The sequence below is a fragment of the Scylla paramamosain genome, chromosome 3 (genome assembly GCF_035594125.1).
Source record: "Scylla paramamosain isolate STU-SP2022 chromosome 3, ASM3559412v1, whole genome shotgun sequence".
Taxonomy (NCBI): Eukaryota; Metazoa; Arthropoda; class Malacostraca; order Decapoda; family Portunidae; genus Scylla; species Scylla paramamosain.
This window is the reverse complement of record NC_087153.1, coordinates 21,608,531-21,752,709: the sequence shown is the minus strand read 5'-3', so window position 1 is coordinate 21,752,709 and position 144,179 is coordinate 21,608,531.

Here is a 144,179-nt window from a genome sequence, read left to right as displayed (position 1 = left end):
AATGTGAAAAACACTCAAAATTTACGCATTTAGTAAGGTTGTTCTGTTTCATAATTGAACTTGTTATTCATGAGTTTTAGCATTTTGGTATGTAAGAAACTTCTGTAATACACACATTTGGTAAGGTAGTTCTGTTTCTCAATTAAAAGTTATTCATGAGTTTCAGGATTTTGGTATGTAAGAAACTTCTCTATGTACACGAGTTTTTTTAGAATTTTGCCTTGTGGTTCTTGTGAAACTATAAAACACTCATTATACACGTTTCTCGTAATGTCCTTTCTTTCTCAATATAGAGTGCTTTTCCATCCATTTTTGCATTTCTTGTAGGTAAAAAATTCAAAAACAAAAAAATATATCTTTTTGGTAATGTTATTCTGTTTCTTCATATTGGTTGATTTGCGTCCGTTTTAGCGTTTTTCTATGTAAATCAATAAAAAGACACTTTTTCAGTAATATTTTTGAAATTGCTGAAAAACACTCAAAAGACAGGTTTCTGGTAAAGTCGTGTAATTTCCCCATATAGGTGGCTTTGCATGCACTTTAGGATTTGGTACATAAGTCCGGAAAAAAGCTAAAATTAATTTTTTTTAATGATTTTTTTTACAAAATTTCCCTGAATTTTGCCAGAATTTGGGCATCTCGGTACCTATGAAGATAATGAATGTTTTTTTTTTTCTCTATAAAGAGTGTTATTTGTGGGTTTTAGCTTTTTGGTACTTAGGAAACTTAAAAACACTCACAATACACGATTTTCGTAATGTCCTTTTGTTATACAAACATAGTGTTCTTTACATGTATTTAAGGGTTTTTATAGGTAACATAATCAAAAACACTCAAAATACATGATTTTGGTAATGTTATGCTGTTTCTCCATATAGGGTGTTTTACATGCGTTTTAGCATTTGGTTTGTAAGAAGTTATTTCCTAGATACCAAAATGCTGAAACTCTTAATTCAGAAACAGAACAACCTTACTAAATGCGTGTCAAAAACACTTAAAGGCAAGTTCTTGGTAAAAGTTGGTTTTATTCCCATGTAATGTGACTGATCTGGTTTTTAGTGCTTTATTGCCTAACACGCTGAAAAACACTCAAAGACACTTTTCTGGTAATGTTATTTTTTTTTCCCACATAAAGTTAGTTTTACATAAGATTTGGGATTTTGGAAACTAAGAATGTAAAAAAACACTCAAAATACACACATTTAATAAGGTTGTTCTGTTTCTGAATTAAGAGTGTTATTCATGAGTTTCAGCATTTTGGTATCTTGGAAAATTCTCCTTACACACGAGTTTTTGCGTTTTTTTGCCTTGTCATTCTTGTGAAACTATAAAACACTCATTATACACGTTTCTTGTTATTTCCCTTTTTTCCTAATATACAGTGCTTTCCAGCCATTTTTGCGTTTTTTTATATAAAAAGTTCAAAAACACTCAAAATATACCTTTTTGGTACTGTTATTCTATTACTTCATATTGATTGGTTTGCATTCGTTTTAGCGTTTTTCTACGTAAATCTTTGAAAAGACACCTTTTTTTAGTAATTTTGTTTTGGATTTCCATATAGAGTGACTTTCATATTATTTATCGTTTTGGTGCCTAACATGGGGAAAAACACTCAAAAGACAGATTTCCTGTAAATTCGTTTAATTTCCCCTTATAGGTGGCTTTGCATACACTTTAGGGTTTGATACATAAGCTAAAGTTAACTTTTTCTATAATGTTCTTTTTTCCACATAATTTCCCTGAATTTTCGCAGAATTCTGGCATCTTGGTACCTATGAACATCAATAACAAAAAAAAAATGCTATAGTTTTATTTATTTATTTTTTTCACTATAAAAGAGTGTTATTAACGTTTTGGTACTTAAAGAACTTAAAAATATTCATAATACACATTTCTCGTAATGTCCTTTCCTTTCACAAATATAGTGATATTTGCATGTATTTAAGCGTTTTTATAGGTAACATGATAAAAAACACTCATAACACATGTTTTTGGTAATATTATTCTGCTTTTCCATAAAAAAGTGTTTTGCATACGTTTTACCATTTTGGTATGTAAAGAGGTCAAAAACACTTCAAGGAAAGTTCTTGGTAAAAGTTGGTTTTATTCCTATGTAATGTGATTGCCCTGCTTTTTAGTGCTTTATTACCGAACACGCTCAAAAACACTTCAAAGACACTTTTGGTCATGTCATTTTTTTTCCCACATAAAGCTAGTTTCGCATGCTATTTCGGATTTTGCTAAGAAGTTGAAAAACACTCAAAATACACGCATTTGGTAAGATTGTTATTAATGAGTTACAGCATTTTGGTATCTAAGAAACTTCTTTATATACACGAGTTTTTGCGTTTGTTGCCTTGTGGTTCTTGTGAACTACAAGTTTTTTTCTCCGAAAATATCAAGACACTCATTATACATATTTCTCGTGATGTCCTTTTGTTTCCTAATATGAAGTGCTTAGCATCCTTTTTCGCGTTTTTTGTAGGTAGCAAGGTCAAAAACACTAAAAATATAGCTTTTTCGTAATGTTATTCTATTTCTTCATATTGGTTAGTTTGCGTCCGTTTTAGCGTTTTTCTACGTAAAACATCGAAAACACATGTTTTCAGTAATATTGTTTCGAATTCCGAAAGAGTTTTGCCAGAATTTTGACATCTCGGTACTTATGAAGATGAATAACAAAAAAAAAAAATAATAATTTTCTCTATAAACAGTGTTATTTGTGTATTTTAGCTTTTTGGTACAAAAGGAATTTAAAAACACTCATAATACACGTTTCTCGTAATGTCCTTTAGTTTCCCAAACATAATGCTCTTTGCATGTATTTAAGCATTTTTATAGATAACATGAAAGCACTCAAAATACATGTCTTTGGTAATGTTATTTTGTTTTTCCATAAAGTGTGTTTTGCATGCGTTTTTAGCGTTTTGGTATGTAAGGAGTTAAAAACACTTAGAGGCAAGTTCTTCGTAAAAGTTGTTTAATTGCCATATAATGTGATTGTTCTGCTTTTTAGTGCTTTGTTGCATATCACGCTCAAAAACACTCAAAAGACACTTTTCTGATAATGTCATTTTTTTTTTCCATATAAAGCTCGTTTCGCATATGATTTGGGATTTTTGTAACTGAGAATGTGAAAAACACTCAAAGGTAAGGTAGTTCTGTTTCTCAATACAAAGTGTTATTCAGGCGTTTCAGCATTTTGGTATGTAAGAAAATTTTTTTTTTTTTTTTTTTTTTGCGTTTTTTGCCTTGTGGTTCTTGTTAAACTATAAAACACTTATTATACACGTTTCTTGTAATGTCCTTTTGTTTCCCAATATAGAGTGTTTTCCATCCATTTTCGCATTTTTTGTAGGTAACACGGTAAAAAAAAAATATATCTCTTTGGTAATGTTTTTCTATTTCTTCATATTGGTTGGTTTACATCCGTTTTAGCGTTTTTCTTAGTAAATCTCTGAAAAGACACGTTTTCAGTAATATTGTTGAAATTGCTGAAAAACACTCAAACGACAGGTTTCTGGTAAAGTCGTGTAATTTCCCCATATAGGTGGCATTGCATGCACTTCAGGGTTTGGTACATAACTCCGAAAAAAGCTAAAATTATTTTTTTTCATAATGATTTTTTTTTATCTAATTTCCCTGAATTTTGTCAGAATTTTGGCATCTCAGTATCTATGAAGATGAATAACAAAAAAAAAATCTTATTTTTTTTGTTGATATACGAGTATTTTTTTATTTTTTTTTCTCTATAAAGAGTGTTATTTGTGGTACTTAGGGAACTTAAAAACACTCATAATACACAATTTTCATAATGTCGTTTCGTTTCACAAACATGTATGTATTTGTGTTTTTATAGGTAACATGATCAAAAACACTCAAAATTCATGTTTTTGGTAATGTTATTTTGTTTCTCCATAATGGGTGTTTTGCATCCGTTTTAGTGTTTTGGTATGTAAGGAGTTCTGTTTCACCATTAAGTGTATTTTGCATGCGTTTTAGTGTTTTGGTATATAAGGAGTTAAAAAACACTTTAAGGCAAGATCTTGGTAAAAATTAGTCTTATTCCAATGTGATGTGATTGCCCGGCTTTTTAGTGCTTTGTTGCATACCACGCTCAAAAACATTCAAAAGACATTTTTCTGCTAATGTCATTTGTTTCCCACATAACGCTTGTTTCGCATGAAATTTGGGATTTTAGTAAATAAGAATGTGAAAAGCACTCAAAATACACGCATTTAGTAAGGATGTTCTGTTTCTCAATTAAGAGTGTTGTTCATGATTTTCAGCATTTTGATATCTAGGAATCATGTTCATATACACTATTTTTTGCATTCTTTGCCTTGTGGTTGTTTTGATCTATAAAACACTCATTATACACTTTTCTTGCAATGTCCTTTTCTTTCCCATTATAGAGTGCTTTGCATCAATTTTCGCGTTTTCTATAGGTAAGAAGCTGAAAAAAACTCAAAATATGCCTTTTTGGTAATTTTTTTCTTTTTTTTTATATTGGTTGGTTTGCATCCCTTTTAGTGTTTTTTTACGTAAAATATTGAGAAGATACGTTTTCAGTAATTTTGTTTTGAATTCCCATATACAGTGAGTTCCGTATTATTTATCGTTTTCGTGCCAAACATGCTGAACAACACTCAAAAGACAGATTTGGAAGCACTTTAGGGTTTGGTACATAACTGTCCGAAAAAAAAGCTAAAAATTAACTTTTTTGATGATTTTCTTTTATCATATAAGAAACCTGAATTTTCCCAGAATTTTGGCATCTCGGTACCTATGAAGATGAATAACAAAAAAAAATCTTACTTTTTATTTAATGATTTTTATTTCTAAGTAAAGAGTGTTATTAGTGGGTTTTAGCTTTTTCGTACTTAAGGAACTTAAAAACACTTATAATACACATTTCTCGTAATGTCCTTTCGTTTCCCAAAAATAAGGTTCTTTGCATGTATTTAAGCGTTTTTATAGATAACATAATCAAAAACACTCAAAATATATGTTTTTGGTAATTTTATTCTGAACCTCCATAAAAGGTGTTTTGCATGCGTTTTAGCGTTTTGGTATATAATGAGCTCAAAAACACTTAAAGGCAAGTTCTTGGTAAAAGTTCTTTTTATTCCTATGTAATGTAATTCCCTTGCTTTGTAGTGCTTTATTGCCTAACACGCTGAAAAACACTCAAGGGACACTTTTCTGTTAATATCATTTTTTTCTCACATAAAGCTAGTTTTGCATGGAATTTGGGGTTTTGGTAACTAAGAATTTGAAAAACACAAAAAAACAGGCATTAGGAAGGTTGCTCTGTTTCTTAATTAAAAGTGTTATTCATGAGTTTCAGCATTATGGTATGTAAGAAACTTTTCTAATACACACATATGGTAAGGTAGTTCTGTTTCTCAATTAAAAGCGTTATTCATGAGTTTCAGCATTTTGGTAAGTAAAAAATTTCTCTATGTATACGAGGTTTTGAGTTTTTTGCCTTGTGGTTCTAGTGAAACTATAAAACAATCATTATACACGTTTCTCGTAATGTCATTTTTTTTCCCAATATAAAGTGCTTTCCATCCATTTTCGTATTTTTTGTAGGTAACAAACTCAAAAACACATCAAAATATATCTTTTTAGTAATGTTATTCTATTTCTTCATATTAGTTGGTTTATATCCGTTTTAGCGTTTTTCTACGTAAATCACTGAAAAGACACGTTTTTAGTAATATTGTTGATATTGCCATAAAAAAAAAAAAACACTCAAAAGACAGGTTTCTGGTAAAGTCGTGTATTTTCCCCATATAGGTGGCTTTCCATGCAATTAAGGGTTTGGTACATAACTCCGGAAAATAAAAAGATTTCTTTTACAAAATTTCCATGAATTTTGCTAGAATTTTAGCATCTCGGTACCTTTGAAGATGAATAACAAAAAAAAAAAAATCTCTATAAAGAGTGTTATTTGTGGGTGTTAGCTTTTTGGTACTTAAGGAACTTAAAAACACTCATAATACACGATTTTCCTAATGTCCTTTTGTTATACAAATTTAGTGTTCTTTACATGAATTTAAGCGTTTTTATAGGTAACATCATCAAAAACACTTGAAATACATGTTTTTGGTAATGTTATTTTGTTTCTCCATAAAGGGTGTTTTGCATGCGTTTTAGCGTTTTGGTATGTAAGGAGCTAAAAAACACTTAAAGGCGAGTTCTTCGTAAAAGTTGGTTTTATTCCTATGTAATGAGATTGTTCTGCTTTTTAGTGCTTTGTTCCATATCACGCTTAAAAACACGCAAAAGAAAATTTTCTGGTAATGTCATTTTTTTTCCCCACTTGTAGCTAGTTTTGCATGTAATTTGGTATTTTCGTAACTAAGAATGTTAAAAACACTCAAAATACACAATTTGGTAAGGTAGTTCTATTTATCAATTAAAAGTGTTATTCATGCATTTCTTCATTTTGGTATGTAAGAAACTTCTCTATATACCCGAGTTTTTGTGTTTATTGCCTTGTGGTTCTTTTAAAACTATAAAACACTCATTATATACGTTTCTCGAAGTGTACTTTTGTTTCCTAATATAGAGTGCTTTACATCCATTTTTGCATATTTTGTAGGTAACAAGCTCAAAAACACTCAAAATATATATTTTTGGTAATGTTATTTTATTTCTTCATATAGGTTGGTTTGCATCCACTTTAGCGTTTTACTACGTAAAACACTGAAAAGACATGTTTTCAGTAATTTGGGTTTGGATTCACATATTGACTGACTTCCATATTATTTATCGTTTTGGTGCCTAACATGGTGAAAAACACTAAGAAGACAGGTTTCATGTAAAGTTGTTTAACTTCCCTATATAGGTGGCTTTCCATGCACTTTAGGGTTTGGTACATAACAATCCGAAAAAAAATCTATAATTAACTTTTTTGATAATGTTCTTTTTTCCACATAAATTCCCCGAATTTTGGCAGAATTATGGCATCTCGATACCTATGAAGATGAATAACAAAAAATTATTATTTTTTTTTTATTATTTATTTAAAAAAAGTGTTATTTGTGTGTTTTAGCTTTTTGGTAGTGAAGGAATTTAAAAAAAAACACTTATAATACACGTTTCTTGTAATGTCCTTTCGTTTCCCAAACATAAGCTTCTTTGCATGTATTTAAGCGTTTTTATAGATAACATGATAAAAAATACTCAAAATAAATTTATTTGGTAATGTTATTCTGTTTCTCCATAAAATGTGTTTTGCATGCATTTTCGAGTTTTGGTATGTAAGGAGCTCAAAAACACTTAAAGGCAAGTTCTTGGTATAATTTGCTTTTATTCCCATGTAATGTGATTACCCTACCTTTTAGTGCTTTGTTGCCTAACACGCTCAAAAACACTCAAAAAGACATGCAAAGCCTCCCATATGAGGAAATTAAAGATCTTTCCAGAAATCTGTCTTTTGAGTGTTTTTCAGCATATTAGGCACCAAAACGATAAGGAAGTCACTCTATATGGGAATCCAAAACAAAATTACTGAAAACGTGTCTTCTCACAGATTTACGTAGAAAAACGCTAAAACTGATGCAAACCAACCAATATCAAGAAACAGAAAAACATTACCAAAAGTGTTTATTTTGAGTGTTTTTGAGCTTGCTACAAAAAAAAGCAAAAATTGATATAAAGCACTCTATATTGGGAAAGAAAGGGACATTGCGAGATAAGGGAACGTTTTATAGTAAAAAAAAAAAAGGCAAAAAACGGAAAAAACTCGTGTATATGGAGAAGTTTCTTAGATAACAAAATGCTGAAACTCATGAATAACACTCTTAATCAAGAAACAGAACAACTTTAGTAAATACATGTCAAAAACACTTAAAGGCAAGTTCTTGGTAAACGTTGGTTTTATTCCCATGTGATGTGATTGCCCTGCTTTTTAGTGCTTTATTACCTAACACGCTCAAATACACACAAATACACTTTTCTGGTAATGTCATTTTTTTTCCCACATAAAGCTAGTTTCGCATGCAATTTGGGGTTTTGGTAACTAAGAATGTAAAAAAACACTCAAATTACACGCATTTAGTTAGGTTGTTCTGTTTTTCTTAATTAAGAGTGTTATTTGTGAGTTTCAGCATTTTGGTATCTTAGAAACTTCTCCATACACACGAGTTTTTGCGTTTTTTGCCTTGTGATTCTAGTTAAACTATAAAAGACTCATTATACACGTTTCTCGTTATGTCCATTTTTTTTTCCTAATATAGAGAGCTTTGCATCCATTTTAGTGTTTTTTTTTTTTTAACAAGCTCATAAACATTCAAAATATAACTTTTTTGTAATATTATTCTATTTCTTCACATTAGTTGGTTTGCATCCGTTTTAGAGTTTTTCTACGTAAATCTTTTCAATGGCACGTTTTCAGTAATTTTGTTTTGGATTTCCATATAGAGTGACTTTCATATTATTTATTGTTTTGGTACCTAACATGCGGAAAAACACTCAAAAGACAGGTTTCTTGTAAAGTCGTTAAATTTCCCCATATAGATAGCTTTGCATACACTTTAGGGTTTGGTACATAACTCCGAAAAAAAACTAAAATTAACTTTTTCGATAATGTTCTTTTTTTAACATAATTTCCTTGAATTTTGGCAGAATTTTGGCATCTTGGTACCTATGAACATCAATAACAAAAAAATAAAAATGCTATTATTTTATTTATTTTTATTTTCTTTTTTCTCTAAAAAGAGTGTTATTTGTAGGTTTTAACGTTTTGGTACTTACGGAACTTAAAAACATTCATAATACACATTTCTCGTAATGTCGTTTCGTTTCCCAAATATAATTATCTTTGTATATATTTAAGCGTTTTTATAGGTAACATGATAAAAAACACTCAAAACACTTGTTTTTAGTAATGTTATTTTTCTTCTCAATAAAGGAGTGTTTTCCATGCATGTTAGCGATTTGGTATGTAAGGAGCTTAAAACACTTCAAGGGAAGTTCTTGGTAAAAGTTCGTTTTATTCCCATGTAATATGATTGCCATGCTTTTTAGTACTTTATTGCCTAACACGCTCAAAAACACTCAAAATTCACATCTGGTAATGTCATTTTATTTCCCACATAAAGCTAGTTTCGCATGCTATTTGGGATTTTGCTAACTAAGAATTTGATAAAAAAAACACTCAAAATACACGCATTTGGTAAGGTTGTTCTGTTTCTCAATTAAGATTGTTATTCATGAGTTTCAGCATTTTGGTATTAAAGAAAGTTCTTTATATACACGAGTTTTTGCGTTTTTTGCCTTGTCGTTCTTGTGAACCAAAAGTTCTTTTGGCCAAAAATAATAAGACACTCATTATACACGTTTCTCGTAATGTCCTTTTGTGTCCCAATAGGGAGTGCTTTGCATCCATTTTCGCGTTTTTTGTAGGTAACAAGGTCAAAAACACTCAAAATATACCTTTTTGGTAATGTTATTCTATTTCTTCATATTGGTTGGTTTTTCATCCGTTTTACCATTTTTCTACGTAAAACACCGAAAAGACGCGTTTTCAGTAATTTTGTTTTCGATTCCCAAAGAATCTTGCCAGAATTTTGGCATCTCAGTACCTATGAAAATGAATAAAAAAAAAAAAAATGATTTTATTTATTTATTTTTTCTCTAAAAAGAGTGTTATTTGTGGGTTTTAGCTTTTTGGTACTTAAGGAACTTAAAAACGCTCACGTTTCTCGTAATGTCCTTTCGTTTTCCAGACATAAAGTTCTTTGCATGTATTTAAGCGTTTTTAAAGATAACATGATCACAAACACTCAAAATACATGTTTTTGGTAATGTTATTCTGTTTCTCCATAAAATGTGTTTTGCATGCGTTTTAGCGTTTTGGTATGTAAGGAGTTAAAAACACTTAAAGGCAAATTCTTCGTAAAAGTTGGTTTTATTCCCATATAAAGTGATTGTTGTGCTTTTTAGTGCTTTGTTGCATATCACGCTCAAAAACACTCAAAAGAAACTTTTCTGATAAAGTCATTTTTTTTCCCAAATAAGGCTAGTTTCGCATGTAATTTTGGATTTTCGTAACTAAGAATGTGAAAAACACTTAAAATACACACATTTGGTAAGGTAGTTCTGTTTCTCAATTGAATATGTTATTCATGTATTTCAGCATTTTCGTATGTAAGAAACTTCTCTCTATACACGAGTTTTTGTATTTTTTGCATTGTGGTTCTTGTAAAACTATAAAACACTCATTATACACGTTTCTCGTAATGTCCTTTTGCTTCCCAGTGTAGAGTGTTTTCCATCCATTTTCGCGTTTTTTGTTGGTAAAAAGCTCAAAAACGCTTTTTAGTAATGTTATTCTATTTCTTCATATTCGTTGGTTTGCATTAGTTTAAGCGTTTTTTCCTACGTAAAACACTGAAAAGACATGTTTTCAGTAATTTTGTTTTGGATTCACATATTGACTGACTTCTATGTTATTTATCGGTTTGGTGCTTAACATGCTGAAAAACATTGAAAAGACAGGTTTCTGGTAAAGTCGTTTAATTTCCTCATATAGGTGGCTTTGCATGCACTTTAGGGTTTGTTACATAACAATCCGAAAAATAAACTATAATTAAATTTTTGATAATGTTCTTTTTTCCACATAAATTCCCTTAATTTTGGCAGAATTTTGGCATTTCGGTAATTATGAAAATCAATAAAAAAAATGCTATTTATTTATCTTATTTTTTTTCTCTTTAAAGAGTGTTATTTGTGGGTTTTAACGTTTTGGTACTTTAGGAACTTAAAAACAGTCATAATACACGTTTCTTGTAATGTCATTTCGTTTCTCAAAGTTAGGATTCTTTGCATGTATTTAAGCGTTTTTATAGGTAACATGATCAAAACCACTTAAAACACATGTTTTCTGTAATATTTTTCTGCTTCTCCATAAAGGAATGTTTTGCATGCGTTTTTGCGTTTTGGTATGTAACGAGCTCAAAAACACATAATGGCAAGTTCTTGGTACAAGTTGGTTTTATTCCCATGTAATGTGATTGCACTGCTTTTTAGTGCCTTATTGCCTAACACGCTCAAAAACACTCAAAAGACACTTCTGGTAATGTCATTTTTTTTACACATAAAGCTAGTTTCGCATACTTTTTGGGATTTTGCTAATAATGTGTAAAACACTGAAAATTTGGTAAGGTTGTTCTATTTCTCAATTAAGATTGTTATTCATGAGTTTCAGCATTTTGGTATCTAAGAAACTTCTTTATATACACGAGTTTTTTGCGTTTTTTGCCTTTTGGTTCTTTTGAACCACAAGTTCTTTTGCCCAAAAATAATAAGACACTCATTATACACGTTTCTCGTTATGTCCTTTTGCTTCCCAATAGGGAGTGCTTTGCATCAATTTTCACCTTTTTTGTAGGTAACAAGCTCAAAAACACTCAAAATATATATTTTTTGGTAATGTTATTCTATTTTTTCATATTGGTTGGTCTGCATCCATTTTAGCGTTTTTCTACGTAAAACACCGAATAGACATGTTTTCACTAATTTTGTTTTGGATTGCCATATAGAGTGACTTCCATGTTATTTATCGTTTTGGTGCCTACCATGCTGAAAAACACTCAAAAGACAGTTTTCTGGCAAAGACGTTAAATTTGCCCATATAGGTGGCTTTGCATGCACTTTTAGCTAAAATCAACTTTTGTGATCATGTTTTTATTTCACTAAATTTCCAGAATTTTGCCCGAATTTTGGCATCTCGGTACCTGTAAAGATGAATAAGAAAAAAAAAAAACATATCGTATTTATTTATTTATTTTTATTTTTTTTCTCAATAGAGAGTGTTATTTGTGGCTTTTAGCTTTTTGGTAATTAATGAATTTAAAAAACACTCATAATACACGTTTCTCGTAATGTCCTTTCCTTTCCCACAAATAGGGCTTTAGCATGTATTTAAGCGTTTTATTGGTAACATGATCAAAAACACTCAAAATACATATTTTTGGTAATGTTATTCTTTTTCTCCATAAAGTGTGTTTTCCATGCGTTTTAGCGTTTTGGTATATAAGGAGCTCAAAACACTTAAAGGCAAGTTCTTGGTAAACATTGGTTTTATTCCCATGTAATGTGATTGCCCTGCTTTTTAGTGCTTTATTGCCTATCACGCTCAAAAACACTCAATAGACAATTTTCTGAAAATGTCATATTTTTTACCACATAAAGGATTTTGCGAAACTAGCTTTATGTTTAAAAAAATGACATTACCAGAAGTGTCTTTTGAGTGTTTTTGAGCGTGTTAGGCAATAAAGCACTAAAAAGCAGTGCAATCACATTACATGGGAATAAAACCAACTTGTACCAAGAACTTGCCATTATGTGTTTTTGAGCTCCTTACATACCAAAACGCAAAAACGCATGCAAAACACTCCTTTATGGAGAAGCAGAAAAATATTACAGAAAACATGTGTTTTAAGTGGTTTTGATCATGTTACCTATAAAAACGCTTAAATACATGCAAAGAATCCTAACTTTGAGAAACGAAAGGACATTACAAGAAACGTGTATTATGACTGTTTTTAAGTTCCTAAAGTACCAAAACGTTAAAACCCACAAATAACACTCTTTAAAGAGAAAAAATAAATAAATAAATAAATAGCATTTTTTTATTGATTTTCATAAGTACCGAAATGCCAAAATTCTGACAAAATTAAGGGAATTTATGTGGAAAAAAGAACATTATCAAAAATTTAATTATAGTTTATTTTTCGGATTGTTATGTAACAAACCCTAAAGTGCATGCAAAGCCACCTATATGAGGAAATTAAACGACTTTACCAGAAACCTATCTTTTCAATGTTTTTCAGCATGTTAAGCACCAAACCGATAAATAATATAGAAGTCAGTCAATATGTGAATCCAAAACAAAATTACTGAAAACATGTCTTTTCAGTGTTTTACGTAGAAAAAAAAAAAAACGCTTAAACTAATGCAAACCAACGAATATGAAGAAATAGAATAACATTACCAAAAAGCGTTTTTGAGCTTTTTACCTACAAAAAACACGAAAATGGATGGAAAACACTCTACACTGGGAAGCAAAAGGACATAACAAGAAACGTGTATAATGAGTGTTTTATAGTTTCACAAGAACCACAAGGCAAAAAATACAAAACTCGTGTATAGAGAGAAGTTTCTTACATACGAAAATGCTGAAATACATGAATAACATATTCAATTGGGAAACAACTACCTTACCAAATATGTGTATTTTAAGTGTTTTTCACATTCCTAGTTACGAAAATCCAAAATTACATGCGAAACTAGCCTTATTTGGGAAAAAAAAGACTTTATCAGAAAAATGTCTTTTGAGTGTTTTTGAGCGTGATATGCAACAAAGCACTAAAAAGCAGAACAATCACTTTATATGGGAATAAAACCAGCTTTTACGAAGAATTTGCCTTTAAGTGTTTTTAACTCCTTACATACCAAAACGCTAAAACGCATGCAAAACACATTTTATAGAGAAACAGAATAACATTACCAAAAACATGTATTTTGAGTGTTTGTGATCATGTTATCTTTAAAAACGCTTAAATACATGCAAAGAACTTTATGTTTGGAAAACGAAAGGACATTACGAGAAACGTGAGCGTTTTTAAGTTCCTTAAGTACCAAAAAAGCTAAAACCCACAAATAACACTCTTTTTAGAGAAAAAATAAATAAATAAAATCTTTTTTTTTTTATTCATTTTCATAGGTACTGAGATGCCAAAATTCTGGCAAGATTCTTTGGGAATCGAAAACAAAATTACTGAAAACGCGTCTTTTCGGTGTTTTACGTAGAAAAACGATAAAACGGATGAAAAACCAATATGAAGAAATATAATTACATTACCAAAAAGGTATATTTTGAGTGTTTTTGACCTTGTTACCTATAAAAAACGCGAAAATGGATGCAAAGCACTCCCTATTGGGACACAAAAGGACATTACGAGAAACGTGTATAATGAGTGTCTTATTATTTTTGGCCAAAAGAACTTGTGGTTCACAAGAACCACAAGGCAAAAAACGCAAAAACTCGTGTATATAAAGAACTTTCTTTAATACCAAAATGCTGAAACTCATGAATAACAATCTTAATTGAGAAACAAAACAACCTTACCAAATGCGTGAATTTTGAGTGTTTTTGAGCGTGTTAGGCAATAAAGTACTAAAAAGCATGGCAATCATATTACATGGGAATAAAACCAACTTTTACCAAGAACTTCCCTTGAAGTGTTTTAAGCTCCTTACATACCAAATCGCTAACATGCATGCAAAACACTCCTTTATTGAAAAGCAGAATAACATTACTAAAAACAAGTGTTTTGAGTGTTTTTTATCATATTACCTATAAAAACGCTTAAATATATACAAAGATAATTATATTTGGGAAACGAAACGACATTACGAGAAATGTGTATTATGAATGTTTTTAAGTTCCGTAAGTACCAAAACGTTAAAACCTACAAATAACACTCTTTTTAGAGAAAAAAAATAAAAAATAAATAAAAATATAGCATTTTTATTTTTTTGTTATTGATGTTCATAGGTACCAAGATGCCAAAATTCTGCCAAAATTCAGGGAAATTATGTTAAAAAAAGAACATTATCGAAAAAGTTAATTTTAGTTTTTTTTCGGAGTTATGTACCAAACCCTAAAGTGTATGCAAAGCCATCTATATGGTGAAATTTAACGACTTTACAAGAAACCTGTCTTTTGACTGTTTTTCCGCATGTTAGGTACCAAAACGATAAATAATATGAAAGTCACTCTATATGGAAATCCAAAACAAAATTACTGAAAACGTGCCATTGAAAAGATTTAACGTAGAAAAACTCTAAAACGGATGCAAACCAACTAATATGAAGAAATAGAATAATATTACAAAAAAGTTATATTTTGAATGTTTTTGAGCTTGTTAAAAAAAAAAAAACACTAAAATGGATGCAAAGCTCTCTATATTAGTAAAAAAAATGGACATAACGAGAAACGTGTATAATGAGTCTTTTATAGTTTCACTAGAATCACCAAAATACCAAAATGCTGAAACTCATAAATAACACTCTTAATTAAGAAAAACAGAACAACCTGACTAAATGCGTGTAATTTGAGTGTTTTTTACATTCTTAGTTACCAAAACCCCAAATTGCATGCGAAACTAGCTTTATGTGGGAAAAAAAATGACATTACCAGAAAAGTGTATTTGTGTGTATTTGAGCGTGTTAGGTAATAAAGCACTAAAAAGCAGGGCAATCACATCACATGGGAATAAAACCAACGTTTACCAAGAACTTGCCTTTAAGTGTTTTTGACATGTATTTACTAAAGTTGTTCTGTTTCTTGATTAAGAGTGTTATTCATGAGTTTCAGCATTTTGGTATCTAGGAAACTTCTCCATATACACGAGTTTTTTCCGTTTTTTGCCTTTTTTTTTTTTTTTAGTATAAAAAATTCCCTTATCTCGCAATGTCCCTTTTTTTCCCAATATAGAGTGCTTTATATCAATTTTTGCTTTTTTTTTGTAACAAGCTCAAAAACACTCAAAATAAACATTTTTGGTAATGTTTTTCTGTTTCTTGATATTGATTGGTTTGTATCAGTTTTAGCGTTTTTCTACGTAAAACAGTGAGAAGACACGTTTTCAGTAATTTTGTTTTGGATTCCCATATAGAGTGACTTCCTTATTATTTATCGTTTTGGTGCCTAATATGCTGAAAAACACTCAAAAGACAGATTTCTGGAAAGATCTTTAATTTCCTCATATGGGAGGCTTTGCATGTCTTTTGAGTGTTTTTGAGCGTGTTAGGCAATAAAGCACTAAAAGGTAGGGTAATCACATTACATGGGAATAAAAGCAAATTATACCAAGAACTTGCCTTTAAGTGTTTTTGAGCTCCTTACATACCAAAACTCTAAAATGCATGCAAAACACATTTTATGGAGAAATAGAATAACATTACCAAATAAATTTATTTTGAGTATTTTTTATCATGTTATCTATAAAAACGCTTAAATACATGCAAAGAACCTTATGTTTGGGAAACGAAAGGACATTACAAGAAACGTGTATTATAAGTGTTTTTTTTTTAGTTCCTTTTTTTAAATAAATAAATAAAAAAAAAATTTTTTTTTTGTTATTCATCTTCATAGGTATCGAGATGCCATAATTCTGCCAAAATTCGGGGAATTTATGTGGAAAAAAGAACATTATCAAAAAAGTTAATTATAGCTTTTTTTCGGATTGTTATGTACCAAACCCTAAAGTGCATGGAAAGCCACCTATATAGGGAAGTTAAACAACTTTACATGAAACCTGTCTTCTCAGTGTTTTTCACCATGTTAGGCACCATAACGATAAATAATATGGAAGTCAGTCAATATGTGAATCCAAACCCAAATTACTGAAAACATGTCTTTTCAGTGTTTTACGTAGTAAAACGCTAAAGTGGATGCAAACCAACCTATATGAAGAAATAAAATAACATTACCAAAAATATATATTTTGAGTGTTTTTGAGCTTGTTACCTACAAAATATGCAAAAAAGGATGTAAAGCACTCTATATTAGGAAACAAAAGTACACTTCGAGAAACGTGTATAATGAGTGTTTTATAATTTTAAAAGAACCACAAGGCAATAAACGCAAAAACTCGGGTATATAGAGAAGTTTCTTACATACCAAAATGAAGAAATGCATGAATAACACTTTTAATCGATAAATAGAACTACCTTACCAAATTGTGTATTTTGAGTGTTTTTAACATTCTTAGTTACGAAAATAACAAATTACATGCAAAACTAGCTACATGTGGGAAAAAAAATGACATTACCAGAAAATTGTCTTTTGAGTGTTTTTAAGCGTGATATGGAACAAAGCACTAAAAAGCAGAACAATCTCATTACATAGGAATAAAACCAACTTTTACGAAGAACTCGCCTTTAAGTGTTTTTTAGCTCCTTACATACCAAAACGCTAAAACGCATGCAAAAAACCCTTTATGGAAATTTCATGGAAATTTTGTAAAAAAACTTTTTATTTTCCGGAGTTATGTACCAAACCCTTAATTGCATGGAAAGCCACCTATATGGGGAAAATACACGACTTTACCAGAAACCTGTCTTTTGAGTGTTTTTTTTTTATGGCAATATCAACAATATTACTAAAAACGTGTCTTTTCAGTGATTTACGTAGAAAAACGCTAAAACGGATATAAACCAACTAATATGAAGAAATAGAATAACATTACTAAAAAGATATATTTTGATGTGTTTTTCAGTTTGTTACCTACAAAAAATACGAAAATGGATGGAAAGCACTTTATATTGGGAAAAAAATGACATTACGAGAAAGGTGTATAATGAGTGTTTTATAGTTTCACTAGAACCACAAGGCAAAAAACTCAAAACCTCGTATACATAGAGAATTTTCTTACTTACCAAAATGCTGAAACTCATGAATAACACTTTTAATTGAGAAACAGAACTACCTTACCAAATGTGTTTATTAGAAAAGTTTCTTACATACCATAATGCTGAAACTCATGAATAACACTTTTAATTAAGAAACAGAACAACCTTCCTAATGCCTGTTTTTTTGTGTGTTTTTCAAATTCTTAGTTACCAAAACCCCAAATTCCATGCAAAACTAGCTTTATGTGGGAAAAAAATGATATTAACAGAAAAGTGTCCCTTGAGTGTTTTTTCAGCGTGTTAGGCAATAAAGCACTACAAAGCAAGGGAATTACATTACATGGGAATAAAAAGAACTTTAACCAAGAACTTGCCTTTAAGTGTTTTTGAGCTCATTACATACCAAAACCCTTAAACGCATGCAAAACACCTTTTATGGAGGTTCACAATAAAATGACCAAAAACATATATTTTGAGTGTTTTTGATTATGTTATCTATAAAAACGCTTAAATACATGAAAAGAACCTTTTTTTTGGGAAACGAAAGGACATTACGAGAAATGTGTATTATAAGTGTTTTTAAGTTCCTTAAGTACGAAAAAGCTAAAACCCACTAATAACACTCTTTACTTAGAAATAAAAATCATTAAATAAAAAGTAAGATTTTTTTTTTGTTATTCATCTTCATAGGTACCGAGATGCCAAAATTCTGGGAAAATTAAGGTTTATTATATGATAAAAGAAAATCATCAAAAAAGTTAATTTTTAGCTTTTTTTTCGGACTGTTATGTACCAAACCCTAAAGTGCTTCCAAATCTGTCTTTTGAGTGTTGTTCAGCATGTTTGGCACCAAAACGATAAATAATAAGGAACTCACTCTATATGGCAATTCAAAACAAAATTACTGAAAACGTATCTTCTCAGTATTTTACGTAAAAAAACACTAAAAGGGATGCAAACCAACCAATATAAAAAAAAAGAAAAAAATTACCAAAAAGGTATATTTTGATTTTTTTTCAGCTTCTTACCTATAGAAAACGCGAAAATTGATGCAAAGCACTCTATAATGGGAAAGAAAAGGACATTGCAAGAAAAGTGTATAATGAGTGTTTTATAGATCAAAACAACCACAAGGCAAAGAATGCAAAAAATAGTGTATATGAACATGATTCCTAGATATCAAAATGCTGAAAATCATGAACAACACTCTTAATTGAGAAACAGAACATCCTTACTAAATGCGTGTATTTTGAGTGCTTTTCACATTCTTATTTACTAAAATCCCAAATTTCATGCGAAACTAGCGTTATGTGGGAAACAAATGACATTAGCAGAAAAATGTCTTTTGAATGTTTTTGAGCGTGGTATGCAACAAAGCACTAAAAAGCCGGGCAATCACATCACATTGGAATAAGACTAATTTTTACCAAGATCTTGCCTTAAAGTGTTTTTTAGCTCCTTATATACCAAACACTAAAACGCATGCAAAATACACTTAATGGTGAAACAGAACTCCTTACATACCAAAACACTAAAACGGATGCAAAACACCCATTATGGAGAAACAAAATAACATTACCAAAAACATGAATTTTGAGTGTTTTGATCATGTTACCTATAAAAACACTTAAATACATACATGTTTGTGAAACGAAATAATATTATGAAAATTGTGTATTATGAGTATTTTTAAGTTCCCTAAGTACCACAAATAACACTCTTTATAGAGAAAAAAAAATAAAAAATATATCAACAAAAAAATATAAAGATTTTTTTTTTTTGTTATTCATCTTCATAGATACTGAGATGCCAAAATTCTGACAAAATTCAGGGAAATTAGATAAAAAAAAAATCATTATGAAAAAAAATAATTTTAGCTTTTTTCGGAGTTATGTACCAAACCCTGAAGTGCATGCAATGCCACCTATATGGGGAAATTACACGACTTTACCAGAAACCTGTCGTTTGAGTGTTTTTCAGCAATTTCTACAATATTACTGAAAACGTGTCTTTTCAGAGATTTACTAAGAAAAACGCTAAAACGGATGTAAACCAACCAATATGAAGAAATAGAAAAACATTACCAAAGAGATATATTTTGAGTGTTTTTGAGCGTGTTACCTACAAAAAATGCGAAAATGGATGGAAAACACTCTATATTGGGAAACAAAAGGACATTACGAGAAACGTGTATAATAAGTGTTTTATAGTTTAACAAGGCAAAAAACGCAAAAAAAAAAACGAAAAAAAATTTTCTTACATACCAAAATGATGAAACGCCTGAATAACACTTTGAATTGAGAAACAGAACTACCTTACCTTTGAGTGTTTTTCACATTCTCAGTTACAAAAATCCCAAATCACATGCGAAACGAGCTTTATATGAAAAAAAAAAAAAATGACATTATCAGAAAAGTGTCTTTTGAGTGTTTTTGAGCGTGATATGCAACAAAGCACTAAAAAGCAGAACAATCACATTATATGGCAATAAAACAACTTTTACGAAGAACTTGCCTATAAGTGTTTTTAACTCCTTACATACCAAAACGCTAAAAACGCATGCAAAACACACTTTATGGAAAAACAAAATAACATTACCAAAGACATGTATTTTGAGTGTTTTTCATCATGTTATCTATAAAAATGCTTCAGGCAAAATTCTTTGGGAATCTGAAACAATATTACTGAAAACATGAGTTTTCGATGTTTTACGTAGAAAGACGCTAAAACGGACGCAAACTAACCAATATGAAGAAATAGAATAACATTACGAAAAAGCTATATTTTTAGTGTTTTTGACCTTGTTACCTACAAAAAACGCGAAAAAGGATGCTAAGCACTTCATATTGGGAAACAAAAGGACATCACGAGAAATATGTATAATGAGTGTCTTGATATTTTCGGAGAAAAGAACTTGTAGTTCACAAGAACCACAAGGCAACAAACGCAAAAACTCGTGTATATAAAGAAGTTTCTTAGATACCAAAATGCTGAAACTCATTAATAACAATCTTACCAAATGCGTGTATTTTGAGTGTTTTTCAACTTCTTAGCAAAATCCGAAATAGCATGCGAAACTAGCTTTATGTGGGAAAAAAAATGACATGACCATAAGTGTCTTTGAAGTGTTTTTTGAGCGTGTTCGGTAATAAAGCACTAAAAAGCAGATCAATGACATTACATAGGAATAAAACCAACTTTTACCAAGAACTTTCCTTGAAGTGTTTTTGACCTCCTTACATACCAAAATGGTAAAACGTATGCAAAACACTTTTTTATGGAAAAGCAGAATAATATTACCAAAAACATGTGTTTTGAGTGTTTTTTATCATGTTACCTATAAAAACGCTTAAATACATGCAAATATCACTATATTTGTGAAAGGAAAGGACATTACGAGAAATGTGTATTATGAATATTTTTAAGTTCTTTAAGTACCAAAACGTTAATAACACTCTTTATAGTGAAAAAAATAAATAAATAAAACTAAAGCATTTTTTTTTTGTTATTGATGTTCATAGGTACCAAGATGCCAAAATTCTGCGAAAATTCAGGGAAATTATGTGGAAAAAAGAACATTATAGAAAAAGTTAACTTTAGCTTATGTATCAAACCCTAAAGTGTATGCAAAGCCACCTATAAGGGGAAATTAAACGAATTTACAGGAAATCTGTCTTTTGAGTGTTTTTCCCCATGTTAGGCACCAAAACGATAAATAATATGAAAGTCACTCTATATGGAAATCCAAAACAAAATTACTAAAAAAAGGTGTCTTTTCAAAGATTTACGTAGAAAAACGCTAAAACGAATGCAAACCAATCAATATGAAGTAATAGAATAACATTACCAAAAAGGTATATTTTGAGTGTTTTTGAACTTTTTATATAAAAAAACGCAAAAATGGCTGGAAAGCACTGTATATTAGGAAAAAAGGGAAATAACAAGAAACGTGTATAATGAGTGTTTTATAGTTTCACAAGAATGACAAGGCAAAAAAACGCAAAAACTTGTGTGTAAGGAGAATTTTCCAAGATACCAAAATGCTGAAACTCATGAATAACACTCTTAATTAAGAAACAGAACAACCTTATTAAATGCGTGTATTTTGAGTGTTTTTTTACATTCTTAGTTTCCAAAATCCCAAATCTTATGTAAAACTAACTTTATGTGGGAAAAAAAAAAATAACATTACCAGAAAAGTGTCTTTGAGTGTTTTTCAGCGTGTTAGGCAATAAAGCACTAAAAACCAGGTCAATCACATTACATGGGAATAAAAACAACTTTTACCAAGAACTTGCCTTTAAGTGTTTTTGACACGCATTTAGTAAGGTTGTTCTTTTTCTGAATTAAGAGTGTTATTCTTGAGTTTTAGCATTTTGGTATCTAGGAAATAACTTCTTACAAACCAAAACGCTAAAACGCATGTAAAACACCCTATATGGAGAAACAGCATAACATTACCAAAATCATGTATTTTGAGTGTTTTTGATTATGTTACTTATAAAAACGCTTAAATACATGTAAAGAACACTATGTTTGTATAACAAAAGGACATTACGAAAATCGTGTATTGTGAGTGTTTTTAAGTTTCCTAAGTACCAAAAACCTACAACCCACAAATAACACTCTTTATAGAGAAACAAAAAATATTCCTTATATTCATAAGCACCGAGATGCCCAAATTCTGGCAAAATTCAGGGAAATTTTGTAAAAAAAATCTTAAAAAAAAATTAATTTTAGCTTTTTTCCGGACTTATGTACCAAATCCTAAAGTGCATGCAAAGCCACCTATATGGGGAAATTACACGACTTTACCAGAAACCTGTCTTTTGAGTGTTTTTCAGCAATTTCAACAATATTACTGAAAAAGTGTCTTTTTATTGATTTACGTAGAAAAACGCTAAAACGGACGCAAATCAACCAATATGAAGAAACAGAATAACATTACCAAAAAGATATATTTTTTTTGTTTTTGAACTTTTTACCTACAATAAATGCAAAAATGGATGGAAAAGCACTCTATATTGAGAAAGAAAGGACATTACGAGAAACGTGTATAATGAGTGTTTTATAGTTTCACAAGAACCACAAGGCAAAATTCTGAAAAACTCGTGTACATTGAGAAGTTTCTTACATACCAAAAATGCTGAAACTCATGAATAACTTTTAATTGAGAAACAGAACTACCTTACCAAATGTGTGTATTACAGAAGTTTCTTACATACCAAAATGCTAAAACTCATGAATAACAAGTTCAATTATGAAACAGAACAACCTTACTAAATGCGTAAATTTTGAGTGCTATTCACATTCTTAGTTACCAAAACCCAAAATTGCATCCGAAACCAGCTTTGTATGAAAAAAAATGACATTACCAGAAAAGTGTCTTTTGAGTGTTTTTGGGCGTGATAGGCAATAAAGCACTAAAAAGCAGGGCAATCACATTACATTGGAATAAAACCAATTTTTATCAAGAATTTGCCTTGAAGGTTTTTTTAAACTCATTATATACCTAACCGCATAAACGCATGCAAAACACACTTAAAGGAGAAACAGAATAACATTACCAAAAACATGTTTTTTGAGTGTTTTTGATCATGTTATCCATAAAAACGCTTAAATACATGAAAAAAACCTTATGTTTAGGAAATGAAAGGACATTACGAGAAACGTGTATTATGAGTGTTTTTTTAGTTCCTTACGTACCAAAAAGCTAAAACCCACAAATAACACTCTTTATTTAGAGGAAAAAATAAAAAAAATATATATATGAATAGTATTTTTTTTTTTTTTGTTATTCATCTTCATAGGTACCGAGATGCCAAAATTCTGGGAAAATATGATAAAAGAAAATTATCAAAAAAGTTAATTTTAGCTTTTTCTTCGGACTGTTATGTACCAAACCCTGAAATGCATGTAAAGCCTCCTATTTGAGGAAATTAAACGACCTTACCAGAAATCTGTCTTTTGAGTGTTTTTCAGCATGTTAGGCACGAAAACGATAAATCATAAGGAACTGACTCTATATGGGAATCCAAAACAAAATTACTGAAAACATGTCTTCTCAGTGTTTTACGTAGAAAAACGCTAAAACGGATGCAAACCAACCAATATCAAGAAATAGAAAAAACATTACCAAAAAGGTATATTTTGAGTGTTTTTGACCTTGTTACAAAAAACGCAAGAAAATTAATGGAAAGCACTCTATATTAAGAAAAAAAAGGACATTGCAAGAAAAGTGGATAATGAGTGTTTTATAGTTCAAAAGAACCAAAAGGCAAAAAACGCAAAAACTCTTGTATATAGAGAATATCCTAGATACCAAAATGCTGAAACTCATGAATAACACTCTTAGTTGAGAAACAGAACAACATTACTAAATGCGTGTATTTTGAGTGCTTTTCACATTCTAAGTTACTAAAATCCCAAATTGCCTGCAAAGCAGCTTTATATGAGAAAAAATAATGACATTGCCAGAAAAAATATCTTTTGAGTGTTTTTGAGCGTGATAGGCAATAAAGCACTAAAAAGCAGGGCAATCAAGTTATATAGGAATAAAACCAATTTTTACAAAGAAATTGCCTTTAAGTGTTTTTGAGCTCCTTACATACCAAAACGCTAAAACGCATGCAAAACACTCCTTTATGGAGAAGCAGAAAAACATTAACAACAACATGTGTTTTAAGTGTTTTTGATCGTGTTACCTATAAAAACGCTTAAATACATGGAAAGAACCCTATGTTTATGAAACGAAAGGACATAACGAGAAACGTGTATTATGTGTGTGTTTAAGTACCAAAACGTTAAAACCCAAAAAATAACACTCTTTATAGACAGAAAAAAAATCAATCAATAAATAAAAGATACCATTTTTTTTTTATTGATGTTCATAGTTACCAAGATGCCAAATTTCTGCCAAAATTCAGGGAAATTATGTGGAAAAGATAACATTATCGAAAAAGTTAATTTTAGCTTTTTTTTCTGAGTTTAGTACCAAACCCTAAAGTGTATGCAAAGCCATTTATATGGAGAAATTAAGCGACTTTACCAGAAACTTGTCTTTTGAGTGTTTTTCCGCATGTTAGGCACCAAAACAATAAATAATATGAAAGTCACTCTATATGAAAATCCAAAACTAAATTACTGAAAACATGTCTTTTCAAAGTTTAACGTAGAAAAACGCTACAACGGATGCAAACAAACCAATATGAAGAAATAGAATAACATTACCAAAAACGTATATTTTGAGTGTTTTTCAGCTTGTTACATAAAAAAAACGCGAAAATGGATGCAAAGCACTCTATATTAGGAAAAAAAAAGAAAGGACATAACGAGAAACGTGTATAATCAGTGTTTCACAGTTTCACAGGAATCACAAAGCAAAAAACGCAAAAAATCGTGTGTATGGAAAAGTTTCTAAGATACCAAAATGCTGAAACTCATGAATAACACTTTTAATTAAGAAACAGAACAACCTTACTAAATGCGTCTAGTTTTAGTGTTTTTCACATTCTTACCTACCAAAACCCCAAATTCCATGCGAAACTAGCTTTGTGTGTGAAAAAAAATGACATTAATAGAAAAGTGACTTTTGAGGGTTTTTGAGTGTGTTAGGCAATAAAGCACTAAAAATCAAAGCAATCACATTACATGTGAATAAAACCAACTTTTACCAAAAACTTGCCTTTAAGTGTTTTTGAGATCCTTACATACGGAAATGCTAAAACGCATGTAAAAAATATTTTATGGAGAAACAGAATAACATTACCACAAACGTAGTTTCAGTGTTTTTAATCATGTTATCTACAAAAACGCATAAATACACGCAAATAACCTAATGTTTGGGAAACGAAAGGACATTACGAGAAACGTGTATTATGAGTGTGTTTAAGTTCCTTAAGTACCAAAAAGCTAAAATCCACAAATAACATTCTTTATTTAGAAAAAAAATAAATAAAAAAAAATAAAAAATTCGGAATTTTTTTTTTTTTTTTTTTGTTATTCATCTTCATAGGTACTAAGAATTTTATCTAAAAAGTTAATTTTAGCTTTTTTTCGCACTTTTATGTACCAAAACCCTAAAATGCATGCAAAGCCTCCTATACGAGGAAATTCAACGACCTTATTAGAAATCTGTCATTTGAGTGTTTTTCTGCATATTAGGTACCAAAACGATAAATAATAAGAAACTCACTATATATGGGAATCCAAAAAAAAATTACTGAAAACGTATCTTCTCAGTGTTTTACGTAGAAAAACGCAAAATGCTGAAACTCATGAATAACAATCTTAATACAGAAACAGAACAACCTTACCAATTGCGTGTATTTTGAGTGTTTTTCACATTCTTAGTAAAACCCCAAATAGCTTGCGAAACTAGCTTCATGTGGGAAAAAAATGATATTACCAGAAGTGTCTTTTGAGTGTTTTTGAGCGTGTTAGGCAATAAAGCAATAAAAAGCAGGACAATCACATTACATGGGAATAAAACCAACTTTTAGAAAGAACTTGCCTTGAAGTGTTTTTGACCTCCTTACATACCAAAACGCTAAAACGCATGAAAAACACTCCTTTATAAAGAAGCAGAATAACATTACCAAAAACATGTGTTTTAAGTGTATTTGATTATGTTACCTATAAAAACGCTTAAATACATGCAAAGAACCTTATGTTTGGGAAACGAAAGGACATAACGAGAAACGTGCATTATGTGTGTTTTTAAGTTCCTTAAGTACCAAAACGTTAAAACCCACAAATAAATAATAAACAAATAAATAATAAATAAATAAAAAAAATAAAAATTTTTTTTGTTATTCATGTTCATAGCTACCAAGATGCTAAAATTCTCCCAAAATTCAGGGAAATTATGTGGAAAAAAGAACATTATCGAAAAATTTATTTTTAGCTTTTTTTACGAGTTATGTACCAAACCCTAAAGTGTATGCAAAGCCATCTATATCGGGAAATTAAACGACTTTACAAGAAACCTGTCTTTTGAGTGTTTTTTCCGCATGTTAGGCACCAAAACGATAAATATGAAAGTCACTCTATATGGAAATCCTAAACAAAATTACTGAAAACGAGTCTTTTCAAAGTTTTACGTAGAAAAACGCTAAAACGGATGCAAACCAACCAAATTGAAGAAATAGAATAACATTACCAAAAGTGAGTGTTTTTGAGCTTGTTACATAAAAAAAACGGGAAAATATTATTATTATTCCTATATTAGGAAAAAAAAAAGGACATAATGTAAAACGTGTATAATGTGCGTTTCATAGTTTCACAAGAATCACAAGGCAAAAATCGCAAAACCTCGTGTGTAAGGAAAAGTTTCTAAGATACCAAAATGCTATAACTCATGAATAACACTCTTAATTAAGAAACAGAACAACCTTACTAAATGTGTGTATTGTGAGTGTTTTTCACATTTTTAGTTACCAAAACTCCAAATTCCATGTGAAGCTAGCTTTATGTGTGAAAAAAATGACATTACCAGAAAAGTGTCTCTTCAGGGTTTTTGAGCGTGTTAGGCAATAAAGCACTAAAATGCAGAGCAATCACATTAAATGGAAATAAAACCAACTTTTACCAAGAACTTGCCTTTAAGTGTTTTTGGGCTCCTTACATACCGAAACGCTAAAACGCATGCAAAACACCTTTTATGGAGAAACAGAATAACATTACCAAAAACATGTATTTTGAGTGTTTTTGATCATGTTTTCTATTAAAAGGCTTAAATACATGCAAAGAACCTTACTTATATTTGGGAGACGGAAGGACATTACAAGAAATGTGTATTATGAGTGTTTTTAAGTTCCTTAAGTACGAAAAAGCTAAAACCCACAAATAACACTTTATTTAGAAAAATAAATAAATAAAAAAATTATAAAGTTAGGTTTTTTTTGTTTTTGTTTTTCATATTCATAGGTACCGAGATGCCAAAATTCTGGGAAAATTCAGGGAAACTATATGATAAAAGAATATTATAAAAACAGTTAATTTTAACTTTTTTTTTTTTTGGACTGGTATGTACCAAACCCTAAAGTGCATGCAAAGCCTCCTATGTAAGGGAATTAAACAACAAATCAGAAATCTGTGTTTTGAGTGTTTTTCAGCATGTTAGGCACCAAAACAATAAATAATAAGAAACTCACTCTGTATGGGAATCCAAAACAAAATTACTGAAAACGTGTCTTCTTAGTGTTTTCTGTAGAAAAACGCTAAAAGTGATGCAAATCAACCAATATCTAGAAATAGAAAAACATTACCAAAAAAGTATATTTTGAGTATTTTTGAGCCTGTTACCTATAAAAAACGCGAAAATTGTTGCAAAGCACTCTATAATGGGAAAGAAAAGGACATTGCAAGAAAAGTGTATAATAAGTGTTTTATAGTTTAAAAGAACCACAAGGCAAAAAATTCAAAAAACTTATGTATATGAAGAAGTTTTCTAGATACCAAAATGCTGAAACTCATGAAGAACACTCTAAATTGAGAAACAGAACAACCTTACTAATTGCGTGTATTTTGAGTGCTTTTCACATTCTTAGTTAACAAAACCCTAATTTGCATGCAAAACCAGCTTTATGTGGGAAAAAAAAATGACATTAACAGAAAAAAAAGTGTTTTGAGTGTTTTTGAACGTAATAGGCAATAAAACACTAAAAAGCACGGCAATCACATTACATTGGAGTAAAACCAGTTTTTACCAAGAACCTGCCTTTAAGTGTTTTTAAGCCCCTTATATATATATCAAAACACTAAAACGCATGGAAAACGCACTTTATGGTGAAACAGAATAACATTACCAAAAACATGTAATTTGAGTGTTTTTGATCATGTTACCAATAAAAACACTTAAATACATGCAAAGAACCCTATTTTTTTGGAAACGAAAGGAAATTACGAGAAACGTGTATTATGAGTGTTTTTAAGTTCATTAATTACCAAAAAGCTAAAAGCCACAAATAACACTCTTTATTGAGAAACAATAAATAAATAAAAAAAAAATACAAGATTTTTTTTCCTTCTTATTCATCTTTACAGGTACGGAAATTCCAAAATTCGGGGAAAACTCAGGAAATTATGTGAAATAAGAACATTATCAAAAAAGTTAAATTTAGCTTTTTTTTTTTGGAACGTTATGTACCAAACCCCTAAAGTGCATGCAAAGACACCTATATGAGGAAATTAAACGTCTTTACCAGAAAACTGTCTTATGAGTGTTTTTCACTATGTTAGGAACTAACACGATAAATAACATGGAAGTCAATGTATATGGGAATGCAAAACAAAATTACTGAAAACGTGTCTTTTCGGTGTTTTACATAGAAAAACGCTAAAACGGATGCAAACCAACCAATATGAAGAAAGAGAATAACATTACCAAAAAGATATATTTGAGTGTTTTCGAAATTGTTACCTACAAAAAACACGAAAATGGATGGAAAACAGTCTATTTTGGGAAGCAAAAGGACATTACGAGAATCGTGTATCATGAGTGTTTTATAGTTTCACAAGAACCACAAAGCAAAAAACGCAAAAACTCGTGTATATAGAGAAGTTTCCTACATTCCAAAAAAATGTGTTTTGTGTTTTTTATCCTGTTTCATAAAAAAACGATTAAATACATGCAAAGATCCCTATATTTTGGAAACGAAAGGACATTACGAGAAATGTGTTTTATGAATATTTTTAAGTTCTTTAAGTATCAAAACGTTAATATCACTCTTTATAGAGAAAAAAAAAAGTAAAAAAAATAGCTTTATTTTTTTGTTATTGATGTTCATAGATACCAAGATGCCAAAACTCTGCCAAAATTCAGGGAAATTATGTTGGAAAAAGAACATTATAGAAAAACAATTTTAGGTTTTTTCGGAGTTATATACCAAACCCTAAAGTGTATGCAAAGCCACCTATATGGGGAAATTAAACGACTTTACAAGAAACCTGTCTTTTCATTGTTTTTCCGCATGTTATGCACCAAAACGAAAAATAATATGAAAGTCACTCTATATGGAAATCCAAAACAAAATTAGTAAAAAAAGGTGTCTTTTCAAAGATTTACGTAGAAAAACGCTAAAACGGATGCAAACCAAATAATATAAAGAAATATAATTACATTACCAAAAAGGTATATTTTGAGAGTTTTGAGCGTGTTATATATATATATATATATATATATATATATATATATATATATATATATATATATATATATATATATATATATATATATATATATATATATATATATATATATATATATATATATAAACTCGAAAATGGATGAAAAGCACTCTATATTAGGAAAAAAAAGGAGATAGCGAGAAACGTGTATAATGAGTGTTTTATAGTTTCACAAGAATCAGAAAGCAAAAAACGCAAAAACTTATGTGTATTGAGAAGTTTCTAAGATACCAAATGAATAACAATCCTAATTAAGAAACAGAACAACCTTACTAAATGCGTGTATTTTGAGTGTTTTTTACATTCTTAGTTACCAAAATCCCAAATTCCATGTGAAACTAGCTTCATGGGAAAAAAATATTATTACCAGAAAAGTGTCTTTGAGAGTTTTTGAGCGTGTTAGGCAATAAAGCACTAAAAAGGTCAATCACATTACATGGGAATAAAAGCAATTTTTACCAAGAACTTGCCTTTAATGTTTTTCACACGCATTTAGTAAGGTTTTTCTGTTTTTCAATTAACAGTGTTATTCTTGAGTTTCAGCATTTTTGCATTTTTTGTGTGTGGTTCTTTTGAACTATGAAACATTCATTATACAGTTTTCTCGCAATGTCCCTTTTTGTATCCCAATATAGAGTGCTCTGTATCAATTTTCGTGTTTTTTTTTTTTTTTGTAGGTAACAAGCTCAAAAAAACAAAATATACATTTTTGGTAATGTTTTTCTACTTCTTGATATTGGTTGGTTTGCATCCGTTTTACCGTTTTTCTACGTAAAACACTGAGAAGACACGTTTTCAGTAATTTTGTTTTGGATTCCAATATAGAGTGAGTTCCTTATTATTTATCGTTTTGGTGCCTAACAGGCTGAAAAAAAAACACTCAAAAGACAGATATCTGGTAAGGTCGTTTAATTTTCTTATATGATAGGCTTTGCAAGTATTTTGAGTGTTTTTGAGCGTGTTAAGCAATAAAGCACTAAAAGGCAGGGAAATCACGTTAAATGGAAATAAAACCAAATTTTACCAAGAACTTGCCTTTAAGTGTTTTTGACATCCTTATATACCAAAACGCTAAAACGCATGCAAAACACCTTTTCCATTACCAAATTATGTATTGTGAGTGTTTTTTAACATGTTATCTATAAAAACGCTTAAAAACATGCAAAGAACCTTATGTTTGGGAAACGAAAGGACATTACGAGAAACGTGTATTATGAGTGTTTTTAATTTCCTCCAGTATCAAAAAGCTAAAACCCACAAATACCACAGTTTATTTAGAAAAAAAAAAAGTTTTTTTTATTCATCTTCATAGGTACCGAGATGCCAAAATTCTGTCAAATTTCAGGGAATCTATTTGGAAAAAAGAATATTATCAAAAAAGTTAATTATAGCTTTTTTGGGGGATTGTTATGTACCAAACCCTAAAGTGCATGCAACGCCACCTATATAGGGAAGTAAAACGACTTGACCAGAAACCTGTCTTTTCAGTGTTTTTCAGCATGTTAGGCACCAAAATATAAATAATAATAATGTCTTTTCAGTGTTTTACGTAGAAAACGCTAAAACGGATGCAAACCAACCAATATGAAGAAATAGAATAACATTACCAAGAAAATATATTTTTAGAGTTTTTGAGCTTCTTACCTACAAAAAATGCAAAAATGGATGGAAAGCACTCTATATTAGGAAACAAAAGGACATTACGAGAAACGTGTATAATGAGTGTTTTAAATTTTCACAAGAACCACAAGGAAATAAACGTTAAAACTCAGTTATATAGAAAAGTTTCTTACATACCAAAGTGATGAAATGCATAAATAACACTTTTTATCGAGAAATAGAACTACCTTATCAAATTGTGTACTTTGAATGTTTTTCACATTCTTAGTTACGAAAATGTCAAATTACATGCGAAACTAGCTTTATGTGGGAAAAAAATATTACCAGAAAACTGTCTTGTGAGTGTTTTTCAGCGTGATATGCAACAAAGCACTTAAAAGCAGAACAATCACATTACATGGGAATAAAACGAACTTTTACGAAGAACTTGCCTTTTAAGTGTTTTTTAACTCCTTACATACGAAAACGCTAAAACGCATGCAAAACACCCTTTATGGAAAAACAGAATAACTTTACCAAAAACATGTATTTTGAGTGTTTTTGATCATGTTACCTATAAAAACGCTTAAATACATGTAAAGAACACTATGTTTGTATTACAAAAGGACATTACGAAAATCGTGTGTTATGAATGTTCTTTTAAGTTCCTTAAGTACCAAAAAGCTAAAAGCTACAAATAACATTCTTTATAGAGAAAAAAAAATATTTGTTAATCATCTTCATAGGTACTGAGATGCCAAAATTCTGGCAAATTTCAGAGAAATTAAAAAAAAAAACACGTGTACATAGAGAAGTTTCTTACATACCAAAATGCTGAAACTCATGAATAACACTTTTAATTGAGAAAAAGAACTACCTTACCAAATGTGTTTATTAGAGAAATTTCTTACATACCAAAACGCTGAAACTCATGAATAACACTTTTAATTAAGAAACAGAACAACCTTACTAAATGCCTGAATTTTAAAAGTTTTTTCACATTCTTAGTTACCAAAACCCAAAATTGCAAGTGAAATCAGCTTTGTGAGAAAAAAAAAATGACATTACCAGAAAAGTGTCTTTTGGGTGTTTTTGATCGTGAAAGGCAATAAAGCACTAAAAACCACGTCAATCACATTATATTGGAACAAAACCAATCTTTACCAAGAAGTGTTTTTGAACTCCTTATATTCCAAACCGCTAAAACGCATCGAAAACACACTTTATGGAGAAATAGAATAAAATTACCAAAAACATGTATTTTGTGTGTTTTTCATCTTCTTATCTATAAAACCGCTTAAATACATGCAAAGAACCTTATGTTTGGGAAACGAAACGAAATTACGAGAAACGTGTATTATGAATGTTTTTAAGTTCTTTTAGTACCAAAAAGCTAAAACCCACAAATAACACTCTTTATTTAGAAAAAAAAATAGATAAAAAAATATAAAAATTGTATCTTTTTTTTTTTTGTTATTCATCTTCATAGGTACCGAGATGCCAAAATTCGGGAAAAATTCAGGAAATTATGTGAAATAAGAACATTATCAAGAAAGTTAATTTTAGCATATTTTTTTTTCGAATGTTATATATCAAACCCTAAAGTGCATGGAAAGCCACCTATATGGGGAAATTAAACGACTTTGCCAGAAAACTGTCTTTTGAGTGTTTTTCAGCATGTTAGGCACCAAAACGATAAATAACATGGTAGTCATTGTATATGGGAATGAAAAACAAAATTACTGAAAACATGTCTTTTCTGTGTTTTACGTAGAAAAACGTTAAAATGGATACAAACCAACAAATATGAAGAAATAAAATAACACTACTAAGAAGGTATATTTTGAGTATTTTTGAGCTTGTTACCTACAAAAAAACGCAAAAATTGATGCAAAGCACTCCCTATTGGGAAAGACAAGGACATTACGAGAAACGTGTATCAAGAGTGTCTTATTATTTTCGGGAAAAAGAACTTGTGGTTCAGAAGAACTACAAGGCAAAATACGTAAAAACTCCTGTATATAAAGAAGTTTCTTAGATACCAAAATGCTGAAACTCATGAATAACAATCTTAACTGAGAAACAGAAAAACCTTACCAAATGCGTGTATTTTGAGTGTTTTTCACATTCTTAGCAAAACACCAAATAGCATGCGAAACTAGCATTATGTGCGAAAAACATGAAATTACTAGAAGTGTCTTTTCAGTGTTTTTGAGCGTGTTAGGCAATAAAGCAATAAAAAGCATTGCAATCACATTACATGGCAATAAAACCAACTTTTACCAAAAACTTGCCTTGAAGTGTTTTTGACCTCCTTAAATACCAAAACGCTAAAACGCATGCAAAACACTCATTTCAGGGGAAGCATATTAACATTAACAACAACATGTGTTTTAAGTGTTTTTGATCATGTTACCCATAAAAACGCTTAAATACATGCAAAGAAAAAATAAATCAATAAAAAAATATCATTTTTAAAATTTTTTTATTAATGTTCATAGCTACCAAGATGCCAAAATTCTGCCAAAATTCAGGAAAAATTATGTGGAAAGAAGAACATTATCGAAAAAGTTAATTTTAGCTTTTTTTCGGAGTTATATACCAAACCCTAAAGTGTATGCAAAGCCATCTATATGGGGAAATTAAACGACTTTACAAGAAACCTGTTTTTTAAGTGTTTTTTCCGCATGTTAAGCACCAAAACGATAAATAATATAACAGTGACTCTATATGGGAATTCAAAACAAAATTACTGAAAACGTGTCTTTTGAAAATTTTACGTAGAAAAACGCTAAAACAGATGCAAACCAACCAATATAAAGAAATAGAAAAACATTACCAAAAAGATATAATTTGAGTGTTTTTAAGCTTGTTACCTATAAAAAACGCGAAAAATGATGCAAAGCTCCCAATAATGGAAAAGAAAAGGACATTGCAAGAAAAGTGTATAATGAGTGTTTTATAGATCAAAAGAACCACAAGGCAAAAAATGCAACAACTAGTATATATGAAGAAGTTTCCTAGATACCAAAATGCTGAAACTCATGAACAACACTCTTAATTGAGAAACAAAATATCCTTACTAAATGGGTGTATTTTGAGTGCTTTTCACATTCTTAGTTACCAAAATCCCAAATTGCATGCGAAACCAGGTTTATTGCGGAAAAAAATGACATTACCATTAAAATGTCTTTTGAGTGTTTTTGAACGTGATAGGCAATAAAGCACTAAAAAGCAGGGCAATCAAATTACATTAGAATAAAACCATTTTTTACCAAGAAATTGCCTTTAAGAGTTTTTGAGCTCCTTATATACCAAAACACTAAAACGCATGCAAAATACACTTTATGGTAAAACAGAATAACATTTCCAAAAACATGTATTTTGAGTCTTTTTAATCGTGTTACCAATAAAAACGCTTAAATACATGCAAAGAACCCTATTTTTTGAGAAACGGAAGGACATTACGAGAAACGTGTATTGTGAGTGTTTTTAAGTTCATTAAATACTAAAAGCTAAAAGCCACAAATTTATTAAAGGAAATTATTTTTTTTCAATAAAGCCACTCTTTATTGAGAAAAATAAATGAATAAAAAAACGATATTTTTTTTTCATTCTTATTCGTCTTCTTAGGTAACGAGATGTCAAAATTCAGGGAAAGTTCAAGAAATTATGTGAAATAAGAACATTATCAAAAAAGTTAAATTTTGCTTTTTTTTTCGAACTGTTATGAACCAAACCTTTAAAGTGCACGCAAAGCCATATATATGGGGAAATTAAACGTCTTTGCCAGAAAACTGTCTTATGAGTGTTTTTCAGCATGTTATGAACCAACACGATAAAACCCATGGAAGTCAATATATATGGGAATGCAAAACAAAATTACTGAAAACGTGTCTTTTCGGTGTTTTACGTACAAAAACGCTAAAACAGATGCAAACCAACCAATGTGAAGAAATAAAATAACATTACCAAACAGGTATATTTTGAGTGTTTTTGAAATTGTTACCTACAAAAAACGCGAAAATGGATGGAAAGCACTCTATATTGGGAAGCAAAAGGACATTACGAGAATTGTGTATAATGAGTGTTTTATAGTTTTACAAGAAGCACAAGGCAAAAAACGAAAAAACTCGTGTATAAAGAGAAGTTTCTTACATTCCAAAATGCTGAAACTCATGAATAACACTTTTAATTGAAAAACAGAACTATCTTACCAAATGTGAGTATTTTGAGTGTTTTTCATATTCTTAGTTACAAAAATCCGAAATTACATGAGAAACTAGTTTTATGTGGGAAAAAATGACATTACCAGAAAAGTGTCTTTTGAGTGTTTTGGAGCGTGATATGCAATAAACCATTAAAAAGCAGAACAAACACATGACATGGGAATATAACCAACTTCTACCAAAAACTTGCCTTTAAGTGTTTTTTTTAACTCCTTACATACTAAAACGCTAAAACGCATGCAAAACACCTTTTATGGAAAAACAAAATAACATTTCGAAAAACATGAATTTAAGTGTTTTTGATGATATTACCTATAAAAACGCTTAAATACATGCAAAGAACCCTAAGTTTGTGAAACGAAAGGATATTACGAAAATTGTGTATTATGAGAGTTTTTAAGTTCCATAAGTACTAAAAAAGCTTCTGGCAAAATTCAGGGAAATTAATTAATTAATTAATTATGTACCAAATCCTGAAGTGCAAGTAAAGCCACCTATATGGGAAAATTTCACGACTTTTCCAGGAACCTGTCTTTTGAGTGTTTTTTTTTTTTTTTTATTTCAACAATATTACTGAAAACGTGTCTTTTCAGAGATTTACGAAGAAAAACACTAAAATGGATGCAAACCAACCAATATGAAGAAATAGAATAACATTACCAGAAAGATATACTCGTATTTTGAGAATTTTTAAGCTTATTACCTACAAAAATGCAAAAATGTATAGAAAGCACTCTATATTAGGAAACAAAAGAACATTACGATAAACGTCTATAATGAGTGTTTTATAGTTTCACAAGAACCACAAGGCAATAAACGCAAAAACTCGTGTATATAGTGAAGTTTCTTACATACCAAAATGATGAAATGAATGAATAAAACTTTTAATCGAGAAAGAGAAGTACCTTACCAAATTGTGTATTTTGAGTGTTTTTTCACATTCTTAGTTACGAAAATGCCAAATTATATGCAAAACTAGCTTTATTTGGGAAAAAAAATGACATTACTGGAAAAGTGTTTTTTGAGTGTATTTGAGCGTGATATGCAACAAAGCATTAAAAAGCAGAACAATCACATTACATGGTAATAAAACCAACTTTTACGAAGAACTTGCCATTAGGTTTTTTTAATTCCTTACATACCAAAACGCTAAAACGCATGCAAAACACCCTTTATGGAGAAACTGAATAACATTACCAAAAACATATATTTTGAGTGTTTTTGATCATGTTATCTATAAAAAATCATGTAAAGAACCCTATGTTTGTATAACAAAAGGACATTACGAAAATCGTGTATTATAAGTGTTTTTAAGTTCCCTAAGTACCAAAAAGCTAGAACTCAAAAATAACACACTTTATAGAGAGAAAAAAAATTTTGTTACTCATTTTCATAGATACCAAAATTCCATAATTCTGGAAAAATTCATGGAAATTTTGTAAAAAAAAAAAATCATTATAAAAAAATAATATTAGCTTTTTTCCGGAGTTATGTATCAAACCCTGAAGTGTATGCAAAGCCACTTATATGGGGAAATTACACGACTTTACCAGAAACATTTCTTTGGTGTTTTTTTTTAAGCAATTTCAACAATATTACTGAAAAAGAGTCTTTTCAGTGATTTACGTAGAAAAACGTTAAAACGGATGCAAACCAACCAATATGAAGAAATAGGATAACATTAACAAAAAGATATATTGTGATGTGTTTTTGAGCTTGTTACCTACAAAAATGCAAAAATGGATGGAAAGCACTCTATATTGGGAAAGAAAAGGACATTACGAGAAACGTGTTTAATGAGTGTTTTATAGTTTCACAAGAACCACAAGGCAAAAAACTCAAAAACTCGTGTACATAGAGAAGTTTCTTACATACCAAAATGTTGTAACTCATGAATAACACTTTTAATTGAGATAGAGAACTACCTAACCAAATGTGTATATTAGAGATATTTCTTACATAATAAAAAGCTGAAACTCATGAATAACACTTTTAATTAAGAAACGGAACAACCTTACGCCTGTATTTTGAGTGTTTTTCACATTCTTAGTTACCAAAACCCCAAACTTCATGCGAAACTAGCTCTATGTGTGAAGAAAATAATATTACCTGTAAAGTGTCTTTCGAGTTATTTTGAGCGTGTTAGGCAATAAAGCACTAAAAAGCAGGGCAATATCATTACATGGGAATAAAACCAACTTTTACGAAGAACTTGCCTTTAGTTGTTTTTGAGCTCATAAACCAAAACGCTAAAACGCATGGAAAAAACCTTTTATGGACAAACGGAATAACATCACCAAAAACTTGTATTTTGAGTGTTTTTGATCGTTAACTATAAAAACGCTTAAATACATGCAAAGAACCTTATACTTGGGAAACAAAATGACATTACAAGAAACGTGTATTATGAGTGTTTTTAAGTTCTTTAAGTACCTAAAACCCACAAATAACACTCTTTATTTAGAAAAATAAGTAAATAAAAATTTAAAAAATAGCATTTTTTTTTATAAATCTTCATAGGTACCGACATGCTAAAATTCTAGGAAAATTCAGGGCTATGATATGATAAAAGAAAATTATGAAAAAAGTTAATTTTAGCTTTTTCTCGGACTGTTATGTACCAAACCCTAAAGTATTTGCAAATCCTCCTATATGGGGAAATTAAACGTCTTTTCCAGAAAATTTTCTGATGAGTGTTTTTCAGTATGTTAGGCACCATAATGATAAATAACATGCAAGTCACTCTATATGGGAATCCAAAACAAAATTACTGAAAACGTGTCTTTTCGGTGTTTTACGTAGAAAAACGCTAAAACGGATGCAACCCAACTAATAAGAAGAAATATAATAACATTACCAAAAAGGTATTTTGAGTGTTTTTGAGCTTGTTACCTACAAAAAACGCGAAAAGGGATGCAAAGCACTCCCTATTGGGAAACAAAAGGACATTACGAGAAACGTGTATAATGAGTGTCTTATTATTTTCGAGAAAAAGAACTTGTGGTTCACAAGAACCACAAGGGAAAAAACGCAAAAACTCTTGTATATAATGAAATTTCTTAGATACCAAAATGCTGAAACTCATGAATAATAATATTAATTGAGAAACAGAACAACCTTACCAAATGCGTGTATTTTGAGTTTTTTTCACATTCTTAGCAAAACCCCAAATAGCACGCGAAACTAGCTTTATGTGGAAAAAAAAAAAAATGACATTACCAGAAGTGTCTTTTGAGTAATTTTGAGTATGTTAGGCAATAAAGCACTAAAAAGCAGGGCAATCACATTACATGGGAATCATGGGAAACCAACTTTTACCAAGAATTTGCCTTGAAGTGTTTTTTGACCCCCTTACATACCAAAACGCTAAAACGTATGCAAAACACTCCTTTATGGAGGAGCAGAATAACATTACTAAAAACATGTGTTTTAAAACATGTGTTTTTGATCATGTTACCTATAAACATGTGTTTTTGATCATGTTACCTATAAAAACGCTTAAATACATGCAAAGAACCCTATGTTTGGGAAACGAAAGGACATTACAAGAAACGTGTATTATGACTGTTTTTAAGTTCCTTAAGTACCAAAACGTTAAAACCCACAAATAACACTCTTTATAGAGGAAAAAAAATAAATAAATAAAAAAAAATAGCACTTTTTTTTTGGTGCTGATTTTCATAGGTACCAAGATGCCAAAAATCTTCCAAAATTCAGGGAATTTATGGGGAAAAAAAAAAACATTATCAAATAAGATAATAATAGCTTTTTTTTCGGATTTTTGTTTTCCAAACGCTAAAATGTATTCAACCTATATAAGGAAGTTAAACGACTTTACCAGAAACCTGTCTTTTCAGTGTTGTTAGGAAGCAAAGCGCTAAATAATATGGAAGTCAGTCAATATGTGAATCAAAAACAAAATTACTGAAAACGTGTCTTTTCAGTGTTTTACGTAGAAAAACACTACAACCAACAAATATGAAGAAATAGAATAACATTACCAAAAAGTGTTTTTGAGCTTCTTACCTACAAAAAAAACGCGAAAATGGATGGAAAACACTCTATATTAGGAAGCAAAAGGACATTACGCGAAATGTGTATAATGAGTGTTTTATAGTTTCACAAGAACCACAAGGCAAAAAACGCAAAAACTCGTGTATATAGAGAAGTTTCTTACATATCAAAATGCTAAAACTCATGAATAACACTTTTAATTGAGAAACAGAACTACCTTACTAAATGTGTGTATTTTGAGACTTTTTCACATTTTTAGTTACGAAAATCCCAAATTACATGCGAAATTACCTTTATGTGGGAAAAAATTGACATTATCAGAAAAGTGTCTTTTGAGTGTTTTTGAGCATTATTTGCAACAAAGCACTAAAAAGCAGAACAATTACATTACAATGGAATAAAACCAAAATTTACGATGAACTTGCCTTTAAGTGATTTTTTGACTCCTTACATACCAAAACGCTAAAAGGTATGCAAAACACCCTTTTATAGAAAAACAGAATAACATTACCAAAAACATGTATTTTGAGTGTTTTTGATCATGTTACCTATAAAAACGCTTAAATACATGCAAGGAACGCTATATTTGTGAAACGAAAGGACATTACGAAAATCGTGTATTATGAGTATTTTTAAGTTCCTTAAGTACCAAAAAGCTAAAACCCACAAATAACATTCTTTATACAGAAAAAATAAATAAATAAAAAAATATATATTTTTTTGTTATTCATCTTCATAGCTAACGAGATGCCAAAATTCTCAGAAAATTAAGGGAAATTATGTGAAAAAAACATTATATAAAAATAAATTTAGATTTTTTCGGAGTTATGTACGAAATCCTGAAGTGCATGAAAAGCCACATATATAGGAAAATTACACAATTTTACAAGAAATCTGTCTTTGGGTGTTTTCCGCAATTTCAACAATATTACTGAAAACGTGTCTTTTCAGTGATTTACGTAGAACGCTAAAACTGATGCAAACCAACCAATATTAAGAAAAAGAATAACATTACCAAAAAGTTGAGTGTTTTTGAGCTTGTTACCTACAAAAAAACGCAAAAATAAATGCAAAGCACTCTATACTGGGAAACAAAATGATATTACAAGAAACTTGTATAATGAATGTTTTAATAGTTTTCAATAACCATAAGGCAAAAAACGCAAAAACTCGTGTATATGGAGAAGTTCCTTAGATACCTAAATGCTGAAACTTATGATTAACACTCTTAATTGAGAAACAGAACAACCGTACGAAATGAGTGTATTTTCAGTGTTTTTTTTTCACATACTTACTTACCAAAACCCCAAATTACATGCAAAACTAGCTTTATGTGTAAAAAAATATGAAATTACTAGAAAAGTGTCTTATTAGTGTTTTTCAGCGTGTTAGGCAATACAGCACTGAAAAGCAGGGCAATAACATTACATGGGAATAAAATCAATATTTACCAAGAACTCGCCTTTAAGTGTTTTTGAGCTCCTTACATACCAAAACGCTAAAACCCTTGCAAAACACCTTTTATAGAGAAACAAAATAAAATTATCATAAACATGTATTTTGAGTGTTTTTCAGCTTGGTACCAATAAAAATGCTTAAATACGTGCAAAGAACCCTATGTTTGGAAATCAAAGGACATTACGAGGAATGTGTATTATGAGTGTTTATAAGTTCCTTAAGTACCAAAAAGCTAAAACCCACAAATAACACTCTTTACAGAGAAAAAAAATAAATAAATAAAATAGGGTTTTTTTTTATTAATCTTCATAGGTACCGTGATGCCAAAATTCTGGCAAAATTCAGGAGAATTATGTAAAAAAAACATTATGAAAAAAGTTAATCTTAGTTTTTTTTTCGGACTGTTATCTACCAAAACATAAAGTGTATGCAAAGCCACCTAAATGGAAAAATTAAACGACTTTAAAAGAAACCTGTCTTTTGAGTGTTTTTCAGCATGTTAGGCAAAGAACCTTTGGGAAACAAAAGGACATTACGAGAAACGTGTATTATGAATGTTTTTTCGTTCCTTAAGTACCAAAAAGCTTAAACACAAAAATAACACTCTTTATAGAGAAAAAAATAAATAAATAAATGAAAAAATAGCATTTTTTTTTTTTTGTTATTGATCTTCATAGGTACCGATATGGTAAAATTCTGGCAATATTCAGGGAAATTATGTGAAAAAAGAATATTATAAAAGGTAATTTTAGCCTTTTCTCAGACTGTTATGTACCAAACCCTAAAGTCCATGTAGAGCCACCTATATGGGGAAATTAAACGACTTTACCAGAAACAAGAAATTACTGAAAACATGTATTTTCAGTGTTTTACGTAGAAAAACGCTAAAACGAATGCAAATCAACCAATATCAAGAAATAGAATAACATTACCAAAAAGGTATTTTTTGAGTGTTTTTGAGCGAAAATGAATGCAAATCTCTCTATATTGGGAAACAAAATGACATTATGAGAAACGTGAATAATGTGTGTTTTATAGTTTCACAAGAACCACAAGGCAAAAAACGGAAAAAACTCGCGTATAGGGAGAAGTTTCTTACATACCAAAATACTAAACTCATGAAGAACACTCTTATTTCAGAAAAAGAACAACCTTACCAAATGCGTGCATTTTTACTGTTTTTCATATTATTTGTTACCAAAACCCGAAATTACATGCGAAAATAGCTTTATGTGGGAAATAAATGACATTACCAGAAAAAAGTGTCTTTTTAGTGTTTTTGAACGTGTTAAGCAATAAAGCACAAAAAAGCAAGGCTTTTTTGTGCTTTATTGCTTGTCTTTATTAAGCTTGTCTTTAAGTGTTTTTGAGCTCCTTACATACCAAAACGCTAAAATGCATGCAACTAAGTTTTAATTATGAAAAAGAACAACCTTATTAAATGTGTGTATTTTGAGTGTTTTTCACATTGTTACTTACCAAAACCCCAAATTCCATGGGAAATTACCTTTATGTGTGAAAAAAATTACATTACCAGAAAAGTGTCTTTAGCAAGTTTTTGAGCGTGTTAGGCAATAAAGCGCTAAAAAGGAGGGCAATCACATTACATGGGAATAAAACCCACTTTTACCAAGAACTTCCCTTTAAGTGTTTTTGAGCTCCTTACATACCGAAACGCTAAAACGCATGCAAAACACCTTTTATGGAGAAACATAATAACATTACCAAAAACATGTAATTTGAGTGTTTTTGATCATGTTTTCTATAAAAAGGCTTAAATACATGCAAAGAACCTTGTGTTTGGGAAACAAAAGGACATTACGAGAAACGTGTATTATGAGTATTTTTAATTTCCTTAAGTACCAAAAAGCTAAAACCCAAAAATAACACTCTTTATTTAGAAAAAATAAATAAATAAAAAAATAAAAAATGTAGTTTTTGTTTTATTTATATTCAGAGGTACCGAAATGCCAAAATTCTGGGAAAATTCAGGGCAATTATATAATAAAAGAATATTATCAAAACAGTTAATTTTAGCTTTTTTTTAGGAGTGTTATGTACCAAACCCTAAAGTGCATGCAAAGCCTCCTATGTGAGGAAATTAAACGACCTTATTAGAAATCTGTGTTTTGAGTGCTTTTTAGCATGTTAGGCACTAAAACGATAAATAATAAGGAACTCACTCTATATGGGAACCCAAAAAAAATTACTAAAAACGTGTCTTCTCAGTGTTTTACGTAGAAAAACGCTAAAACGGATGCAAATCAACCAATATCAAAAAAATAGAAAAACATTACTAAAAAGGTATATTTTGAGTGTTTTTAAGCTTGTTACCTACAAAAAACGCGAAAATACATGCAAAGCACTCTATATTAAGAAAAAAAAGGATATTGCAAGAAAAGTGGATAATGAGTGTTTTATAGTTCAAAAGAACAAAAAGGCAAAAAAACGCAAAAACTCTTGTATATGGAGAGGTTTCCTAGATACCAAAATGCTGAAACTCATGAATAACACTCTTAATTGAGAAACAGAACAACCTTACTAAATGCATGTATTTTGAGTGTTTTTCACATTCTTAATTACCAAAACCCCAAATTGCATGCAAAACCAGCTTTATATGTGAAAAAAATGACATTACCAGAAAAATGTCTTTTGAGTGTTTTTGAGGGTGATAGGCAATAAAACTAAAAAGCAGGGCAATCACATTACATATGAATAAAACCATTTTTTAATAAGAACGCCTTTAAGTGTATTTGAACTTACATACCAAAACTCTAAAACGCATGCAAAAACACTCTTTTATGGAGAAGCAGAATAACATTACCAACAACATGTGTTTTAAGTGTTTTTGATCGTGTTACCTATAAAAACGCTTAAATACATGGAAAGAACCCTATGTTAATGAAACGAAAGGACATAACGAGAAACGTGTATTATGTGTGTGTTTAAGTTATTTACGTACCAAAACGTTAAAACCCAAAAAATAACACTCTTTATATAGAGAAAAAAATAAATCAATAAATAAAAAATACCATTTTTTTTTATTGATGTTCATAGTTACCAAGATGCCAAAATTCTGCCAAAATTCATTGAAATTATGTGGAAAAAAAAACATTATCGAAAAAGTTACTTTTTTTTCTGAGTTTTGTACTAAACCCTAAAGTGTATGCAAAGCCATCTATATGGGGAAATTAAGCGACTTTAATAGAAACCTGTTTTTTCAGTGTTTTTTTCCGCATGTTAGGCACCAAAACGATTAATAATATGAAAGTCACTCTATATGAAAATCCAAAACTAAATTACTGAAAACATGTCTTTTCAAAGTTTAACGTAAAAAAACGCTACAACGGATGCAAACAATCCAATATGAAGAAATAGAATAAAATTACCAAAAAGGTATATTTTGAGTGTTTTTGAGCTTGTTACATTAAAAAAAAACGCGAAAATGGATGCAAAGCACTCTATATTAGGAAAAAAAAGAAAGGACATAACGAGAAACGTGTATAATCAGTGTTTCATACTTTCACAAGAATCACAAGGCAAAAAACGCAAAAACTCGTGTGTATGGAAAAGTTTCTAAGATACCAAAATGCTGAAAGTCATGAATAACACTTTTAATTAAGAAACAGAAAAACATTACTAAATGCGTGTAGATTGTTTTTCACATTCTTAGTTACCAAAATCCCAAATTCCATGCGAAACTAGCTTTATATGTGAAAAAAATGACATTACCAGAAAAGTGACTTTTGAAGGTTTTTGAGCGTGTTAGGCAATAAAGCACTAAAAAACAAAGCAATCACATCACATGTGAATAAAACCAACTTTTAACAAAAACTTGCGTTTAAGTGTTTTTGAGATCCTTACATACGGAAATGCTAAAACACAGGTAAAAAACCTTTTATGAAGAAACAGAATAACATTACCAAAAACGTATTTTCAGTGTTTTTAATCATGTTATCTATAAAAACGCATAAATACAGGCAAATAACCTAATGTTTGGGAAACGAAGGGACATTACGAGAAACGTGTATTATGAGTGTTTTTAAGTTCCTTAAGTAACAAAAAGCTAAAACCCACAAATAACACTCTTTATTTATAGGTACTGAGAAGCCAAAATTCTGAGAAAATTCACGGCAATTATATGATAAAAGAATTTTATCTAAAAAGTTAATTTTATCTTTTTTTTCGGACTTTTATGTACCAAACCCTAAAATGCATGCAAAGCCTCCTATACGAGGAAATTCAACGACCTTACCAGAAATCTGTCCTTTGAGTGTTTTTCTGCATGTTAGGCACCAAAACGATAAATAATAAGGAACTCACTGTATATGGGAATCCATAACGAAATTACTGAAAACGTATCTTTTCAGTGTTTTACGTAGAAAAACGCAAAAACTCGTGTATATAAAGAAGTTTCTTAGATACCAAAATGCTGAAACTCATGAATAACAACATTAATACAGAAATAGAACAACCTTTACCAATTGCTTGTATTTTGAGTGTTTTTCACATTTTTAGCAAAACCCGAAATAGCTTGCGAAACTAGATTCATGTGGGAAGAAAATGACATTATCAGAAGTGTCTTTTGAGTGTTTTTGAGCATGTTAGGCAATAAAGCAATAAAAAGCAGGGCAATCTCATTACATGGGAATAATACCAACTTTTACCAAGAACTTGCCTTAAAGTGTTTTTGACCTCCTTACATACCAAAACGCTAAAACGCATTTAAAACACTCCTTTATAAAGAAGCAGAATAACATTACCAAAAACATGTATTTTCAGTGTTTTTGATCATATTACCTATAAAAGCGCTTAAATACATGCAAAGAACCTTATATTTGGGAAACGAAAGGACCTAACGAGAAACGTGTATTATGTGTGTGTTTAAGTTCCTTAAGTACCAAAACGTTAAAACCACAAATAACACTCTTTATAGAGAAAAAATAAATAAATCAATCAATAAAAAATAGCATTTTTTTTTGTTATTGATGTTCATAGTTACCAAGATCCTAAAATTCTCCCAAAATTCACGGAAATTATATGGAAAAAAGATCATTATTGAGAAAAGTTAATTTTAGTTTTTTTTTCGGAGTTATGTACCAAACCTTAAAGTGTATGCAAAGCCATCTATATCGGGAAATTAAACGACTTTACAAGAAACCTGTGTTTTGAGTGTTTTTCCGCATGTTAGGCACCAAAACGATAAATAATATGAAAGTCACATTATATGGAAATCCAGAACAAAATTACTGAAAACGAGTCTTCAAAGTTTTATGTAGAGAAACGCTAAAACGGATGGAAACAAACCAATATGAAGAAATAGAATAACATTACCAAAAAGGTATATTTTGAGTGTTTTTGAGCTTCTTACATAAAAAAAAAACGGGAAAATGGATGCAGAGCACTCTATATTAGGAAAAAAAAGGACATAACGTGAAACGTGTATGTGTGTTTCATAGTTTCACAAGAATCACAAGGCAAAAAACACAAAACCTCGTGTGTATTGAAAATTTTCTAAGATACCAAAATGCTGTAACTCATGAATAACACACTTAATTAAGAAACAGAACAACCTTACTAAATGTGTGTATTATGAGTATTTTTCACAATTTTAGTTACCAAAACCCCCAAATTCCATGTGAAACTAGCTTTATGTGTGAAAAAATTGACATTACCAGAAAAGTGTCTTTTGAGGGTTTTTGAGCATGTTAGGCAATAAAGCACTAAAAAGCAGTGCAATCACATTAAATGGAAATAAAACCAACTTTTACCAAGAACTTGCCTTTAAGTGTTTTTGGGCTCCTTACATACCGAAACGCTAAAACGCATGTAAAACACCCTTTATGGAGAAACACAATAACATTACCAAAAACATGTATTTTGAGAGTTTTTGATCACGTTTTCTATAAAAAGCCTTAAATACATGTAAAGAACCTTATGTTTGGGAAACTGAAGGACATTAGAAGAAACGTGTATTATGAATGTTTTTAAGTTCCTTAAGTACGAAAAAGCTAAAACCCACAAATAACACTTTATTTAGAAAAATAAATAAATAAAAAATTATAAAATTAGTTTTTTTTTTTTGGTTATTCATATTTATAGGTACCGAGATGCCAAAATTCTGGGAAAATTCAGGGCAACTATATGATAAAAGAATATTATCAAAACAGTTAATTTTAGCTTTTTTTCGGACTGTTATGTACCAAACCCTAAAGTGCATGCAAAGCCTCCTACGTGAGGGAATTAAACAACCTTATCAGAAATCTGTGTTTTGAGTGTTTTTCAGCATGTTAGGCACCAAAACAATAAATAATAAGGAACTCACTCTATATGGGAATCCAAAACAAAATTACTGAAAACCTGTTTTCTTAGTATTTTCCGTAGAAAAAACGCAGAAAAGGATGCAAATCAACTAATATCAAAAAATAGAAAAATCTTACCAAAAAAGTATATTTTGAGTGTTTTTGAGCTTGTTACCTATAAAAAACATAAAAAACGCGAAAATTGATGCAAAGCACTCTATAATGGGAAACAAAAGGACATTGCAAGAAAAGTGCATAATAAGTATTTTATAGTTTAAAAGAACCATAAGAAAAAATGCAAAAACTCGTGTATATGAAGCAGTTTTCTAGATACCAAAATGCTCAAACTCTTGAAGAACACTCTTAATTCAGAAACAGAACAACTTTACTAAATGCGTTTATTTTGAGTGCTTTTCACATTCTTAGTTACCAAAACCCCAATTTGCATGCGAAACCAGCTTTATGTGGGAAAAAATATGACATTACCAGAAAAATGTCTTTTGAGTGTTTTTGAGCGTGATAGGCAATAAAGCACTAAAAAGCAAAGCAATCACATTACATTGGAGTAAAACCAATTTTTACCAAGAACACGCCTTTAAGTGTTTTTGAGCTCCTTATATACCAAAACACTAAAAGGCATGCAAAACACACTTTATGGTGAAACAGAATAACATTTCCAAAAACATGTATTTTGAGTGTTTTTGATAATGTTACCAATAAAAACTCGTAAATACATGCAAAGAACCCTAGTTTTTGAGAAACGAAAGGAAATAAAGAGAAACGAGATAAAACGAGAAACGAGAAACGAGAAACGTGTATTATGAGTGTTTTTATGTTCATTAATTACCAAAAAGCTAAAAGCCACAAATAACACTCTTTGTTGAGAAACAATAAATATATAAAAAAACATACATTTTTTTTCCCTTCTTATTCATCTTTACAGGTACCGAAATGCCAAAATTCGGGGAAAATTCATTAAATTATGTGAAATAAGAACATTATCAAAAAAGTTAAATTTAGTTTTTTTTTTTTGGAGTGTTATGTACCAAACCCCTAAAGTGCATGCAAAGCCACCTATATGGGGAAATTAAACGTCTTTGCCAGAAAACTGTCTTATGAGTGTTTTTCACTATGTTAGGAACTAACACGATAAATAACATGGAAGTCAATCTATATGGGAATCCAAAACAAAATTACTGAAAACGTGTCTTTTCGGTGTTTTACATAGAAAAACGCTAAAACGGGTGCAAACCAACCAATATGAAGAAAGAGAATAACATTACCACAAAGATATATTTTGAGTGTTTTTTAAATAGTTACCTACAAAAAACGAAAAAATGGATGGAAAGCATTCTATATTGGGAAGGAAAAGGACATTACGAGAAACGTGTATCATGAGTGTTTTATTGTTTCACAAAAACCACAAGGCAAAAAACGCAAAAACTCGTGTATATAGAGAAGTTTCTTACATTCCAAAAAAATGTGTTTTTATTGTTTTTTTATCCTGTTACATATAAAAACGCTTAAATACATGCAAAGACCCTATATTTTCGAAACGAAAGGACATTACGAGAAATGTCTATTATGAATATTTTTAAGTTCTTTAAGTATCAAAACGTTAATATCACTCTTTATAGGGAAAAAAATAAAAATAAAAAAATAAGTAAAAAAAAAATAGCTTTTTTTTTTTTTTTTGTTATTGATATTCATAGGTACCAAGATGCCAAAATTCTGCCAAAATTCAGGGAAATTATGTGGAAAAAACAATATAAATTTTAGGTTTTTTCGGAGTTATGTACCAAACCCTAAAGTGTATGCAAAGCCAACTATATTGGAAAATTAAACGACTTTACAAGAAACCTGTCTTGTAAGTGTTTTTCCGCATGTTACGCACCAAAACGATAAATAATATGAAAGTCACTCTATATGGAAATCAAAAACAAAATTACTAAAAAAAGGTCTTTTCAAAGATTTACGTAGAAAAACGCTAAAACGGATGCAAACCAACCAATATGAAGAAATAGAATAACATTACCAAAAAGGTATATTTTGAGTGTTTTTGAGCTTGTTATACATAAAAAAAACGCGAAAATGGATGCAAAGCACTCTATATTAGGAAAAAAAAAAAGGATTTAACGAGAAACGTGTATAATGAGTATTTTATAGTTTAACAAGAATCAGAAAGCAAAAAACGCAAAAACTCGTGTGTGGAGAAGTTTCTATGATAGCAAATGAGTAACACTCCTAATTAAAAAACAGAACAACCTTACAAAATGCGTGTATTTTGAGTGTTTTTTACATTCTTAGTTACCAAAACCCCAAATTCCATGTGAAACTAGCTTTATGTGGGAAAAAAAATAACATTACTAGAAAAGTGTCTTTGAGAGTTTTTGAGCGTGTTAGGCAATAAAGCACTAAAAAGAAGGTCAATCACATTACATGGGAATAAAAGCAACTTTTACCAAGAACTTGCCTTTAATGTTTTTGACACGCATTTAGTAAAGTTTTTCTGTTTCTTAATTACCAGTAATTCATGAGTTTCAGCATTTTGGTATCTAGGAAACTTCTCCATATACGCGAGTTTTTGCGTTTTTTACAGTGTGGTTCTTTTAAACTATAAAACATTCATTATACTCTTTTCTTGCAATGTACCTTTGTATCGCAATATAGAGTGCTCTGTATTAATTTTCGTGTTTTTTTTTTTCTAGGTAACAAGCTCAAAAAATTCAAAATATACATTTTTGGTAATGTTTTTCTACTTCTTGATATTGGTTGGTTTGCATCCGTTTAACAGTTTTTTACGTAAAACATTGAGAAGACACGTTTTCAGTAATTTTTTTTTTTTTGGATTCCCATATAGAATGAGTTCCTTATTATTTATCGTTTTGGTGCCTAACATGCTGAAAAAACACTCAAAAGACAGATATCTGGTAAAGTCGTTTAATTTCCTCATATGAGAGGCTTTGTATTTCTTTTGAGTGTTTTTGAGCGTGTTTAGCAATAAAACACTAAAAGGTAGGGAAATCACGTTACATGGAAATAAAACCAAATTTTACCAAGAACTTGCCTTTAAGTGTTTTTGACATCCTTATATACCAAAACGCTAAAACGCATGCAAAACACCTTTTCCTTTACCAAAATTATGTATTATGAGTGTTTTTGAACATGTTATCTATAAAAACGCTTAAAAACATGCAAAGAACTTTATGTTTGGGAAACGAAAGGACATTACGAGAAACGTGTATTATGAGTGTTTTTAAGTTCCTTCAGTATCAAAAAGCTAAAACCCGCAAATAGCACTGTTTATTTAGAAAAAGAAATATAAATAAAAAAAAATAGGATTTTTTTTTATTCATCTTCATAGGTACCGAGATGCCAAAATTCTGCCAAAATTCAGAGCATCTATGTGGAAAAAAAATATTATCAAAAAAGTTAATTATAGGTTTTTTTCTGATTGTTATGTACCACCTAGCCACCTATATAGGGAAGTTAAACGATTTGACCAGAAACCTGTCTTCACTATATTAGGAAACAAAAGGACATTACGAGAAACGTGTATAATGAGTGTTTTATAGTTTCACAAGAACCACAAGGCAATAAACGTTAAAACTCAGTTATATAGAAAAGTTTCTTACATACCAAAGTGATGAAATGCATAAATAACACTTTTTATCGAGAAATAGAACGACCTTATCAAATTGTGTACTTTGAATGTTTTTCACATTCTTAGTTACGAAAATGCCAAATTAAATGCGAAACTAGCTTTATGTTAGAAAAAAAAAATGATATTAGTAGAAAACTGTCTTTTGAGTGTTTTTGAGCGTGATATGCAACAAAGCACTAAAAAGCAGAACAATCACATTAAATGGGAATAAAACCAACTTTTACGAAGAACTTGCCTTTAAGTGTTTTTTAACTCCTTACATATCAAAACGCTAAAACGCATGCAAAACACCCTTTATGGAGAAACAGAATAACATTACCAAAAACATGTATTTTGAGTGTTTTTGATCATGTTACCTATAAAAACTCTTAAATACATGTAAAGAACACTATGTTTATATTACAAAAGGACATTACGAAAAATGTGTATTTTGAGTGTTTTTTTTAAGTTCCTTAAGTACCAATAAGCTAAAAGCCACAAATAACACTCTTTATAGAGAAAAAAATTATTTTTTAATCATCTTCATAGGTATCGAGATGCCAAATTCTTCCGGACTTATGTACCAAACCGTGAAGTGCATGCAAAGCCACCTATATATGGGAAATTACACAACTTTACCAACTTTTTTTTTAGTGTTTTTCAGCAATTTCAAAAAAAAGTGTCTTTTTAGTGATTTACGTAGAAAAACGCTAAAATGGATGCAAACCAACCAATATGAAGAAACAGAATAACATTACCAAAAAGATATATTTTTATGTATTTTTGAGCTTGTTAAATACAAGAAAAGCGAAAATGGATGGAAAGCACTCTATATTGGGAAAGAAAAGGACATTACGAAAAACGTGTATAATGAGTGTTTTATAGTTTCACAAGAACCACAAGGCAAAAAACTCAAAAACTCGTGTACATAGAGAAGTTTCTTACATACCAAAATGCTGAAACTCATGAATAACACTTTTAATTGAGAAACAGAACTACCTTCCCAAATGTGTGTATTAGAGAAATTTCTTACATACCAAAACGCTGAAACTCATGAATAACACTTTTAATTAAGAAACAGAACAACCTTACTAAATGCCTGTATTTTAAAAGTTTTTTCACATTCTTAGTTACCAAAACCCAAAATTGCATGTGAAACCAGCTTTGTGGGAAAAAAAATGACATTACCAGAAAAGTGTCTTTTGAGTGTTTTTGAGCGTGATAGGCAATAAAGCACTAAAAAGCAGGTCAATCACATTACATTGGAATAAAACCAATCTTTACCAAGAATTTGCCTCTAAGTGTTTTTGAGCTCCTTATATTCCAAACCGCTAAAACGCATGCAAAACACACTTTATAGAGAAACAGAATAAAATTACCAAAAACATGTATTTTGAGTGTTTTTCATCTTGTTATGTATAAAACCGCTTAAATACATGCAAAGAACCTTATATTTGGGAAACGAAAGGAAATTACGAGAAACGTGTATTATGAGTGTTTTTAAGTTCCTTTAGTACCAAAAAGCTAAAACCAAAAAATAACACTCCTTATTTAGAAAAAATAAGTTGATAGAAAAATATAAAAATTGTATTTTTTTTTTATTCATCTTTATAGGTACCGAAATGCCAAAATTCGGGAAAAATTCAGGAAATTATGTGAAATAAGAACATTATCAAGAAAGTTAATTTTAGCCTTTTTTTTTTTCGAATGTTATACACCAAACCCTAAAGTGCATGGAAAGCAACCTATATGGGGAAATTAAACGACTTTTCCAGAAAACTGTCTTATGAGTGTTTTTCAGTATATTAGGCACCAAAACGATAAATAAGTCACTATATATGGGAATCAAAAATAAAATTACTGAAAACGTGTCTTTTCGGTGTTTTACGTAGGAAAACGTTAAAATGGATACAAACCAACAAATATGAAGAAATAAAATAACACTACTAAGAAGGGTATTTTGAGTGTTTTTGAGCTTGTTACCTACAAAAAAAACGCAAAAATTGCTGCAAAGCACTCCCTACTGGGAAAGAAAAGGACATTACGAGAAACGTGTATAATGAGTGTATTATTATTTTCGGGAAAAAGAACTTGTGGTTCACAAGAACCACAAGCCAAAAAACGTAAAAACTACTGTATATAAAGAAGTTTATTAGATATCAAAATGCTGAAACTCATGAATAACAATCTTAATTGAGGAACAGGAAAGCCTTACCAAATGCGTGTATTTTCAGTGTTTTTCACATTCTTAGCAAAACACCAAATAGCATGCGAAACTAGCTTTATGTGGGAAAAAAATGACATAACTAGAAGTGTCTTTTCAGTGTTTTTGAGCGTGTTAGGCAATAAAGCACTAAAAAGCAGGGCAATCACATTACATGGGAGTAAAACCAACTTTTACCAAATACTTGCCTTGAAGTGTGTTTTTGACCTCCCTAAATACCAAAATGCTAAAACGCATGCAAAACACTCATTTAAGGGGAAGCAGAATAACATTAACAACATGTGTTTTAAGTGTTTTTGATCATGTTACCTATAAAAACACTTAAATACATGCAAAGAACCCTATGTTTATGAAACGAAAGGACATAACAAAAAAACGTGCATTATGTGTGTTATTAAGTTCCTTAAGTACTAAAACTTTAAATCCCACAAATAACACTCTTTATTGAGAAAAAATAAATAAATAAAAAAAAGTAATTTTTTTTATTTTTGTTATTAATGTTCATAGCTACCATGATGCCAAAATTCTGCCAAAATTCAGGAAAAATTATGTGGAAAGAAGAACGTTATCTAAAAAGTTAATCTTAGCTTTTTTCGGAGTTATGTACCAAACCCTAAAGTGCATGCAAAGCCATCTATATAGGGAAATTAAATGACTTTTTAGTGTTTTTTCCGCATGTTAGGCACCAAAATGATAAATAATATGAAAGTCACTCCATATGGGAATTAAAACAAAATTACTGAAAACGTGTCTTTTCAAAGTTTTACGTAGAAAAACGCTAAAACGGATGCATACCAACCAATATAAAGAAATAGAAAAACATTACAAAAAGGTATATTTTGAGTGGTTTTAACCTTGTTACCTATAAAAAACGCGAAAATTGATGCAAAGCACTCTATAATGGGAAAGAAAAGGACATTGCAAGAAAAGTGTATAATGAGTGTTTTATAGATCAAAAGAACCAGAAGGCAAAAAATGCAAAAACTAGTGTATATGAAGAAGTTTCCTAAATACCAAAATGCTGAAATTCATGAACAACACTCTTAATTGAGAAACAGAATATCCTTACTAAATGCGTGTGTTTTGAGTGCTTTTCACATTCTTAGTTACCAAAATCCCAAATTGCATGCGAAACCAGCTTTATAGCGGAAAAAAATGACATTACCAGAAAAATGTCTTTTGAGTGTTTTTGAACGTGATAGGCAATAAAGCACTAAAAAGCAGGGCAATCAAATTACATTGGAATAAAACCATTTTTTACCAAGAACTTGCCTTTAAGAGTTTTTGAGCTCCTTATATACCAAAACACTAAAACGCATGCAAAATACACTTTATGGTGAAACAGAATAACATTACCAAAAACATGTATTTTAAGTGTTTTTCATCGTCTTACCAATAAAAACGCTTAAATACATGCAAAGAACCCTATCTTTTTAAAGAAACGAAAGGTCATTACGAGAAACGTGTATTATGAGTGTTTTTAAGTTCATTAAATACGAAAAGCTAAAAACCACAAATTTATTAAAGCATATTATTTTTTTTTCAATAAAGCCACTCTTTATTGAGAAAAACAAATAAAAAAAACGATATTTTTTTCATTCTTATTCGTCTTCACAGGTAACGAGATGTCAAAATGCGGGCAAAGTTCAGGAAATTATGTGAAATAAGAACATTATCAAAAAAGTTAAATTTAGCTTTTTTTTTCGAACTGTTATGAACAAAACCTTTAAAGTGCATGCAAAGCCTTTAAAGTGCATGCACTTTAAAGTGCATGCAAATATGGGGAAATTAAACGTCTTTGCCAGAAAACCGTCTTATGAGTGTTTTTCAGCATGTTATGAACCAACACGATTAAACTCATGGAAGTCAATCTATATGGGAATCCAAATTAAAATTACTGAAAACGTGTCTTTTCGGTGTTTTACGTAGTAAAACGCTAAAACAGATGCAAACCAACCAATATGAAGAAATAGAATAACATTACCAAAAAGTTATATTTTGAGAGTTTTTGAAATTGTTACCTACAAAAAACGCGAAAATGGATGGAAAGCACTCTACATTGGGAAGCAAAAGGACATTACGATAATTGTGTATAATGAGTGTTTTATAGTTTTACAAGAAGAACAAGCAAAAAACGAAAAAAACTCGTGTATAAAGAGAAATTTCTTACGTTCCAAAATGCTGAAACTCATGAATAACATTTTTAATTGAGAAACAGAACTATCTTACCAAATGTGAGTATTTTGAGTGTTTTTCACATTCTTAGTTACAAAAATCCGAAATTACATGCAAAACTAGTTTTATGTTGGAAAAAATGACATTACCAGAAAAGTGTCTTTTGAGTGTTTTTGAGCGTGATATGCAACAAAGCTCTAAAAAGCAGAACAATCACATGACATGGGAATAAAATAAACTTTTACCAAAAAGTTGCCTTTAAGTGTTTTTTAACTCCTTACATACTAAAACGCTAAAACGCATGCAAAACACCCTTTATGGAAAAACAAAATAACATTACCAAAAACATGAATTTTAAGTGTTTTTGATGATGTTACCTATAAAAACGCTAAAATACATACAAAGGACCCTAAATTTGTGAAACGAAACGATATGACGAAAATTGTGTATTATGACAGTTTTTAAGTTCCATAAGTATTAACAGAGCTAAAATCCACAAATAACACTCTTTTTAGAGAAAAAAAAATAAATAAATATAACAATAAAAAAAATAGAATTTTTTTTTGTTATCTTCATAGGTACCGAGGTGCCAAAATTCTGGCAAAATTTAAGGAAATAAGGTAAAAAAAAAAGTTATGTACCAAATCCTGAAGTGCAAGCACTTCCCTATATGGGAAAATTACACGACTTTTCCAGGAACCTGTCTTTTGAGTGTTTTTTTTCAGAAATTTCAACAATATTACTGAAAACGTGTCTTTTCAGAGATTTACGAAGAAAAACGCTAAAATGGATGGAAACCAACCAATATAAAGCAATAGAATAACATTACCAAAAAGACATATTTTGAGGATTTTTAAACTTATTACCTACAAAAATGCAAAAATGGATGGAAAGCACTCTATATTAGGAAACAAAAGAACATTACGACAAACGTCTATAATGAGTGTTTTATAGTTTCACAAGAACCACAAGGCAATAAACGCAAAAACTCGTGTATATAGAGAAGTTTCTTACATACCAAAATGATGAAATGAATGAATAACACATTAAATCGAAAAAGAGAAGTACTTTACCAAATTGTGTATTTTGAGTGTTTTTCACATTCTTAGTTACGAAAATGCCAAATTATATGCGAAACTAGCTTTTATATATGAGCTATAAGTGAAACTAGCTTACTAGAAAAGTGTTTTTCGAAAAAAATGACGTTACTAGAAAAGTGTTTTTGAGCGTGATATGCAAGAAAGCACTAAAAAGCAGAACAATCACATTACATGGTAATAAAACCAACTTTTACGAAGAACTTGCCTTTAAGTGTTTTTAATTCCTTACATACCAGAACACTAAAACGCATGCAAAACACCCTTTATGGAGAAACAGAATAACATTACCAAAAACATGTATTTTAATCACGTTACCTATAAAAACGCTTAAAACTATGTAAAGAACCCTATGTTTGCATAACAAAAGGACATTACGAAAATCGTGTATTATGAGTGTTTTTAACTTCCTTAAGTACCAAAAAGCTAAAACTAAAAAATAACACACTTTATAGAGAAAAAAAAAATTGTTATTTATTTTCATAGGTACCGAGATACCATAATTCTTGAAAAATTCATAAAAATTTTGTAAAAAAAAAAAATCATTGTAAAAAAAATAATTTTTGCTTTTTTTCCAGAGTTATGTACCAAACCCTGAAGTGCATGCAAAGCTACCTATATGAGGAAATTACACGACTTTACCAGAAACCTGTCTTTTGAGTGTTTTTTAAGCAATTTCAACAATATTACTGAAAACGTAACTTTTCAGTGATTTACGTAGAAAAACGCTAAAACGGATGCAAACCAACCAATATGAAGAAATAGTAAAACATTAACAAAAAGATATATTGTGATGTGTTTTTGAGCTCGTTACCTACAAAAAATTGAAAAATTGATGTAAACACTCTATATTGAGAAAGAAAAGGACCTTACGAGAAACGTTTATAATGAGTATTTTATAGTTTCACAAGAACCACATGGCAAAAAACTCAAAAACTCGTATACATAGAGAAGTTTCTTACATACCAAAATGCTGAAACTCATGAATAATACTTTTAATTGAGAAACAGAACTACCTAACCAAATGTGTGTATTAGATAAATTTATTACATACCAAAATGCTGAAACTCATGAATAACACTTTTAATTAAAAAACAGAACAACCTTACGTCTGTATTTTGAGTTTTTTATCACATTCTTAGTTACCAAAACCCCAAATTTCATGCGAAACTAGCTCTATGTGGGAAAAAAATAATATTACCTGAAAAGTGTCTTATGAGTGTTTATGAGCGTGTTAGGCAATAAAGCACTAAAAAGCAAGGCAATATCATTACATGGGAATAAAACCAACTTTTACGAAGAACTTGCCTTTAGGTGTTTTTGAGCTCAAAAACCAAAACGCTAAAACGCATGGAAAACACCTTTTATGGACAAACGGAATAACATCACCAAAAACATGTATTTTGAGTGTTTTTGATCGTTAACTGTAAAAACGCTTAAATACATGCAAAGAACATTATACTTGGAAAACGAAATGACATTACGAGAAACGTTTATTATGACTGTTTTTAAGTTCTTTAAGTACCTAAAACCCACAAATAACACTCTTTATTTAGAAAAATAAATAAATAAAAAATGAAAAAATACGATTTTTTTTATACATCTTCATAGGTACCGAGATGCTAAAATTCTGGGAAAATTCAGGGCTATTATATGATAAAAGAAAATTATGAAAAAAGTTAATTTTAGATTTTTTCGGACTGTTATGTACCAAACCCTAAAGTGCAAACAAATCCTCCTATATGGGGAAATTAAACGTCTTTGCCAGAAAACTCTCTGATGAGTGTTTTTCAGTATGTTAGACACCATAACGATAAATGACATGCAAGTCAGTCAATATGTGAATGCAAAACAAAATTACTGAAAACGTGTCTTTTCGGTGTTTTACGTAGAAAAACGCTAAAACCAACAAATATGAAGAAATAGAATAACATTACCAAAATGTGTTTTTGAGCTTCTTACCTACAAAAAACGCAAAAAATGGATATAAATATTGGAAAGCAAAAGGACATTACGAGAAATGTGTATAATGAGTGTTTTATAGTTTCACAAGAACAAAAAGGCAAAAAAAAAAACGCAAAAACTCGTGTATATAGAGAAGTTTCTTACATATCAAAATGCTAAAACTTATGAATAACAATTTTAATTGGGAAACAGAACCAACTTACCAAATATATGTATTTTGAGACTTTTTTACATTCTTCGTTACGAAAATCCCAAATTACATGCGAAATTACCTTTATGTGGGAAAAAATTGACATTACCAGAAAAGTGTCTTTTGAGTGTTTTTGAGCATTATTTGCAACACAGCAATAAAAAGCAGAACAATCACATTACATTAGAATGAAACCAAAATTTACGAAGAACTTGCCTTTAAGTGATTTTTTAACTCCTTACATACCAAATTGCTAAAAGGTATGCAAAACAACCTTTTATTGAGAAACAGAATAACATTACCAAAAACATGTATTTTTGAGTGTTTTTGATCATGTTACCTATAAAAACGCTTAAATACATGCAAAGAACGCTGTTTGTGAAACGAAAGGATATTACGAAAATCGTGTATTATGAGTATTTTTAAGTTCCTTAAGTACCAAAAAGCCAAAAACCCACAAATAACATTCTTTATAGAGAAAAAATAAATAAATAAAAAAATAAGTTTTTTTTTGTTGTTATTCATCTTCATAGGTACCAAGATGCCAAAATTCTGAGAAAATGAAGGGAAATTATGTGAAAAAAACATTATAAAAAAATAATTTTAGCTTTTTCCAGAGTTATGTACGAAACCCTAAAGTGCATGCAAAGCCACCTATATGGAAAAATTACGCAATTTTACAAGAAACCTGTCTTTGGATGTTTTCCGCAATTTCAACAATATTACTGAAAACGTGTCTTTTCAGTGATTTACGTAGAACGCTAAAACTGATGCATACCAACCAATATTAAGAAAAAGAATAGCATTACCAAAAAGTTGAGTGTTTTTGAGCTTGTTACCTACAAAAAACGAAAAAATGAATGAAAAGCACTCTATATTGGGAAACAAAAGGATATTACAAGAAACTTGTATAATGAATGTTTTAATAGTTTTCAAGAATCATAAGGCAAAAAACGCAAAAACTCGTGTATATGGAGAAGTTTCTTAGATACCAAAATGCTGAAACTCATGAATAACACTCTTAATTAAGAAACAGAACAACCGTACGAAATTAGTGTATTTTCAGTGTTTTTTTCACATTCTTACTTACCAAAACCCCAAATTACAAGCGAAACTAGCTTTATGTGGAACAAAAAAAGAAATTACTAGAAAAGTGTCTTATTAGTGTTTTTGATCGTGTTAGGCAATACAGCACTGAAAAGCAGGGCAATCACATTACATGGGAATAAAACCAACTTTTACCAAGAACTTGCCTTGAAGTGTTTTTGAGCTCCTTACATACCAAAACGCTAAAACCCATGCAAAACACCCTTTATGAAGAAACAGAATAACGTTATCAAAAACATGTATTTTGTGTGTTTTTGAGCTTATTACCAATAAAAACGCTTAAATACATGCAAAAAAACCCTATGTTTGGGAATGAAAGGACATTACGAGGAATGTGTATTATGAGTGTTTATAAGTTCCTTAAGTACCAAAAAGCTAAAACCCACAAATAACACTCTTTAAAGAGAAAAATAAATAAATAGATAAAAAAAATAGCATTCTTTTTTGTTATTAATCTTCATAGGTACCGAGATTCCAAAATTCTGGGAAAATTCAGAAAAATTATGTAAAAAAAAGAACATTATGAAAGAAGTTAGTTTTAGCTTTTTTTTTTTTGGACTGTTATGTACCAAACCCTAAAGTGTATGCAAAGCCACCTATATGGGAAAATTAAACGACTTTAAAAGAAACCTGTCTTTTCAGTGTTTTTCATCATCTTAGGCACCAAAACGATAAATAACATGAAAGTTACTCTATATGGGAATCCAAAACAAAATTACTGAAAACGTGTCTTTTCAGTGTTTTACGTAGAAAAATGCTAAACCGGATGGAAACCAACCAATATGAAGAAATAGAATAACATTACCAAAAAGGTATATTTTGAGTGTTTTTGATTATGCTCCCTATAAAAACACTTAAATATATGCAAAGAACCTTTAGGAAACAAAAGGACATTACGAGAAACGTGTATTATGAATGTTTACTCGTTCCTTAAGTACCAAAAAGCTTAATCCCAGAAATAACACTCATTATAGAGAAAAAAAATGAATAAATAAATAAAAAAAGAGCAGTTTTCTTTTTTTGTTATTGATCTTCATAGATACCGATATGCCAAAATTCTGGCAAAATTCAGGGAAATTATGTTAAAATAGAATATCCAAAAAATTAATTTTAGTTTTTTTTTCAGACTGTTATGTACCAAACCCTAAAGTGCATGTAAAGCCACCTATATGGGGAAATTGAACGACTTCATCAGAAACCTGTCTTTTGCGTGTTTTTCAGTATGTTAGGCACCAAAACGATACATAATATGGAAGTCACTCTGTATGGGAATCCAAAACAAAGTTACTGAAAACGTGTCTTTTTAGTGTTTTACGTAGAAAACGGTAAAACGAATGCAAATCAACCAATATCATAAAATTGATTAACATTACCAAAAAGGTATTTTTTGAGTGTTTTTGAGAGAAAATGGATTCAAATATCTCTATATTGGGAAAGTAAAGAACATTATGAGAAACGTGTATAATGTATGTTTTATAGTTTCACAAGAACCACAAGGCAAAAAACGCAAAAACTCGTGTATTTGAAGTTTCTTAGATACCAAAATAATGAAACTCATGAAGAACACTCTTAATTCAGAAACAGAACAACCTTTCCAAATGCGTTTATTTTTTGTGTTTTTCACATTATTTGTTACTAAAACCCGAAATTACATGCGAAACTAGCTTTATGTGGGAAATAAATGATATTACCAGAGAAAGTGTCTTTTGAGTGTTTTTGAGCGTGTTAGGCAATAAAGCACAAAAAAGCAAGGCAATGACATTACATGCAAATAAAACCAACATTTATAAAGAACTTGTCTTTAAGTGTTTTTGAGCTCCTTACATACCAAAACGCTAAAATGCAGGAAAATAACACTCTTAATTATAAAAAAAGAACAACCTTACTAAATGTGGGTATTTTGAGTGTTTTTCACATTGTTAGTTACCGAAACCCCAAATTCCATGCGAAACTAGCTTTACGTGTGAAAAAAATGACATTACCAGAAAAGTGTCTTTTGCAAGATTTAGAGCGTGTTAGGCAATAAAGCGCTAATAAGCAGGGCAATCACATTACATGGGAATAAAACCCACTTTTACCAAGAACTTGCCTTTAAGTGTTTTTGAGCTCCTTACATACCGAAACGCTAAAACGCATGCAAAACACCTTTTATGGAGAAACAGAATAACATTACCAAAAAACATGTATTTTGAGTGTTTTTGATCATGTTTTCTATAAAAAGGCTTAAATACATGCAAAGAACCTTGTTTGGGAAGCGAAAAGACATTACGAGAAACGTGTATTATGAGTGTTTTTAAGCTTCTTAAGTACCAAAAAGCTAAAACACACAAATAACATTCTTTATTTAGAAAAAATAAATAAATAAAAAAATAAAAAATTAGTTTTTTTTTGGATAATTATATTCATAGATACCAAAATGCCAAAATTCTGGGAAAATTCAGGGCAATTATATAATAAAAGAATATTATCAAAACAGTTAAATTTTGCTTTTTTTTCGGAGTGTTATGTACCAAACCCTAAAGTGCATGCAAAGCCTAATATGTGAGGAAATGAAAAGACCTCATCAGAAATCTGTGTTTTCAGTGCTTTTCAGCTTGTTAGGCACCAAAACGATAAATAATAAGGAACTCACTCTATATGGGAATCCAAAACAAAATTACTAAAAACGAGTCCTCTCAGTGTTTTACGTAGAAAAAACGCTAAAACGTATGCAAATCAACCAATATCAAGAAATAGAAAAACATTACCAAAAAGGTAGGTGAGTGTTTTTGAGCTTGTTACCTACAAAAAACACGAAAATTGATGGAAAGCACTCTATATTAAGAAAAAAAAAAAGACATTGCAAGAAAAGTGGATAATGACCGTTTTATAGTTCAAAAGAACAAAAAGGCAAAAAACGCAAAAACTCTTATATATGGAGAAGTTTCCTACATACAAAATGCTGAAACTCATGAATAACACTCTTAATTGAGAAACAGATCAACCTTACTAAATGCGTGTATTTTGAGTGCTTTTCACATTCTTAATTACCAAAACCTAAAATTGCATGCAAAACCAGCTTTATGTGAGAAAAAAATGACATTACCAGAAAAATGTCTTTTGTGTGTTTTTGAGGGTGATAGCCAATAAAGAACTAAAAAACAGGGCAATCACATTACATAAGAATAAAACCAATTTTTACCAAGAACTTGCCTTTAAGTGTATTTGAACTCCTTACATACCAAAACGCTAAAACGCATGCAAAACACTCCTTTATGGAGAAGCAGAATAACATGTGCTTTAAGTGTTTTTGATCGCGTTACCTATAAAAACGCTTAAATACATGGAAAGAACTTTTTGTTTATGAAACGAAAGGACATAACGAGAAACGTGTATTATGTGTGTGTTTATTTAAGTTCCTTAAGTACCAAAACGTTAAAACCCAAAAAATAAAACTCTTTATACAGAGAAAAAAAAAATAGATCAATAAATAAAAAATACCATTTTTTTTATTGATCTATTCATAGTTACTAAGATGCCAAATTTCTGCCAAATTTCAGGAAAATTATGTGGAAAAAAGAACATTATCGAAAAAGTTAGTTTTAGCTTTTTTTTTCAGAGTATAGTACCAAACCCTAAAGTGTATGCAAAGCCATCTATATGTGGAAATTAAGCGACTTTAAAAACAACCCTGTCTTTTGAGTGTTTTTTCCGCATTTTAGGCACCAAAACGATAAATAATATGAAAGTCACTCTATATGATAATCCAAAACTAAATTACTGAAAACGTGTCTTTTCAAAGTTTAACGTAGAAAAACGCTACAACGGATGCAAACAAACCAATATGAAGAAATAGAAAAATACCAAAAAGGTATATTTTGAGTGTTTTTGAGCTTGTTACATAAAAAAAAAACGCGAAAATGGATGCAAAGCACTCTATATTAGGAAAAAAAAAAGAAAGGATATAACGAGAAACGTGTATAATCAGTGTTTCGTAGTTTCACAAAAATCACAAGGCAAAAAACGAAAAAATTCGTGTGTATGGAAAAGTTTCTAAGATACCAAAATGCTGAAACTCATGAATAACACTTTTAATTAAGAAACAGAACAACCTTACTAAATGTGTTTATTATGACTGTTTTTCACATTTTTAGTTACCAAAACCCCAAATTCCATGTGAAACTAGCTTTATGTGTGAAAAAAATAACATTACCAGAAAAGTGTCTTTTGAGGGTTTTTGAGCGTGTTAGGCAATAAAGCACTAAAAAGCAGAGCAATCACATTAAATGGAAATAAAACCAACATTTTATTTAGAAAAAAATCAATAAAAAAATTATAAAATTATTATTATTATTTTTTTTTTTTTGTTATTCATATTCATAGGTACCGAGATGCCAAAATCCTGGGAAAATTCAGGGCAACTATATGATAAAAGAATATTATCAAAACAGTTAATTTTAGCTTTTTTTTTTTTTTGGACTGTTATGTACTAAACCCTAAAGTGCATGCAAAGCCTACTATGTGATGGAATTAAACAACCTTATCAGAAATCTGTGTTTTGAGTGTTTTTCAGCATATTAGGCACCAAAACAATAAATAATAAGGAACTCACTTTATATGGGAATCCAAAACAAAATTACTGAAAACGTGTCTGTTTAGTGTTTTCCATAGAAAAAATGCTAAAACGGATGCAAATCAACTAATATCAAGAAAAAGAAAAACATTACCAAAAAGGTACATTTTGAGCGTTTTTGAGTTTGTTACCTATAAAAAACGCGAAAATTGATGCAAAGCACTCTATAATGGGAAATAAAAGGACATTGCAAGAAAAGTGTATAATAAGTGTTTTATAGTTTAAAAGAACCACAAGGCAAAAAATGCAAAAACTCGTGTATATGAGGAAGTTTTCTAGATACCAAAATGCTGAAACTCATGAAGAACACTCTTAATTGAGAAACAAAACAACCTTACTAAATGCGTGTATTTTGAGTGCTTTTCACATTCTTAGTTACCAAAACCCCAATTTGTATGCGAAAAATATGACATTAACAGAAAAATGTCTTTTGAGTGTTTTTGAGCTTCATAGGCAATAAAGGACTAAAAAGCAGGGAAATCACATTACATTGGAGTAAAACCAATTTTTACCAAGAACCTGCCTTTAAGTGTTTTTGAGCTCCTTATATACCAAAACACTAAACCGCATGCAAAACACACTTTATATTGATACAGAATAGCATTACCAAAAACATGTATTTTGAGTGTTTTTGATCATGTTACCAATAAAAACGCTTAAATACATGCAAAGAACCTTATTTTTGAGAAACGAAAGGAAATAAAGAGGAACGTGTATTATGAGTATTTTTAAGTTCATTATTTACCAAAAAGCTAAAAGCCACAAATAACACTCTTTATTTAGAAACAATAAATAAATAAAAAAAATACGATATTTTTTTTCCTTCTTATTCATCTTTACAGGTACCGAAATGCCAAAATTCGGGGGATATTAAGGAAATTATGTGAAATAAGAATATTATCAAAAAAGTTAAATTTAGCTTTTTTTTTTAAAGTGCATGCAAAGCAATGCCATGTTTTTTAAATTGTTACCTACAAAAAACGCAGAAATGGATGGAAAGCACTCTATATTGGAAAGCAAAAGGACATTAAGAGAAACGTGTATCATGAGTGTTTTATAGTTTCACAAGAACCACAAGGCAAAACAACGCAAAAACTCGTGTATATAGAGAAGTTTCTTACATTCCAAAAAAAATGTGTTTTGAATGTTTTTTATCCTGTTACATATAAAAACGCTTAAATACATGCAAAGATCCCTATATTTTGGAAACGAAAGGACATTACGAGAAATGTGTATTATGAATATTTTTAAGTTCTTTAAGTATCAAAACGTTAATATCACTCTTTATAGAGAAAAAAAAAATCAGTAAAAAAAATAGCATTTTTTTTTTTTTTCTTATTGATGCTCATAGGTACCAAGATGCCAAAATTCTGCCAAAATTCAGGGAAATTATATGGAAAAAGAACTTTTTCGGAGTTATGTACCAAACCCTAAAGTGTATGCACAGCCATCTATATGGGGAAATTAAACGACTTCACAAAAAACCTGTCTTTCGAGTGTTTTCCCGCATGTTAGGCACCAAAACGATAAATATGAAAGTCACTCTATATGGAATTCCAAAACAAAATTACTAAAAAAAGCTCTCTTTTCAAAGATTTACGTAGAAAAACGCTAAAACTGATGGAAACCAACCAATATGAAGAAATAGAATAACATTACCAAAAATTTGGAGTGTTTTACAGCTTGTTATATAAATTAAAAAAAAACGCGAAAAAGGATGCAAAGTACTCTATATTAGGAAAAAAAAAAAAAGGAGATAACGAGAAACGTGTATAATGAGTGTTTTATAGTTTCACAAGAATCAGAAAGCAAAAAACGCAAAAACTCGTGTATATGGAGAAGTTTCTAGGATACCAAATGAATAACACTCCTAATTAAGTAACATAACAACCTTACTAAATGCGTGTATTTTGAATGTTTTTTACATTCTTAGTTACCAAAATCCCAAATTCAATGTGGAACTAGCTTTATGTGGGAAAAAAAATAACATTATCAGAAAAGTGTCTGAGAGTTTTTGAGCGTGTTAGGCAATAAAGCACTAAAAAGAAGGTCAATCACATTACATGGGAATAAAACCAACTTTTACCAAGAACTTGCCTTTAATGTTTTTGACACGCATTTAGTAAGATTCTTCTGTTTCTCAAGTAACTGTGTTATTCATGAGTTTCAGCATTTTGGTATCTAGGAAACTTCTCCATATACACAAATTTTTGCGTTTTTCGCCGTGTGGTTCTTTTGAACTATAAGACATACATTATACACTTTTCTCGCAATGTCCCTTTGTATCCCAATATATTGTGCTCTGTATCAATTTTCGTGTTTTTTTTTTTTTTTTTGTAGGTAACAAGCTCAAAAAAACTCAAAACATATATTTTTGGTAATCTTTTTCTACTTCTTGATATTGGTTGGTTTGCATCCGTTTATCTACGTAAAACACTGAGAAGACACGTTTTCAGTAATTTTGTTTTGGATTCCCATATAGAGTGAATTCCTTATTATTTATCGTTTTGGTGCCTAACATGCTGAAAAAAACACTCAAAAGACAGATATCTGGTAAGGTCGTTTAATTTCCTCATGTAAGAGGCTTTGCATGTCTTTTGAGTTTTTTTGAGCGTGTTAAGCAATAAAGCACTAAAATCACGTTACATGGAAATAAAACCAAATTTTACCAAGAACTTGCCTTTAAGTGTTTTTGACATCCTTTCATACCAAAACGCTAAAACGCATGCAAAACACCTTTTCCATTACCAAAATTATGTATTTTGAGTGTTTTTTAACATGTTATCTATAAAAACGCTTAAAAACATGCAAAGAACCTTATGTTTGGGAAACGAAAGGACATTACAAGAAACCTGTATTATGAGCGTTTTTAAGTTCCTTCAGTACCAAAAAGCTAAAACCCACAAATAACACTGTTTATTTAGAAAAAAAATAAATAAATAATAAAAAAAAAAAAAAATAGGAATTTTTTTTTTTTCATCTTCATAGGTACCGAGATGCCAAAATTCTGCCAAAATTCAGGGAATCTATATGGAAAAAAGAACATTATCAAAAAAAGTTAATTATAGCTTTTTTTGGGATTGTTATATACCAAACCCTGAAGTGCATGCAAAGCCACCTATAGAAGGAAGTTAAACGACTTGACCAGAAACCTGTCTTTTCAGTGTTTTTCAGCATGTTAGCCACCAAAGGATAAAATTAATAATAATAATGTCTTTTCAGTGTTTTACGTAGAAAAACGCTAAAACGGATGCAAACCAACCAATATGAAGAAATAGAATAACATTACCAAGAAGATATATTTTTAGTGTTTTTGAGCTTGTTACCTACAAAAAATGCAAAAATGGATGGAAAGCACACTATATTAGAAAACAAAAGGACATTACGAGAAACGTGTATCATTAATGAGTGTTTTATAGTTTTACAAGAACCACAAGGCAATAAATGTTAAAACTCTTGTATATAGAAAAGTTTCTTATATACCAAAGTGATGAAATGCATAAATAACACTTTTTATCGAGAAATAGAACTACCTTATCAAACTGTGTACTTTGAATGTTTTTCACATTCTTAGTTACGAAAATGACAAATTACATGCGAAACTAGCTTTATGTGGGAAAAAAAATGATATTACCAGAAAACTGTCTTTTGAGTGTTTTTGAGCGTGATATGCAACAAAGCACTAAAAAGCAGAACAATCACATTACATGGGAATATAACCAACTTTTACGAACAACTTGCCTTTAACTGTTTTTTAACTCCTTACATACCAAAACGCTAAAACGCATGCAAAACACCCTTTATTGAGAAACAGAATAACATTACCAAAAACATGTATTTTAAGTGTTTTTGATCATGTAACCTATAAAAACGCTTAAATACATGTAAATAACACTATGTTTGTATTACAAAAGGACATTACGAAAATCGTATATTATGAGTGTTTTTAAGTTCCTTAAGTACCAAAAAAGCTAAAAGCCACATATAACAGTCTTTACAGAAAAAAAAATTATATGTTAATCATCTTCATAGCTACCGAGATGCCAAAATTCTGTCAAATTTCAAGGAAATTTTGTAAAAAAAGGTCATTATAAAAATATTATTTTACTTTTTTCCGGACTTATATACCAAACCCTGAAGTGCATTCAAAGCCACCTATATGAGGAAATTACACGACTTTACTAGAAACCTTTGTTTTGAGTGTTTTTCAGCAATTTCAACAGTATTACTGAAAAAGTGTCTTTTTAGTGGTTCACGTAGAAAAACGCTAAAATGGATGCAAACCAACCAATATGAAGGAAGAGAATAACATTACCAAAAAGATATATTTTTATGTGTTTTTGAGCTTGTTACCTATAAGAAAAGCGAAAATGGATGGAAAGCACTCTATATTGAGAAAGAAAAGGACATTACGAGAAACTTGTATAATGAGTGTTTAATGGTTTCTCAAGAATCACAAGGCAAAAAAAATCAAAAACTCGTGTACATAGAGAAGTTTCTTACATACCAAAATGCTGAAACTCATGAATAACACTTTTAATTGAGAAACAGAACTACCCTACCAAATGTGTGTATTAGAGAAATTTCTTATATACCAAAATGCTGAAACTCATGAATAACACTTTTAATTAAGAAACAGAAAAACCTTACTAAATGCCTGTACTTTAAGCTTTTTTCACATTCTTAGTTACCAAAACCCGAAGTTGCATGTGAAACCAGATTTGTGGGAAAAAAAAATGACATTACCAGAAAAGTGTCTTTTGAATGTTTTTGAGCGTGATAGCCAATGAAGCACTAAAAAGCAGGTCAGTCACATTACATTGAAATAAAACCAATCTTTTTCAAGAACTTCCCTTTAAGAAAAATTGCAATTTTTTTTTTTTTTTGTTATTCATCTTCATAGGTACCGAGATGCCAAAATTCGTGAAAAATTCAAGAAATTATGTAAAATAAGAACATTATCAAGAAAAATAATTTTAGCATTTTTTTTCGGAATGTTATGTACCAAACCCTTAAGTGCATGCAAAGCCACCTACATGGGGAAATTAAACGACTTTGACAGAAAACTGTCTTATGAGTGTTTTTCCGCATGTTAGGCACCAAAACGATAAATAACATCGAAGTCACTCTATATGGGAATCAAAAACAAAATTACTGAAAACGTGTCTTTTCGGTGTTTTACGTCGAAAAACGTTAAAATGGATGCAAACCAACATACTCGTATATGAAGAAATAAAATAACACTACCAAGAAGGTATATTTTGAGTGTTTTTGAGCTTGTTACCTACAAAAAAACGCAAAAATTCATGCAAAGCACTACCTATTGGGAAACAAAAAGGACATTACGAGAAACGTGTCTTATTATTTTCGGGAAAAAGAACTTGTGGTTCACAAGAACCACAAGGCAAAAAACGTAAAAACTCGTGTATATAAAGAAGTTTCTTAGATGCCAAAATGCTGAAACTCATGAATAACAATCTTATTTGAGAAACAGAAAAGCCTTACCAAATGCGTGTATTTTGAGTGTTTTTCACATTCTTAGCAAAATCCCAAAGAGCATGCGAAACTAGCTTTATGTGGGAAAAAAATGACATTACTACAAGTGTCTTTTCAGTGTTTTTGAGCGTGTTAGGCAATAAAGCACTAAAAAGCAGGGAAATCACATTATATGGGAATAAAACTAACTTTTACCAAAAACTTCCCTTGAAGTGTTTTTGACCTCCTTACACATCAAAACGATAAAACGCATGCAAAACAGTCATTTAAGGGGAAGCAAATTAACATTAACAACAACATGTGTTTTAAGTGTTTTTGATCATGTTACCTATTAAAACGCTTAAATACATGCAAAGAATCGTATGTTTATGAAACGAAAGGACATAAGAAGAAACGTGCATTGTGTGTTATTAAGTTCCTTAAGTACTAAAACGTTAAAACCCACAAATAACACTCTTTATGGAGAAAAATAAATAAATAAATAAAAAAATAGCAATTTTTTTTTTTTTTTTTGTTATTAATATTCATAGCTACCAAGATGCCAAAATTCTGCCTAAATTCAGGAAAAATTATGGTGCAAAGAAGAACATTATCGAAAAAGTTAATTTTTGCTTTTAAAGTTAAGTACCAAACTTTAAAGTGTATGCAAAGCCATCTATATGGGGATATTAAACGACTTTACAAGAAACCTGTCTTTTGAGTGTTTTTATGCATGTTAGGCACCAAAACGATAAATAATATGAAAGTCACTCTATATGGAAATCAAAAACAAAATTACCGAAAACGTGTCTTATCAAAGTTTTACGTAGAAAAAAGCTAAAAAGTATGTAAACCAACCAATATGAAGAAATAGATTAACATTACCAAAAAGGTATATTTTGAGTGTTTTTGAGCTTATTATATATAAAAAAAAAATACGAAAATGGATGCAAAACACTCTATATTAGGAAAAAAAAGGACATAACGAGAAACGTGTATAATGAGTGTTTCATAGTTTCACAAGAATCACAAGGCAAAAAACGCAAAAACTCGTGTGTATGGAATAGTTTCTAAGATAACAAAATGCTGAAACTCATCAATAACACTCTTAATTAAGAAACAAAACAATCTTACTAAGTGCGTCTATTTTCAGTGTTTTTCACATTCTTAGTCACCAAAACCCCAAATTCCATGCGAAACTAGCGTTATGTGTGAAAAAAATGATATAAATAGAAAATTGTCTTTTAAGGGTTTCTGAGCGTGTTACGCAATAAAGCACTAAAAAGCAAGGCAATCACATTACATGGGAATAAAACCAACTTTTCCAAAGATTTTACCTTTAAGTGTTTTTGAGCCAAAACGCTAAAACGCATGCAAAAAACCTTTTATGAAGAAAAAGAATAACATTACCAAAAACATATATTTTGAGTGTTTTTTATCATGTTTTCTATAAAAACGCTTTAATTACATGCAAATATCCTTATGTTTGGGAAACGAAAGGACATTACAAGAAACGTGTATTATGAGTGTTTTTAAGTTCCTTAAGTACCAAAAAGCTAAATCCCACAAATAACACTCCTTATTTAGAAAAAAATAAATAAATAAAAAATAAAAAAATAGGTTTTTTTTTCTTCATAGTTACCGAGATGCCAAATTTCTGGGAAAATTCAGGGCAATTATATGATAAAAAATATTATCAAAAAAGTTAATTTTAGTTTTTTTTCGGACTGTTATATACCAAACCCTAAAGTGCATGCAAAGCCATCTCTATAGGGAAATTAAATGGCTTTACAAGAAAACTGTCTTTTGAGTGTTTTTCTGCATGTTAGGCAACAAAACCATAAATAATATGAAAGTCAGTCTATATGGGAATTCAAAACATTACTGAAAACACGTCTTTTCAAAGTTTTACGTAGAAAAAAGCTAAAACGGATGCAAACCAACAAATATAAAGAAATATAAAAAACATTAAATAAAGGTATATTTTGAGTGTTTTTAAGCTTGTTACCTATAATAAACGCTAAAATTGATGCAAAGCACTCTATAATGGGAAAGAAAAGGACATTGCAAGAAAAGTGTATAATGAGTGTTTTATAGTTCAAAAGAATCACAATGCAAAAAATGGAAAAACTAGTGTATATGAAGAAGTTTCCTAGATACCAAAATGCTGAAACTCATGAACAACACTCTTAATTGAGAAACAGAATATCCTTACTAAATGCGTGTATTTTGAGTGCTTTTCACATTCTTAGTTACCAAAATCCCAAATTGCATGCGAAACCAGCTTTATGGGGGAAAAAAATGACATTACCAGAAAAATGTCTTTTGAGCGTTTTTGAACGTGATAGGCAATAAAGCACTAAAAAGCAGGGCAATCAAATTACATTGGAATAAAACCATTTTTTTTCCAAGAACTTGCCTTTAAGAGTTTTTGAGCTCCTTATATACGAAAACACTAAAACGCATGCAAAATACACATTATGGTGAAACAAAATAACATTACCAAAAACATGTATTTTAAGTGTTCTTGATCGTGTTACCAATAAAAACGTTTAAATATATGCAAAGAACCCTATTTTTTGAGAAACGAAAGAACCTTACGAGAAACGTGCATTATGAGTGTTTTTAATATCATTAAATACGAAAACCTAAAAGCCACAAATTTATTAAAGCAATTTTTTTTCTCAATAAAGCCTCTCTCTATTAAAAATAAATAAATAAATGAATGAATAAAAAAAACGATATTTTTTTTCATTCTTATTCGTCTTCACAGGTAACGAGATGTCAAAATTCGGGCAAAGTTCAGGAAATTATGTGAAATAAGAACATTATCAAAAAAGTTAAATTTAGCTTTTTTTTCGAACTGTTATGAACCAAACCTTTAAAGTGCATGCAAATCCACCTATGTGGGGAAATTAAACGTCTTTGCCAGAAAACTGTCTTATGAGTGTTTTTCAGCATGTTATGAACCAACACGATAAAACCCATGAAAGTCAATCTATAGGGGAATCCAAAGCAAAATTACTGAAAACGAGTCTTTTCGGTGTTTTACGTAGAAAAACGCTAAAACAGATGCAAACAAACCAATATGAAGAAATAGAATAACATTACCAAAAAGGTATATTTTGAGTGTTTTTGAAATTGTTACCTATAAAAAACGCGAAAATGGATGGAAAGCACTCTATATTGGGAAGCAAAAGGACATTACGAGAAACGTGTATAATGACTGTTTTATAGTTTTACAAGAAGCACAAGGCAAAAAACGAAAAAAACTCGTTTATTAAGAAAAGTTTCTTACATTCCAAAATGCTGAAACTCATGAATAACACTCTTAATTGAAAAACAGAACTATCTTACCAAATGTGAGTATTTTGAGTGTTTTTCACATTCTTAGTTACAAAAATCCGAAATTACATGCGAAACTAGTTTTATGTTGGAAAAAATGACATTATCAGAAAAGTGTCTTATGAGTGTTTTTGAGCGTGATATGCAACAAAGCACTAAAAAGAAGAACAATCATATGACATGGGAATAAAACCAATTTTTACCAAAAACTTCCCTTTAAGTGTTTTTTAACTCCTTACATACTAAAACGCTAAAACGCATGCAAAACACCCTTCATGGAAAAACAAAATAACATTACCAAATACATGAATTCTAAGTGTTTTTGATGATGTTACCTATAAAAACGCTTAAATACATGCAAAGAACCCTAAGTTTGTGAAACGAAAGGATATTACGAAAATTGTGTATTATGAGAGTTTTTAAGTTCCATAAGTACTAAAAAAGCTGAAACCCACAAATAACACTCTTTATAGAGAAAAAATAAATAAATATATCAATAAAAAAATAGAATTTTTTTTTTTTGTTATTCATCTTCATAGGTCCTGAGGTGCCAAAATTCTGGCAAAATTCAGAGAAATTAAGTAAATAAAAAAACATTATCAAAAAAAGAAATTTTAGATATTTTTCTTGAGTTATCTACCAAATCCTGAAGTGCATGCAAAGCCACCTATATGGGAAAATTACACGACTTTTCCAGAAACCTGTCTTTTGAGTGTTTTTTTTTTCCAGAAATTTCAAAAATATTACTAAAAACGTGTCTTTTCAGATATTTACGAAGAAAAACGCTAAAATGAATGCAAACCAACCAATATGAAGAAATAGAATAACATTACCAAAATTACATATTTTGAGAGTTTTTAAGCTTATTACCTACAAAAATGCAAAAATGGATGGAAAGCACTCTATATTAGAAAACAAAAGAACATTACGAGAAACGTATATAATGAATGTTTTATAGTTTCACAAGAATCACAAGGCAATAAACGCAAAATCTCGTGTATATAGAGAAATTTCTTACATACCAAAATGATAAAATGAATGAATAACACTTTTAATGGAGAAAGAGAAGTACCTTACCAAATTGTGTATTTTGAGTGTTTTTCACATTCTTAGTTACGAAAATGCCAAATTATATGCGAAACTAGCTTTATTTCGGGAAAAAAATGACATTACTAGAAAAATGTTTTTTGAGTGTTTTTGAGCGTGATATACAACAAAGCACTAAAAACCAGAACAATCACATTACATGGTAATAAAACCAACTTTTACGAAGAACTTGCCTTTAAGTGTTTTTAACTCCTTACATACCAAAACGCTAAAACGCAAGCAAAACACCCTTTATGGAGAAACAGAATAACATTACCAAAAAAATGTATTGTGAGAGTTTTTGATCATGTTTCCTATAAAAACGCTTAAAAACATGTAAAGAACCCTATATATGTATAAGAAAAGGACATTACGAAAATCGTGTATTATGAGTGTTTTTAAGTTCCTTAAGTACCAAAAAGCTAAAACTAAAAAATAACACACTTTATAGAGAAATTTTTTTTGTTATTCATTTTCATAGGTACCAAAATACCATAATTCTGGAATAATTCAGGAAAATTTTGTAAAAAAAAAAATCAATATAAAAAAAATTTTTTTTAGCTTTTTTCCGGAGTTATGTACCAAACCCTGAAGTGCATGCAAAGCCACCTATATGGGGAAATTACACGACTTTACCAGAAACCTGTCTTTTGAGTGTTTTTTAAGCAATTTTATCAATATTACTGAAAACGTGTCTTTTCAGTGATTTACGTAGAAAAACGCTAAAACGGATGCAAACCAACCAATATGAAGAAATAGGATAACATTAACAAAAAGATATATTTTGATGTGTTTTTGAGCTTGTTACCTACAAAAAATGCAAAAATGGATGGAAACCACTCTATATTGGGAAAGAAAATGACATTACGAGAAACGTATATAATGAGTGTTTTATAGTTTCACAAGAACCAAAAGGCAAAAAACTCAAAAACTCGTGTACAGAGAGAAGTTTCTTACATACTAAAATGCTGAAACTCATGAATAACACTTTTAATTGAGAAACAGAACTACCTTACCAAATGTGTGTATTAGAGAAATTTCTTAAATACCAAAATCCTGAAACTCATCAATAACACTTTTCATTAAGAAACAGAACACTCTTAATTCAGAAACAGAACAACCTTACCAAATGCGTTTATATGTAGTGTTTTTCACATTATTTGTTACTAAAACCCGAAATTACATGCAAAACTAGCTTTATGTGGGAAATAAATGATATTACCAGAAAAAGTGTCTTCTGAGTGTTTTTGAGCGTGCTAGGCAATTAAGCACAAAAAAGCAAGGCAATGACATTAAATGCGAATAAAACCAACATTTACGAAGAACTTGTCTTTAAGAGTTTTTGAGCTCCTTACATACCAAAACGCTAAAATGCGGGCAAATAACACTCTTAATTATAAAAAAAAGTACAACCTTAATAAATGTGTGTATTTTGAGTGTATTTCACATTGTTAGTTACCAAAGCCCCAAATTCCATGGGAAACTAGCTTTATGTGTGAAAAAAATGACATTACCAGAAAAGTGTCTTTTGCAAGTTTTTGAGCGTGATAGGCAATAAAGCGCTAAAAAGCAGGGCAATCACATTACATGGGAATAAAACCCACTTTTACCAAGAACTTGCCTTTAAGTGTTTTTGAACTCCTTACATACTGAAACGCTAAAACGCATGCAAAACACCTTTTATGGAGAAACAGAATAACATTACCAAAAACATGTATTTTAAGTGTTTTTGATCATGTTTTCTATAAAAAGGCTTAAATACATGCAAAGAACCTTATGTTTGGAAACGAAAGTACATTACGAGAAACGTGTATTATGAGTGTTTTTAAGCTTCTTAAGTACCAAAAAGCTAAAACACACAAATAACACCCTTTATTTAGAAAAAAATAAATAAATAAAAATATAAAAAATTTAGATATTTTTTTTTTAGAATTATATTCATATGTACCGAAATGCCAAAATTCTGGGAAAATTCAGGGGAATTATATAATAAAAGAATATTATCAAAACAGTTAATTTTAGCTTTTTTTTTCGAAGTGTTATGTACCAAACCCTAAAGTGCATGCAAAGCCTCCTATGTGAGGAAATGAAACGACTTAATCAGAAATCTGTGTTTTGAGTGCTTTTCACCTTGTTAGGCACCAAAATGATAAATAATAAGGAACTCACTCTATGTGGGAATCCAAAACAAAATTACTAAAAACGTGTCCTCTCAGTGTTTTACGTAGAAAAACCCTAAAACGGATGCAAATCAACCAATATCAAGAAATAGAAAAACATTACAAAAAAGGTATATTTTGAGAGTTTTTGAGCTTGTTATCTATAAAAAACGCGAAAATTGATGCAAAGCACTCTATAATTTGAAAGAAAACGACATTGCAAGAAAAGTGTATAATGAGTGTTTTATAGGTCAAAAGAACCACAAGGCAAAAAATGCAAAAACTAGTGTATATGAAGAAGTTTCCTAGATACCAAAATGCTGAAATTCATGAGCAACACTCTTAATTGAGAAACAGAATATCCTTACTAAAAATAACTTTTTTCATAATGTTCTTTTTTTTACATAATTTTCCTGAATTTTTCCAGAATTTTGGAATCTCGGGACCTATGAAAATTAATAACAAAAAAAAAAATGCTATTTCTTTATTTATTTTTTAATTTTTTCTCTATATAGAGAGTGTTATTTTTGGGTTTTAGCTTTTTGGTACTTAAGGAACTTATAAACACTCATAATACACATTCCTCATAATGTCCTTTCATTCCCAAACATAGGGTTTTTTTTGCATGTATTTAAGCGTTTTTATTGGTAACAAGCTCAAAAACACTCAAAATACATGTTTTTGATAATGTTATTCTGTTTCTCCATAAAGGGTGTTTTGCATGGGTTTTAGCGTTTTGGTATGTAAGGAGCTCAAAAACACTTAAAGGCAAGTTCTTGGTAAAATTTGGTTTTATTCCTATGTAATGTGATTGCCCTGCTTTTCAGTGATGTATTGCCTAACACGCTCAAAAACACTAATAAGACACTTTTCTAGTAATTTCAATTTCTTTTCCACATAATTATTCCACATTCATTATTTTGGTATGTAAGAAACTTCTCCATATACACTAGTTTTTGCTTTTTTTTGCCTTATGGTTCTTGAAAACTATTAAAACATTCATTATACAAGTTTCTTGTAATAACATTTTGTTTCCCAATATAGAGTGCTTTGCATTCATTTTTGCGTTTTTTGTAGGTAAGAAGCTCAAAAACAGTCAACTTTTTGGTAAGTTATTCTTTTTCATTAATATTGTATGGTTTCCATCAGTTTTAGCGTTCTACGTAAATCACTGAAAAGACACGTTTTTAGTAATATTGTTGAAAACACCCAAAGACAGGTTTCTTGTAAAATCGTGTAATTTTTCCATATAGGTGGCTTTGCATGCACTTCAGGGTTTCGTATATAACTCCGGAAAAAGCTAAAAAAAATGTTATAATGTTTTTTTCACATAATTTCCCTTAATTTTCTCAGAATTTTGGCATCTTGGTACCTATAAATAAAAATAACAAAAAAAAACCCTATTTTTTATTTATTCATTTTTTCTCTATAAAGAATGTTATTTGTGGGTTTTTAGCTTTTTTGGTACTTAAGGAACTTAAACATACTCATAATACACGATTTTCGTAATGACCTTTCGTTTCACAAACATAGCGTTCTTTGCATGTATTTAAGCGTTTTTATAAGTAACATGATCAAAAACACTCAAAATACATGTTTTTGGTAATGTTATTCTGTTTCTCCATAAAAGGGTGTTTTGCATACCTTTTAGCGTTTTGGTATGTAAGGAGTTAAAAAATCACTTAAAGGCAAGTTCTTCGTAAATTTTGGTTTTATTCCAATGTAATGTGATTGTTCTGCTTTTTAGTGCTTTGTTGCAAATAATGCTCAAAAACACTCAAAAGACACTTTTCTGGTAATGTTAATTTTTTCCCACATAAAGCTAATTTCGCATGTAGTTTGGGATTTTCGTAACTAAGAATGTGAAAAAAGTCTCAAAATACATACATTTAATAAGGTAGTTCTGTTTCTCAATTAAAAGTGTTATTCATGAGTTTTAGCATTTTTATATGTAAGAAACTTCTCTATATACACGAGTTTTTGCCTTTTTTGCCTTGTGGTTCTTGTGAAACTATAAAACACTCATTATACACATATCTCGTAATGTCCTTTTGCTTCCCAATAGAGAGTGTTTTCCATCCATTTTAGCGTTTTTTGTAGGTAAGAAGCTCAAAAACACTTTTTGGTAATGTTATTCTATTTCTTCATATTTGTTGGTTTTAGCGTTTTTCTACGTAAAACACTGAAAAGAATCGTTTTCAGTAATTTTGTTTTGGATTCACATATTGACTGAATTATATATTATTTAGCGCTTTGGTGCCTAACATGCTGAAAAACACTGAAAAGACAAGTTTCTGGTAAAGTCGTTTAACTTCCTTATATAGGTTGAATACACTTTAGTGTTTGGAACATAAAAATCTGAAAAAAAGCTATAATTATCTTTTTTGATAATGTTTTTTTTTTTCCACGTAAATACCCTGAATTTTGGAAGATTTTTGGCATCTTGGTACCTATGAAAATTATTACCAAAAAAAAAAAGCCATTTTTTAATTTTTTTTTTTTTTTTTTCTCTATAAAGAGTGTTATTTGTGGGTTTTAACGTTTTGGTACTTAAGGAACTTAGAAAACAGTCATAATACACGTTTCTCGTAATGTCCTTTCGTTTCCCAAACATAGGGTTCTTTGCATGTATTTAATCGTTGTTATAGGTAACATGATCAGAAACATTTAAAACACATGTTTTAAGTAATGTTATTCTGGAGTGTTTTGCATACGTTTTAGCATTTTGGTATATAAGGAGGTCAAAAAACACTTGAAAGCAAGTACTTAGTAAATGTTGGTTTCATTCCCATGTAATGTGATTGCCCTGTTTTTAGTGCTTTATTGCCTAACACACTCAAAAACACTCAAAAGACACTTCTGGTAATGTCATTTTTTTTTCAACATAAAGCTAGTTTCGTGTGCTATTTGGGGTTTTGCTAAGAATGTGAAAAAACTCAAAATACACGCATTTGGTAAGGTTGTTCTGTTTCTCAATTAATATTATTATTCATGAGTTTCACCATTTTGGTATCTAAGAAACTTCTTTATATACAAGAGTTTTTGCGTTTTTTGCCGTGTGGTTCTTGTGAACCACAAGTTCTTTTTCTCGAAAATAATAAGACACTCATTATACACGTTTCTCGTAATGTCCTTTTGTTTCCCAATAGGGAGTGCCTTGCATCCATTTTCGCGTTTTTTGTAGGTAAAAACCTCAAAAACACTCAAAATATACCTTTTTGGTAATGTTATTTTATTTCTTCTTATTTGTTGGTTTGCATCCGTTTTAGCGTTTTTCTAAGTAAAACACCGAAATGACACGTTTTCAGTAATTTTGTTTTGGATTCCCATATAGAGTGACTTGCATGTCTTTTATAGTTATGGTGCCTAACATACTGAAAAACACTCATAAGACAGTTTTCTGGCAAAGACGTTTAATTTCTTCATATAGGAGGATTTGGATGCACTTTAGGTTTTGGTACATAACAGTCGGAAAAAAAGCTAAAATAAATTTTTTTCATAATTTTCTTTTATCATATAATAGCCCTGAATTTTCCCAGAATTTTAGCATCTCGGTACCTATGAATATGTATAAAAAAAATACTATTTTTTTTTATTTTTTATTGATTTATTTTTCTAAATAAAGAGTGTTATTTGTGGGTTTTAGGTACTTAAAGAAATTAAAAATACTCATAATACACGTTTCTCGTAATGTCATTTCGTTTCCCAAGTATAAGGTTGTTTACATGTATTTAAGCGTTTTTATAGTTAACGATCAAAAACACTCAAAAATATATGTTTTTGGTGATGTTATTCCGTTTGTTAATAAATCGTGTTTTCTATGCGTTTTAGCGTTTTGGTTTATGAGCTCAAAAACACCTAAAGGCAAGTTCTTCGTAAAAGTTGGTTTTATTCCCATGTAATGATATTGCCCTGCTTTTTAGTGCTTTATTGCCTAACACGCTCAAAAACACTCATAAGACACTTATCAGGTAATTTTATTTTTTTTCCTACATAGAGCTAGTTTCGCATGAAATTTGGGGTTTTGGTAACTAAGAATGTGAAAAACACTCAAAATACAGGCGTAAGGTTGTTCTGTTTCTTAATTAAAAGTGTTATTCATGATTTTCAGTATTTTGGTATGTAAGAAATTTCTCTAATACACACATTTATTTAGGTAGTTCTGTTTCTTAATTAAAAGAGTTATTCATGAGTTTCAGCATTTTGGTACGTAAGAAACTTCTCTTCGTACACGAGTTTTTGAGTTTTTTGCCTTGTGGTTCTTGTGAAACTATAAAACACTCTTTATACACGTTTCTCGTAATGTCCTTTTCTTTCTCAATAGAGAGTGCTTTCCATCCATTTTTGCATTTTTTGTAGGTAAGAAGCTCAAAAACACATCACAATATATCATTTTGTTAATGTTATTCTATTTCTTCATATTGGTTGGTTTGCATCCGTTTTAGCGTTTTTTCTACGTAAATCACTGAAAAGACACGTTTTCAGTAATATTGATAAAATTGCTTAAAAACACACAAAAGACAGGTTTCTGGTAAAGTCGTGTAAATTCCCCATATAGGTGGCTTAGCATGCACTTCAGGGTTTGGTACATAACTCCGGAAAAACCCAAAATAATTTTTTTATAATATTTTTTTTTTTTACAAAATTTCCATGAATTTTTCCAGAATTATGGTATCTCGGTACCTATGAAAATGAATAACAAAAATTTTTTTTTTCTCTATAAAGTGTGTTATTTTTTAGTTTTAGCTTTTTGGTATTTAAGGAACTTATAAACACTCATAATACACGATCTTCGTAATGTCCTTTTCTTATACAAATATAGGGTTCTTTACATGTTTTTAAGCGTTTTTATAGGTAACATGATCAAAAACACTCAAAATACATGTAATGTTATTGTTAATGTAATGTTATTCTGTTTCTCCATAAAGGGTGTTTTGCATGGGTTTTAGCGTTTTTGTATGTAAGGAATTAAAAACACTTAAAGGCAAGTTCTTCGTAAAAGTTCGTTTTATTACCATGTAATGTGATTGTTCTGCTTTTTATTGCTTTGTTGCATATCACGCTCAAAAACACCCAAAAAACACTTCTCTAGTAATGTCATTTTTTCCGAAATAAAGCTAGTTTCGCATATAATTTGGCATTTTCGTAGCTAAAAATGTGAAAAACACTCAAAATACACAATTTGGTAAGGTACTTCTCTTTCTCGATTTAAAGTGTTATTCATTCATTTCATTATTTTGGTATGTAAGAAACTTCTCTATATACACGAGTTTTTACGTTTATTGGCTTGTGGTTCTTGTGAAACTATAAAACAATTATTATAGACGTTTCTCGTAATGTTCTTTTGTTTCCTAATATAGAGTTTTTTCCATCCATTTTTGCATTTTTGTAGGTAATAAGTTTAAAAACTCTCAAAATATATCCTTTTGGTAATGTTATTATATTTCTTTATGTTGGTTGGTTTGCATCCATTTTAGCGTTTTTCTTCGTAAATCTCTGAAAACACGTTTTCAGTAATATTGTTGAAATTTCTGAAAAAAAAAAAAAAAACACTCAAAAGACAGGTTCCTGGAAAAGTCGTGTAATTTTTCCATATAGGTGGCTTTCCTTGTACTTCAGGATTTGGTACATAACTCCGGAAAATAGGTAATTTTTTTTTTTTTTTTTTTTTTTTTTTTACCTAATTTCCCTGAATTTTGCCAGAATTTTGGCACCTCGGTACCTATGAAGATGAACAACAACAAAAAAAATTGTATTTTTTTATTGAAATATTTATTCATTTTTTCTCTCTATAAAGAGTGTTATTTGTAGATTTTAGCTTTTTTAGTTCTTATGGAACTTAAAAACTCTCATAATACACAATTTTCATCATATCCTTTCGTTTCAAAAACTTAGGGTTCTTTGCATGTATTTAAGCGTTTTTATAGATAACATCATCAAAAACACTTAAAATTCATGTTTTTTGGTAATGTTATTTTTTTTTTTACATAAAGGGTGTTTTCCATGCGTTTTAGCGTTTTAGTATGTAAGGAGTTAAAAAACACTTATATGCAAGTTTTTGGTAAAAGTTGGTTTTATTCCCATGTCATGTGATTGTTTTGCTTTTTAGTGCTTTGTTGCATATCACGCTCAAAAACACTCAAAAGACACTTTTCTGGTAATGTAATTTTTTCCCATATAAAACTAGTTTCGCATGTAATTTGGGATTTTTGTAGCTAAGAATGAATTTTTGTAGCTAAGATAATTCTGTTTCTCAATTAAAAGGGATATTCATGAGTTTCAGCATTTTGGAATGTAAGAAACTTCTCTTCATACAAGAGTTTTTTTCGTTTTTTGCCTTGTGCTTCTTGTAAAACTATAAAACACTCATTATACACAATTCTCGTAATGTCCTTTTGCTTCCCAATATAGAGTGCTTTCCATCCATTTTCGCGTTTTTTGTAGGTAACAATTTAAAAAAAAACTTTTTGTTAATGTTATTCTATTTCTTCATATTGGTTGGTTTGCATCTGTTTTAGTGTTTTTCTACGGAAAACACCGAAAAGTAACGTTTTCAGTAATTTTGTTTTGGATTCCACTATATATTGACTTTCATGGGTTTTATCGTGTTGGTTCATAACATGCTGAAAAACACTCATAAGACAGTTTTCTGGCAAAGACGTTTAATTTGCCCATATAGATGGCTTTGCATGCACTTTAAAGTTTTGGTTCAAAACAGTTCGAAAAAAAAGCTAAATTTTTTTCTTTTTTGATAATGTTCTTATTTCACGTAATTTCCTGAACTTTGCCCGAACATTGATAATGAATGTATTTATTGTATTTATGTATTTATTTCCAGGCTGTTCTGTTTCTCAATTAGGAATGTTATTCATGAGTTTTAACATTTTTTTTTACCTAGGAAACCTCTCCATATACACGAGATTTTGCGTTTTTTGCCTTGCGGTTCTTTTGAACTAAAAACACTCATTATACACTTTTCTTGCAATGTCCTTTTCTTTCCCAATATAGAGTGCTTTGCATCAATTTTCGCGTTTTTTATAGGTAACATGCTCAAAAACACTCAAAATATACCTTTTTAGTAACGTTTTTCTATTTCTTGATATTGGTTGCTTTGCATCCCTTTTAGAATTTTTCTACGTAAAACACTGAGAAGACACGTTTTCAGTAGCTTTTTTATGAATTCCCATATAGGGTGAGTTCTTTATTATTTATCGTTTTGGTGCCTAACATGCTAAAAAACACTCAAAACACATATTTCTTGTAAGGTCGTTTAATTTCCTCATATAGGAGTCTTTGCATGCACTTTAAGGTTTGGTACATAACAGTCCGATAAAAAAAAAAACGAAAATAAACTTTTTTGATAATACTTTTTTATCATATGATTGCCCTGAATTTTCCCAGAATTTTGGCCAGAATATGAGTTTGTTTTTGTATGCGTTTTAGCGGTTTGGTATATAAGGACCTCCAAAACACTTAAAGGCATTGGTGTTATTCCAATGTAATATAATAGCCCTGCTTTTTAGTGCTTTATTGCCTATCATGCTCAAAAACACTTAAAAGACACTTTTCTGGTAATGTCATTTTTTTCTCACATAAAGGTGGTTTTGCATGCAATTTGGGGTTTTGGTAACTAAGAATGTGAAAAGCACTCAAAATACACGCATTTAGTAAGGTTCTTCTGTTTCTCAATTAAGAGTGTTATTCATGAGTTTTAGCATTTTGGTATCTAGGAACCTTCTCCATATACACGAGTTTTTGTGTTTTTAGCCTTTTGGTTCTTTTGAACTATAAAAACTCATTATAAACTTTTCTTGGAAAGTCCTTTTGTTTTTTAATATAGAGTGCTTTGCATCAATTTTCGCGTTTTTTGTAGGTAACAAGCTCAAAAACAGAAAAAATATACCTTTCTGGTAATGTTTTTCTATTTCTTGATATTGGTAGGTTTGCATCCGTTTTAGCGTTTTTCTACGTAAAAGAAAGAAAAAACACGTTTTCAGTAATTTTGTTTTGGATTCTCATATAGAGTGAGTTCCTTATTATTTATCGTTTTGGTGCCTAACATGCTGAAAAATACTCAAAAAACAGATTTCTGGTAAGATCGTTTAATTTCCTCATATAGGAGTCTTTGGATGCACTTTAGGGTTTGGTACATAACAGTCCGAAAAAAAAGCTAAAATTTACTTTTTTGATATTTTTTTTTTCAACATATAATAGTCCTGAATTTTCCCAGAATTTTGGCATCTCGGTACCTATGAAGATGAATAACAAAAAAAAAAAAATCATATTTTTTTATTTTCTTTCTTTTTTTTCTAAAAAAAGAGAGTTATTTGTGGGTTTTAGCTTTTTTGTACTTAAGGAACTTAAAAACACTTATAATACACATTTCTCAAAATGGCCTTTCGTTTCTTATGTTTCTTATGTTTCTTATGTTTACATAAGGTTTTTTGCATGTATTTAAGCGTTTTTATAGATAACATGATAAAAAACACTCAAAATATATGTTTTTGGTAATTTTATTCTCTTTCTCCTTAAAAGGTGTTTCGCATGCGTTTTAGCGTTTTCGTATGTAATGAGCTCAAAAACACTTAAAGGCAAGTTCTTGGTAAAAGTTGTTATTATTCCCATGTCATGTGATTCCCCTGCTTTTTAGTGCTTTATTGCCTAACACGCTCAAAAACATTCAAAAGACACTTTTCTGGTAATATCATTTTATTCCCACATAAAGCTAGTTTTGCATGGAATTTGGGGTTTTGCTAAGAATGTGAAAAAAAAACTCAAAACACAGGGTTTGGTAAGGTTGTTCTATTTCTTAATTAAAAGTGTTATTCATGAGTTTCAGCATTTTGGTATGTAAGAAACTTTTCTAATACACACATTTGGTAAGGTATTTCTGTTTGAAAATTAAAAGTGTTATTGATGAGTTTCAGCTTTTTGGTATGTAAGAACTTCTTTATGTACACGAGTTTTTGAGTATTTTACCTTGTGGTTCTTGTCAAAATATAAAACACTCATACACGTTTCTCGTAATGTCCTCTTCTTTGCTTTCCATCCATTTTTGCATTTTTTGTAAGTAACAAGCTCAAAAACACATCAAAATATATCTTTTTGGTAATGTTATTCTATTTCTTCATATTGGTTGGTTTGCATCCGTTTTAGCGTTTTTCTACGTAAATCACTGAAAAGACACGTTTTAAGTAATACTGTTCAGATTGCTGAAAAACACTCAAAAGACAGGTTTCTGGTAAAGTCGTGAAATTTCCCCATGTAGGTGGATTTGCATGCACTTCAGAGTTTGTACATAACTCCGGAAAAAAGCTAAAATTATTTTTTTTTATAATGATTTTTTTTTTACAAAATTTCCATGAATTTTGCCAGAATTTTGGCATATCGGTACCTATGAAGATGAATAACAATTTTTTTTTTTCTCTCTATAAAAAGTTATTTGTGGGTTTTAGCTTTATGGTACTTAAGGAACTTAAAAACACTCATAATACACGATTTTCGTAATGTCCTTTCATTTTCCAAACATAGGGTTCTTTGCATGTATTTAGGCATTTTTATAGGTAACATGATCAAAAACACTCAAAATACATGTTTCTGGTAATGTTATTATGTTTCTCCATAAAGGGTGTTTTGCAAGCGTTTTAGCGTTTTGGTATGTAAGAAGCTCAAAAATACGTAAATGCAGGTTCTTGGTAAAAGTTGGTTTTATTCCCATATAATGTGATTGCCCTCCTTTTTAGTGCTTTAGTGCCTATCACGCTCAAAAACACTCAAAAGACATTTTTTTAGGTAATGTCATTTTTTTCCCACATAAAGCTAGTTGCGCATGCAATTTTTGGTTTTGGTAACTAAGAATGTGAAAAGCACTCAAAATACATGCATTTCGTAAGGTTTTTCTGTATTCTTAATTAAGAGTGTTATTTATGAGTTTCACCATTTTGGTATCAAAGAAACTTCTCCATATACACCGAGTTTTGCGATTTTTGCCTTGTGGCTGTTGTGAAACTATAAAACACTCATTATACACGTTTCTCGTAATGTCCTTTTGTATCCAAATATAGAGTGCTTTCCATCCATTTTCGCGTTTTTTGAAGGTAAGAAGCTCAAAAACACTCAAAATATACCTTTTTGGTAATGTTATTCTATTTCTCCATATTCGTTGGTTTGCATACGATTTAGCGTTTTTCTACGTAAAACACTGAAATGACACTTTTTCAGTAATTTTGTGATGGATTCCCACATTGAGTGACTTCCATATTACTTTTCGTTTTGGTGGCTAACATGCTGAAAAAAAACACAAAAGACAGATTTCTGGTAAGGTCGTTTAATTTCCCCATATAGGTGGCTTTCCATGCACTTTAGGGTTTGGTAAATAACAGTCCGAAAAAAAAAGCTAAAATTAACTCTTTTTCATAATGTTCTTTTTTCACATAATTTCCCTGAATTTTGGCAGAATTTTAGCATCTCGGTACCTATGAAGATGAATAAAAAAAAATCCTATTTTTTTATTTATTTATTTTTTTCTCTATAAATAGTGTTATTTGTGGGTTTTAGCTTTTTGGTACTTAAAGAACTTAAAAGCACTCATAATACACGTTTCTCGAAATGTCCTTTCGTTTCCCAAACATAAGATTCTTTGCATGTATTTAAGCGTTTTTATAGGTAACATGATCAAAAACACTCAAAATACATGTTTTTGGTAATGTTATTCTGTTTCTAAATAAAGGGTGTTTTGCATGCGTTTTAGCGTTTTGGTATATAAGGAGCTCAAAAACACTTGGTAAAAGTTGATTTTATTCCCATGTAATGTGATTGCCCTGCTTTTTAGTGCTTTATCGCCTATCATGCAATCACACTTAAAAGACACTTTTCTGGTAATGTCATTTTTTTTTCCCCACATAAAGCTACTTTCACATAAAATTTGGGGTTTTGGTAACTAAGAATGTAAAAAACACTCAAAATACACGCATTTGGTTAGGTTGTTCTGTTTCTCAATTAATAGTGTTATTCAGGAGTTTCACCATTTTGGTATCTAAGAAACTTCTCCATATATACGAGTTTTTGCGTTTTTTGCCTTGTGCTTCTTGAAAATCTATAAAACATTCATTATACACGTTTCTCGTAATGTCCTTTTGTTAACCAATATAGAGAGTTTTCCATCCATTTTCGCGTTTTTTTTTTTTTTTTGTAAAAAGCTCAAAAATACTCAAAATACTCGTATACCTTTTTGGTAAACTTATTCTATTTTTTCATGTTGGCCGTTTTAGCATTTTTCTACTTAAAACACGGAAAAGACATGTTTTCAGTAATTTGTTTTGGATTCCCAAATAGAATGAATTCCATATTGTTAATTGTTTTGGTGACTAACAAGCTGAAAAACACTAGAAACACAGGTTTCTCGTAAAGTCGTTTAATTTCCCCATATAGTTGGATTTGCATGCAATTTAGGGTTTTGTGCATAACAGTCCGAAAAAAAGCTAAAATTAACTTTTTTGATAATGTTCTTTTTTCGTATAATTTCCCTGAATTTTGCCAGAATTTTGTGATCTTGGTACCTATGAAGAAGAATAACAAAAAAAAAATCCTATTTATTTATTTACTTTTCTCTTCTCTATAAAGAGCTTTTAGCTTTTTGGTACTTATGGAACTTAAAAAGACTCATAATACACGTTTCTCCTAATGTCCTTTCGTTTCCCAGACATAGGGTTTTTTGCATTTATTAAAGTGTTATTAGAGGTAACATGATCAAAAACTCTCAAAATACATGTTTTTGGTAATGTTAATCTGTTTCTCCATAAAGGGTGTTTTGCATGCGTTTTAGCGTTTTGGTATATAAGGAGCTCAAAAACACTTAAATTCAAGTTCTTGGTAAAAGATAGTTTTATTCCCATGTAATGTGATTGCCCTCCTTTTAAGTGCTTTATTGCCTAACACGCTCAAAAACACTCAAAAGACACTTTTCTGGTAATGTCATTTTTTTTTTACCACATAAAGCTAGTTTTGCATGCAATTTGAGGTTTTGGTAACTAAGAATGTGAAAAACAGTCAAAATACACGCATATCGTAAGGTTGTTCTGTATTCTCAATTAAGAGTATTATTCCTCAGTTTCAGCATTTTGGTATCTAAGAAACTTATCCATATACACGAGTTTTTTCGTTTTTTGCCTTGTGGTTCTTGTGAAACTATAAAACACTCATAATGCAAGTTTCTCGTAATGTCCTTTTGTATCTCAATATAGAGTGCTTTCTATCCATTTTCGCGTTTTTTGTAGATAAGAAACTCAAAAACACTGAAAATATACCTTTTTTGGTAATGTTATTCTGTTTCTTCATATTCGTTGGTTTGCATCCGTTTTAGCGTTTTTCTACGTAAAACACTGAAAAGACACTTTTTCAGTAATTTTGTGATAGATTCCCATATTGAGTGACTTCCATATTATATATCGTTTTGGTGCCTAACATGCTGAAAAACACTCAAAAGACAGGTTTCTCGTAAAGTCGTTTAATTTCCTGCATGCACTTTAGGGTTTGGTACATAACAGTCCGAAAAAAAAAGCTGAAATTAACTATTTTTCATAATGTTCTTTTTTTACATAATTTTCCTGAATTTTGCCAGAATTTTTGGATCTTGGTACCTATGAAGATGAATAACAAAAAAAATAATAATAATAAATTCCTCTTTTTATTCATTTATTTATTTTTTTTTCTATAAACAGTGTTATTTATGGGTTATAGCTAAATGGTACTTAAAGAACTTAAAAATACTGGTAATACATGTTTCTAAAAATGCCCTTTAATTTCCCAAACATAAGGTTATTTGCATGTATTTAAGAGTTTTTACAGGTAACATGATCAAAAACACTCAAAATACGTGTTTTTGGTAATGTTATTCTTTCTCCATAAAGGGTGTTTTGCATTCGTTTTAGCGTTTTGGAATATAGGGAGCTCAAAAACACTTAAATGCAAGTTGTTAGTAAAGGTTAGCTTTATTCCCATGTAATATGATTGCCCTGCTTTTTGGTGCTTTATTGCCTATCATGCTAAAAAAAAAAAAAATAACATTTAAAAGACACTTTTCTGGTAATGTCATTTTTTTTCCCACATATAGCTACTTTCACATAAAATTTGGGGTTTTGGTAACTAAGAATGTGAAAAACACTCAAAATACACGCATTTAGTAAGGTTGTTCTGTTTCTCAATTTAGAGTGTTATTCAGGAGTTTCAGCATTTTGGTATCTAAGAAACTTCTCCATATATATGAGTTTTTGCGTTTTTTGCCTTGTGATTCTTGAGAATCTATAAAACACTCATTATACACGTTTCTCGTAATGTCCTTTTGTTAACCAATAGAGAAAGAGAAAAAACCACAAAAGACAGGTTTCTCGTAAAGTCGTTTAATTTACCCATATAGTTGGCTTTGCATGTACTTCATGGTTTGGTACATAACAGTCCGAAAAAAAAAGCTAAAATTAACTTTTTCGATAATGTTCTTTTTGCACATAATTTCCCTGAATTTTGCCAGAATTTTGGCATCTCAGTACCTATGAAGAGGAAGAAACAAAAAAAAAAGAATCCTATTTTTTAATTATTTCTTTATTTTTTCTCTATAAAGAGGTTTTAGCTTTTTGGTACTTATGGAACTTAAAAACACATAATACACGTTTCTCATAATGTCCTTTCGTTTCCCAGACATAGGGTTCTTTGCATGTATTTAAGCGTTTTTAGAGGTAACATGATCAAAAACACTCAAAATAAATGTTTTTGGTAATGTTAATCTGTTTCTCCATAAAGGGTGTTTTGCATGTGTTTTAGCGTTTCGGTATATAAGGAGTTAAAAAACACTTAAAAGTTAGTTTTATTCCCATGTAATGTGATTACCCTCCTTTTTATTGCTTTATTGCCTAACTCTCTCAAAAACCCTCAAAAGATACTTTTCTGGTAATGTCATTTTTTTTTCCACATAAAGCTAGTTTCGCATGCAATTTGGGGTTCTAATAACTAAGAATGTGAAAAACACTCAAAATACACGCATTTAGTAATGTTATTCTGTTTCTTAATGAAGAGTGTTATTCAGGAGTTTCAGCATTTTGGTATCTAAGAAACTTCTCCATATACACTAGTTTTTGCGTTTTTTGCTTCGTGGTTCTTGTGAAACTATAAAATACTCATTATACACGTTTCTCGTAATGTCTTTTTATTTCCCAATATAGAGTGCTTTGCATCCATTTTCACGTTTTTTTTTTTTGTGTCACAAGCTCAAAAATACTTATAAATATATATAATAAATATACCTTTTTGGTAATGTTATTCTATTTCTTCATATTGGTCTGTTTGCATCCGTTTTAGCGTTTTTTTACGTAAAACACTGAAAAGACACGTTTTCAGTAATTTTGTTTTGGATTCCCGTATAGAGTGACTGCCATATTATTTATCGTTTTGGTGCCTAATATGCTGAAAAACACTCAAAAGACAGTTTGTAAAGTCGTTTAATTTCCCCATATAGATGGCTTTGCATGGACTTTAGGGTTTGATACATAACAATCCGAAAAAAAAGCTAAAATTTACTTTTTCGATAATGTTCTTTTATCCACATAATTTCCCTGAATTTTAACAGAATTTTGGCATCTTGGTACCTCTGAAGATAAATAACAAAAAAAAATTATTATTTTCTTTTCTTTTATTTATTTATTTTTATTTATTGGTTTTTTTTTTTGTTTCTTCATAAAGAGTGTTATTTGTGGGCTTTAGCTTTTTGGTATTTAAGTAACTTAAAAACACTTATAATACATGTTTCTTGTAATGTCCTTTCGTTTCCCAAACATAGGATTCTTTGCATGTATTTAAGCGTTTTTTGTAATGTTTTTGTTTTTCTCCATAAAGGATTTTTTGTATTCGTTTTAGCGTTTTGGTATGTAATGAGCTCAAAAATATTTAACGGCAAGTTCTTGGTAAAATCTTTTTTTATTCACATGTAATGTGATTGCCCTTCTTTTAAGTACTTTATTGCCTAACACGCTCATAAACACTGAAAAAAAATTTTCTGGCAATATAATTTTTTCCCCACATAAACCTAGTTTCGCATGCAATTTCGTGTTTTGGTGACAAAGAATGTGAAAAACACACAAAATACACGCATTTGGTAAGGTTGTTCTGTATCTCAATCAAGAGTGTTATTCTTGAGTTTCAGCATTTTGGTATCTAAGAAACTTTTGCCTTGTGGTTGTTGTGAAACTATAAAACACTCATTATACAGGTTTCTTGTAATGTCCTTTTGTTTCCCAATATAGAATGCTTTGCATCCATTTTCGCGTTTTTTTGTAGGTAACAGGCTCAAAAACACTCAAAATATACCTTTTTGGCAATGTTATTCTATTTCTTCATATTGGTTTGTTTGCATCCGTTTTAGCGTGTTTCTACGTAAAACACTGAAAAGACAAGTGTTAAGTGATTTTGTTTTAGATTCCCATATAGAGTGACTTCCATATTATTTATTGTTTTGGTGCCTAACATGCTGAAAAACACTCAAAAGACAGGTTTCTGGTAAAGTCGTTTAATTTCCTATAGAGGTGGCTTTGCATAACTGTCCGAAAAAAAAGCTAAAATTAACTTTTTTTGATAATGTTCTTTTTTCCATATATTTTCCCTGAATTTTACCAGAATTTTGGCATCTCGGTACATATGAAGAAGAATAACAAAAAAAAAGGAAAATTCTTTTTTTTTTCTCTATAAAGAGTGTTATTTGTGGATTTTAGCTTTTTGGTGCTTAAGGAATTTAATAATATTCATAATACACGTTTCACGTAATGTCTTTGTTTCCCAAACATAGGGTTCTTTCCATGTATTTAAGCGTTTTTATAGGTAACTTGATCAAAAACACTCAAAATACATGTTTTTGGTAATATTATTCCGTTTCTTCATAAAGGGTGTTTTGCATGCGTTTTAGTGTGTTGGTATGTTAGGAGCTCAAAAACACTTAAAAGCAAGTTCTTGGTAAAAGTTGGTTTTATTCCCATGTAAAGTGATTGCCTTGCTTTTTAGTGCTTTATTGCCTAACACGCTCAAAAACACTCAAAAGACATTTTTCTGGAAATGTCTTTTTTTTTTTCTTTCCACATTAAGCTAGTTTCGTATGCAATTTGGGGTTTTGGTAACCAAGAATGTGAAAACACTCAAAATACACGCATTTGGTAAGAATGTTTTGTTTCTGAATTAAGAGTGTTATTCATGAGTTTCAGGGTTTTGGTATCTAAGAATCTCAAATACACTTATAATGCACGTTTCTCGTAATGTCCCTTTTTTTCCTCATTTAGGGTGCTTTGCATGCACCCTAAATTTACTAACAGCACTACTAATTCCACTATCCAAGTCATTGACATATATTACAAACAACATCGGCCCTAATACTAATAATCCCTTTGTCACCCCACTAATTACTTGACCCCACTCGGATTTAGAGCCGTTTATTACAACACTCTGTCGCCTGCCGCTTGGCCATGACCTTATCCAGATTACTTATAACCTTTTTCCAATTCTTAAATACTGTGGAATATATTTCATCTGGTCCTGGTGACTTGAACTTTTCAGCTTATCTATCTCCTGTTCCACTATCTCTTTAGTTATGGTAATATCTGTCAGCTTCTCATTTTCTTCTACTCTAAATATCTTGTCACTATTCGGCAAATCCTGCATGTTTTCCTGGGCAAAGACAGTTAAAAAATACTCGTTCACAATTTTACTAATCTCCTCCCAACAACTAAGCAGGTCCCATTCTGCTGTCTTTAAGGAACTATTGTTTCTCTATTCTTCGTCTTATATGCCTGATAAAATCCCTTGGGGTCCATCTACGCTTGGCTGGCTACCTTTAATTCATAACTATTTTAAGCTTTCCTTGTTAAACTCCTGACTTTTCTAATTCATTATATTATGGCCTTAAAACCACTTTCCCTGTCTTTAATCTCATATATACTTCTCTTTCGCCCTATGTAATGTTTTAACCTCTGTCATCCATTTATGATCATTTTTCTGCGATCTTAATCTTGTGTAAGGGATATTCCCTAACTGTCCTGAATGTAATTTATCAACGAAATATTTATTTCGCTTCTCTATAAAGGGTGTTTTGCTTGAGTTTTAGCGTTTCTGTACATAAGAACCTTTAAAACACGTTTTTAGTAATGTTATTTTGTATTCCTTTATGGAGCGCTTTCCATTCTTTTCAGCGTTTTGGTGTCTAACACGTTGAAAAACACTCAAAAGACACGTTGATGAAATTGTCGTTTCGTTTCCCGATAAAGGGGGCTTCCAATGCATTTTGTCTTTTGGTACTTAACAATATGAAAAAAAAAGATTAAGTACAAGTTTTCGGTTGAGTTATTTTTCCATATAAAGTTCTAATCATGTGTTTTTGAGTCTGGGTACCTAAAAAGCTCAAAATCTCTCATAATACACTTTTCTCGTAATGTCCTTTCTTTTCTCCATGAAGGATCCTTTGCGTGTAATTTGGCACTTTTTATACTTAACAAGCACAAAAACAATCAAAATACAAGTTTTTGGTAATGTTAATTTCTTTCTCCGTAAAGGTTGTTTTGCATGCTTTTCTGCGATTTCGGATGTAAGAAGGTGAAAAACACTCTAAAGATACTTTCTTGGTAATGTTATTTTATATTGCCAAATAGGGTGCTTTCAATGCTTTTTAGCATTTTGATTTTTAACACTCAAGTAAACACTCAAAAGACACGTTTCCTGTAATATAGTTTTGCTTCTTCATATAGGGATCTGCATGCATTATGATGTTTTGCTACATAATGTGAATAACGCTCAAAATAAAGATTTTAGGTAATGTTGTTCTTTTTCTCTATATAGGGTGCTATTCATCCTTTTTAGCGTTTTGGTACTTAGGAAGCTTACTTAGGAAGCTCAGAAACACAAATAAAACTTGTTTCTCCAAACGTCTTTCCATTTCCCCATAAAGATTGCTTTGTATGTATTTTGACGTTTTGGTACATAAAAAGGAAAAAAAAAACACAAAAACACGTTTTTGGTGATGTTCTGTTTCTCTATTAAGAGATATATAATATATTTAATTTTCATTCAGGCGGTTTAGTGTTTGGTACCTAAGAGACTCAAAACTCTGATAATACACGTTTCTCGTAATGTCCTATCGTTTCCTCATACAGGGTGCTTTAAATGCATTTTTAAGATGATGTACATAACAGACTCAAAAAGACTCAAAATACACGTTTTTGGTAAGGTTTTTTTGTTTGGTAAGATTATTCGTGTTTGTTGCACGCGTTTTAGCGTTTTGGAACGTAAAAAGTTTAAAACACTTAAAAGACATGCTTATTATTTTGCATTTCTATATAAGGTGCTTTCCATGCTATTTAGCGTTTTCGTGCCTAACACGCAGAAAAACACATAAAAACACATTTCTTACATTGTTGTTTAATTTTCTCGTATAGCGATTAAGCATTATGGTGTTTTGCTACCTGACAATGTGAAAAACATTCAAATTACACGATTTTGGTAATGTTTTTTTCTTTCTCCATTTTTGCATTTTGGTACCTGAGAACCACTTTTCTGGTAATTTTTTTTTTTTCACACATAAAGCTAGTTTCACATGCAATTTGGGGTTTTGGTAAGCAAGAATGTTAAAAAGATTCAAAATACACCCATTTGGTAAAGTTCTTCTGTTTCTCAATTGAGTGTTATTCATGAATTTCAGCATTTTGGTATAAAAGAAACATCTCCATATACACGAGTTTTTGCGTGTTTTGCCTTGTGGTTCTTGTGAAACTATAAAACACTCATTTTACACGTTTCTCGTAATGTTCTTTTCTTTCCCCAATATAGAGTGCTTTGCAACTATTTTCGCGTTTTCTGTATGTAACAAGCTCAAAAACACTCAAAATATAACTTTTTAGTAATATTATTCTATTTCTTCATATTGGTTGGTTTGCATCCGTTTTAATGTTTTTCTAAGTAAAACACTAAAAAGACACGTTTTCAGTAATTTTGTTTTGGATTCCCATATAGAGTGACTTCCATATTATTTATCGTTTTGGTGCCTAACTTGCTGAAAAACACTGAAAAGACAGGTATCTGGTAAAGTCGTTTAATGTCCTCATATAGGTGGCTTTGCATACACTTTAGAGTTTGGTACATAACAGTCCGAAAAAAAAAAAAAAAACTAAAATTAACTTTTTTCATAATATTTTTTTTTTTCACATAATTTCCCTAAATTTTGCCAGAATTTTGGCATCTCGGTACCTATGAAAATAAATAACAAAAAAAAATATCCTAGTTTTTATTTATTTATTTATTTTCTATATAAAGAGTATTATTTGTGGGTTTTAACTCTTTTCGTACTTATGGAACTTAAAAACACTCATAATACACGTTTCTCGTAATGTCCTTTCGTTTCCCAAACATAGATTTCTTTGCATGTATTTAAGCGTTTTTATACGTAACAGATCAAAAACACTGAAAATTAATGTTTTTCGTAATGTTATTTTGTTTCTCCATAAAGGGTATTTTGCATGCATTTTAGTGTTTTGGTATGTAAGGAGCTGAAAAACACTTAAAGACAAGTTCTTGGTAAATGTTGGTTTTATTCCCATGTAATGTGATTCCCCTGCTTTTTAGTGCTTTATTACCTAACACGCAGAAAATCACTAAAAAGACACTTTTCTAGTATTTTTTTTTCCACAGTTCCGCATGTAATTTGGGGTTGGACCACTAAGAATGTGAAAAAAAAACTCAAAATACACTCATTTCCTAAGATTGTTCTGTTTCTCAATTAAGAGTATTATTCATGAGTTTCAGCATTTTGGTATCTAAGAAACTTCTCCATATATACGAGTTTTTGAGTTTTTTGCCTTATGGTTCTTAAAAAGTATTAAAACATTTATTATACAATTTTCTTGTAATATCCTTTTTTTTTTTTCCAAATACAGACTGCTTTGCATTCATTTTCACGTTTTTTGTAGGTAACAAGCTTAAAAACACTCAACTTTTTTGTAATGTTATTCTATTTCTTCATATTGGTTGGTTTGCATCCGTTTTAGGGTTCTACGCTAAAACTGAAAAGACACGTTTTCAGTAATATTGTTGAAATTGCTGAAAACAAAGACACGTTTCTTGTAAAGTCGTGTAATTTCCCCATATAGGTTGCTTTGCATGCACTTCCGTGTTTCGTACATAACTCCGGAAAAAAGCTAAAATTTTTTTTTTTCACATAATTTCCCTGAATTCTCTCAGAATTTTGGCATCTCGGTACATATGAAGGTGAATAACAAAAAAAAGAAATATATTTTTCTTAATTATTTTTTTTTTTCTCTATAAAGAGTGTTATTTGTGGGTTTTAGATTTTTGGTACTTAAGGAACTTAAACATACTCATAATACACGTTTTTCGTAATGTCCTTTCGTTTCACAAATATAGCGTTCTTTGCATGTATTTAAGCGATTTTATAGGTAACATGATCAAAAACACTCAAAATACATGTTTTTGGTAATGTTATTCTGCTTCTCCATAAAGGTTGTTTTGCATGTGTTTAGCGGTTTGGTATGTAAGGAGTTAAAAAACACTTAAAGGCAAGTTCTTCGCATGTAATTTGGGATTTTCATAACTAAGAATGTGAAAAACACTCAAAATACACACATTTGGTAAGGTAGTTCTGTTTTTCAATTAAAAGTGTTATTCTTGAGTTTTAGCGTTTTGGTATGTAAGAAACTTTTTTATATACACGAATTTTTTGCGTTTTTTGCCTTGTGGTTCTTGTGAAACTATAAAACACTCATTATACACGTTTCTCGTAACGTCTTTTGCTTCCCTATATAGAGTGCTTACCATCCATTTGCGCATTTTTTGTAGGTAAAAAGCTCAAAAACACTTTTTGATAATGGTATTCTATTTCTTCATATTTGTTGGTTTGCATCCGTTTTAGCGTTTTTCTACGTAAAACACTGAAAAGACATATTTTCAGTAATTTTGTTTTGGATTCACATATTGACTGACTTCCATATTATTTATCGTTTTAGTGCCTAACATGCTGAAAAAACACTGAAAATACAGGTTTCTGGTTTAACTTCCTTATATAGGTGTCATGCACTTTAGAGTTTGGTACATAAAAATCCGAAAAAGAGCTATAATTAACTTTTTTGATAATGTTCTTTTTTCCATATAAATTCCCTGAATTTTGGCAGAATTTTGGCATCTTGATACCTATGAAAATCAATATAAAAAAAGCTATTTTTTAATTAATTAATTTATTTATTTTTCTCTATAAAGAGTGTTATTTGTGGGTTTTAACGTTTTGGTACTTAAGGAACTTAAAAACGGTCCTAATACACGTTTCTCGTAATGTCCTTTCTTTCCCAAACATAGGGTTCTTTGCATGTATTTAAGCGTTTTTATAGGTAACATGATCAAAACACTTAAAACACATGTTTTTAGTAATGTTATTCTGCTTCTCCATAAAGGAGTTTTTTGCATGCGTTTTAGTGTTTTGGTTTCTAAGGAGGTCAAAAACACTTCAAGGCAAGTTCTTGGTAAAAGTTGGTTTTATTCCCATGTAATGTGATTGCCCTGTTTTTTTTTTTTTTTTGTGATTTATTGCCTAACACGCTCAAAAACACTCAAAAGACACTTCTGGTAATGTCATTTTTTTCCAACATAGTTTCGCGTGCTATTTCGAGTTTTGCTAACTAAGAATCTGAAAAACACTCAAAATACACGCATATGGTAAGGTCGTTCTGTTTCTCAATTAATATTGTTATTCATATATATATATATATATATATATATATATATATATATATATATATATATATATATATATATATATATATATATATATATATATATATATATATATATATATATATATATATATATATTGTTATTCATATATAGTTTCAGCATTTTGGTATCTAAGAAACTTCTTTATATACACGAGTTTTTGCGTTTTTTGCGTTTTGGTTCTTGTGAACCACAAGTTCTTTTGCTCAAAAATAATAAGACACTCATTACACACGTTTCTTGTAATATCCTTTTGTTTCCCAATAGGGAGTGCTTTGCATCCATTTTCGCGTTTTTTTGTAGGTAACAAGCTCAAAAACACTCAAAATGTACCTTTTTGGTAATGTTATTTTATTTCTTCTTATTGGTTGGTTTGCATCCGTTTTAGCGTTTTTCTGCGTAAAACACCGAAAAGACACGTTTTCAGTAATTTTGTTTTACATTCCCATATAGAGTGACTTGCATATTATTTACCGTTATGGTGCCAAACAAGCTGAAAAACACTCATAAGACAGTTTCCTGCAAAAACGTTTGATTTTCCCCATATAAGTGGCTTTGCATGCACTTTAGGGTTTGGTACATAACAGTACGAAAAAAAAAGCCTAAATTAACTTTTTTGATAATTGACTCATAATTTCCTGAATTTTGCCCAAATTTTGGCATCTAGGTACCTGTAAAGATGAAAAAAGAAAGGAAAAAATATCGTATTTATTTATTTTTTTTCTGAATAAAGAGTGTTATTTGTGGCTTTTAGCTTTTTGGTAAATAGTGATCTTAAAAACACTCATAATACACGTTTCTCGTAATGTCCTTTCGTTTCCCAAAAATAGGGTTCTTTGCATGTATTTAAGCGTTTTTATTGGTAACATGATCAAAAACACTCAAAATATATGTTTTTGGTAATGCTATTCTCTTTCTCCATAAAGTGTGTTTTCCATGCGTTTTAGCGTTTTGGTATATAAGGAGCTCAAAACACTTAAAGGCAAGTTCTTGGTAAAAAATGATTTTATTGCCATGTAAAGTGATTCCCATGCTTTTTAGTGCTTTATTGCCTATCACGCTCAAAAACACTCAAAAGACACTTTTCTGGTAATGTCATTTTTTTTCCCACATAAAGCTGGTTTCGCATGCAATTTGGGATTTTGGTAACTAAGAATGTGAAAAGCACTCAAAATACACGCATTTAGTAAAGTTGTTCTGTTTCTCAATTAAGAGTGTTATACATGAGTTTCAGCATTTTGGTATCTAGGAAACTTCTCCATATACACGAGTTTTTGCGTTTTTTGCCTTTGCCTTTTTGAACTATAATACACTCATTATACACTTTTCTCGCAATGTCCCTTTGTTTCCCAAAATAGAGTCCTTTGTATCAATTTTAGCGTTTTTTTGTAGGTAGCAAGCTCAAAAACACTCAAAATATACCTTTTTAGTTGTTTTTTCTATTTCTTGATATTGGTTGGTTTGCATCCATTTTAACGTTTTTCTACATAAAACACTGGGAAGACACGTTTTCAGTAATTTTGTTTTGGATTCTCATATAAAGTGAGTTCCTTATTATTTATCATTTTGGTGCCTAACATGCTGAAAAACACTCAAAAGACAGATTTCTGGTAAGGTCGTTTAATTTCCTCATATAAGAGGCTTTGCATGCACTTTAGGGTTTGGTATATAACAGTCCGAAAAAAAAGCAAAAAAAAACTTTTTGATAATTTTCTTTTTTCATATAATAGCCCGGAATTTTCCCAGAATTTTGGCATCTCGGTACCTATGAAGATGAATAACAAAAAAAAAAAATCCTATTTTTTTATTTTATATTTATTTATTTTTTGTAAATAAAGAGTGTTATTTGTGGGTTTTAGCTTTTCGGTACTTAAGGAACTAAAAAATACTCATAATACATATTTCTCGTAATATCCTTTCGTTTCCCAAACATAAGGTTTTTTACATGTATTTAAGCGTTTTTATAGATAACATGATCAAAAACACTCAAAATACATATTTTTCGTAATGTTATTCTGTTTCTCCATAAAGTTTGTTTTGCATGCGTTTTAGCGGTTTGGTATATAAGGAGCTCAAAAACACTTAAAGGCAAGGTTTTGGTATAAATTGGTGTTATTCCAATGTAATATGATTACCCTGCTTTTTAGTGCTTTATTGCCTATCACGCTCAAAAACACTTAAAAGACACTTTTCTGGTAATGTCATTTTTTTCTCACATAAAGGTTGTTTCGCATGCAATTTGGGGTTTTGGTAACTAAGAATGTGAAAAGCACTCAAAATTCACGCATTTAGTAAGGTTGTTCTGTTTCTCAATTAAGAGTGTTATTCATGAGTTTCAGCATTTTGGTATCTAGGAACCTTCTCCATATACACGAGTTTTTGTGTTTTTTGCCTTTTGGTTCTTTTGAACTATAAAAAAACTCATTATACACTTTTCTTGCAAAGTCCTTTTGTTTTCTAATATAGAGTGCTTTGCATCAATTTTCGCGTTTTTTGTAGGTAACAAGCTCAAAAACATTCAAAATATACCGTTTTGGTAATGTTTTTCTATTTCTTGATATTGGTTGGTTTGCATCCGTTTTAGCGTTTTCCTACGTAAAACACAGAAAAAACACGTTTTCAGCAATTTTGTTTTTGGATTCACATATAGAGTGAGTTCCTTATTATTTATCGTTTTGGTGCTATTTAACGTTTTAATGCTGAAAAACACTCAAAAAACAGATTTCTGTTAAGGTCGTTTTATTTCCTCTTTGGATGCACTATAGGGTTTGGTACATAACAGTCCGAAAAAAAAAAACTAAAATTAACGTTTGTGATAATTTTCTTTTATCATATAATAGCCCTGACTTTTCCCAGAATTTTGGCATCTCGGTACCTATGAACATGAATAACAAAAAAAAAAAATCCTATTTTTTTATTTTCTTACTTTTTTTTTCTAAATAAAAAGTGTTATTTGTGGGTTTTAGCTTTTTGGTACTTAAAGAACTTAAAAACACCTATAATACACATTTCTCGTAGTGTCCTTTCGTTTCGCAAACATAAGGTTCTTTGCATGTATCAAAAACACTCAAAATATATGTTTTTTGGTAATTTTATTCTGTTTCTCCATAAAAAGTGTTTTGCATGCGTTTTAGCGTTTTAGTGTGTAATGAGCTCAAAAAAACTTAAAGGCAAGATCTTGGTAAAAGTTGTTTTTGTTCCCATGTAATGTGATTGCCCTGATTTTTAGTGCTTTATTGCCTAACACGATCAAAAACACTCAAAAGACACTTTTCTGGTAATATTATTTGTTTTCCCACATAAAGCTAGTTTTGCATGGAATTTGGGGTTTTGGTAACTAAGAATGTGAAAAAAAACTCAAAACACAGACGTTTAGTCTATTTCTTAATTAAAAGTGTTATTCATGAGTTTCAGCATTTTGGTATGTAAGAAACTTTTCTAATACACACATTTCATAAGGTATTTCTGTTTCAAAATTAAAAGTGTTATTCATGAGTTTCAGGTTTTTGGTATGTAAGAAACTTCTTTATGTACACGAGTTTTTGCGTTTTTTACCTTGTAGTTCTTGTCAAACTATAAAACACTCATACACGTTTCTCGTAATGTCCTTTTCTTTGCCAATATAAAGTGCTTTCCATCCATTTTTGCATTTTTCGTAGGTAACAAGCTCAAAAACACATCAAAATATATTTTTTTGGTAATGTTATTCTATTTCTTCATATTGGTTGGTTTACATCCGTTTTAGCGTTTTTTTACATAAATCACTGAAAAGACACATTTTCAGTAATATTGTTGAAATTGCTGAAAAACACTGAAAAGACAGGTTTCTGGTAAAGTCGTGTAATTTCCCCATATAGGTGGATTTACATACACTTCAAAGTTAGTACATAACTCCGGAAAAAAGAAAAAAAAATAATTTTATAATGATTTTTTTTATAAAATTTCCATGAATTTTGCCAGAATTTTGGCATCTCGGTACCTATGAAGATGAATAACAAAAAAAAAGTTTTTTTCTCTATATAAAGAATGTTATCTGTGGGTTTTAGCTTTTTTGGTACTTTAGGAACTTAAAAACACTCATAATACACGATTTTCGTAATGTCCTTTTGTTTTACAAACATAGGGTTCTTTACATGTATTTAAGCGTTTTTATAGGTTATATGATCAAAAACACTCAAAATACATGTTTTTGTTAATGTTATTCTGTTTCTCCATAAAGGGTGTTTTGCATGCGTTTTAGCGATTCTGTATGTAAGGAGTTTAAAAACACTTAAAGGCAAATTCTTCGTAAAAGTTGGTTTTATTCCCATGTAATGTGATTGTACTACTTTTTAGTGCTTTGTTGCATATCACGCTCAAAAACACTAAAAAGACACTTTTTTGGTAATGTCATTTTTTTTCCCCACATCAAGGCAGTTTCGCATGTAATTTTGCATTTTCGTAACAAACTTCAAGGTTTGTACATAACTCCTTAAAAAAGATAAAATTATTCTTTTTATAATGATTTTTTTTTATAAAATTTCCATGAATTTGGCCAGAATTTTGGCATCTCGGTAGCTATGAAGATGAATAACAAAAAAACATTTTTTTTCTCTATATAAAGAATTTTATCTGTGGGTTTTAGCTTTTTGGTACTTAAGGAACTTAAAAACACTCATAATACACGATTTTCGTAATGTCCTTTAGTTTTACAAACATAGGGTTCTTTACATGTATTTAAGCGTTTTTATAGGTTACATGATCAAAAACACACAAAATACATGTTTTTGGTAATGTTATTCTGTTTCTCCATAAATGGTGTTTTGCATGCGTTTTAGCAATTCTGTATGTAAGCAGTTAAAAAACACTTAAAGGCAAATTCTTCGTAAAAGTTGGTTTTATTCCCATGTAATGTGATTGTTCTGCTTTTTAGTGCTTTGTTGCATATCACGCTCAAAAACACTAAAAAGACACTTTTTTGGTAATGTCATTTTTTTTTTCCTCACATGAAGGTAGTTTCGAATGTAATTTGGCATTTTCGTAACTAAGAATGTGAAAAACACTCAAAATACACAATTTGGTAAGATAGTCCTGTTTATCAATTAAAAGTGTTATTCATGCATTTCATCATTTTGGTATGTAAGAAATTTCTCTATATACACGAGTTTTTGCGTTTATTGCCTTGTGGTTCTTTTAAAACTATAAAACACTCATTATACACGTTTCTCGTAATGTCCTTTTGTTTCCTAATATAGAGTGCTTTACATCCATTTTTGCATTTTTTTGTAGGTAACAAGCTCCAAAACACTCAAAATATATCTTTTTGGTAATGTTATTCTATTTCTTCATAAAGGTTGGTTTGCATCCGCTTTAGCGTTTTTCTACGTAAAACACTGAAAAGACACGTTTTCAGTAATTTTCTTTTGGATTCACATATTGACTGACTTCCATATTATTTATCGTTTTAGTGCCTAACATGCTGAAAACACTGAAAAGACAGGTTTCTGGTAAAGTCGTTTAACTTCCCTATATAGGTGGCTTTGGATGCACTTTAGGGTTTGGTACATAACAATCCGAAAAAAAAAGCTATAAATAACTCTTTTGGTAATGTTCTTTTTTCCACATAAATTCCCTGAAATTTGGCAGAATTTTGGCATCTCGGTACCTATAAGGATAAATAACAAAAAAAAATATTTAGATAAATAAAAAATCAAATTTTTTAAATTTTTTGTTAATTTTTTTTTTCTAAATAAAGAGTGTTATTTGTGGGTTTTAGCTTTTAGGTACTGAAAAAAATTGAAAAAACACTCATAATACACGTTTCTCGTAATGTCCTTTCGTTTCCCAAACATAAAGTTCTTTGCATGTATTTAAGCGTTTTTATAGATATCATGATCAAAAACACTCAAAATACATGTATTTGGTAATATTATTCTGTTTCTCCATAAAATGTATTTTGCATGCATTTTAGCGTTTTGGTATGTAAGGCGCTCAAAAACACTTAAAGACAAGTTCTTGGTAAAATTTGGTTTTATTCCCATGTAATGTGATTGACCTTCCTTTTAGTGCTTTATTGCGTAACACGTTCAAAAACACTCAAAAGACATGCAAGGCCTTGCATATGAGGAAATTAAAGACCTTACCAGAAATCTGTCTTTTGAGTGTTTTTCAGCATGTTAGGCACCAAAACGATAAATAATAAAGAACTCACTCTATGTGGGAATCCAAAAGAAAATTGCTGAAAACCTGTCTTCTCAGTGTTTTACGTAGAAAAACGCTAAAACTGATGCAAACAAACCAATATCAAGAAGCAGAAAAACATTACCAAAAATGTATATTTTGAGTGTTTTTGAGCTTGTTACCTACAAAAAAATAAAACGCAAAAATTGATACAAAGCACTCTATATTGGGAAACAAAGGGACATTGCAAGAAAAGTGTATAATGAATGTTTTATAGTTCAAAAAAACCACAAGGCAAAAAACGCAAAAACTCGTGTATATGGAGAAGTTTTCTAGATACCAAAATGCAGAAACTCGTGAATAACACTCTTAATTGAGAAACAGAACAACCTTACTAAATGCGTGTCAAAAACACTAAAAGGCAAGTTCTTCGTAAAAGTTGGTTTTATTCCCATGTAATATGATTGCCTTGCTTTTTAGTGTTTTATTGCGTAACACGCTCAAAAACACTCAAAAACACTTTTCTGGTAATATCATATTTTTCCCACATAAAGCTAGTTTCGCATGGAATTTGGGGTTTTGGTAACTAAGAATGTAAAAAAACACTCAAAATACACGCATTTAGTGAGGTTGTTCTGTTTCTTGATTAAGAGTGTTATTCATGAGTTTCAGAATTTTGCTATCTTAGAAACTTCTCCATACAGTCGAGTTATTGCGTTTTTTGCCTTGTGATTCTGGTGAAACTATAAAACACTCATTATATACGCTTCTCGTTATGTCCTTTTTTTTCCTTATATAGAGTGCTTTGCATCCATTTTCGCGTTTTTTTTTTTTTATGTAACAAGCTCAAAAACACACAAAATATACTTTTTTTGATAATGTTATTCTATTTATTTATATTAGTTGGTTTGCATCTGTTTTAGCGTTTTTCTACGTAAATCTTTTAAAAGACACGTTTCCAGTAATTTTGTTTTAGATTTCCATATAGAGTGACTTTCATATTATTTATCGTTTTTGTGCCTAACATGCTTTTTGGTGCCTTTTGCTTCCCAATATAGAGTGCTTTCCATCCATTTTCGCGTTTTTTGTAGGAAACAATATACACAAATAATATACCATTTTGGTAATGTTATTCTATTTCTTCATTTTGGTTGTTTTGCATCCATTTTAGCGTTTTTTACATAAAACACCGAAAAGACACGTTTTCAGTAATTTTTTTTTGGGATTCTCATATAGATTGACTTCCTTGGGTTTTATCGTGTTGGTTCCTAACATGCTGAAAAACACTCATAAGACAGTTTTCTGGCAAAGACGTTTAATTTCCCCATATAGGTGGCTTTGCATGCACTTTAGGGGTTTGGTACATAACAGTCCGAAAAAAAAGCTAAATTTTACTTTTTTGATAATGTCCTTATTTCATATAATTTCCTGAAAATTTCCCGAATTTTGTCACCTCGTTACCTGTGAAGATGAATAAGAATGAAAAAAAAATATTGTATTTTTTTTTTTCTCAATAAAGAGTGTAATTTGTGGCTTTTAGCTTTTTCGTACTTAATGAATTTAAAAAGCACTCATAATAGACGTTTCTCGTCATGTCCTTTCATTTCCCAAAAATGGGGTTCTTTGCATGTATTTAAGCGTTTTCATTGGTAACATGATCAAAAACACTCAAAATACATTTTTTTGGTAATGTTATTCTGTTTCACCATAAAGTGTATTTTGCATGCATTTTAGTGTTTTGGTATATAACGAGGTCAAATACACTTAAAGGCAAGTTCTTGTTAAAAATTGGTTTTATTCCAGTGTAATGTGATTGCCCTGCTTTTTAGTGCTTTATTGCCTAACACGCTCAAAAACACTCAAAAGACAATTTTCTGGTAATGTCATTTTTTTCCCACATAAAGCTGGTTTCGCATGTAATTTGGGGTTTTGGTAACTAAGGATGTGAAAAGCACTCAAAATACACGCATTAAGTAAGATGGTTTTGTTTCTCAATTAAGAGTGTTGTTCCAGAGTTTCAGCATTTTGGAATGTAAGAAACTTCTCTATATACACAAGTTTTTTGCGTTTTTTGCCTTGTAGTTCTTGTGAAACTATAAAACACTCATTATACACGTTCCTCGTAATGTCCTTTTGCTTCCAAATATGGAGTGCTTTCCATCCATTTTCGTGTTTTTTGTAGGTAACAATTTAAAAAATGCTCAAAATATACCTTTTTGGTAATGTTATTTCATTTCTTCATATTGGTTGGTTTGCATCCGTTTTAGCGTTTTTCTACGTAAAACACCGATAAGACACGTTTTTAGTAATTTTGTTTTGGATTCCCATATAGATTGACTTCCATGTTATTTATCGTGTTGGTTCCTAACATGCTGAAAAACACTCATAAGACCGTTTTCTGGCAAAGACGTTTAATTTCCCCATATATGTGGCTTTGCATGCACTTTACGGGTTTGGTACATAGCAGTCCGATAAAAGCTAAATTTAACTTTTTGGATAATGTTCTTATTTCACATAATTTCCGGAATTTTGCCCGAATTTTGGCATGTCGGTACCTGTGAAGATGAATAAGAAAGAAAAAAATATTGTATTTTTTTTTATTTATTTATTGTTTCTCAATAAAGAGTGTTATTTGTGGCTTTTAGCTTTTTGGTAATTAATGAACTTAAAAACACTCATAATACACGTTTCTCGTAATCTCCTTTCGTTTCCCAAAAATAGTGTTCTTTGCATGTATTTAATCGTTTTTATTGGTAACATGATCAAAAAACACTCAAAATACATGTTTTTGTTAATGTTATTCTGTTTCACCATAAAGAGTGTTTTCAATGCGTTTTAGTGTTTTGGTATATAAGGAGCTCAAAAACACTTAAAGGCAAGTTCTTGGTAAAAATTCGTTTTCCTCCAATGTAATGTGATATGCCTCTTTTTTAGTGCTTTATTGCCTATCACGCTCAAAAACACTCAAAAGACACTTTTCTGGCAAAGTCATTTTTTTTATCCCACAAGTCTATTTTTGCATGCAATTTGGGGTTTTGGTAACTAAGAATGTGAAAAGCACTCAAAATACACGCATTTATTAAGGTTTTTCTGTTTCTCAATTAGGAGTGTTATACAAGAGTTTTAGCATTTTTGTATCTAGGAAACCTCTCCATATACACGAGATTTTGCGTTTTTTGCCTTGTGGTTCTTTTGAACTATAAAACACTCATTATACACTTTTCTTGCAATGTCCTTTTGTTTCCCAATATAGGGTGCTTTACATCAATTTTCGCGTTTTTTTTTTTTGTAGGTAACAAGCTGAAAAACACTCAAAATATATCTTTTTAGTAACATTTTTCTATTTCTTGATATTGGTTGCTTTGCATCCGTTTTAGCGATTTTCTACGTAAAACACTGAGAAGACACTTTTTCAGTAACTTTGTTTTGGACTCCCATATAGAGTGAGTTCCATATTATTTATCATTTTGGTGCCTAACATGCTAAAAAACACTCAAAACACAGATTTCTGGAAAAGTCGTTTAATTTCCTCATATAGGAGGCTTTGCATGCACTTTAGGGCTTGGTACATAACAATCCGAAAAAAAAGCTGAAATTAACTTTTTTGATAATATTTTTTTTATCATATGATTGCCCTGAATTTTCCCAGAATTTTGGCATATCGGTACCTATGAATATGAATAACAAAAAAAAAAAAAATTCCTATTTTTTTTTTTTTTTTTATTCTTTATTTTCTAAATAAAGAGTGTTATTTTTGGGTTTTAGCTTTTTGTTACTTTAGGAACTTAAAAAACACTCATAATACACGTTTCTCGTAATGTCCTTTTGTTTCCCAAACATAATGTTCTTTCCATGTATTTAAGCGTTTTTATAGATAACATGATCAAAAACACTCAAAATACATGTTTTTGGTAATGTTATTCTGTTTCTCCATAAAGTTTGTTTTGCATGCGTTTTAGCGGTTTGGTATTTAAGCAGCTCAAAAACACTTAAAGGCAAGTTTTTGGTATAAATTGGTGTTATTCCAATGTAATATGATTGCCCTGCTTTTTAGTACTTTGCATTTTGGATACCAAAATTGCCTATCACGCCGAAAAACACTTAAAAGACCCTTTTCTGGTAATGTCATTTTTTTCTCACATAAAGGTTATTTCGCATGCAATTTGGGGTTTTGGTAAATGAGAATGTGAAAAGCACTCAAAATACACGCATTTAGTAAGGTTGTTCTGTTTCTCAGTTAAGAGTGTTATTCGTGAGTTTCAGCATTTTGGTATCTAGGAACCTTCTCCATATACACGAGTTTTTGTGTTTTTTTTGCCTTTTGGTTCTTTTGAACTATAAAAAAAAGCTCATAATACACATTTGCCAAAAACGTGTATTTTAAATGTTTTTCAGCTTATTTCGTACCAATACGCAAAAATTCATCCATTTCACCCTTTATAAGGTAAAGAGACGACATTCCCAGAAAAAATGTTATTTCGGGGCTTTTCAGCGTTAGGCACCAAAACTCTAAAGAGCATGGAAGACACTCTATATAAAAATCAAAACAACATTATCAAAATGGTGTCTTTTGAGTGTTTTTGAGCTTCTTACATTCCAAAATGCTAAAACGCGTGCACAATAGCCTTTATCGGGAGACATTACCAAAAACGTATGATTTAAGCGTTTTCCAGCTTTTTAGAAACCAAAACGCCTAAATGAATGTGCTAATCACGTGTTTCAGTATTTTATTACCTAAGAAGCTCAAAAACACTTATAATATACGTTTTTGGTAATGTTGTTCTGTTTTTTTTATATATGGTATTCTGTATAGATTGTTGTACCTAACATGAGGAAAAAACCCATTTGTTTGGTTAATTTGTGTGCATTTTGGCGTTTTCGTACCCAGCAAGCTCAAGAACACTCAAAACACACATTTTTGGTAATGTTCTATTTCACCATAAAGGATGTTTTGCACGCTTTTTAGAAATTCGGTACGTAAGAGGCTCAAAACATTCAAAAGACACGTTTTCGATGTTTTATATTTTTTTTTTTTTCCTATATAGAGTTCTCCATGTTTTTTTTTTTTTTTGTGGGGTTGGTTTCTAATATGGTCAAAACACTCAAATGACACGTTTCCGGTAATATAATTTCTTTACATCAAATAGTGTGCTGTCTGCATTTTGGCGTTTTGGTAGCTAATGATCGGGAAAACTCTCAAAACACGAGTTTATAGTAATGTTGTCCTCTTTCTCCATAAAGGGTGTTTTTCATGCGTTTTAGAGTTTTAGTACGTAAGAAACTGAAAAACACTCAAAAGTCAAGTTTTTGTTAATATTGATTGCTTTTTCTATACAGGTTCTCTTGCATGCACTTTGGTGTTTTTGTATCTAACAAGCTCAAAAACACTCAGCATACAAGTTTTTCGTAATGTTGGTCTGTTTCTTTATGTATGGTGTTCACTATGCTTCTAGGCGTTTTGGTACCTATCATGGGGAAAAAATTTATAAAGTACATAACGCTAAAGCACCATAACGCTAAAAAGCATGGAAAGCACCCTATAAAGGAAAACAAAACAACTTAACCAAAAACGTGTTTTCAGAGTTTTTTAGAGTTTCTTACCTACCGAAACGCTAAAAGGCATGAAAAAAAAAACATGGAGAAATAATATTATCAAAAACAAATATTTAAAAAAGCATGGAAAGCACCCTATAAAGAAAAACAAAACAACTTTACCATAAACGTGTGTTTTCATTATTTTTTACTTTCTTACGTACCGAAACGCTAAATCGCATGAAAAAAAAAAAAAACGGAGAAATAATATCAAAAACAAATATTTCGAGTGTTTTTGAGTTAGTTAAGTAGAAAAACGCCAAAATGCATATATAGTATCTTAAATAGGAAAATGAAAAGACGTTACTAAAATGTGTACTATTGGTGTTTTTTTTTTTACTTATTAGGTACGAAGTCGCTGAAATGCATGAATAACACTCTATATGAAATAACATTACCAAAAACGTATATTTTCAGTGTTATCACATTGTTATGAATGAAAACGCCATAATGCATGTAAAGCCCCCTATTTGAGGAAAGGAAACGAGATTTCAGAAACGTGTCTAAAATGTGTTCTTCAGCGTGTTAGGCAAAAAAATGCTAAAAAGCATACAAATCACCTGATATGGGAATACAAAACAACATAAAGAAAACGTTTCTTTTGAGTGTCCTACGTACCAAAACGATAAAAAAAAAAAAAAAACATGCTTTATGGAGAAACAAAATAACATTACCAAAAACAAGTATTTTTAATGTTTCATAAGATTGTTACGTAAAAAAACGCCTAAATGAATCGAAAATACCCTATATAGGAAAAATGAAAAGACATTACGAGAAACGTGTATTATGAGTGTTTTCGACCTTCTTAGTATCAAAAGGGTAAAACGCATGAATAACGCTCTATATGGAGAAAAAGAACAATATTGCCAAAAAAAAAAAAACGTGCATTTTGAGTGTTATGACATTGTTAGTTACCAAAAAGCCAAAATGCATGCAAAGACCCATATATAGATATATGAAACGACATTAAAAACGCATGAAAATACCCTATATGGAGAAACAGAATACATTTACCCAAAACGTGTATTTTGAGTGTTTTTGAGCTTGTTATGTACAAAATCGCCTATCATCAAACAAAACACCCTGCATATGGAAATTAAAGGACATTACGAGAAACGTTTGTTATGTTTTTTTTTTTTTATTATTACTCTCTTAAGTACCAAATCAGTAGAAAGCTTCAATAGTGCTCTGGAGAAAAAGAACAAACTTACCAAAAACGTGTATTTTTTTACATTGATAATTACCAAAATGCCAACATGCATGTAAAGCAAGCTATATGAAGAAATGAAACGAAATCATTAGAAACTTGTCTTTTGTTATTTTTTGAGCGTGTTCGGCACCAAATCAGTAAGAGGCAACGAAATCACCCTATAGGGGAATACAAAACTACTAAAACGTCTCTTTAGAGTGTTTTTTTAGGTTCTTACGAACTAAAATGTCAAAATACACTCCTTTATGGAGAAGCAGAATAACATTAACAAAAGTAAGTGTTTTTGAGTGTTTTTTTTATCATGTTACCTGTAAAAAACGCTTAAATACATGCAAAGATCCCTATATTTGGGAAACGAAAGGACATTACGAGAAATGTGTATTATAAATGATTTTAAGTTCCTTAAGTACCAAAACGTTAAAACCTACACTGTACAAATAACACTCTTTATAGAGAAAAAAATAAATAAATAAAAAAATAGCATTTTTATTTTTTTGTTATTGATGTTCATAGGTACCAATATGCCAAAATTCTGCAAAAATTCAGGGAAATTATGTGGAAAAAAGAACATTATCGAAAAAGTTAATTTTACCTTTTTTTTCGGAGTTATGTACCAAACCATAAAGTGTATGCAAAGCCACCTATTTGGAAAAAATTTAACGACTTTACAAGAAACCTGTCTCTTGAGTGTTTTTCCGCATGTTAGGCACCAAAACGATAGCTAATATGAAAGTCACTCTATATGGATATCCAAAACAAAATTACTGAAAACGTGTCTTTTAAAAGATTTACGTACAAAAATGCTAAAACGGATCCAAACCAACCAATATGAAAAAATAGAATAACATTACCAGAAAAGTATATTTTGCATGTTTTTGAGCTTGTTACATGAAAAAAAAAATCGCAAAAATGGATACAAAGCACTGTATATTAGGAAAAAAAAAAAAAAGGACATCACGAGAAACGTGTATAATGAGTGTTTTATAGTTTCACCAGAATCACAAGGCAAAAAACGCAAAAACTCGTCTGTGTGGAGAAGTTTCTAAGATACCAAAATGCTGAAACTCATGAATAACACTCTTAATCAAGAAACAGAGCAACCTTACTAAATGCATGTATTTTAAGTGTTTTTTTACATTCTTAGTTACCAAAACCCCAAATTCCATGCGAAACTAGCTTTATGTGGGAAAAAAAAGGACATTACCAGAAAAGTGTCTTTGAGTGTTTTTGAGCGTGTTAGGCAATAAAGCAGGGCAATCATATTACATGGGAATAAAACCAACTTTTACGATGAACTTGCCTTTTTTTCTGTTTTTGACATGCATTCAGTAAGGTTGTTCTGTTTCTCAATTAAGAGCGTTATTCATGAGTTGCAGCATTTTGGTATCTAGGAAACTTCTCCATATACACGAGTTTTTGCGTTTTTTGCCTTGTGGTTTTTTTGAACTATAAAACATTCATTATACACTTTTCTCGCAATGTCCCTTTGTTTCCCAATATAGACTGCTTTGTATCAATTTTTGCGTTTCTTTGTAGGTAACAAGCTCAAAAACACTCAATATATACATTTTTGGTAATGTTTTTCTGCTTCTTGATATTGGTTGGTTTGCATCAGTTTTAGCGTTTTTCTACGTAAAACACTGAGAAGACAGGTTTTCAGTAATTTTCTTTTGGATTCCCACATAGAGTGAGTTCCTTATTATTTATCGTTTTGGTGCCTAACATGATGAAAAACACTCAAAAGACAGATTTCTGGTAATGTCTTCAATTTCCTCATATGCGAGTCCTTGCATGTCTTTTGAGTGTTTTTGAACGTGTTACACAATAAAGCACTAAAAGGAAGGGCAATCACATTACATGGGAATAAAACCAAATTTTATCAAGAACTTGCCTTTAAATGTTTTTGAGCTCCTTACATACGAAAACGCTAAAACGCATGCAAAATACATTTTATAGAGAAACAGAATAATATTACCAAATACATGTATTTTGAGTGTTTTTGATCATGTTATCTATAAAAACGCTTAAATACATGCAAAGAACCTTATGTTTGGGAAACGAAAGGACATTACGAGAAACGTGTATTATGAGTGTTTTTTTTTAAGTTCCTTCAGTACCTAAAAGCTAAAACCCACAAATAACACTCTTTATTTAAAAAAAAAATAATAATAATAATAAACAAAAAAATTAAAAAATAGGATTTTTTTTTTTTTTGTTATTCATCCTTATAGGTACCGAGATGCCAAAATTCTGATAAAATTCAGGGAATTTATGTGGAAAAAAGAACATTACCAAAAAAGTTAATTATAGTTTTTTTTTTCGGATTGTTATGTACCAAACCCTAAAGTGCATGCAAAGCCACCTATATAGGGAAGTTAAACGACTTTACCAGAAACCTGTCTTTTCAGTGTTTTTTCAGCATGTTAGGCACCAAAACGATAAACAATATGAAAGTTAATTACTGAAAACTGAAAATTACTGAAAACGTGTCTTTTCAGTGTTTTACGCATCCGCTAAAGCGGATGCAAACCAACCTATATGAAGAAATAGAATAACATTACCAAAAAGATATATTTTGAGTGTTTTGGAGCTTTTTACCTACAAAAAAATGCAAAAATGAATGTAAAGCACTCTATATTAGGAAACAAAAGGACATTACGAGAAACGTGTATAATGAGTGTTTTATAGTTTTAAAAGAACCACAAGGCAATAAACGCAAAAACTCGTGTATATAGAGAAATTTCTTACATAGAAAAAAAAGATGAAATGCAAGAATAACACTTTTAATCGATAAACAGAACTACCTTACCAAATTGTGTATTTTGAGTGTTTTTCACATTCGTAGTTACGAAAATGCCAAATTACATGCGAAACTACCTTCATGTGGAAAAAAAAATGACTACCAAAAAAGTGTCTTTTTAGTGTTTTTGAGCGTCATATGCAACAAAGCACTAAAAAGCAGAACAATCACATTACATGAGAATAAAACCAACTTTTTCGAAGAACTTGCCTTTAAGTGTTTTTTAACTCCTTACATACCAAATCGCTAAAACGCATGCAAAACACTCTTTATGGAGAAACAGAATAACATTACGAAAAACATGTATTTTGAGTGTTTTTGATCAAAGTAACCTATAAAAACGCTTAAATACATGTAAAGAACCCTATGTTTGTATAACAAAAGGACATTACGAAAATCGTGTATTATGAGTGTTTTTAAGTTCCTTAAGTACCAAAAAGCTAAAACCCACAAATAACACTCTTTATAGAGATTTTTTTTTTTTTTTGTTATTCATCTTCATAGGTACCGAGATGCCAAAATTCTGGCAAAATTCATGGAAATTTTATAAAAAAAAATCATCATAAAAAAATAATTTTAGCTTTTTTCCGGAGTTATGTACAAACCTTGAAGTGCAGGAAAATCCTCCTATATGGGGAAATTACACGACTTTACCAGAAACCTGCCTTTTGAGTGTTTTTCAGCAATTTCAAAAATATTACTGAAAACGTGTCTTTCAGTGATTTAGGAAGAAAAACGCTAAAACGGATGTAAACCAACCAATATGAAGAAATAGAATAACATTACCAAAAAGATATATTTTGATGTGTTTTTGAGCTTGTTACCTACAAAAAATGCAAAAATGGATGGAAAGCACTTTATATTGGCAAAGAAAAGGACATTACGAGAAACGTGTATGAGTGTTTTATAGTTTGAGAAGAACCACAAGGTAAAAAACTCAAAACTCGTGTACATAAAGAAGTTTCTGACATACCAAAAAGTTGAAACTCATGAATAACACTTTTAAATTTGAAACAGAAATACTTTAGCAAATGTGTGTATTAGAAAAGTTTCTTACATATCAAAATGCTGAAAATCATGAATAACACTTTTAATTAAGAAATAGAACAACCTTACTAAATGCCTGTGTTTTGAGTTTTTTTCACATTCTTAGTTACCAAAACCCCAAATTCCATGCAAAACTAGCTTTATGTGGGAAAACAAATGATATTACCAGAAAAGTGTCTTTTGAGTGTTTTTGAGCGTGTTAGGCAATAAAGCACTAAAAAGCAAGGCAATCACATTACATGGGAATAAAAACAACTTTTACCAAGAACTTGCTTTTAAGTGTTTTTGACCTCATTACATACCAATACGCTAAAACGCATGCAAAACACCTTTTATGGAGAAACAATATAAGATTACCAAAAACATATATTTTGTGTGTTTTTGATCATGTTATCTATAAAAACGCTCAAATACATGCAAAGAACCTTATGTTTGCGAAACGAAAGGACACTACGAGAAATGTGTATTATAAGTGTTTTTAAGTTCTTTAAGTACCAAAAAAGCTAAAACGCATAAATAAGACTCTTTATTTAGAAAAAAAAAAAAAGTAAGAAAATGAAAAAAATTGGATTTTTTTTTTTTTTTTTTTTTGTTATTCATCTTCATATGTACCGAGATGCCAAAATTCTGGGAAAATTCAGGACTATTATATGATAAAAGAAAATGATCAAAAAAGTTAATTTTAGCTTTTTTTCGGACTGTTATATACCAAACCCTAAATTGCATGCAAAGCCTCCTATATGAGGAAATTAAACGACCTTAAGAGAAATCTGTGTTTTGAGTGTTTTTTTTCACAATGTTAGGCACCAAAACGATAAATAAATAAGGAACTCACTCTATATGGGAATTCAAAACAAAATTACTGAAAACGTGTCTTCTCAGTGTTTTACGTAGAAAAACGGTAAAACGGATGCAAACCAACCAATATAAAAAAAAATAGAAAAACATTACCAAAAAGGTATATTTTGAGTTTTTCTGAGCTTGTTACCTACAAATAACATGAAAATTGATGCAAAGCACTCTATATTAGGAAATAAAAGGACATTGCAAGAAAAGTGTATAATGAGTGTTTTATAGTTCAAAAGAACCAAAAGGCAAAAAACGCAAAAACATGTGGATATGGAGAAGTTTCCTAGATACCAAAATGCTGAAACTCATGAATAACATTCCTAATTGAGAAACAGAACAACCTTACTAAATGCGTGTATTTTGAGAGCTTTTCACATTGTTAGTTACCAAAACCCCAAATTGCATGCGAAACCAGCTTTATGTGAGAAAAAAATGACATTATAAGAATAATGTCTTTTGAGTGTTTTTGAGCCTGATAGGCAATAAAGCACTAAAAAGCAGGGCAATCACATTACATTTGAATAAAACCAATTTTTATCAAGAACATGCCTTTAAGTGTTTTTGAGCTCCTTATATACTAAACCGCTAAAACGCATGTAAAACAAAATTTATGGAGAAACAGAATATAATTTTGAGTGTTTTTGATCGTGTTATCTATAAAAACGCTTAAATACATGCAAAGAACCTTATGTTTGGCAAACAAAAGGACATTACGAGAAACGTATATTATGAGTGTTTTTTAAAGTTTGTTAAGTACCAAAAACCTAAAACCCACTCTTTATTTAGAAAAATAAATAAATAAAAAAATAAAAAAATAGGGATTTTTTTTTTTTTTTATTATTCATCTTCATAGGTACCGAAATGCCAAAATTCTGCGAAAATTCAAGGCAATTATATGATAAGACAAAATTATCAAAAAAGTTGATTTTAGCTTTTTTTCGGACTTATGTACCGAACCCTAAACTGCATTCAAAGCCTCTTATATAAGGAAATTGAATTTGAGTGTTTTTCAGCATGTTAGTCACCAAAATGATAAATAATAAGGAACTCACTTTATATGGGAATGCAAAACAAAATTACTGAAAACGTGTCTTTCCAGTGTTTTACGTAGAAAAACGCTAAAATAAATGCAAACCAACCAATATCAAGAAATAGAAAAAAACATTACCAAAAAGGTATATTTTGATTGTTTTTGAGCTTGTTACCTACAAAAAAACGCTAAAATTGATACAATGCACTCTATATTGGGAAACAAAGGGACATTGCAAGAAAAGTGTATAATGAGTGTATTATAGTTCAAAAGAACAACAAGGCAAAAAACGCAAAAACTCGTGTATATGGAGAAGTTTCTCAGATACCAAAATGCTGAAACTCATGAATAACACATGAGAAACAGAACAACCTTACCAAATTCGTGTATTTTGAGTGTTTTTCATATTCTTGGTTACCAAAAACCCAAATTTCATGCGAAACCAGATTTATGTGCGAAAACATGACATTTCCAGAAAAATGTATTTTGAGTGTTTTTGAGCGTGATAGGCAATAAAGCACTAAAAAGTAGGGCAATCACTTTTCATTGGAATAAAACCAATTTTTTACCAAGAACTTGCCTTTAAATGTTTTTGAGCTCCTTATATACCAAACCGCTAAAAGGTATGCAAAACAAACTTTATGGAGAAACAGAATAACATTACCAAAAACATGTAATTTGGGTGTTTTTTATCACGCTTAAATACATGCAAAGAACATTATGTTTGGAAAACAGAAGGACATTACGAGAAACGTGTATTATGAGTGTTTTTTTAAGTTCCTTAAGTACCAAAAAGCTAAAACCCACAAATAACACTCTTTATTTAGAAAAAAAAAATAGGAATTTTTTTTTTTTTTCATCTTCATAGGTACCGAGATGCCAAAATTCTGGGAAAATTCAGGAAAGTTATATGAACAAAAGAATATTATCAAAAAAGTTAATTTTAGCTTTTTTTTCGGACTTATGTACCAAACCCTAAAGTGCATGCAATGTCTCCTATATGAGGAAATTGAACGACCTTACCAGAAATCTGTCTTTTGAGTGTTTTTCAGGATGTTAGGCACTAAAACGATAAATAATAAGGAACTCACTCTATATGGGAATCCAAAACAAAATTACTGAAAATGTATCTTCTCAGTGTTTTACATAGAAAAACGCAAAAACTCGTGTATATAAAGAAGAATTGAGAAACAGAACAACCTTAGTAAATGAGTGTTTTTCATATTCCTAGTTAGCAATACCCAAAATAGCATGCAAAATTAGCTTTATGAGGGAAAAAAATGAAATGACCAGAAGTGTCTTTTAATTGTTTTTGAGCGTTTTAGGCAATGAAGTACTAAAAAGCAGGGCAATCACATTACATGGGAATAAAACCAACTCTTATCAAGAACTTGCCAATATGTGTTTTTGAGCTCCTTACATACCAAACCGCTAAAACGCATGGAAAACAAACTTTATGGAGAAATAAAATAACATTACCAAAAACATGTATTTTGAGTGTTTTTGATCATGTTATCTATAAAAACGCTTAAATACATGCAAAGAAACTTATGTTTGGGAAACGTAAGGATATTACGAGAAACGTGTATTATGAGTGTTTTTAAGTTCCTTAACTACCAAAAAGCTAAAATCCACAAATAACATAATAATATATATATATATATATATATATATATATATATATATATATATATATATATATATATATATATATATATATATATATATATATATATATATATATATATATATATATATATATATATATATATATATATATTTTTAAAAAAATGTGTTGAGTGTTTTTCAGCTTACGTACTAAAACGGTAAAACGCATGGAAAACACTGTTTGTGGAGAAAAAAAATACCAACAATGTGTATTTTGAGTTATCAGCGTAATAAGTAGTAAAACGCCAAAATGCATGCAGAGCGCCTATATGAAGTAACGAAACGACATTTCCAAAAACTTGTCATTTAGGTGTTTTTTCTTTTTTTTTTAGGGTATTAGGCACCAAAACGTAAAAAAAAAAAACACATGGAAAATACCCTATATAGGAAAATGAAACAACTTCAACAAAATCGTGTACTTTGTGTGCTTTTGAGCTTCTTACGTAACAAAACGATAACTAAACTAAACAAAAACTTGTGTTTGAGTGTTTTTGAGCTTGTTAGATAAGTAATCGCCAAAATGCATGCAAAGTTTCATATATGGAGAAAAGAAAAGATATTAACGCTATTTTTCAGCTTCTTCTGTAACGAAACGCTAAAACACGTAAATACAATTTTATATGAAGAAACAGAACATCATTACGAAAAACGTGTATTATGGGTGCTTTTCCCCATGTTAGGGACCAAAACGCCAAAATACATATAAAGCATCCTTTATGAAGAAACAGAACGACATGATCACAAACATGTATCATGAATATTTTTGAGTTTGTGAGTTATCAAAACGCCAAAGTACATGCAAAGCACCCTATAGAAAAAGAAAAAAAAATATTACCAAAAACATATCTTTTGAGTGTTTTTTAGCTTCGTACGTACCGAAACTCTAAAAGGGATTGAAAACGCACTTTACTGAAAAATAGAACATTAAAAAAAAAAACGTGTGTTTTAAGTGTTTTTAAGTTAGGTACCAAAACGACAGAATGCATGTAGAATACCTTGTCTGGAGTAACTAAAAGATAGTACCTGCAACGTGCCATTTGTAAATTTTCGAGGAAATTAGGCAACAAAAAGCTAAAAAGCATGGAAATAGCTCTATATGAGAAAAAAAAAAAAAACATTGTCAAAAACCTTTCTTTTTAGTGTTTTTGAGAGTACAAAACACTAAAATGTGAGCAAAAAAACATTTATGGGAAATTTTAGCAAAAAAATTCTTATCTCAGTCTTTTAACTTGTTAACTTGCCCCATAAACCCCATATTGCATGCAAAGGACCCTATTTGAGGAAACGAAACGATGTTAACAGAAACGTGTATTATGAGTGTTTTTATTTATTTATTTTTTTTTTTTATGTACCAAAAAACTTTAACAAAAACTTTAACAAAACCATAAGCAAAACATCAACAGAAACTTGTCATTTAGGTGTTTTGAGCATATTAGGCAGCAAAACGCTTAAAAAGCAAGGAAAACACCCTATATGGGAAAACGAGATAACCTTAACAAAATCTAGTGTTTTTGAGCTTCTTACGTAACAAAACGATAAAAGATGTCCGAAACAATATTACCAAAAACGTATGTTCTGAAATTTTTTTAGCTTGTTAGGTAAGAAAACGCCAAAATGTATGCAAATTACCCTATATAGGTAAGTGAAACGATATTAACATAAAGGTGTATTATGTCTTTTCCAGCTTCATAGATACCAAAAGTCTAAAACACGTAAATAATACTATATTTGCAGAAACAAAACAACATTACCAAAAGCGTACTTTATAAGTTTTTTCCCCATGATAGGTACCAAAACGCCTAAAAGCATAGTGAACACCATACATAAAGAAACAGACCAACATTACGAAAAACTTGTATGCTGAGTGTTTTTGAGCTTGTTAGATACAAAAACACCAAAGTGCATGCAAGACAACCTGTATAGGAAAAGCAATCAATATTAACAAAAACTTGTCTTTTGAGTGTTTTTCAGTTTCTTACGTACTAAAACTCTAAAACGCATGAAAAACACACTTTATGGAGAAAGAGGACATTACTATAAACGTGTTTTTTGAGAGTTTTCCCGATCATTAGCTACCAAAACGCCAAAATGCAGACAGCACACTATTTGATGTAAAGAAATTATATTACCGGAAACGTGTCATTTCAGTGTTTTGAGCATAATAGAAACCAACCCCAACAAAAAAAATATATACATATATAATATCGAAAACGTGTCTTTTGAATGTTTTTGAGTTTCTTACGTACCAAATTTCTAAAAAGCGTGCAAAACATCCTTTATGGTGAAATAGAACATTACCAAAAATGTGTGTTTTGAGTCTTTTTGAGCTTGTTGGGTACGAAAACGCCAAAATGCACACAAATTAACGGACATTGACAAACTAAAAGTTATTAAGAAAAAATATTATTATGAGTGTTTTTTAACTTCTTATGTACGAAAACACTAAAACACGTGAATATCACTCTATATGGAGAAAAAAGCATTAACCAAAAAAATGGGTGTTTTCCTCATGTTAGGTACGACAATCTACACAGAACACCATATATGAAAAACAGAAAAACATTACCAAAAACGTATACTATAAGTGTTTTTGAGCTTCTTAGGTAATAAAATACTGAAACACGCGATTAGTACATATATTAAGGCGTTTTTGTTTCTAAAAAGCTGGAAAACGCTTAAATCATACGTTTTTGGTAATGTCTCCCGATAAAGGCTATTTATCGTTTTAGCATTTTGGAACGTAAGAAGCTCAAAAACACTCAAAAGACACCATTTTGATAATGTTGTTTTGATTTCTATATAGAGTGTCTTCCATGCTCTTTAGAGTTTTGGTGCTAACGTTGAAAAGCACCAAAATAAAATGAAATGGATGAATTTTTGCGTGTTGGTACGTAATAAGCTTAAAAACATTCAAAATACACGTTTTTGGCAATAATATTTTGTTTCTCCATGAAGTCTCTTTTCCCTGCATTTTAGTTTTTTGGTACGTAAACAGCTGAAAACATTCAAAAGACACGTTTTGTTTCTCCCGTATAGCTTACTTTGCATGCACTTTGTCGTTTTCGAAAACACTACTAATACATGTTTTTGTACCCTATATGAGGAAAGGAAACGCGATTTCCAGAAAAGTGCCTTTGGAATGTTTATTGGCGTGCTAGGCACCAAAACGCTAAAAAGCATGGAAATCACCCTATAAAGGAAAACAAAACAACTTTACCATAAACGTGTGTTTTCATTATTTTTTACTTTCTTACGTACCGAAACGCTAAATCGCATGAAAAAAAAACCGGAGAAATAATATCAAATACAAATATTTCGAGTGTTTCTGAGTTAGTTAAGTAGAAAAACGCCAAAATGCATATATAATATCTTAAATGGGAAAATGAAAAGACTTTATTAAAATGTGTACTATTGGTGTTTTTTTATTTATACTTTTTAGATACGAAGTCGCTAAAATGCATGAATAACACTCTATATGAAATAACATTACCAGAAACGTAAATTTTCAGTGTTTCCACATTGTTATGAATCAAAACGCCATAATGCATGTAAAGCCCCCTATTTGGGGAAAGGAAATGAGATTTCAGAAACGTATCTAAAATGTGTTCTTCAGCGTGTTAGGCACAAAAATGCTAAAAAGCATACAAATCACCTGATATGGGAATACAAAACAACATTAAGAAAACGTTTCTTTTGAGTGTCCTACGTACCAAAACGATAAAAAAAATAAAACATAGAAAACATCCTTTATGGAGAAACAGAATAACATTACCAAAAACAAGTATTTTGAGTGTTTTGTAAGATTGTTACGTAAAAAACGCCTAAATGAATCGAAAATACCCTATATGGGAAAAATGAAGTCATTACGAGAAACGTGTATTATGAGTGTTTTTGACCTTCTTAGTATCAAAAGGGTAAAACGCATGAATAACACCCTATATGGAGAAATAGATATATGAAACGACATTAAAAACGCATGAAAATACCCTATATAGAGAAACAGAATACATTTACCAAAAACGTGTATTTTGAGTGTCTTTGAGCGTATTATGTACAAAATCGCCTATCATCAAACAAAACACCCTGCATATGGAAATGAAAGGACATTACGAGAAACGTTTGTTATGTTATTTTTTTTTATTACTTTCTTAAGTACCAAATCAGTAAAAAGCTTCAATAGTCCTCTGAAGAAAAAAAACAACCTTACCAAAAACGTGTATTTTTTTACATTGATAATTACCAAAACGCCAACATGCATGTAAAGCAACCTATATGAAGAAACGAAACGAAATCACTAGAAACTTGTCTTTTGTTATTTTTTTGTGCGTGTTAGGCACCAAATCAGTAAGAAGCAACGAAATCACCCTATAGGGGAATACAAAACAACTTTACTAAAACGTGTCTTTGGAGTGTTTTTTTTTTTTAGGTTCTTACGAACTAAAATGTCAAAATACATGGAAACACCCTGTTAGGTACCAAAGCACCAAAAAGACCCTATATGAGGAAATGAAAGGACATAACAAAAAACGTGTATTATGAATTTTTTTTTTCTAGCTTCTTAGGTACCAAAACACTAAAATAAATTAGTAGCACACTGTATGGAGAAAGAGAAACAAATTACCAAAATCGTGTAATTTGAATGTTTTTCACATTGTCAGGTAGCAAAACACCATAATGCATGCTCGCTATACGAGAAAATTTAACAATAATGTAAGAAATGTGTTTTTATGTGTTTTTCACATAAATGCTAAATAGCATAGAAAGCACCTTATATAGAAATGCAAAATAATAAGCATGTCTTTTAAGTGTTTTAAACTTTTTACGTACCAAAACGCTAAAACACGTGCAACAAACACGAATAACCTTACCAAAAACCTTATCAAAAACGTGCATTTTGAGTCTTTTTGAGTCTGTTACGTACATCATATAAAAAATGCATGTAAAGCACCCTGTATGGGGAAACGATAGAACATTACGAGAAACGTGCATTGTCAGTGTTTTGAGTCTCTTAGGTACCAAACACTAAACCGCTTGAATGAAAATTGAATATATCCTATATTTCTTAATAGAGAAACAAAACATCACCAAAAATGTGTTTTTATTTATTTATTTTTTTTTTTACCTTGTTATGTACCAAAACGTCAAAATACATACGAAGCATCCTATATGGGGAAATAGAAAGACATTAGGAGAAAAAGTTTTATTAGTGTTTTTGAGCTTCCTAAGTACCAAAACGCTAAAACGCATGAATAGCACCCTATATAGAGAAAAAGAACAACATTACCTGAAACCTTTATTTTGAGCGTTTCTCATATTATGTAGCAAAACATCATAATGCATGCAGATCTCTATATGAAGAAGCAAAACTATATTACAGGAAACTTGAGTGTTAGGAATCAAAATGCTAAAAAGCATTGAAAGCACCCTATTTGGCAATATAAAATAACATTACCAAGAAAGTATCTTTAGAGTGTTTTTGACCTTCTTACGTACGAAATCGCTGAAACGCATGCAAAACAACCTTTACGGAGAAACAGAATAACATTACCAAAAACTTGTATTTTGATTGTTTTTGCGCTTGTTAAGTATAAAAATGCCAAATTACACGCAAAGCATCCTACATGGAGAAAAGAAAGGACATTACGAGAAAAGTGTATTATGAGAGATTTTGAGCTTTTTAGGTACCAAAACTCAAAAACACGTGGTTAGCACTTTATATGGAAAAACAACTCTACCGAAAACTTTTACTTAAACTTTTTTCATATTGTTAAGTACCAAAAGTTAAAATACATTGGAAGCCCCCTTTATCGGGAAACGAAACGACATTATCATCAACGTGTCTTTTCAGTGTTTTTGAACGTGTTAAACACCAAAACGCTAAAAAAAAGCATGGAAAGCGCTCTATAAAGGAATACAAAACAACATTACTACAAACGTGTTTTATAGGTTCTTATGTACAGAAACGCTAAAACCCAAGCAAAACACCCTTTATGGAGAAGCGAAATAAATATTTCGTTGATAAATTACATTCAGGACAGTTAGGGAACATCACTTAGAGAAGAATAAGATCACAGAAAAATGGTCCTAAATGGATGACTGAGGTTAAAACACTACTTAGGGCGAAAGAGAAGTATATATGAGATTAAAGACAGGGGAAGTGGTTTTAAGGCCATAATATAATGAATTAGAAAAGTCAGGAGTTTAACAAGGAAAGCTAAAAATAGTTATGAATTAAAGGTAGCCAGCCAAGCGAAGATGGACCCCCAAGGGATTTTATCAGGCATATAAGACGAAGAACAGAGAAACAATAGTTCCTTAAAGACAACAGAATGGGACCTGCTTAGTTGTTGAGAGGAGATTAGTAAAATTGTGAACGAGTATTTTTTAACTGTCTTTGCCCAGGAAAACATGCAGAATTTGCCGAATAGTGACAAGATATTTAGAGTAGAAGAGAATGAGAAGCTGACAGATATTACCATAACTAAAGAGATAGTGAAACAGGAGTAGATAAGCTGAAAAGTTCAAGTCACCAGGACCAGATGAAATATATTCCACAGTATTTAAGAGTTGGAAAAAGGTTATAAGTAATCTGGATAAGGTCATGGCCAAGCGGCAGGCGACAGAGTGTTGTAATAAACGGCTCTAAATCCGAGTGGGTTCAAGTAATTAGTGGGGTGACAAAGGGATTATTACTATTAGGGCCGATGTTGTTTGTAATATATGTCAATGACTTGGATAGTGGAATTAGTAGTGTTGTTAGTAAATTTGCGGATGACACGAGAGTATGTAGATTAATTAGGTCAGAATCGCATACCATCGCCTTGCAGGCAGATTTGGATAGGATGAACGAATGGACAGACAGATGGCAAATGCAGTTTAATATCAAGAAATGCAAAGCACTTAGCGTAAGTAGAAGAAACCCACACAGTAGTTACACAATGAACAACCAAGTTCTGGTAGGTTCAGGGTAAGAAAAAGATTTGAGATTTAAAGTTAGCTCTGAACTCCGTCTAAGAAAGCAATGCAAAGAGGCCAGAAACAAAGCAAATAGTGTATTATGATTAATTTTCAGGAGTGCTAAAAGTAAAACTCCCGAAGTAATATTAAAGTTAAATTTAGCGCTGGTCAGACTTCATCTAGACTACGCTGTCCTATTCTGGTCACCACATCACAGGAAGGATAAAGGTCTATTAGAATCACTTCAAAGGAGAATGACTAAAAGGATACAGGGGATGAGGAGTATTCCTTACGAAGCGAGATTCAAGCTGTTAAATTTACATTCTTTAGAGAGACGTAGGTTAAGAGTGGACCTGATAGAAGTCTTTAAGAGGTATATGGGTTATAACAAGGGGAACATAAGGAAAATTCTTAGATTCTGTAACCATGATAGAACAAGAAAAAGAGAACATTAAGTTTTTAGGCTTGAGCCTGAAAACTTGATGTTCAAAAAGGAAACAGGAAGGAATTGGTTTTCAAATACAGTAGTAGATGATTGGAACGGACTTAGTAATCAAGCTGTTAGTGCTGAGGCATTTGGCACTGTAAGAGAAAATTACATATTTATAGATGGGGATGAAAAGTGGAAACACGTAGGCATATTTCATACAAGTACTGCCACGTGTAGGCCTGATGCCTTCTTGCATATTTACTTATTTCTTATGTTCTTATGTTCTTATTACCAAAAGCGTGTATTTTCAGTGTTTTTCAGCTCTTCCGTGAAAAATAAAATGCCAAAATGCATGCAAAGCACCCTAAATGAAGAAAAAAAGCGACATTACGAGAAACGTGCATACGAAACTAGCTTTATGTGGAAAGAAAAAAAAAGACATTTCCAGAAAAGTGTCTTTTGAATGTTTTTGAGCGTGTTAGGCAATAAAGCACTAAAAAGCAGGGGAATCACATTACATGGGAATAAAACCAACTTTAACCAAGAACTTGCCTTTAAGTGTTTTTCAGCTCCCAACATATCAAAACGCTAAAACGCATGCAAAACACCCTTTATGAAGAAACAGAATAATATTACCAAAAACATGTATTTTGAGTGTTTTTGATCATGTTACCTATAAAAACGCTTAAATACATGCAAAGAATCTTATGTTTGGGAAACGAAAGAACATTTCGAGAAACGTGTATTATGAGTGTTTTTAAGTTCTTTAAGTACCAAAAAGCTAAAACCCACAAATAACACTCTTTATAGAGAAAAAAAATCAATAAATAAATAAAAAAATAGGATTTTTTTTTATTCATCTTCATAGGTATCGAGATGCCAAAATTCTGCCAAAATTCAGGGAAATTATGTGAAAAAAGAACATTATGAAAAAAGTTAATTTTAGCTTTTTTTCGGACTATTATGTACCAAACCCTAAAGTGCATGCAAAGCCACCTATATGGGAAAATTAAACGACCTTACCAGAAACCTGTCTTTTTTTTTGTTTTTTTTTTCAGCATGTTAGGCACCAAAACGATAAATAATATGGAAGTCACTCAATGTAGGAATCCATCACAAAATTACTGAAAAGGTGTCTTTTGAGTGTTTTACGTAGAAAAACGCTAAAACGGATGCAAACCAACGAATATGGAGAAATAGAATAACATTACCAAAAAGGTATATTTTGAGTGTTTTTGAGCTTCTTACCTTCAAAAAACGCGAAAATGGATGGAAAGCACTCTATGTTGGGATACAAAAGGACATTACAAGAAACGTGTATAATGAGTGTTTTATAGTTTCACATCAGCCACAAGGCAAAAATCGCAGAAACTCGGTGTATATGGAGAAGTTTCTTAGATACCAAAATGCTGAAACTCAGAAATATCACTCTTAATTGAGAATACAGAACAACCTTACCAAATACATGTATTTTGAGTGCTTTTCACATTCTTAGTTACCAAAACCAAAAATTGCATGCGAAACTAGCTTTATGTGGGAAAAAATGACATTACCAGAAAAGTGTCTTTTGAGTGTTTTTGAGCGTGATAGGCAATAAAGCACTAAAAAGGAGGGCAATCACATTATTTGGGAATAAAACCAACTTTCTCCATAAAAGGTCTTTTGCATGAGTTTTAGCGTAAAAAGTAAAAACAAAACTCTCAAAAGACTCGTTTTTCGTAACGTTTTGTATTCCGCTATAAGGTAATTTTCCATGCTTTTTAGCGTTTTGTTGCCTAACGTGCTGAAAGACACATAAATACACGTTTCTCGTTTCTTGTAATCACGTTTTATTTTCGTATATAAAGGCTTTTCAGGTATTTTAGTAATGTAAAAAAGCACTCAAAATGCGTGTTTTTAGTAATGTCGTTCTGTTTTTCCATATATAGTTGTATTATCACCTTTTTCCGTTTTGGTACCTAAGAAGCTTAAAAACACTTTCTCGTAATGTCTTTTTGTTTCATCATAGAGAGTACTTTGCACGGTTTTTTTTATTTTTTGTACGTAACAAACTCAGAAAACAATTGAAATACAAGTTTAAATAAAGTTATTGTGTTTCTGAATAAAACATATTTATATGCGTTTTAGCTTTTGGAAACGTAAGTAGCTCACAAGCACTGAAAAGAGACATTTTTTTGTAATGTTGTTTTGTTTTCCCAGATATAGTGGACACACAAAGCGTTTTCGCTTTTATCGTTTTGGTGCCTAGCACGCTCATCAACATCTGGAAAGACACTTCTGGAAAACTCGTTTCGCCATTTAGGGTGCATTACATAGACAATGGCGTTTTAGTACCTAACAATGTGAAATATACTTAAAATACACGTTTTTGGTAATGTTGTTTTGTTTCTCCAAAGAGATCGCTAGTCATGCGATTCCTCGTTTTTGTACCTAAGAAGCCCCCCCCCAAAAAAACACTAAGAAATGGTTCTCGCAATCCCCTTTCGTCTAAACATATAAGGTACTTTGGATGCATTTTGCCGGTTTTGTACGTAAAAAACCTGAAAACAGCCAAAATACTTGTTTTTGGTAAAATTATTCTGTTTCACCATGAACTGTGTTTTATATGGGTTTTATCGTTTCAGTACGTAAGAAGATTAAAAACACTCAAAAGACATGTACGTAACGTTGTTTTGTATTCTTATATAAGGTGATTTCCATGCTTTTAAACGTGTTGGTAACTAACACGCTCAAAACACTGAAGAGACACGTTTCTGGTAATGCTGTTTCGTTTCCCCATATATGAACCTTTATTGCCTCGTGCTGTTTTGCTACCTAATAATGTGAGAAAACACTCAAAATACACATTTTTGGTAATATTGTTAGTTTTTCGATATAGAGTACTATTCATTCGTTTTAGGATTTTGGTACCTAAGAAGATAAAAAAAAAAAAAAACTCATAATACACGCTTCTCGTAATTTCTCGTTTCCCCGTATAGAGTAAATTGCATTCATTTTTACTTTTCAACGTAACAAGCTCAAAACATTTAAAACACATATTTTTTTATAAAGTTATTGTGTTTATGAAGGGTGTTTTTGCATGTAATTTAGAGTTTTGGTACGTAAGAAGCTGAAAAACACTCATAAGATACGTTTTTTTCGTAATGTTTTGAATTTTCATACATGCTTACATGCTCAGAAACCCTCAAAGCACTATTTTTTTTTTCTGAAAAATGTCGTTTCCTTTCCTATTATAAGGGGCTTTGCATGCATTTTGGCGTTTTGGCGGGTAACAATGTGAAACACACTCAAAATACATGATTTCTCTATTTCGAAAAACAAAACAACATTACATTAATCGTGCCTTTTGAGTCTTTTCATTTATTTACGTACCAAAACGCTAAAACGCATGCAAAAAAACTTTAATGTAGAAACAGAGTAATATTATCAAAATCATACATTTTTTTATTTATTTTTTTTATAGCTTGTTACGTAGAAAAAGCGAAAATGCATTCAAAGTACCCTATATAGGGAAACAAAAAGACTTCATGAGAAACTTGTATTATGAGTATTTTGAGGTTCTTAGGTACCAAAATGTTAAAGTGCATGAATAACACTCTATATGGAGAAACAGAAAAGCATTATTGAAGACATGTATCTCGACTGTATTTCATATTGTTAGGCAACAAATCACCAAAAGCATGCAAAGCGATATTTCCAGAAACGTGTCTTTTTGAGTGTTTATGAGCGTGCTAAGCACCAAAACCCAAAATGTATGGAAACCATCCTGTATGAGTAAACAAAATAATATAACTACATACATCTCTTTTCAGTGTTTTTTGAGGTATGTACCAAAACGCCAAAATGCATGCAAAAAAAAAAAAGAAAAGTATGGAGCAATAGTAAAAAATTACAAAAGAAACGTGTTTTTAGTGCTTTTCAACTCAATACGTAGAAAACGCCAAAATGTATATAAATTACCCTATATCTCGTAACGAAAACATATTACAAGAAACGTGTATTTTTTTTTTTTTGTTTTTGAGTTTCTTTGGTACCAAAACGAGAAAATGTATGCATAGCACCCTATATATAGAAACATAATATGATAACCAAAAATTGGTATTTAGAGTGATTTTTCACATTGTTAGATACCAAAACGCCAAAATGTATGGAAAGTACCTTATATCGGGATAGGAAACGAGATTTCAAGAAACGGGTCTTTTGTGTGTTTGTGAGCATGCTAGGCACAAAAATGTAAAAAAAAAAAAACGTAAAACAAACATTAATAAAACATCTTCTGAGAGTTTTTGAGCTACTTACGTCGTAAAATGATAAAATGCATGCAAATGCTTTATGGAAAAACAAAATAACTTTAGCAAAAAACGTGTATTTTTTTCAGCTTTTTACGTACAAAAACGCTGAATTGCATGGAAAATAGTTTATAAGGAGAAACGAAAGAACTTTACGAGAAACGTGTATTATGATTGTTTTTGAGCTTTTTAGGTACCAAACCAGAAAAAAATATGTATGAATATCACACTATATAAAACAAACATAAATTTTTATCAAAAAACTTATTTTGAATGTTTTTAACATTGTTAGGTATCAAAACGGCAAAGTGCATGGAAATATCCCTATAAGGGGAAACAGAACTACATTTCCAGAATCATATATTTTCAGTGTTTTTAACGTATTAGCAAGGAAAACGGTAAAAAAAAAACATGAATTATATCCTTATGGAAAATAAATAACGAGTGTTTTTGAGTTTTTTTTTACGTCGAAAACACCAAAATGCATACAAACTATCCTATATGGGGAACCGAAACGACATTACAAAAACGTTTATTATCATTATTTTTTTTTTTAGCTTCTTAGGTACCAAAACGTTAAAACACATGAATAGCGCTTTATTTGGAGAAAAAGAAGATTAATACCAAAAACGTGTATTGTATTTCACATTATTAGGAGATATAACAGCAAAATGCATGCAAAGCACTCGATATTGAGAAACGAAAAGTCTTTACGAGAAATCTGTTTTTTGAGCTTCTTAAGTACCAAAACTCTAAAACGCATGAATAGCATTCTATATGAAAAAAAAAAAAAAAAAAAACAGGACAATAGTTCCAAAAAACGTGTCTTTTGAGTGTTTTTTTTTCAGTATCTTACGTACCAAAAACGCAAAAAAATGCATGCAAAACACAATTTATGGAGAAAAAGAATAATATTACCAAAAACAAGTTTTTTGAGTGTTTTGTGAGCTTAGGTGGAAAAACGCCAAAATACATCCTTCTTAGGTACGAAAATTTTATATGGAGAAACGAAAAGGCATTACAAGAAACGTGTGTTATGAATGTTTTTGAGCTTCTTAGATACCAACACGCAATAAACCATGAATAACATTCTATATGAAGATACAAAACATTACCAAATACGTGTTTTGAGTGGTTTTTTTTTTCACATTCATAGATACCAAAACACCAAAATGCATCCAACGATCCCTATATAGGGAAAAGAAATTAAATTTCTAGTAACGTGTCTTTTATAAGTTTATTAGCATGTTAAGTACCAAAACGAAAAAAAAAAAACAAATAAAAAATATAAAAAAAAACACCTTATATGGGTAACAAAACGTCACCGAAACCGTCTCTTTTCAGTGTTTTTCAGGTAATTACGTATCATGATGGTAAAACGCATGCAAAAAAAAAAAAAACATTTATGGCGAGACATTATATATTTGCGAAAAAAAAAAAATAAAAATTTTTTGAGTTTGTTACAAAAACGACAAAATGCACACAAAGTAGACTATGGGAAACGAAAGGTCATTACCTGAAACGTGTATTATTAGTGCTTTTGAGCTTCTTAGGTACCAAAATGTTAAAAGGCATTAATAGCACTCTCTATGGAAAAAAAAAAAAAACATTACCAAAAACATGTGTTTTATGTGTATTACACATTATTAGGTGCCAAAAAGACAAAAAAAAACAGAAAAAATAGGCTATAGTTGGGAAAGAAAATGATATTTCGTGAAACGTGTCTGTTCAGTGTTTATGATCGTGTTAGGCACCAAAATGTTTTTGAGCTACTTACGTACCAAAACGCTAAAACGCACGTGAAACATGATTTATGGAGAAACAATAAAATTACGAAAAAACAAGTATTTTAAGGGTTTTCAGATTGTTACCTACGAAAACGCCAAAATGTATGCAAAGTACCTAATATTAGGAAACGAAAAGACATTACAAGAAAAGTGTATTATCAGTGTTTTTAAGTTTTTGGTACCAAAACGTTAAAAGACATAAATAGTATTACTTTATATGGAAAAATAAATAAATAAATAAAAGAAAATTACCAAAAAACGTGATTTTTGAGTTTTTTTCACATTGTAAGATAGCAAAAACGCCAAAATGCATGCAAAGTGCCCTCTCTAGGGAAATGAAACGACATTTCCAGAAACAAGTAATTTTTTTTTTTTTTTTTTTTAGTGTTTATGAGCGTGTTAGGCACAAAAACGCTAAAAGGCATGGAAAAGTTCCTCTATGGGGAAAGCAAAACAACATTTCTAAAAACGTGTGTTTGGTGTATTTTTGAGCTATTTATGTACAAAAACCATAAAACGAATGGAAAACACCCTTTTAAATAGAAAGAGAATAACCTTAACAAAAACAAATATTTAAATGCTTTTGAGTTTACGTAGAAAATCGCCAAAATGCATGCAAAGAATGAGGAAATGAAAAGACATTGCGAGAGACGTGTGTTATGAGTGTTTTTGAGTTTCCTGTCTACGAAAACGCGAAAACCCTGTAATAAAACTCTAAATGGAGAAACAGAACAACATCAAAAGAAAAAAACAAACGTGTTTTGTGTATTATTTTACACTGTTAAGTAATTAAATGCATAAATACATATAAGGTACCCTATATCAGGAAAGAAAAAAAAGACATTTCCAGGAACATGTTTTTTGAGTGATTATGATCTTGTTAGATACCAAAACGCAAAAAATGTATGCAAACACTCTTCATGCAGAAAACATGATAATATTACTGAAACCAAGTATTTCGAGAGTTTTTGAGCTTATTACGTAGAAAATGCCAAAATGCTTGATTACGCGATCTGAGGAAACAAAAACACATTAAGAGAAACTTGTGTTATGAGTGTTTTTTTTTTCAGTTTCTTAGGTACTAAAACGCTAAAACGCCTAAATATATGAAGACAATTAACATTATAAAAAACTTGCATTTTGAGTGTATTTCACATGGTTAGGTACCAAAACGCCAAAATGTACGCAAAGCACACTTTATAGGGAAAAGGAAACGATATTTCCAGAAATGTGTTTTTTGAGTGTTTATGAGCGTGTTCGGCACCAAAACGGTTAAAAAAGCATGAAAAGTACCCAATATGGAAAAAAAAAAAAAAGAAACATCATTACCAAAAACGTTTCTCTTTGGTCTTTTTGAACGACTTACGAAAACGCTAAGAAGCATGCAAAACAACTTTTATGGAGAAACAGTATATGTAATAAAATTGTGTGTTTTGAGTGCTTTTTCAGCTTGTTTCGTAGAAAAATGCCAAAATTCATGCAAAAACGAAAAGACATCACGAAAACGCTAAAACAGGTGTAAATAATCTTTATATAGGAACACAACATTAACAAAAGCGAGTATTTTTATTGCTTTTCACATAATTAGGTAACAAAAAAGCCTAACAATTTGAAATAGACTCAAAATATGTTATTAATAATGTTATGTGTCTTCATATAAAGTGCTATTCATGCGTTTTAGCGTTTTTGTACCTAAGAACCAAAAACATTCATAATAAACGTTTCTCGTAAAGTCTTTTCGTTTCGAAAGATGCTTTCTTGTAACAATTTCATTTCCCCATATCAAGGGCTTTCCATGCATTTTGGCGTTTCGGTACCTAATAATGTGAAATATGCTCAAAACACACGTTTTTGTTAATGTTGTTCTGTTTCTTAATAGAGTGATGTTTATAGGTTTAGCGTTTTAATACCTAAAATGTAAAAAAAAAAAAAATTATAATACATGTTTTTCGTAATGTCATTACGTCTACCTATTAAGAGTATTTTTCATCCATTTTAATGTTTTTGTATCCAAGAAACTCAAAAAACTCTCAAAATGCTTTTTTAGGGTTTCGGTACGTAAGAGGCTGAAAAACACTCAAAAGACACGTTTTTTGATAAAGTTGTTTTCTATTCCCATTTATGGTGTTTACCATTGCATTTTAGCGTTTTGGTGACAAACATACAAAGAAACACTAAAAAAAACACACATTTTATCGTTTCCGAATATATTGGTACTTATCAATGTGGAAAAAAAAAAACACACAAATTACGCGGTTTTTGGTAATGTTGTTCTGTTTTGTCGTATAAGGTGGTATTAATGCGTTTTCGCATTTCGGTACCTGGGAAGCTCAAAAACACTTATAATACACTTTTCTTCTAATGTCTTTTTTGTTTCCCCACATAGTAAACTTCATATATTTTAGTGTTATTCTATGTAACAAGCTCAAAAACACACAAAATACTTGTTTTTTGGTAATGTTATTTTGTTTCTGCATAAAGGGTGTTTTGCATGCATTTTACCTTTTTGGTACATAAGAAGTTCAAAAACACTCAAAAAGTCATGTTTTTCGTTAATTCGTTTTGTATTCCCAAATAAGGTGATTTCCATGCTTTTTAGCGTATTGGTGCTTAACACGCTCAAAAACATTTAAAAGATACGTTTCTGGAAATCTCGTTTTTACCCATATAGAGGATTTTCAATGCATTTTGGTGATTTGCTATTTATTAATGTGAAAACACTCAAAATACACGTTTTTTTGGTCTCGATATCGAGTACTATTCTTGAGTTTCAGCATTTTGTTACCTAAGATGTTCAAAAACACTTATAATAGATTTTCTTCGTAATGTCCTTTCGTTTCCCCATATAACGTTATTTTCATGCATTTTTGCATTTTTGTACGTAACACGCTAAAAACACTCGAAATAGTTATTTTTTGTAATATTCTTTTTCTCCATAAAGTGTATAACATTAAAAAGACACGTTTTTTTCGTAATGATGTTTTATATTGCCATATACGTTGCTTTGCATGCATTTTGGCGTTTTGTTAAATACACTCAAAATATATGTTTTAGGTAATGTTTTTTTTTTTTTTTCATATTAAGTGCTGTCAATGCGTTTTAGCGTCTTTGTACCTAAAAAGGTAAAAAAAAAAAACGATTATAATAGATCTCTCATAATGTCCTTTCCTTTCCCAAAATAGAGGATTTTGCATATGTTTTTGGCGTTTCTTTACGTAACAAGCTCAAAAACACTCAAAATACTTGTTTTTCGTAATATATATATATATATATATATATATATATATATATATATATATATATATATATATATATATATATATATATATATATATATATATATATATATATATATATATATATATATATATATATATATATATATATATATATATATATATATATATATATATATATATATATATATATATATATATATATATATATATATATATATATATATATATATATATATATATATATATATATATATATATATATATATATATATATATATATATATATATATATATATATATATATATATATATATATATATATATATATATATATATATATATATATATATATATATATATATATATATATATATATATATATATATATATATATATATATATATATATATATATATATATATATATATATATATATATATATATATATATATATATATATATATATATATATATATATATATATATATATATATATATATATATAACTCTAAAACATGCAAAACACACTTTATATATATATATATATATATATATATATATATATATATATATATATATATATATATATATATATATATATATATATATATATATATATATATATATATATATATATAAAACTCTAAAACATGCAAAACACACTTTATATATATATATATATATATATATATATATATATATATATATATATATATATATATATATATATATATATATATATATATATAAAGTGTGTTTTGCATGTTTTAGAGTTTTATTGCTAAAGAAATTCTAAAACCCTGAAAAGACACGTTCGTAATGTTGTTTTACATGTATATTCCCATATAGGGTGATTTCCATACTTTTTAGCGTTATGATGCCTAATACGAAAAAAAAATAATTATAAATAAAATAAAAACCCTTAAAAGACATTTTTCTAGTAATGTAGTTTTATTTCCCTATATAGGTGACTGTGAATACATTATGGCATTTTGGTACCTAATAATAATAATAAAAAAAAAAACACTCAAAATACAAATTATTGGTAATGTTGTTCTGATTTGTCGATATAAAGTGCACTATAAAATTCATGCGTTTTAGTATTTTGCTACCTAAGAAGCTCTAAAACTCTCATAATACACGTTTTTCCTAATGTCTTTTCCTTTAACATTACAGAGTCTTTTGCTTCATTTTGGCATTTTTCCACGTACTAAGCTCAAAAACAAACAAAAACACGTTTTTGATGTACTGTTTCTTCATGTTTATTATTTTTTTTGCAAGCGTTTCAGCGTTTTTGATACTTAAGTAGCTCAAAAACACTATAAAGAGACGTTTTGGTAATGTCTTGTTCTCCCATATAGGGTACTTTCCCTCCTTTTTTTTTTTTTATCATTTCGGTGTTTGCACGCACATAAATATTAGAAAAAAAACACGTTTCTGGAAATCTCGCTTCCTTTCTCCATATAGGGTGCTTTCCATGGATTTTAAAACCTAACAATATGATATACATTCAAAGTAACACGTAATGTAATTCTGTTTCTCTCTATAGAGTGTTATTCATACTCATTCATAGCGTTTTGGTACTTATGAAACTAATAAAATACTCATAATACACATTTTTCGTAATGTTTATCCATTTCCCCATTTAGGGTACTTTGTCTACTTTTTGGCGTTTTTCTACGAAACAAGTTGAAAAAGCACTTAAAATACTTATTTTCTTAATGTTATTAATAATATTTTGCATGCGTTTCAAAGTTTTGGTACATAAGTTGCTCAAAAACAGTGGAAAAAAACGTTTCTGGTATTGTGTTGTTTTCCAATATAGGGTGTTTTTTTTTTTCTTTTTTCCTTTTGGTATCTAACACACTCATTAACAAAAGACACTTTTCTTGAAGTCTCGTTTTCTTTCACCCTATAGGGTGTTTTGTTTGCATTTTGGAGTTTTGGTACCTGACAATGTGAAATACACTCAAAATACATGTTTTTGGAAATATTGTTTTTTTTTTTCCTATAGAGTGCTAATTATTGCCCTTTAGCGGTTTGTTACCTAAGAAGTAAAAAAAAAAAAAAAAACACCTTTCTCGTAATATTTTTTTTTCATTTAACCAAATAGGGTACTTGGAATGTATTTTGACGTTTTTCACGTAACAGCCTCAAAACAATAAAAAAAAACTTGTTTTTGGTAATGTTATTCTGTTTCTCCATCAAGGGTGTTTTGCATGCGTTTTAGCGTTCTGATACATAAGTTGCTCAAAAATACTTAAAAGAGACATTTTTGTTAATGTTTTGTTTTCCATTACAGTGTGATTTCCATGCTTTTCATCGTTTTGGAGCTAGAACACTCATAAACATTGAAAAGACACCTTTCTGGAAAACTCATTTCCTTTCGCATGCATGTGTACTTAACAATAAGAATTACAAGTTTTTGGTAATGTTTTGGTACAAGTTTTTGGTAATGCAATTACAAGTTTTTGGTAATGTTATTACCATGTTTCCATGAAGATTTTTTTTTTTTTTGTTTTGCATCCGGCTTAGGTTTTTGGTATGTAATAAGCTCAAAAACACTTAAAAGACTCGTTTTCCTAAGTGTTGTTTTGTTGTTCAAATCAAGTGATTTCCAAGCTTTATATCGGTTTAGTATCTAAACACTCAAAAGACAAGTTTCTGGAAACATCGTTTCATTTCCTCATAAAGGTTACTTTGCATGCATTTTTGCGTTTTCTACGTAACAAGCTCATAAACACATGAAATACTTGTTTTTGACAATTTTATTCTGTTTCTCCATAAAGAGTGTTTTGCAAGCGTATTAGCGTTTTGGTACGTAAGAAGCTCAAAAAGATTAAAAAGACATGTTTTTGATAAAGTTTTTTATTCCCATATGGTGATCTTTCCATGCTTTTTAGCATTCTGATACCTAGCAGTTTCATAAACATTCAAAAGACACGTTTCATTAAATTTAGTTTTGTTTCTTAGTTAGTGGGCTTCCATACATTTTGGCTTTTTGGCACCTAACAATATGAAAAAACACTCAAAATACACGTTTTTGGTAATGTTGTTATGTTTATCCATACAGAGTACTATTCATGCGTTTTCACATTTTGCTACCTAAGAAGCTCAAATTTACTCATAATACACGTTTCTCGTAATGTCTTTTTCTTTCTTCATATAGAATACTTTCCATACATTATGGCGTTTTTCTACCTAACAAGCTCAAAAACTCTCAAACGATTTCTTTTCGGTGATATTATTCTGTTTTTCCATAAAGCGTGTTTTTCATGCATTTTACCTTCTTGGTACGTAAGAAGCTGAAAAAAAAACTCAAAAGACGCGTTCTTGGCAGTTTTTTTTTTTTTTTTGTTTTTATAATTTCCAAGTATATGTGTATATGAACTTGTTAACAACAAAACAGTAAAAAGCACGAAAACTTCCCTATACTGGAAAAGCAAAAACAATATTTTTTCAGTATTTTTCAGCTACTCACGTTTTTTTGTTTGTTTTCACAATGTTATGTACCAAAACGTCGAAATTCATGCAAAGTGCAATCTATGGGAGAAACGAAACGAAATTTTCAGAAACGTGAATTTTGAGTGTTTATGAGCGTGTTAGGCACCAAACTCTAAAAAAATAAAAATGGAAAGCATCCTATATGGGAATACAAAACAAAATTACCAAAAAAATAGTATTTTTTTAGTGTTTTTGAGCTATTTTTATATCAAAATGCTTGAACAGACGCAAAACATGCTTTATGGAGAAACAAAATAACAATACAAAAAAAAAACTATATTTTCAGTGTTTTTGAGGTATGTAAGTAGAAAAACGCCGAAATGTATGCAAAGTTCCCTATGCCGGGAAACGAAGACATTTCGAGAAACGTGTATTATAAGAGCTTTTCAGCTTTTTAGGTACGAAACACAAAGGCACCTTAATAGTATTCTATATGGAGAAACAAAACAACACGAATGAAAATATATATTTTGAGTGGTTTTCATATTATTAGGTACCAAAACGCAAAAATACATGCAAAGACTTCTAAAAGACGACACAAAACGACATTAAAAGAAACCTATCTTTGGAGAGTGTTTGTACGTGTTAGGCACCAAAACACTAAGAAGTATGAAAAGAGCACTATGTTGGAAGGGAAAAAGAAATAACGTGACTTTTCACGTGTTTGGAAGTGTTTAAATTCATAATGTACCAAAACGATAAAACATGCAAAACACCCTTCCTGCAGAAACATAAAAACATTACCAAAAACGAGCATTTTTAGCGATTTTTCAGCTTGTTATGTACAAAAGAGTCAAAATGCATATAAAGTACCCTATATAAGAAAACGAAAAGACTTTAAGAGAAACTAGTATTATGATTTTTTTTTTTAGCTTATTAGGTACCAAAACGATAAAACGTATGATTTGCATTCTCTATGAAGAAAACGCGTATTTTAAGTGTATTTAGCTTTGTTAGGTATCAAAACGCCAAAATGCATGCAAAGCACCCGATATGGGGAAAATAAACGACATTTCAAGAAACATGTCTTTTAAGAGTTTATGATTTTGTTAGGCACAAAAAGCTCTTAAGAAGCATGGAAAGTACCGTAAATGGGAAAACATTAAGTGTTTTAAACTACTTACGTACCAAACCGCTACAACGGTTGCAAAACACACTTTATGGAGAAATTCAACACCTTTACCAAAAACATGCATTTTGAGAGATTTTGAGCCTGTTACATACAAAAACGATAAAATTCGTTGATATAACCCTAAAAGGGGAAAATAAAACATTAAAAGAAACGTATATTTTGAGTGCTATTGAGCTTCATAGGTACCAGAACACTAAAACGTATTAACAATACTGTATATGGAGAAACAGAACAAGATTAACCAAAACTTGTGTTTTAAGGCCTTTTTGACGTTATTAGGTACCGCAACGCGAAAATGCATGCAAAGCATACTATATGGGGAGAGGAAACATTTCCAGAAACATGTCCTTTCAGTGTTTATGAGCGAGTTAGGTACCAAGAAGCTAAAAACCAAGGAAAGCACCCTATAGGAGAAAACAAAAGATTACAAAAACTTCTCTTTTCAGTGCTTATAAGCTACGTATATACAAAAACACTTAAACGCATCCAAAACGCCTTATTTTTTGGAAACACTGAATAACATTACCAAAAAAGCGTGTATTTTCAATGTTTTGAGCTTGTTACGTAACCAAAGTAACCAAAGACATTATGAGAAACTTATATTAAGAGCGTTTTTGAGCTTCTCACGTACCAAAACGCGAAAATGCATGAATAATACTCTCTTTGGAGAAACACAACAATATTAGATACCAAAACGCTAAAAAGCAACAAAAGCTCCCTATTTGGAAAAGCAAAACATTACCAAAAGCGTGTCTTTTGAGAGTTTTTACAGCTACTTACGTACCAAAACGCTAAAATGCATGCAAAGCACATTTTATGGAGAAACAGAATAACATTACCAGAAACGTGTATTTTGATTTTTTTTTTTTTTTAGCTTCTTACGTATAAAAAAAAAATGCATTCAAAGTATCCTAAATGGCGATACGAAAAGAAATAAAAAGACACTTCATTTATCAGTGTTTTGAGATTCTTAGGTAGCAAAATGCATAAACGCATGTATAACATTATATATGAAGAAACAAAAGAACATTACCGAAAACGTATATTTTGAGTGTTTTTTTTCACATTGTTACGTAACAAAACGCCAAAATGCATGGAAATCACCCAATATGGATAAAATAAAGGACATTACGAGAAAGATTTATTATTAGTATATTTGAGCATCTTAGGTACCAAACGCGAAAACTATTTAGTACCACTGTATATTGAGAAACAGAACATTACCAAAAATGTTTATTTTGAGTGTTTTTTCACAATTTTATGCACCAAAACGTCAAAATGCCTCCAGAGCACCATCTATGGAAAAATGAAACGACATTTCCAGAAACATGTCTTTTGAGTGTTGATGAACGTGGTAGGTACCAAAGTTATAAAAAGCATGGAAAGCTACCTATATGAGAGAAGAAGACAACCAAAAATTTATCTTTTGGGTATTTTCAGCTGCTTACGTACCATAACGCTGAGATGTATGCAAAACACCCTTTATTACCATAAACAATTTTTTTTCTTTTTACATATAAAATTCCCTTTTCTTCAATGACACTCAACTGCTTCCCTCTTCTACACTGAACATCCTCGGTCTGTCCTTTACTTATAATCTAAACTGGAAACTTCACATCTCATCTCTAGCTAAAACAGCTTCTATGAAATTAGGTGTTCTGAGACGTCTCCGCCAGTTTTTCTCACCCCCCCAGCTGCTAACTCTGTACAAGGGCCTTATCCGTCCATGTATGGAGTATGCTTCACATGTCGGGGGGGGGGGGGGGTTCCACTCATACTGCTCTTCTAGACAGGGTGGAATCAAAAGGTTTTCGTCTCATCAACTCCTCTCCTCTAACTGACTGTCTTCAGCCCCTCTCTCACCGCCGCAATGTTGCATATCTAGCTGTCTTCTACCGCTATTTTCATGCCAACTGCTCTTCTGATCTTGCTAACTGCATGCCTCCCCTCCTTCCGCGGCCTCGCTGCACAAGACTTTCTTCTTTCTCTCACCCCTATTCTGTCCACCTCTCTAACGCAAGAGTTAACCAGTATTCTCAATCATTCATCCCTTTCTCTGGTAAACTCTGGAACTCCCTGCCTGCTTCTGTATTTCCACCTTCCTATGACTTGAATTCCTTCAAGAGGGAGGTTTCAAGACACTTATCCACCAATTTTTGACCACTGCTTTGAAAAAAAAAAAGAAACATAACTGCATGCAAAACACTTTGCAAGGGGAAACGAAAAGACATTAGAAGAAACTTTTATTATGAGTGTTTTTTTTTTTTATTTCTAAGGTACCAAGACCTATTTGACACATTGAAGACCACTCTATATGGAGAAAAGAACAAGATTACAAAAATGTGCTTTTTGAGTGTTTTTCACATTGTTAGGTAAGAAAACACTCTATAAAGAGTGTTATTTGTGGGTTTTAGCTTTTTCATACATAACGAACTTAAAAGAAACTCATAATACACGTTTCTCGTAATATCCTTTCATTTTCCAAACATAGGGTTTTTTGCATGTATTTAGAAGTTTTTATAGGTAACATGATCAAAAACACTCAAAATACATGTTTCTGGTAATGTTATTCTGTTTCTCCATAAAGGGTGTTTTGCATGCGTTTTAGCGTTTTGGTATGTATGTGTATTTTTTTGGGGGGGTATTCTTCTTCATAAGTACCGAGATGCCAAAATTTTTGCAAAATTCAGGAAAATTATGTGAAAAAAGAACATTATCAAAAAAGTTAATTTTAGCTTTTTTTTTCGGACTGTTATGTACGAAATCTTAAAGTGCATGCAAAGCCAACTATATGGGAAAATTAAACGACTTTACTAGAAACCTGTGTTTTGAGTGTTTTTCAGCATGTTAGTCACCAAAATAATAAATAATATGGAAGTCGTTCTATATGAGAATCCAAAAAAAAAATTACTGAAAACGTGTCTTTTCCGTGTTTTACGTAGAAAAACGCTAAAACGGATGCAAAACCAACCAATGTGAAGAAATAGAATAAGATTACCAAAAAGATATATTTTGAATGTTTTTGAGCTTTTTACTTACAAAAACGCGAAAATGGATGCCTTTTAGCGGTTTGTTACCTAAGAAGTAAAAAAAAAAAACCTTTCTTGTAATATTTTTTTTTTCCATTTAACCAAATAGGGTACATAGAATGTATTATGACGTTTTTCACGTAACAGCCTCAAAAACAATAAAAAAAAAATTGTTTTTGGTAATGTTATTCTGTTTCTCCATCAAGGGTGTTTTGCATGCGTTTTAGCGTTCTGATACCTAAGTTGCTCAAAAATACTGAAAATAGACATTTTTGTTAATGTTTTGTTTTCCATTACAGTGTGATTTCCATGCTTTTTATCGTTTTGGAGCTAGAACACTGATAAACACTCAAAAGACACCTTTCTAGAAAACTAGTTTCCTTTCGCATGCTTTGCATGTGTACTTAACAATGAGAAATACACTCCAATTACAAGTTTTTGGTAATGTTATTATGTTTCTCGATGACGATTTTTTTTTTTTTTTTTTGCATGCAGCTTAGGTTTTTGGTATGTAATAAGCTCAAAAACACTTAAAAGACACGTTTTCCTTAGTGTTCTTTTGTTGTTCAAATCAAGTGATTTCCAAGCTTTATATCGATTTAGTGTCTAAACACTCCAAAGACACGTGTCTGGAAACATCGTTTCATTTCCTCATAAAGGTTACTTTGCATGCATTTTTGCGTTTTGTATGTAACAAGCTCATAAACACATAAAATACTTGTTTTTGGCAATTTTATTCTCTTTCTCCATAAAAAGTGTTTTACAAACGTATTAGCGTTTTGGTACGTAAGAAGCTCAAAAAGATTGAAGACATGTTTTTGATAATGTTTTTTATTCCCATATGGTGATCTTTCCATACTTTTTAGCATTCTGTTACATAGCAGATTCATAAACATTCAAAAGACACGTTTCATTAAATTTAGTTTCGTTTGTTAGTTAGTGGGCTTCCATACATTTTGGCGTTTTGGCACCTAACAATATGAAAAAAACACTCAAAATACACGTTTTTGGTGATGTTGTTGTGTTTATCCATACAGAGTGCTATTCATGCGTTTTCACATTTTGCTACCTAAGAAGATCAAATTTACTCATAATACACGTTTCTCGTAATGTCTTTTTCTTTCTTCAGATAGAATACTTTGCATATATTACGGCGTTTTTCTTCCTAACAAGCTCAAAAACTCTCAAATGATTTCTTTTCGGTGACATTATTCAGTTTTTCCATAAAGGGTGTTTTTCATGCATTTTACCTTCTTGGTACGTAAGAAGCTGAAAAAAAAAAAAAACTCAAACAACATTTTTTCAGTATTTTTCAGCTACTAACGTACAAAACCGCTAAAATGCTTGC